At 44.1% G+C, this 132937-nt stretch overlaps 1 protein-coding gene and 1 long non-coding RNA gene across 2 annotated transcripts; both read left to right on the forward strand.

The window, feature by feature from the left end:
* The first annotated feature begins 45828 nt into the window (after positions 1 to 45828).
* LOC141147667 (uncharacterized) lies at positions 45829 to 63665 on the forward strand. Its single transcript, XR_012245092.1, has 3 exons — positions 45829 to 45922; positions 63333 to 63433; positions 63521 to 63665. It is a non-coding gene; the product is annotated as an uncharacterized lncRNA (long non-coding RNA).
* A 5173-nt stretch (positions 63666 to 68838) lies between these two features.
* Positions 68839 to 102830, forward strand: LOC141148038 (lysosomal dipeptide transporter MFSD1-like). Its single transcript, XM_073635196.1, is given in 12 exon segments — positions 68839 to 69137; positions 81891 to 81946; positions 82559 to 82702; positions 84438 to 84596; positions 85150 to 85265; positions 85947 to 86047; positions 86133 to 86244; positions 99702 to 99839; positions 100857 to 100996; positions 101631 to 101742; positions 102719 to 102744; positions 102746 to 102830. Coding segments are annotated over 12 exon segments (1488 nt in total).
* Positions 102831 to 132937: the final 30107 nt, after the last annotated feature.

Here is a 132937-nt window from a genome sequence, read left to right on the forward strand (position 1 = left end):
CAGGCAAAAGGGCGTATAGGTACGTCCCCTTTAGGAAGCGGTGTCGCGAGCGCGCTGCTGGAGGCGCGCGCCCGCCGCAGTCTCTGTGCCCATAACGGCGGGTCCCGCGGGCTCGATGTCCGCCGGGTGCCTGCGATCATGTCACGGAGAGGTAGAATGGGGAGATGCTTATGTAAACTAGGCATTCCACGTTATACCTAGTGACAGCACAGTGATCGAGAGCAGCGATCACTGTCCTGTGTGTGTTCAAGCCCAGCCCCCTCACAGTTGGAATCACTCCCTAGGACACACTTAACGCCTTCACGGCCCCCTAGTGGTTAACCCCTTCACTGCCAGTGCCATTTACACAGGAATCAATGCATTTGTATAGCACTGATTGCTGTATAAATGACAATGGTCCCAAAAATGGTCAAAAATGTCCGATGTGTCCGCCATAATGTCGCAGTCCCAATAAAAATCGCAGATCACCGTCATTACTAATAAAAATAAAAATGCCATAAAACTATCCCCTTATTTGTAGACGCTATAAATTTTGTGCAAACCAATAAATATACACTTATTGCGTTTTCTTTTTTTTTTTTACCAAAAATATATAGAAGAATACATATTGGCCTAAACTGAGGAAAAAAATCGTTTTTTTATATATTTTTGGGGATATTTACTATAGCAAAAACTAAAAAATACTGCATTTTTTTTCAAAATTGTCGCTCTTTTTTGGTTTATAGCGCAAAACATAAAAACCGCAGAGGTGATCAAATGCCACCAAAAGAAAGCTCTAGTTGTGGGAAAAAAGGACATCAACTTAGTTTGGGTACAACGTCGCATGACCGCACAATTGTCAGTTAAAGCGATGAAGACTGTCTTTGTCTTCTACTGAAAAACCAGCTGGCATGTAAGAACAACCACTCAATAATGACATTTGTTTTGGATGGAATTCTCCTCCTAAAAAAGGTAGAAGTAGCAGCCATCTGATGTAGCCATTATAAGGCATTTCAGCTATTGAACCCTACGCACTAAGACTGGGGTGCCATTAAAATTCATGTGTGTGTAAAGGCAGGTGTCCCAATACTTTGGTAATATGGTGTATTTTAATTAACCACTTGACGACCGCCTCACGCCGATTTACGTCAGCAAGGTGGCACGGACAGGCAAAATCACGTACATATACGTGATTTGCCTTCCGCGGGTGGGGGGTCCGATCGGACCCCCCCTGTGCCCGAGGCGGTCGTCTTTTGTCCAGCGGCGATCAGAGGTGAGGGGGAGGTCATCCGTTCGTGGCCCCCCCCCTCGCGATCGCCGCCGGCCAATCACATCATTCCTTTGCTGCTGTATGCTAAACAGCAGCAAAGGAAATGATGTCATCTCTCCTCGGCTCGGTAATTTCCGTTCCGGCCCGAGGAGAGAAGACAGGTATGTGAGTGCACAACACACACACACACAGTAGAACATGCCAGGCACACTAAACACCCCGATCCCCCCCCCGATCGCCCCCCGATCCCCCCCCAATCACCCCCCCCCCCTGTCACAAACTGACACCAGCAGTTTTTTTTTTTTTTTTTTTTTTTTTCTGATTACTGCATGGTGTCAGTTTGTGACAGTTACAGTGTTGGGACAGTTAGTATTACCCCCCTGTAGGTCTAGGATACCCCCTAACCCCCCCTAATAAAGTTTTAACCCCTTGATCACCCCCTGTCACCAGTGTCGCTAAGCGATAATTTTTCTGATCGCTGTATTAGTGTCGCTGGTGACGCTAGTTAGGGACCTAAATATTTAGGTTCGCCGTCAGCGTTTTATAGCGACAGGGACCCCCATATACTACTGAATAAATGTTTTAACCCCTTGATGGCCCCCTAGTTAACCCTTTCACCACTGATCACCGTATAACTGTTACGGGTGACGCTGGTTAGTTTGTTTATTTTTTATAGTGTCAGGGCACCCGCCGTTTATTACCGAATAAAGGTTTAGCCCCCTGATCGCCCGGCGGTGATATGCGTCGCCCCAGGCAGCGTCAGATTAGCACCAGTACCGCTAACACCCACGCACGCAGCATACGCCTCCCTTAGTGGTATAGTATCTGATCGGATCAATATCTGATCCGATCAGATCTATACTAGCGTCCCCAGCAGTTTAGGGTTCCCAAAAACACAGTGTTAGCGGGATCAGCCCAGATACCTGCTAGCACCTGCGTTTTGCCCCTCCGCCCGGCCCAGCCCAAGTGCAATATTGATCGATCACTGTCACTTACAAAACACTAAACGCATAACTGCAGCGTTCGCAGAGTCAGGCCTGATCCCTGCGATCGCTAACAGTTTTTTTGGTAGCATTTTGGTGAACTGGCAAGCACCAGCCCCAGGCAGCGTCAGGTTAGCGCCAGTAGCGCTAACACCCACGCACGTACCGTACACCTCCCTTAGTGGTATAGTATCTGAACGCATCAATATCTGATCCGATCAGATCTATACTAGCGTCCCCAGCAGTTTAGGGTTCCCAAAAACGCAGTGTTAGCGGGATCAGCCCAGATACCTGCTAGCACCTGCGTTTTGCCCCTCCGCCCGGCCCAGCCCAGCCCACCCAAGTGCAGTATCGATCGATCACTGACACTTACAAAACACTAAATGCATAACTGCAGCGTTCGCAGAGTCAGGCCTGATCCCTGCGATCGCTAATGCCGCGTACACACGGTCGGACTTTTCGTCTACAAAAGTCCAACGGACGCTGACGGACTAAAGCTGGCTGGTAATCCGATCGTGTGTGGGCTTCTCCGGACTTTCAACGGACTTTTTTAGCCTCAAATCCGACGGACTTTAGATTTGAAGCATGCTTCAAATCTTTACGTCGTAAGTACGACGGACCCCGAAGTCCGCTCGTCTGTATGCTAGTCCGACGGACAAAAAAACGACGCATGCTCATAAGCAAAAACTAAACGGAAGCACTCGGTCTAGTAAAACTAGTGTTCGTATTGTAGGTAGCACATTCATCACGCTGCAAAATCTGTGATCGTTGAATGCAGCGCATTTTATTTCTTCTTTACGAAGGCTCTATAAAGAACGAAGGTGTTTTGCTGTTCATAATCAGAGTTCTCCCAAACTGATTTCTGGATTCTTTTTCTCTTTGATCTCATGAATGATATAGTATGCATTTTAAAAACAATGTTTCCATACTAATAATACTTTTTCCCCTTTTTTTTTTTTAGGTTTGTAAAGTTACCACAAAGAACCCATTATTCTGTTTTTTTTTTTTTATAGTGATTATTTTTTAGTTTTTAGATAAAGTTAACCCAAAGCACCGTTTTTGGTTACGTAAATTTTTGGATTTTCAAGACTTACCACTTGAACATTATTAACATTAGTAATGTATTTTTGGTGTGTTTTTTTTCTAACTCAATGAGATTGTTGTCCCTTGTTAATTTAACATTGTGTGTAAAATCAATGATTTCAAAGAAAAAACATAAAAAGTCTTTTGCTAAACTCAAAAAATGATCCATTTATTCATGGTCAAAATAAAATAAAGAGGAAGTCAACGCTGGAAAAAGTCGGTGTACCAGAAAATTGGGATCTTGCGGAGTCCATATAAGAGGGAGCACAATCTGGTCCAAGAATCCCAGAGATCAACAGCACCAGCAGATGATCTAGATGTCCCCAGACTGTGGTCCTACAACAGCCTGCGTCTTCTGTCAGACCAGACTGAACCCAGGTCATCATTTTCTCTTCCCTGCAGCCTTTCCTCCACGCTGCCCTGCAGCCTTCCCTGTAGCCTTCTTTTGAGGCTGTGGCTCTGGTGTTTCAGTTGTGGCAGGAGGAGGAGGAGGAGGAGGAGGAGGAGGAGGGGGGGCTGCCTCATGTAGTTGGGTGTTTTGTGTTAGCGTGCCCTGCAGCCCCTTATGGATTGTTTCCCCAAATAGGCGCTCACAAATGAGGCGCTGCTCCCTATTCATCTGAAGAAGCCTGCTGGCTAAGTAGCAGCCATAGGATTCTTCCGCTTCGGGGGGGCTCCTTAAAAAACGGGTGGCCTCTTGCATGAGGCGCAGGGATGCGTCCTGTGTGACCATCCCCTTCCTGGCCCTTTTTTTGGGAAGGTGGAGGGGAGGCACTTGGGATTCGGTCAGGCTCCTACTGGGCCCAGCCACCTCACTTGGCCCAGCCACCTCACTTGGCCCAGCCACCTCACTGGGAGCAGCCACCTCACTGGGAGCAGCCACCTCCTGCCTGACACTGGGCCCAGCCTCCTCCAGGATGATGGTGAATCCGGCCTCCTCCAGGCTGTCCATGGGCCTGGTCTCCTCCTGCCTGCCACTTTCCCCACATTCCTCCTGGATGGACTCATCCTGTGTATAAAAAAAGGACAATAGTTTGAGTATATTTTTTTGGGTTCATCAATGACACACAGTTTGCTTCTCATGAATAGCAAATTCAATGTGAATACTTCTCTTTAATAAAAGAGTCTAATCAGACACCCTAATTATTTCAAGCAGGTGCCAAACATATTTAGCCACTACTGTCAATTGATATGTATACCCAATTTTGAGTGCCAAATTATTTTAGACAATTATAACATCCAGTTAACATCATTAATATTAGTACAGTAAATATTTGTTAAAATAATTTACCTGACTCCAGATGGTCATATCTGGTTCATCCAGGATGGAAGACCCAGCTTGCTCCTCATCAGCCTCTGCTGGGGTGGAGGGAAGGGTGGAGGGAAGGGTGGAGGGAAGGGTTGAAAGTGATGGCCTGGCTTCATTCTGGTCATCCAGAAAACGTAGTTGATTATAGTACCACAGCCTGGGTACATAAACATCATCTGCTGATGCTCCTGATCTCCTTGATTCCTGGATCTTCTTATGCTCCCTCTTATACATGTTCCTCAAGCCCCCAATTTTCTTGAGCAATGTCTCCATTGTTGCTTCCGGGATGGTCGCCTGGACAAAGGCCAGAAGTCTCTCCAGCGTTGACTTCCTCACATGCTTAGCATAATACTGAGGGTGTTTCACCTCCCACAAATTCCTCATCTCTCGATATTTGGAAATAAAAGATGTAAGGAACTCTGGATCCTTAAATAGGGGATTCATTATATCTGGAAAAGATGAAGTCACAAGACAAAAAACACTTTTATTATAGGTTTCGGCTAACCCCTCATCATCTTCTCCCTATGTAGGCCTCATCAATCTATCAAGCCATATAGGCCGCTTGCTACAAAGTCATGACCATAAAACCCAAAAAAAATATATTTAAAATTACCTTCGTTTTGTAACGTCCTGGTCCACTATCACCTACCACAGAACGTACGTACGACACGTGCGCAAGGGCCCTCTTCATACACTACGCATGTGTGAAACTCCGCCTGCGTCGCCCGCCCCTGACGTTCGAAATTAACTCATGTTCTCCGCCCCCTAATTCGACGCACAGAACGTACGTACGACACGTGCGCAAGGGCCCTCTTTATACACTACGCATGTGTGAAACTCCGCCTGCGTCGCCCGCCCCTGACGTTCGAAATTAACTCATGTTCTCCGCCCCCTAATTCGACGCACAGAACGTACGTACGACACGTGCGCAAGGCCCCTCTTTATACACTACGCATGTGTGAAACTCCGCCTGCGTCGCCCGCCCCTGACGTTCGATTTTAACTCATGTTCTCCGCCCATTTTTTGTTACGGCGCGTAGTGGAGTTAAAGAATGGCGGAGACACCTGAAATGTTGACGACCTCAGGTAGTGGAGACAGCCCGGAGGCTGGAACGTCTGCGAAATCTATGAGGCCTAGATTTAAGGCCTCTAATATGAGTTTTAAAGAGATGGTGGAGATGGTGGCCATTCTTCACAAAGACGACTATGATGGCAATTATGGGCCGTACGCACGGCCAAATTTGCGCAAGGCCAAAATAATGGCGAAGGTCGTGGAGACTTTGCAGGCATCTTTTGGGGTCCAGCGCTCCAAAGATCAACTGCGAAAAAGATGGTCTGACCTGAAACTCAGGGAGCCGGATCAATACCGACGTATCCGGAAAGTTCTTAAAAAAAGTAAGTACTTGTCGTGTTTTTCTCTTGTGTTTATTACCTTGTATACTGCTCCATGTGCTTTTCCTTCCTATCCGATTTTTTGTTCATCGTTTTAAACGATCTTTTAAGAAACCTCGTTACATATCTATAGATATATATCTATATATACATATACACATATATATACATACATGTATATATATACATATATATATACATATACATATATATATACATATATATATATATATATATACATATATATACACATATATATATATATATATATATATATATACATATATATACACATATATATATATATATATATACATATATATATATACACATATATATATATATACATATATATATAACTATATATATATAACTATATATATATATAACTATATATATATATATATATATATAACTATAGAGAGAGAGATATATATATATATATATATATATATATATATATATATATATATATTGAGAGATAGATATAGATATAGAGATATAGAGAGAGAGAGAGAGAGAGAGAGAGAAATATATAGAGAGAGAGAGAAATATAGAGATAGGTAGATAGATAGATATAGAAATGTAAAACATTCTTTTTGAAGATTTGAAGTTATCTTAATTTTTTGGCTTTACATTTAGTTAGATATTTAGAGATTTTGTTCCAGATATAGAGAGAGATCAAAAGATTATTAACTATATTTTGAGATATTGATATCTATCTATCCGATATGTCTTTCTAATTTTAAATATTGAGGTAAAATAGGAACTCTACACAAACCACTTCATTACAAATGTTGGAAAATTACTATGTACTAAAATATCTGTGTGCTAATTAGATTATTAATTTTTTGTTTCACATAGGGGAAAAATCACTCAGCCAACAACCAGAAGACAGTCCACCCCAAGCAAAACATGATTGGGAAATAAGCCCAAGTCCCATTGAGGATGTGGAGGAAGGAGAGGTGGGCGACATGGGCACCCCACCAGGTGAGTGTCTGACACACCAGCTTACGGTAATCTATGCATGGCTGCCTTTTATTTTATGTAATTTTTCTACTCTATTTTAGGTGATCTGGTTGTGCTTGAGTCAAGCAACAGCGCCACCCCCGAGGATGTTCATGAAGTATGCGACATGGGCACCCCACCAGGTCAGTGTTTGAGACACCAGCTTTATGGTAAGGTAAACTTATGTGTGCATATTTCTAAACATATTTTTTTTTTCATTCCACTTTAGGTCCAAGTGACTATTTCACCACAGACAGTGCCCAACGGCTAATTGCTCAAATCATGGCCTGGAATGGGGAGATCGATCAAATGCGGAATCGGCTGGATCGTATGCAGCAGGAAATGAAGGACATGATTGATGTTTTGGGTCGAATCTAAATGCCCTTTTTTAAACCCCAAAACATCAATCATGTCCTTCATTTCCTGTTTTGCTGACCCCATTCTGGGCCTTCTCTTTTTTTTTTTTGGCAGAACATAAATGGCTGTTTAACCTAATGTAAAAAAGGAGGGCTGTTTCTCGTAAATACCTCAAAAATCCACAAAAAAATAAAAATTGATTTTCAAAAAAACACAAAAAAAAAAAAATAAAAAACTTGATTTTAAAAAACCAAAAAAAAATAAAAAACTTGATTTTAAAAAACCAAAAAAAATAAAAAACTTGATTTTAAAAAACCAAAAAAAATAAAAAACTTGATTTTAAAAAACCAAAAAAAATAAAAAACTTGATTTTAAAAAACCAAAAAAAATAAAAAACTTGATTTTAAAAAACCAAAAAAAATAAAAAACTTGATTTTAAAAAACCAAAAAAAATAAAAAACTTGATTTTAAAAAACCAAAAAAATTAAAAAACTTGATTTTAAAAAACCAAAAAAATTAAAAAACTTGATTTTAAAAAACCAAAAAAAATAAAAAACTTGATTTTAAAAAACCAAAAAAAATTAATATACAAACTTTATTAAAAAAAAATAATAAAAACAAAAATAACTTGATAAAAAAAAAAACATAAACAAAAAAATTGCTTTAAAAAAAAAAAAAAAAAAAAACAAAACTTGATTTTCCCAAAACAAAAAAAAAAGCCTGTTTGTGAAAATCAAAAAGCCAAAAATATTTTTTTGTGGATTAGGTATAAATATTTAGATATAATTATATTTTGCTACATTATTAAGATATCATTCTATTTTTGTCTATGAACATTTTATACTAAATGCAGAACGGAATGCATAACAACCATTAATAAAAACATCTCCTTATAGGAATTAAATAAATGTGTGGTTTGTTATTTCAAGGCTCAGTATCATTTTAGTTATAATTGTAAAAAAGTTGTTTACAGTGGCAATGGAGCTTATTTAGACATTTAAAATTACAATACAGTTGGCACTACAACTGCTCGACCATAACCTAGGAGACAGCCCAAAAGAAAGGCAAGCAATAAATATAATGCAAGATTTCATCAATAATTTTTTTATTGTCAAAAATTATATATCCTGGCCCATTGCAATGGCCCCCCTACCCATAAAATAATTAACATATTGCTGTCTAACTTGACGGGCACTTTGGGGGGCCAAGCCAGTACGGACAGTATCCAGGCCTGTAAGGTTGGCTTCTATTTGTCCGGCCTCAGGCCCAACTGTGCCTATATAATTTGGAGAATGCTTATTTAAAAAGTTGTGCAGAATGCAGCACGATAAAACGATAAAATTAAGTTTGTATTCCGCCAAATTAATGGCTGTTTGAAACAGGCGGAACCGGCTGGCCAGAATTCCAAACGCATTCTCAACCACTCTTCTAGCTCTGGCCAGCCGGTAATTAAAAACCCTCCTCTCCGGGGTGAGGGTTCTTTGGGGGAATGGCCTCATGAGGTGCTTGCTGAGAGCGAAGGCTTCATCGGCAATGAAGACAAAGGGGAGTCCTTCCACGTTATCCTCATCAGGTGGCAATCCCAGGCCACCACTCTGGAGACGCTGGCAGAACTCCGTCTGGGCAAATACTCCTCCATCCGACATCCGGCCATTCTTCCCCACGTCCACATATAAAAAATCATAGTGTGCCGACACCACCGCCATTAAAACAATACTGTGGAACCCCTTATAATTAAAATAATATGACCCCGAATGGGGTGGTGGCACAATGTGGACATGTTTCCCATCTATAGCCCCTCCACAATTGGGAAAGTCCCAACGGCTGGCAAAATGGGATGCCACAGTCTGCCATTCCTGTGGCGTTGAAGGAAACTGGGAAATCAAACAAGAAAACCAAAATCAATTAATTTGGAAGCTAACATTGCAAGAAAATTAGACAATTAAAAACATTATTCCCCAGCATCAGTATAACATTCAATAATTTAATTGTTCTGGAATAACTAATATGGAAAGGCACACTTATCAGATTGCTCACCCCCTCTGATGGAACATTGATTACATTTTAGGGGGTTGTGAAATCCCTAAAAAAAATTACTTTTAGGACACGCAGGAATTTAGGGACTAAAAAGGCTACAAGACTGCAGTTGTCGCACTCTGCAGGTGCAGTTGCTAACCAGCTTACAGTAAATGAGGTAATGTAAAAAGGCATTCATGTTGCAAGGAGTACACAATCACATGCAAGGGCAATTAATGAAAACACTTTGAGGCTTGCATATGATTTGATGATGGAAATCAGCAGAGCTTCTGCTCATTTACTAAAGCACTGGAACAAATGCACTTGTAGAGTGCACATGCATTTTGCAAAGTGCAACATATATTTGCTTTAGACAAATCAACACCACAGAACATTCCAGCAAATTTTAACGAGGGTGGGGGTGGGGGGGTTGTGAAATCTAGATAATTGCTCATTAGCAGCACACTATTTGGAGTGAGTTTAGGTGGTGGTGGGGGGGGGGGGGGTTGTGAAATCTAGATAATTGCTCATTAGCAGCACACTATTTGGAGTGAGTTTAGGTGGTGGGGGGGTTGTGAAATCTAGATAATTGCTCATTAGCAGCACACTATTTGGAGTGAGTTTAGGTGGTGGTGGGGGGGGGGGGTGGGGGGGTTGTGAAATCTAGATAATTGCTCATTAGCAGCACACTATTTGGAGTGAGTTTAGGTGGTGGTGGGGGGGGGGGGTGGGGGGGTTGTGAAATCTAGATAATTGCTCATTAGCAGCACACTAAATACACTCAAACAAAATACATTCCAAATGAGTAGACTAGGTGGATATGTTCCCATCACTTCATGCTGGGAAGGTTATTGAAGGAAAATATACATGCATGACAAAAAATAACAGTAAAAAATTCCAGCATGTGTGAGGATAAAAAGGGGACATTCACACTATATTGCAATGATGGTAAGTAGTGTTTGAAGCAAGAAATACATCACATTATCAAAGATTACATAAAAGAACATGTGATGCTAATAAAAGAAAAATATCTTACCTTAATATAGTCCTTCTGCAGGACCTGTATGATGGCAGAACAGGTCTCTGGGATAATGATCCCCAGAGCCTGGGGGGAGATGCCTGTCGAGAACTTAAGGTCCTGCAGGCTTCTCCCTGTGGCCAAATACCGCAAGGTAGCGACCAGCCTCTGCTCCGGAGTGATGGCTTGCCTCATGCAGGTATCCTGCCTGCTGATATAGGGGGTCAGCAAAGCCAACAAACGGTCAAAAACGGGGTCCGTCATCCGGAGAAAGTTCCTGAAATCCTCAGGATTATTCTCACGGATCTCACGGAGCAAAGGCATGTGACAGAACTGGTCACGCTGAAGCAACCAATTCTTGGTCCATGAACTCCTCCTCGCCCTGTTCATGGACTGGTCTTGGGCTGAAGAATAAACTACAGCACCAAGCACATACAATGCACGAGCTCTACGACGAGTACGTACAGGTAACATGGCTTCAAAACGGTCGGCTGGTCAGAATGCACTAAACAGAACGCACTGAAGAACAGCAAGGCCTGTGAAGAACGACCTGAAAATCAGGAACGAGCGGCCAATAAAACAAAGATTTCTCAATGCCAACTGACCAAACGCACTGAAAAGCAGATACAAACCTCACAAGCACAGACTGAACAACAGTTAAAACGAACTGAAAAATACGAGTCTCACAAGCGCGAATCGTCTCTCACCAAACTTCTACTAACACGAGATAAACACGAGATTAGCAGAAGGAGCCCAAAGGGTGTCGTACGGGCTATTGAACTTCCGTTTTATAGTCTCGTCGGACTTGGTGTACGTCACCGCGTACTAGGCTGTCGTACTTTTGTGTGGTCGTGTGTGTGCAAGTCCGTTCGTAAGAAAGTCTGCCGCAAGTCCGCCGAAGGTACGTCGGAAGTCTGTCGGACAGGCTGTCGGACTTTTGTAGACGAAAAGTCCGACCGTGTGTACGCGGCATAACAGTTTTTTTGGTAGTATTTTGGTGAACTGGCAAGCACCAGCCCCAAGCAGCGTCAGATTAGCGCCAGTACCGCTAACACCCACGCACGCACCGTACACCTCCCTTAGTGGTATAGTATCTGAACGGATCAATATCTGATCCGATCAGATCTATACTGGCGTCCCCAGCAGTTTAGGGTTCCCAAAAAAGCAGTGTTAGCGGGATCAGCCCAGATACCTGCTAGCACCTGCATTTTGCCCCTCCGCCCGGCCCAGCCCACCCAAGTGCAGTATCGATCGATCACTGTCACTTACAAAACACTTAACGCATAACTGCAGCATTCGCAGAGTCAGGCCTGATCCCTGCGATCGCTAACAGTTTTTTTGGTAGCTTTTTATTGAACTGGCAAGCGCCAGCGGCCTAGTACACCCCGGTCGTAGTCAAACCAGCACTGCAGTAACACTTGGTGACGTGGCGAGTCCCATAAGTGCAGTTCAAGCTGGTGAGGTGGCAAGCACAAGTAGTGTCCCGCTGCCACCAAGAAGACAAACACAGGCCCGTCGTGCCCATAGTGCCCTTCCTGCTGCATTCGCCAATCCTAATTGGGAACCCACCACTTCTGCAGCACCCGTACTTCCCCCATTCACATCCCCAACCAAATGCAGTCGGCTGCATGAGAGGCATTTTCTTTATGTCCTCCTGAGTACCCCTACCCAACGAACCCCCTCAAAAAAGATGTCGTGTCTGCAGCAAGCGTGAATATAGGCGTGACACCCGCTATTATTGTCCCTCCTGTCCTGACAATCCTGGTCTTTGCATTGGTGAATGTTTTGAACGCTACCATTCATTAGTTGAGTATTAGCGTAGGGTACAGCATTGCACAGACTAGGCACACTTTCACAGGGTCTCCCAAGATGCCATCGCATTTTGAGAGACCCGAACCTGGAACCGGTTACCGTTATAAAAGTTACAGTTACAAAAAAAGTGTAAAAAAAAAAAAAATATATAAAATAAAAAAAAATAGTTGTCGTTTTATTATTCTCTCTCTCTCTAATCTCTCTCTTGTTCTGCTCTTTTTTACTGTATTCTATTCTGCAATGTTTTATTGTTATTATGTTTTATCATGTTTGCTTTTCAGGTCTGCAATTTTTTATACTTTACCGTTTACTGTGCTTTATTGTTAACCATTTTTTTGTCTTCAGGTACGCCATTCACGACTTTGAATGGTTATACCAGAATGATGCCTGCAGGTTTAGGTATCATCTTGGTATCATTCTTTTCAGCCAGCAGTCGGCTTTCATGTAAAAGCAATCCTAGTGGCTAATTAGCCTCTAGACTGCTTTTACAAGCCGTGGGAGGGAAAGCCCCCCCCCCCACCGTCTTCCGTGTTTTTCTTTGGCTCTCCTGTCTCAACAGGGAACCTGAGAATGCAGCCGGTGATTCAGCCAGCTGACCATAGAGCTGATCAGAGACCAGAGTGGCTCCAAACATCTCTATGGCCTAAGAAACCGGAAGCTACGAGCATTTTATGACTTAGATTTCGCCGGATGTAAATAGCGCCATTGGGAAATTGGGGAAGCATTTTATCACACCGATCTTGGTGTCATCAGATGCTTTGAGGGCAGAGGAGAGATCTAGGGTCTAATAGACCCCAATTTTTTCAAAAAAGAGTACCTGTCACTACCTATTGCTATCATAGGGGATATTTACATTCCCCGAGATAACAATAAAAATGATTAAAAAAAAAAAAATGAAAGGAACAGTTTAAAAATAAGATAAAAAAGCAAAAAAAATAATAAAGAAAAAAAAAAAAAAAAAAAAAAAGCACCCCTGTCGCCCCCTGCTCTCGCGCTAAGGCGAACGCAAGCGGCGGTCTGTCGTCAAACGTAAACAGCAATTGCACCATGCATGTGAGGTATTGCCACGAAGGTCAGATCGAGGGCAGTAATTTTTGCAGTAGACCTCCTCTGTAAATCTAAAGTGGTAACCTGTAAAGGCTTTTAAAGACCTTTAAAAATGTATTTATTTTGTTGCCACTGCACGTTTGTGCGCAATTTTAAAGCATGTCATGTTTGGTATCCATGTACTCGGCCTAAGATCATCTTTTTTATTTCATCAAACATTTGGGCAATATAGTGTGTTTTAGTGCATTAAAATTTAAAAAAGTGTGTTTTTTCCCCAAAAAATGCGTTTGAAAAATCGCTGCGCAAATACTGTGTGAAAAAAAAAAATGAAACACTCACCATTTTAATCTGTAGGGCATTTGCTTTAAAAAAATATATAATGTTTGGGGGCTCAAAGTAATTTTTTTGCAAAAAAAAATAACTTTTTCATGTAAACAATGAGTGTCAGAAAGGGCTTTGTCTTCAAGTGGTTAGAAGAGTGGGTGATGTGTGACATAAGCTTCTAAATGTTGTGCATAAAATGCCAGGACAGTTCAAACCCCCCCCCAAATGACCCCATTTTGGAAAGTAGACACCCCAAGCTATTTGCTGAGAGGCATGTCGAGTCCATGGAATATTTTATATTGCGACACAAGTTGCGGGAAAGAGACAAATTTTTTTTTTTTTTTTTGCACAAAGTTGTCACTAAATGATATATTGCTCAAACATGCCATGGGAATATGTGAAATTACACCCCAAAATACATTCTGCTGCTTCTCCTGAGTACGGGGATACCACATGTGTGAGACTTTTTGGGAGCCTAGCCGCGTACGGGACCCCGAAATCCAAGCACTGCCTTCAGGCTTTCTAATGGCGTGAATTTTTGATTTCACTCTTCACTGCCTATCACAGTTTCGGAGGCCATGGAAAGCCCAGGTGGCACAAAACCCCCCCAAATGACCCAATTTTGGAAAGTAGACACCCAAAGCTATTTGCTGAGAGGTATAGTGAGTATTTTGCAGACCTCACTTTTTGTCACAAAGTTTTGAAAATTGAAAAAAGAAAAAAAAAAAGTTTTTTCTTGTCTTTCTTCATTTTCAAAAACAAATGAAAGCTGCAAAATACTCACCATGCCTCTCAGCAAATAGCTTGGGGTGTCTACTTTCCAAAATGGGGTCATTTGGGGGGGTTTTGTGCCACCTGGGCATTCCATGGCCTCCGAAACTGTGATAGGCAGTGAAGAGTGAAATCAAAAATTTTCACCCTTAGAAATCCTGAAGGCGGTGCTTGGTTTTCGGGGCCCCGTACGCGGCTAGGCTCCCAAAAAGTCCCACACATGTGGTATCCCCATACTCAGGAGAAGCAGCTAAATGTATTTTGGGGTGCAATTCCACATATGCCCATGGCCTGTGTGAGCAATATATCATTTAGTGACAACTTTGTGCAAAAAAAAAAAAAAAAAAAAGTGTCACTTTCCCGCAACTTGTGTCAAAATATAAAATATTCCATGGACTCAATATGCCTCTCAGCAAATAGCTTGGGGTGTCTACTTTCCAAAATGGGGTCATTTGGGGGAGGTTTGTGCCACCTGGGCATTCCATGGCCTCCGAAACTGTGATAGGCAGTGAAGAGTGAAATCAAAAATTTACACCCTTAGAAATCCTGAAGGCGGTGCTTGGTTTTCGGGGCCCCGTACGCGGCTAAGCTCCCAAAAAGTCCCACACATGTGGTATCCCCATACTCAGGAGAAGCAGCTAAATGTATTTTGGGGTGCAATTCCACATAGGCCCATGGCCTGTGTGAGCAATATATCATTTAGTGACAACTTTTTGTAAATATTTTTTTTTTTTTTGTCATTATTCAATCACTTGGGACAAAAAAAATAAATATTCAATGGGTTCAACATGCCTCTCAGCAATTTCCTTGGGGTGTCTACTTTCCAAAATGGGGTCATTTGGGGGGGGTTTGTACTGCCCTGCCATTTTAGCACCTCAAGAAATGACATAGGCAGTCATAAACTAAAAGCTGTGTAAATTACAGAAAATGTACCCTAGTTTGTAGACGCTATAACTTTTGCGCAAACCAATAAATATATGCTTATTGACATTTTTTTTACCAAAGACATGTGGCCGAATACATTTTGGCCTAAATGTATGACTAAAATTTAGTTTATTGGATTTTTTTTATAACAAAAAGTAGAAAATATCATTTTTTTTCAAAATTTTCGGTCTTTTTCCGTTTATAGCGCAAAAAATAAAAACTGCAGAGGTGATCAAATACCATCAAAAGAAAGCTCTATTTGTGGGAAGAAAAGGACGCAAATTTCGTTTGGGTACAGCATTGCATGACCGCGCAATTAGCAGTTAAAGCAACGCAGTGCCAAATTGGAAAAAGACCTCTGGTCCTTAGGCAGCATAATGGTCCGGGGCTCAAGTGGTTAAAGTGTAACTACTCCATAATTTGTTTTGGATGTATGGAACTGTCCTCTAAACAAAGGTTGATGAATAAGGCATTTCAGCCACAAGTGCATTGACCAGATTGTTTGGAGTGAATGCTAAACTTAGAGGAGCATGATTGCTTTTGGCCATAATATATTGTAATTCACTCATCACTTTATGTATTAGGTGCACTTCTTGCACTAATGCCGCGTACACACGAGTGGACTTTTCGACCGGACTTGTCCGACGGACCATTCAACCGTGTGTGGGCTTCATAGGACCTGCAGCAGACTTTTTCGGGCGAAAATCTGATGGACTTTAGATTTGGAACATGTTTCAAATCTTTCCGATGGACTCGAGTCCGGTCGAAAAATCCGCTCGTCTGTATGCTAGTCCGACAGACGAAAACCGACGCTAGGGCAGCTATTGTCTACTGGCTATCAACTTCCTTATTTTAGTCCGGTCGTACGTCATCACGTACAAATCCGTCGGACTTTGGTGTGATCGTGTGTAGGCAAGTCCGTTTGTTCAGAAAGTCCGTCGGAAGTCCGCCGAAAGTCCGTCACATAGACCGTCGGACCAGTCCAGTCGAAAAGTCCGCTCATGTGTACACGGCATTAGATTAACCTTGTCGAACAACCTGTGCAAAGGATGAGTCCTATCTTCAATCTTGTAGCAACTAATTCAGTTGATATTTTTCTAACAAAAAGGTGAAAGGCTTCTCATTGTTGGCTGCTACAGACCATTGTTTACAAAGTAAGGCCCCTTTCACTGGGGCGGTGGGGGCGTCGGCGGTAAAACATCGCTATTTTTAGCGCTGTTTTACCGTCGTTTTTGCGGCTGTATTCGGCCACTAGCGGTGCGGTTTTAACCCCCGCTGGCGGACGAAAAAGGGTTAAACCCGCTCGTACAGCGTGGCTATAGCCGCGGTATTACTTTGGTATAGCTGCGCTGTCCCATTGATTTCAATGGGCAGGAGCAGTTTAGGAGCGGTGAACACACCGCTCCTTCACCGCTCCAAAGATGCGGCTCGCAGGACTTTTTTTACCCTCCTGCCAGCGCACCGCTTCAGTGTGAAGGCCCTCGGGCTTTCACACTGAACAAACAGCGGAGGCTGTTTAGGGGCGGTTTGCAGGTGGTATTTTTAGCGCAATAACGCCTGCAAACCGCCCCAGTGTGAAAGGAGCCTAAGAGTCCTCTAATCTTATTTTTTTTTTTGCCAACAGTACAGGTCCAGTTTATAGCCAGCACTTGTAGCAGCTTATACTTCTCTGCTTACCTCTACCAGAAGGGAGAAGAATTTTCAACATTGAAAAATGTCCCCCCAATTCCTGTGACAAATATTTTGGATTTGTCAATTTTCAGCACTAGAGACCATGGATGGTCACCAGGACCAGTAGGGTGGATCCCTTCAGCAGGGACATGGATAGCATTAAAAAACCTTGTGCAATCAATCCATTGAGAGCGGCAAACCAATGTCTTGAAAGGTCAATAATTAAACCAGTTACATTTAAAAAGATGAAATTAAACCAACGCATTTTGGGGGCCAGAAAATATCCCTCTACAGGTGGGCTTAGAACAATTAACTGGAGTGTTTGCAGGTGTTTCGTCAGAATCGGCTACCCATCAGAAATTGTAAACGGAAGAGCCATTCCGTCACCACCATCTTGCTACACCCCGCACTCGGCCACAGTAAACATACAGTAAAAAGTGGACATCTTGTTACACCCAACGGAGTCACACATTTCACTGTTATTTTTAACAGTAAACTCAGCTTATATTGTGAAATACAGTATTTACAATTCCGTCTGACTGTTTAGATGTTCATTTTTGAAAGCAGCGGTAAGCCTGCTGATCTCACAGGTTTTCTAATCTGACAGAACACCGCTGCTTTCAAAAACCTACATCTAAACCATCTGATGGAATTGTAAATACTGTATTTGACCATATAAGCTGAGTTTACCGTTAAAAATAACAGTGAAATGTATAACTCCATTGGGAGTAACAAGATGTCTGCTTCCCGCCTTCTCATTGTATGTTTACTGTGGCCGAGTGCGGGGTGTAGCAAGATGGCAGCGACGGAACATCACTTCGGTTAGAATTTCTGATGGCTCGCTGATTCTGATGAAACACAGGCAAATCTTTAACAAGGCATTTGCAGAACGATCGGTCAGTATTTTACCATTCCATCGGTTGTTTGCAAAAGGAGTTTGCGAAAAGAAAACCCTCGGTAGTCCGATCGGCCAAGGCGCCTGGAATAAGATTTGTAAAAACAGGTAGGAGTTGTCAGCTTTACTGAGTAGATAATTTCTTTATTTCACCAAATAAAATGTGTGTTCTTGGCTTAAATTGCCAATTTCTCAGTTCAGGGTGAAAACGAGCATATTCAGCTTTGAGCGATGATGTTATCAGGTCTGGGAGTATCTCAGGCTCTCCCGTGTCTTTCCCTTTTCACATGTATCTGGTCTTGCTTGATCGGCACACCACAACCTCTGATTTTACCATTCGCCCACTGACATTGGCATAATCATGAACTACTAGTTCTGCTCTTGCTACAGATTGGTCTGCCTTGGAATATTTTTAAGGCCACCAAACACTCCTGTATACTGTCTTGGGGGGGGGGGGGGGGGTTGGGCCCCCAAAATGCATTTGATACCTTTTTTTTTTCTTTTTACTGTAACTGGTTTAATTACTAAAACCACTGGACTCCCAAGACAGTTTGGTGCTCTCATTTGTTTGATTTATCTGGGGCCACCTCCTTGTTTTGGTGGGGAGTTGTCAAATATGAATGATCAGGATCAAGCAAGGATCCCTTTTATCATCTGTAAGTTTGTGCCCAGCACCTCACTCTTACTACTTTCTGAGAAATAAAAACCTTGCATGGGTTCTAATCCCCCCCCCCCCCCCCCCCCTACTCTATCCAAAACAAAATGTTTTGTAAATACATATATTTTAAAGTAAACCAGTCTGTATGCTCTGCATAGATAGCATAGGTTTACTTTGACATGTGCATATGTACTACCAGTATCCTTTCTTTGTTTTCCAAATAATCCATTATGTTTTTATCTTACTGTAATTGATATGTTTTGTATGGTTTACCAGTTTACAAAACTTACCGTTGTGTTGAATTAACTACAATATACAGAATTGCTCCTCTGGGGTCCAAATACCACTGGCTGGGAACTCTGCTGTAGGCAGTGCCTTCACCTCTTTAGATTCAGTGTTCTATATCCCTCTAAGGGGAAATATTTGCTTTTATAGTGATTTTTAACTAATAGCCCTTGCACACTGGGGCGGGGGGGCGGCGTCGGCGGTAAAACGCCGCTATTGTTAGCGGCGTTTTACCGTCGGTATGCGGCCGCTAGTGGGGCGGTTTTACCCCCGCTAGCGGCCGAGAAAGGGTTAAATACCACCGCAAAGCGCCTCTGCAGAGGCGCTTTGCCGGCGGTATAGCCGCGCCGTCCCATTGATTTCAATGGGCAGGAGCGGTAAGGGAGCGGTATACACACCGCTCCTTCACCGCTCCGAAGATGCTGCTGGCAGGACTTTTTTTACCGTCCTGCCAGCGCATCGCTCCAGTGTGCAAGCCCTCGGGGCTTGCACACTGGATACACAGCAGCGGCACTTTCGGGGCGGTTTGCAGGCGCTATTATTAGCGCAATAGCGCCTGCAAACCGCCCCAGTGTGCAAGGGCTCTTAGAAAAAAGGGATTTTTTTTTTACTAAATAAAAGCTGCTTAAATGTGTTTTGTTTTGGAGTCTTAAGAAAATTCACACACAAATTAAATTAAAAAAAATACATTGTTTATTAATAGGTGCATTATGGTAACAGTATAAATGGCATCAATAATAAATGCAAAAAATATCACAACAGCAGCACCTGTACATTTAATAAACAGCAAAATAACGGACTATAAGGCTACTTTCAGATTGGGGCGTTGTGGGCGTTGGCAGTAAAGCTTTACCGTCATTTTAGTGGCACTATTTGGCCGCTAGTGGGGTAGTTTTAACCCCCGCTAGCGACCGATAAAGGGTTAAAACCGCCCGCATAGCGCCACTGCAGCAGCGTTATGCTGGCGGTTTAACGGCACTGCCCCATTGTTTTCAATGGGAAGGGGCTCTTTAGGAACGGTGAATACACTGCTCCTACAGCGATCCAAAGATGCGGCTTGCAGGACTTTTTGTACCGTCCTGCAAATCGCACCGCTCCAGTGTGAAAGCACTCGGGCTTTCACACTGGAGAGGCGCTTTTGTAGCACCTGTAAAGCGCCTCAGTGTGAAAGTAGCCTGATACATGCCCAGCAAGACGAAGGCCTCTGATAAAGGTATGTCCAATGGCACCAGTAGGTGGCGCCTTATGATCAGATAACTGAGAATGCAGATGCAGATTTCCGACTGCTATGTGAAGTTTGCAGGACAGCAAATACTGTATGTATAGAGGTGAATTACATCCATTTTTTATTTAATTTTTTTTATGCAGGTACTGGTCTGAATTGCTATATCACAGCACACAGTGCCACTCAAGCACTTTCACGGTTAATAGCATTTGCAAAATACAATTTAATTGGCTACCTTGAGTTAACGAACATTTGCATTGCTGTAGTATGCCTGATAAAAAGGTGTGACTTGGTCTACCTATAGCCTCTCCTAGTGATTGAGAATCATTTGAATGAAGACATATGGGCAGGGTATAGTGTCATGATACAATCCTGCAAACCTATATTGCACTTGGCTTATATTAAAATGAAAAAAAGCTACCAACTAGGGATGATCTTAGTCAGGATTCACACTTGGTGTGTGCGGAATACATTTTGCATAGCTCAGATCACATCACATCCACACCAGAATGGGGCAGGAACCTGAATCACATTCATTGCGATTGTGAGATGCGATTCTGGCAATCACACTGCGTTTGGCGATCTGTTTCAGGGTGTTGTTCATCTAACATGGACACCTGCTGCAGATCCGTGCGATTGCTATGCAGTGCAATGCGATGAAATTACAGAAAATCTTGTGCGTTTCCCGCACCGCAACAGTGTGAAGCAGGGCTTAGGTGTGCTCAGATCCTAGTCCGAACCCACCAGGAAGCAGTCACCTGTACTGGGCCAATCTCCTGCAGCCAGGGCCTTCCTCCCCTCGCAGCTATATGTATACAAGGGGTGTGTATATGTGCAGTTGTGAGATCAGGAATGCCTTGGCTACTTATGATTGGTCCAGTATAGTGACAGCTTCTTGGCTGGCTCACTCAGGTGGGTTTGGACTAGGATCTGAGCATGCCTGAGCTCATCCCTACTACCAGCATTCAGCTATGTAAATGTCTTTAGAGATTATCAGCTAATAAAATAAGAGACAGGACTCTGATTGCAAATGGAGCCATTTTTTAAAACCAAGCTTCTGTAAATGTCAAGCATCAATAAGATCACTGACCCATAACTTATCTTGAAGTCAGGGAACCATGGCTTCCATTTGAGTTTTAGGTACAGTTTGTGTGACAGTCCCTTTTAAAGTAATCTTGTTTCATAAATAATCTTTATCAGCAGCAGGAAAGGCAAGTTTATTGCTTAGCCACTTCAATACCGGGCATTTTCACCCCCCTTCCTGCCCAGGCCAATTTTCAGTTTTCAGTGCTGTCGCACTTTGAATGACAATTGCGCGGTTATGCAACACTTTACCCAAATTAAATTTTTATAATTTTTTTTTCTCCACAATAGAGTTTTCTTTTGGTAGTATTTGATCATCATTTTTGCGCTATAAACAAAAGAAGAGTGACAAGTTTGAAAAAAAAACACAATATTTTTTACTTTTTGCTATAGTAAATATCCCAATTAAAAAAAAAAAAAAAAATTTTTTTTCCTCAGTTTAGGCTGATATGTATTCTTCTACATATTTTTGGTAAAAAAAAATTGCAATAAGCGTATATTGATTGGTTTACGCAAAAGTTATAGTGTCTACAATATTAGGGATAGTTTCATGGCATTTTTATTATTTTTTAATTGTTTTTACTAGTAATGGCGGCAATCTGCGATTTTTATCGTGACTGCGACATTTCGGCGGACACATTGGACACTTTTGACACCATTTTGGGACCATTCACATTTATACAGGGATCGGTGCTATAAAAATGCATTGATTACTGTATAAATGCCACTGGCAGGTAAGGGATTAACACTAGGGGGCGATCAAGGGGTTAACTGTGTTACCTAGGTAGTGATTCTAACAGTAGGGGGAGGGGACTCACAAGGGGAAGAGATCGATCGGCGTTCCTCTGTACTGGGAACACATGATCCGTCTCCTCTCACCTGGCAGGACATGGATCTGGTGTTTACACACACGGATCCACATCCCTGCTCTGTTATCGGGCAAACGCGGGTGCCCGGCGGACATTGCAGCCGCCAGGCATGCGCATCAGCTTCCGAGTGACGCGCGCCCGCCCCCCAGATGGCCAGGAAGCCCAGGACGTCATATGACGCCTGCCCAGGATGGAAGATCCATATGACTATGGGCGGTATTGAAGTGGTTAAGCCAGGGGTAGGCGACCTTTTGAGCACAGTGTGCCCAAAAATATTTTCAAAGAAATTGAGCCTGCCGATTTTATAACACAAAAAGTCAACTTCACACTCTCAATCACGAAAAGGATTTTTTTAATAAAGTAAATGCTGTAAACTACCGTATTTATCGGCGTATAACACGCACTTTTTTCCCCTTAAAATCAGGGGAAAATCGTGGGTGCGTGTTATACGTCGATCCCCGCTATTTTGTGAACTATCGGAGCGATAGCCGCGATCACCGCCGACATTCACATAGCGTGTATTTTTAAATATGGCGCCGCGGAGTTCGGAGGGACTCGGGGGCGCTCGTTCAGCTGAACGAGCGCCGCCGAGAACACAGTGACTGGGCGGAGCCGAGATACACATAGCCGAGGGTTCTCGGCTCTTCTCGGCGCCGTTCACAGTCCCGCCCAGTCCCGCCATTGGACCTCTGTTATGTCCATCATAGGGACTGGGTTGTGACTCCGAACTCCGCGGCGCCATATTTAAAAATACACAGTGTAACTTGTGTATGTCGGCGGCGGTGTATGTTGGGGACAAGGCTGCACTGACCACTGGGGACATTGCTGCACTGGGGACAAGGCTGCACTGACCACTGGGGACATGGCTGCACTGGGGACAAGGCTGCACTGACCACTGGGGACATGGCTGCACTGGGGACAAGGCTGCACTGACCACTGGGGACATGGCTGCACTGGGGACATGGCTGCACTGACCACTGGGGACATGGCTGCACTGGGGACATGGCTGCACTGACCACTGGGGACATGGCTGCACTGGGGACATGGCTGCACTGACCACTGGGGACATGGCTGCACTGGGGACATGGCTGCACTGACCACTGGGGACATGGCTGCACTGGGGACATGGCTGCACTGGGGACAAGGCTGCACTGACCACTGGGGACATGGCTGCACTGGGGACATGGCTGCACTGACCACTGGGGACATGGCTGCACTGGGGACATGGCTGCACTGACCACTGGGGACATGGCTGCACTGGGGACATGGCTGCACTGGGGACAAGGCTGCACTGACCACTGGGGACATGGCTGCACTGGGGCAAAGCTGCACTGACAAGGCTGCACTGACAATTCTGCACTGGGGCAAAGCTGCACTGACAAGGCTGCACTGGACACTGGGGCAAGGATGCACTGACAAGGCTGCAGATGGACACCGATAACGCTGCATTGATGGGCATTTAAATGTAAGTTTTTTTTCCTTAAACTTCCCTCCTAAAAGTTTTTTTCCTTAAAATTCCCTCCTAAACTTGGGGTGCGTGTTATACGCCGGCGCGTGTTATACGCCGATAAATACGGTACTTGTGTAGTGAGAAATTAACATTCTGCACTCTCACGCCTCAGATTAGCCCCAATTCCTGCAACTCCACACCTCAGATCACTGTCCCCCTGCAAATCTGTTTCACCACTGTAACCCCTGCACATCTGTTCCCCCTGCTCATCTGTCCCACCAATGTACCTCCTTTCTCCTCTGCCCTGCCACTGTACCCCCCTGTACATCCGCCCCACCACTGTACCTCCCTGCTCTTCTGCCCCACCACTGTACCTCCCTGCTCTTCTGTCCCACCACTGTAACCCCCCCCGCTCATCTGCCCCACCAATGTAGCTCCTGCACATCTGTCCCACATCTGTTCCCCCTGCTCATCTGTCCCACCAATGGACCTCCTTTCTCTTCTGCCCTGCCACTGTACCCCCCTGTACATCTGCCCCACCTCTGTACCCCCTGCTTTTCTGCCCAACCACTGTAACCCCCTGCTCATCTGCCCCACCAATGCACCTCCTTTCACATCTGCCCCACTGATGTACCCCCTGCTCTTCTGTCCCACTGCTGAACCCCCTTATCATCTGCCCCAACACTGAACCCCCCTGCTCATCTTTCCCACCACTGTAACCCCCTTCTCGTCTGTCCCAACACTGAACCCCCCCCTGCTCATCTGCCCCATCACTGTACCCCCCTGCTTTTCTGTCCCACCAATGAACCTCCTTCTCATCCCTCCCACTACTGTACCTCCTGCTCATCTGCCCCATCAATGTACCCCTTTTCTCATCTGCCCCACCAATGTACCTCACTGCACACAATCTCTTCCCCATCACAAAAGCTGACAATTGCAGCTACAGCAAAGTTAGAGAACCAATGTTTCCAATCTTTTACAATGTGTGGGGGTACAGTGCCTCCCCCTCAGTGCAGGTACGGCATGGGGAATTCTGAAATTGGAATGCATTAGTGTCTCACTGACACTTCCCTGCTCTGCTGATGGGGAGGGGGCCGCATGCCGGCAAAAAAGGTTTTGAGTGCCGCTTGCGGAACTAGTGCCGGGGTTGCCTACCCCTGGTCTATCAAATAAAATTCATTTACGTTTTTGGTTGTATCATGACAAAAATGTGCAAAAGGTCAAGGGGTATGATTACTTTTTCAAGGCACTGTACACTGTATATTGGGATTGTAGGAGGAAATTGATATATACAAAGGGAGAAATGTACAAACTCCATTCAGATAGCATCCTTGGTGGATATTTAGCTCAGGATCCTAGAGCCACAGGGTAAATGTGCTAACAACTCAGCCACCATACTGCACTATAAGATGCTTCACATTGTGCTTTAAAGTGAAGCTATACAAACATTATATTGTATTGTGAGGCACTTTCTGGCATGATTGTGTAGGGGTGCCACCTAGATTTCTAACGTACGTATGGTGAGGGGCTACAGTGTTTGAGTCTGATATGGAGAAACCGTACAGCAGGAGAGGTGAGAGATGATTTTTAATAAAATGCCTGGGAAAGTTCTTTCTCTTGGTGCTGAGGGAGTGAGAGAGAGCACCTCTGTCTGAATATTTGCCTACCGGCGGGAGACCATACCAGTAGAGATTCGAGCCTGAGCCTGAGACTGGGAGTAAGGACACCTGGGGCAGTGCAGCACCACCCACATTGCAACACCTGCACCATTGCCACAGGGAGACTGGAACATCCACTTACCCTCTGCTTCCCACCACTGATCACCGGAGGACTTTGGCACTCTATACCGTTCTTGTTCCAAACCTGGACTGCACCTATACCAAGCAGTGGCGGTGCATCCATAAGGGCACACAGGCCCCGCCCCCCCCCTCTCCAGCCACCCCTCTATCACCAATAGATAGATTCATGCATTGCATGAATCTATCTATGGCCACTTATTCAGGCGCCTGAATTACAGCGGCGGGGTATTTTTTTTTTTAAGCACCTGATTAGAGCCATAGGCTTTAATAGGCGTCAAAAAAAGTAAATGGCGAGCGCCATGCTTGGCGCTCGCAGTTCACCCAGCTGTGTTAGGAAAGCGCATGAATATTCGCTTTCCTAACACTGAACCGGCTCTCCGCCAATCAGGTGCTCGGGTCTGTTACCCATCACCTTATTGGCTGAAACGACAGGCACTGTGATTGGACGCCTATCAGGCGTCCAATTATAGGAGAGGATGGAAGAAGACAACAGGGACATGGAGGAAACCGCTCGCCGCCGTCACCCGCTGCCTCAACGAGACAGGGCAAGTGCCGGACGGGTGGGGGGGGCACAGTGGCAGCATTCGATGGGCACAGTGGGAGCATTTGATGGCACAGTGGGAGCATTTGATGGCACAGTGGCAACATTTGATGGCACAGTAGCAGCGTTTGATGGCACAGAGGCTGTGTTTGATGGCACAGTGGCAGCATTTGATGGGTACAGTGGCTGCATTTGATGGGCACAGTGGCAGCGTTTGATGGGCACAGTGGCTGCGTTTGATGGTACAGTGAGGCTGCGATTGATGGGTTGTTTTTTTCAGTTTGTTTGCGCCCCCAAAAATTTTGAGCACCAGCCGCCACTGATACCAAGCCTATACTGCATTATACCAAACCTTTACTACATCTCAACCTAAACTACCTTGCACCAGTGCCAAGACTATACCATAACCTATTCTATACTTATACTGCATGCAGGTTACATGTGACTGTCATTAAGTGCACCAATGATCTTAAAGGGTCCAACGATAGCTGGCAGAAGAACAACTCAAAGGACTGTCCCTTTCATAATAATTATTCTGCAAGTTCCCTTTGTTCCCTTTGTTCTCCTGCCCCCCTCCTCTACCATCCTCCTTTTTTTTTGGACAGTGCATATCCAGTTGGTCTAGGACTAGCGTCACTGCCATAAATGCGCTCTGGTAGTATAGTTCCACCCCTCTGTAGATTTAACTTCTGCGCACTGCTGTACTCGAGGTGGCCTTGTTACCGTCTATGCCGATCTGGATGCCAAATGTCATCTAATGCCTAGTCCTTTCTGTTAATCACTTTGTATGCTAAATTGTGTTGTTACCAGCAGAGAGATTTGTACAGAGAGGAGGGTGGAATTTTAGTATTTTTGTTTGGGGAGAATTTTGGCTTGCAGAGGGACCTTGTGCTCGTGGGTAAGAGGGTGAATATACATATTAGTACTGGATTTTTTGGGGGGGAGGGGGAATTTTTGCTGAGTGGGAAAGTGGGGGAGAGTATTGCTTGCAAGGGGAATTTGTACTCTCCTGTCTTTTCTTTCTTTTGTACTCCTGACCCCTACACTCTATGCATTACATACTCCCGACCCCTGCACATGATGTTATACACACTTGACGCCTGCCCTCTGAGTGTTGAATATTCCTGACCCCTTTACTGTGAGGTACATGTTCCGGACTCCTGTATTCTATGAGTTATGTATTCCTGATCTCTGCACTCTGTGCTTTACATACTCCTGACCTCTGACCTCTGCACTCTGTGCATTATGTACTGCCAAACCTGCCACTGACCACAGCATTCTGTGCAAAACAAACTCCTGCACGATATACACTATACTGTGCATGACGTACTTCTGATCAAAGTTTTCATTGTCTCCACAGTTGCTGGTTGCTAAGCAGTCCCTAACTATTTTGATAAAGTTCTTTTTTAAGGTAGACTCAGAGGAAGTGTTGCATAAAAGCATATGTAAAATTGATTGTGCTGAGGTTTAAAAAGCTGTCAGACTTTGTCTAAAACACAATTACAGATAAAGGAATTACTATACTGCAGCAATTTAGAATAAGGTACTATATGTAGCATGGGGAAGACACATGATGTGAGGGATATTGGTGCTGCACACTCCAAATGAATACATTATGGGGAAGGTTCTCCCGGGGGCTGGGGGGGGGGGGGGGGTGTAGCAGCAAGATTAATGATATCAGGGAATTAATAAGTTAAAAGAAAATCCTTTATTAAAAAGTTGGCATAGCATGGACATATAGCAGTTAAAGTATAAGTACTGGTAAGGAGATATGATACCATTACAGATACAGAAAGTGCAAACACAAGATTATATACATCATCACATATTAGAGAGACTGTCGTATAAAATTCCCGTTGTGTTTCGACCTACATGGTTATGGTCTTCCTCAGGGGATAGGTTTGCAATAGAGGGTGTGAGTGGGGGGATCTCCTAGCCAGAATTCCTTTAAAAATTGATGATCCCATGTGTCCCTTGGCCACTCCCACTCCAAAGGGGGATACCGCTTCGCCCTGTATGGCTTTCAAGGGAATCTAAAAAATAAATAAAGGAAATAATCATAAACAAAACATGATGCAATTAAATCACAATTGCAGTTTTTAGCTAATACAACAACAGTATAAATATTCTTTTTTAAATTTATCAAAAATATATCTTAAGGGCTGTGTACTGTTCACTAATCCAGCAATATCTTTTTAATATGTAAAATACACCGTGGTAGTGTAAGAGACCATGGTGTCAGATGTATGCGTTGCAATAAAAATAACGCAGACCTTTGTTAACTAAGGTTCTGCTTGGTTTGTAAAAGGGGGAGGAAATTTAGATTTCAATCTAATCCTCCTAACCAAAGTCAGTCTTATCTCCTAACATATGATTTACCCATTCATCACCTAGAGGGTTACTCATTATACATAAATTATCTGACAACGCATAGATGGTAGGACAAGTGAACAATACTCAGCTCTTATCCAACTCACGTGTGTCAGGGGGGAAGGGATGTTTAGCCACCCACAAATATATATAGCATGGGAAAGACACATGATGTGAGGGATATTGGTGCTGCACACCCCAAATGAATACAATATGGGAAAGGTTCCCCCAGTGGAGGTTTTTTTAGCAGCAAGGTTAATGATATCAGGGAATTAATAAGTTAAAAAAAAATCCTTTATTGAAAAGTTGGCATAGCATGGACATATAGCAGTTAAAATATAAGCTCTGTTAAGCAGATATGATACCATTCCAAATACAGAAAGTGCAAACACAAGATTATATACAGCATCACATATTAGAGGGACTGTCGTATAAAATTTCCGACGCGTTTCAACCTACATGGTCACGGTCTTCCTCAGGGGATAGGTTTGCAATAGAGGGTGTGTGTGGGGGGGGATCTCCTAGCCACAATTCCTTTAAGAATTGATGATCCCATGTGTCCCTTAACCACTTCAACTCCAAAGGGGGATACCGCTTTGCCCTGTATGGTTTGCAAGGAGTCACACTGGGGGACATCCCATGGGGGCGCGTGTAGGTGGGAGGTCCGCACCTGCAGTAAATTCCCAGAGATATCATGATATCATAAGTTTAAGTAATACTAATTCAATTCAGAGTTACCAATTGATGGTCAGAGTCATTTCCAATGCTCACTATGCATATGTGTCTATTTTATAAAGGTATTGTAATATTAATTTATTACTATCATAGTAGAGGAGTCCTTGTTATATATGTCTTATTGAGTAGGTAAGTGAAGATGTAAATGATAATGTTGGATAATACACTGAAAAGTGATATGGTAGTTGTGTAGTGACATGACTGGTGCAATGTTATGTTGACTGGGATGGAGGAATGTAGGTGATTGTATGAGTAGAGGATTGTGAAGGGTGGGTGTGCGTGTGTTGGTTAGGTGATGTGATTAGTGCAATGTGAGAATGGAGTGAAGAAAAGAGGGGGGGAGAATGAATAAGAAAAAACAAAGAAAGATAAGGGAGCAAAAAACAAAAACCAATAGAAAAAGCCAACCGAAGTGAAATAAACCAAAATTAAGTGAGGATAAGGGAGAAAGAGGACTATGATGATCAAGTGGTTATAAATGAGGTGAAGAGATTGACAAAATTAAAAGTGATGTCTTGAATAAGGTTGTTACAGTTCAAAACAGTGTTAGAACAGTTGTTATATATAAATATACGGTGCTATATTAGTAGCCCTTACTGTGGACTTAAAATGTCCCAATACTCTATATGTATAAAATCTAAATTTGCTTGGATTTACCTTAATAATATTAAAAAAAAAAAACCCTGGGGGAACCTTTACCATATTGTATTCATTTGGGGTGTGCAGCACCAATATCCCTCACATCAGGTGTCTTTCCCATGCTATATATAATTTTGGTGGCTAAACACCCCTTCCCCCCTGACACACGTGAGCTGGATACGAGCTGAGTACTGTTCACTTGTCCTACCATCTATGCGTTGTCAGATAATCCATGTACAATGAGTAACCCTCTAGGTGATGAATGGGTAAATCATATGTTAGGAGATTAGGAGGATTAGATTGAAATCTAAATTTCCTCCCCCTTTCACAAACCAAGCAGAACCTTAGTTAACAAAGGTCTGCGTTATTTTGATTGCAACGCATACATCTGACACCATGGTCTCTTACACTACCACGGTGTCTTTTACATATTAAAAATTGCTGGATCAGTGAACAGTACACAGCTCTTAAGATATATTTTTGATAAATTTTAAAACTAATATTTACAGTGGAGCAAAAAAGTATTTATTCAGCCACCAATTGTGCAAGTTCTTCCACTTAAAAAGATGAGAGAGGCCTGTAATTGTCATCATAGGTATACCTCAACTATGAGAGACAAAATGTGGAAACAAATCCAGACAATCACATTGTCTGATTTTTGAAAGAATTTATTTGCAAATTCTGGTGGAAAATAAGTATTTGGTCACCTACAAACAAGCAAGATTTCTGGCTCTCACAGACCTGTATCTTCTTCTTTAACCACTTGACGACCGCCTCACGCCGATGTACGTCGGCAAAGTGGCACGGACAGGCAAAATCACGTACAGGGTACGTGATTTGCCTTCCGCGGGTGGGGGGTCCGATCGGACCCCCCCCCGGTGCCCGAGGCGGTCGTCTTTTGTCCAGCGGCGATCGGTGATGAGGGGGAGACCATCCGTTCGTGGCCCCCCCCTCGCGATCGCCGCCGGCCAATGAAAACACTCCTTTGCTGCTGTATGCTAAACAGCAGCAAAGGAAGTGATGTCATCTCCCCTCGGGTCGGTATTTTCCGTTCCGGCCCGAGGAGAGAAGACAAGTGAGTGAGTGCACAACACACACACACACAGTAGAACATGCCAGGCACACAAAACACCCCGATCCCCCCCCCGATCGCCCCCCGATCCCCCCCCCAATCACCCCCCCCCCCCCTGTCACAAACTGACACCAGCAGTTTTTTTTTTTTTTTTCTGATTACTGCATAGTGTCAGTTTGTGACAGTTACAGTGTTGGGACAGTTAGTATTACCCCCCTGTAGGTCTAGGGTACCCCCCTAACCCCCCCTAATAAAGTTTTAACCCCTTGATCACCCCCTGTCACCAGTGTCACTAAGCGATCATTTTTCTGATCGCTGTATTAGTGTCGCTGGTGACGCTAGTTAGTGAGGTAAATATTTAGGTTCGCCGTCAGCGTTTTATAGCGTCAGGGACCCCCATATACTACCTAATAAATGTTTTAACCCCTTGATTGCCCCCTAGTTAACCCTTTCACCACTGATCACCGTATAACCGTTACGGATGACGCTGGTTAGTTCGTTTATTTTTTATAGTGTCAGGGCACCCGCCGTTTATTACCAAATAAAGGTTTAGCCCCCTGATCGCCCGGCGGTGATATGCGTCGCCCCAGGCAGCGTCAGATTAGCGCCAGTACCGCTAACACCCACGCATGCAGCATACGCCTCCCTTAGTGGTATAGTATCTGATCGGATCAATATCTGATCCGATCAGATCTATACTAGCGTCCCCAGCAGTTTAGGGTTCCCAAAAACGCAGTGTTAGCGGGATCAGCCCAGATACCTGCTAGCACCTGCGTTTTGTGCCTCCGCCCAGCCCACCCAAGTGCAGTATCGATCGATCACTGTCACTTACAAAACACTAAACGCATAACTGCAGCGTTCGCAGAGTCAGGCCTGATCCCTGCGATCGCTAACAGTTTTTTTGGTAGCATTTTGGTGAACTGGCAAGCACCAGCCCCAGGCGTCAGGTTAGCGCCAGTACCGCTAACACCCACGCACGCAGCATACGCCTCCCTTAGTGGTATAGTATCTGAACGGATCAATATCTGATCCGATCAGATCTATACTAGCGTCCCCAGCAGTTTAGGGTTCCCAAAAACGCAGTGTTAGCGGAATCAGCCCAGATACCTGCTAGCACCTGCGTTTTGCCCCTCCGCCCGGCCCAGCCCAGCCCACCCAAGTGCAGTATCGATCGATCACTGACACTTACAAAACACTAAACGCATAACTGCAGCGTTCGCAGAGTCAGGCCTGATCCCTGCGATCGCTAACAGTTTTTTTTGTAGCGTTTTGGTGAACTGGCAAGCACCAGCCCCAGGCAGCGTCAGATTAGCGCCAGTACCGCTAACACCCACGCACGCACCGTACACCTCCCTTAGTGGTATAGTATCTGATCGCATCAATATCTGATCCGATCAGATCTATACTAGCGTCACCAGCAGTTTAGGGTTCCCAAAAACGCAGTGTTAGCGGGATCAGCCCAGATACCTGCTAGCACCTGCGTTTTGCCCCTCCGCCCGGCCCGGCCCAGCCCACCCAAGTGCAGTATCGATCGATCACTGACACTTACAAAACACTAAACGCATAACTGCAGCGTTCGCAGAGTCAGGCCTGATCCCTGCGATCGCTAACGTTTTTTGGTAGCGTTTTGGTGAACTGGCAAGCGCCAGCGGCCTAGTACACCCCGGTTGTAGTCAAACCAGCACTGCAGTAACACGTGGTGACGTGGCGAGTCCCATAAGTGCAGTTGAAGCTGGTGAGGTGGCAAGCACAAGTAGTGTCCCGCTGCCACCAAAAAGACAAACACAGGCCCATCGTGCCCATAGTGCCCTTCCTGCTGCATTCGCCAATCCTAATTGGGAACCCACCGCTTCTGCAGCGCCCGTACTTCCCCCATTCACATCCCCAACCAAATGCAGTCGGCTGCATGAGAGGCATTTTTATGTCCTCCCGAGTACCCCTACCCAGCGAACCCCCCAAAAAAAAGGTTGTGTCTGCAGCAAGCGCGGATATAGGCGTGACACCCGCTATTATTGTCCCTCCTGTCCTGACAATCCTGGTCTTTGCATTGGTGAATGTTTTGAACGCTACCATTCACTAGTTGAGTATTAGTGTAGGGTACAGCATTGCACAGACTAGGCACACTTTCACAGGGTCTCCCAAGATGCCATCGCATTTTGAGAGACCCGAACCTGGAACCGGTTACCGTTATAAAAGTTAGTTACAAAAAAAGTGTAAAAAAAAAAAAAAATATGAAATAAAAAAAAATAGTTGTTGCTTTATTGTTCTCTCTCTCTCTATTCTCTCTCTCTATTGTTCTGCTCTTTTTTACTGTATTCTATTCTGCAATGTTTTATTGTTATTGTTATTGTTATTATGTTTTATCATGTTTGTTTTTCAGGTGTGTAATTATTTACACTTTACTGTGCTTTATTGTTAACCATTGTTAACCATTTTTTTGTCTTCAGGTACGCCATTCACGACTTTGAGTGGTTATACCAGAATGATGCCTGCAGGTTTAGGTATCATCTTGGTATCATTCTTTTCAGCCAGCGGTCGGCTTTCATGTAAAAGCAATCCTAGCAGCTAATTAGCCTCTAGACTGCTTTTACAAGCCGTGGGAGGGAATGCCCCCCCCCCCCACCGTCTTCCGTGTTTTTCTCTGGCTCTCCTGTCTCAACAGGGAACCTGAGAATGCAGCCGGTGATTCAGCCAGCTGACCATAGAGCTGATCAGAGACCAGAGTGGCTCCAAACATCTCTATGGCCTAAGAAACCGGAAGCTACGAGTATTTCATGACTTAGATTTCGCCGGATGTAAATAGCGCCATTGGGAAATTGGGGAAGCATTTTATCACACCGATCTTGGTGTGGTCAGATGCTTTGAGGGCAGAGGAGAGATCTAGGGTCTAATAGACCACAATTTTTTCAAAAAAGAGTACCTGTCACTACCTATTGCTATCATAGGGGATATTTACATTCCCCGAGATAACAATAAAAATGATTAAAAAAAAAAATATGAAAGGAACAGTTTAAAAGTAAGATTAAAAAAGCAAAAAAATAATAAAGAAAAAAAAAAAAAAAAAAAACACCCCTGTCGCCCCCTGCTCTCGCGCTAAGGCGAACGCAAGCGGCGGTCTGTCGTCAAACATAAACAGCAATTGCACCATGCATGTGAGGTATCACCGCGAAGGCCAGATCGAGTGCAGTAATTTTTCCAGTAGACCTCCTCTGTAAATCTAAAGTGGTAACCTGTAAAGGCTTTTGAAGGCTTTTAAACATGTATTTATTTTGTTGCCACTGCATGTTTGTGCGCAATTTTAAAGCATGTCATGTTTGGTATCCATGTACTCGGCCTAAGATCATCTTTTTTATTTCATCAAACATTTGGGCAATATAGTGTGTTTTAGTGCATTAAAATGTAAAAAAGTATGTTTTTTCCCCAAAAAATGCGTTTGAAAAATCGCTGCGCAATTACTGTGTGAAAAAAAAAAATGAAACACCCACCATTTTAATCTGTAGGGCATTTGCTTTAAAAAAATATATAATGTTTGGGGGTTCAAAGTAATTTTTTTGCAAAAAAAAAAAACTTTTTCATGTAAACAATAAGTGTCAGAAAGGGCTTTGTCTTCAAGTGGTTAGAAGAGTGTGTGATGTGTGACATAAGCTTCTAAATGTTGTGCATAAAATGCCAGGACAGTTCAAAACCCCCCCAAATGACCCCATTTTGGAAAGTAGACACCCCAAGCTATTTGCTGAGAGGCATGTCGAGTCCATGGAATATTTTATATTGCGACACAAGTTGCGGGAAAGAGACAAATTTTTTTTTTTTTTTTTTTTTGCACAAAGTTGTCACTAAATGATATATTGCTCAAACATGCCATGGAAATATGTGAAATTACACCCCAAAATACATTCTGCTGCTTCTCCTGAGTACGGGGATACCACATGTGTGAGACTTTTTGGGAGCCTAGCCGCGTACGGGACCCCGAAAACCAAGCACCGCCTTCAGGCTTTCTAAGGGCGTGAATTTTTGATTTCACTCTTCACTGCCTATCACAGTTTCGGAGGCCATGGAATGCCCAGGTGGCACAAAACCCCCCCAAATGACCCCATTTTGGAAAGTAGACACCCCAAGCTATTTGCTGAGAGGTATAGTGAGTATTTTGCAGACCTCACTTTTTGTCACAAAGTTTTGAAAATTGAAAAAAGAAAAAAAAAAATGTTTTTTCTTGTCTTTCTTCATTTTCAAAAACAAATGAGAGCTGCAAAATACTCACCATGCCTTTCAGCAAATAGCTTGGGGTGTCTACTTTCCAAAATGGGGTCATTTGGGGGGGTTTTGTGCCACCTGGGCATTCCATGGCCTCCGAAACTGTGATAGGCAGTAAAGAGTGAAATCAAAAATTTTCACCCTTAGAAATCCTGAAGGCAGTGATTGGTTTTCGGGGCCCCGTATGCGGCTAGGCTCCCAAAAAGTCCCACACATGTGGTATCCCCATACTCAGGAGAAGCAGCTAAATGTATTTTGGGGTGCAATTCCACATATGCCCATGGCCTGTGTGAGCAATATATCATTTAGTGACAACTTTATGAAAAAAAAAAAAAAAAAAAAAAAAAGTGTCACTTTCCCGCAACTTGTGTCAAAATATAAAATATTCCATGGACTCAATATGCCTCTCAGCAAATAGCTTGGGGTGTCTACTTTCCAAAATGGGGTCATTTTGGGGGGTTTTGTGCCACCTGGGCATTCCATGGCCTCCGAAACTGTGATAGGCAGTGAAGAGTGAAAGCAAAAATTTACACCCTTAGAAATCCTGAAGGCGGTGCTTGGTTTTCGGGGCCCCGTACGCGGCTAGGCTCCCAAAAAGTCCCACACATGTGGTATCCCCATACTCAGGAGAAGCAGCTAAATGTATTTTGGGGTGCAATTCCACATAGGCCCATGGCCTGTGTGAGCAATATATCATTTAGTGACGACTTTTTGTAAATTTTTTTTTTTTTTTTTTTTTTTGTCATTTTTCAATCACTTGGGACAAAAAAAATAAATATTCAATGGGTTCAACATGCCTCTCAGCAATTTCCTTGGGGTGTCTACTTTCCAAAATGGGGTCATTTGGGGGGGTTTTGTACTGCCCTGCCATTTTAGCACCTCAAGAAATGACATAGGCAGTCATAAACTAAAAGCTGTGTAAATTCCAGAAAATGTACCCTAGTTTGTAGACGCTATAACTTTTGCGCAAACCAATAAATATACGCTTATTGACATTTTTTTTACCAAAGACATGTGGCCGAATACATTTTGGCCTAAATGTATGACTAAAATTTAGTTTATTGGATTTTTTTTATAACAAAAAGTAGAAAATATCATTTTTTTTCAAAATTTTCGGTCTTTTTCCATTTATAGCGCAAAAAATAAAAACCGCAGAGGTGATCAAATACCATCAAAAGAAAGCTCTATTTGTGGGAAGAAAAGGACGCAAATTTCGTTTGGGTACAGCATTGCATGACCGCGCAATTAGCAGTTAAAGCGACGCAGTGCCAAATTGGAAAAAGACCTCTGGTCCTTAGGCAGCATAATGGTCCGGGGCTCAAGTGGTTAAAAGGCTCCTCTGTCCTCCACTCATTACCTGTATTAATGGCATCTGTTTGAACTTGTTATCAGTATAAAAGAACAACCTCAAACAGTCACATTCCAAACTCCACTATGGTGAAGACCAAAGAGCTGTTGAAGGACACCAGAAACAAAATTATAGACCTGAATCAGGCTGGGAAGACTGAATCTGCAATAGGCAAGCAGCTTGGTGTGAAGAAATCAACTATGAGAGCAATAATTTGAAAATGGAAGACATACAAGACCACTGATAATCTCCCTCAATCTGGGGCTCCACACAAGATCTCACCCCGTGGGGTCAAAATGATCACAAGAACAGTGAGCAAAAATCAGAGAACCACACGGGGGGACCTAGTGAATGACCTGCAGAGAGCTGGGACCAATGTAACAAAGGCTACCATCAGTAACATACTACGCCACCAGGGACTCAGATCCTGCAGTGCCAGACGTGTCCCCCTGCTTAAGCCAGTACATGTCCGGGCCCATCTGAGGTTTGCTAGAAAGCATTTGGATGATCCAGAAGAGGAATGGGAGAATGTCATATGATCAGATGAAACCAAAGTAGAACTGTTTGGTAGAAACATAACTCGTCGTGTTTGGAGGAGAGAGAATGCTGAGTTGCAACCAAAGAACACCATACCTACTGTGAAGCATGGGGGTGGCAACATCATGCTTTGGGGCTGTTTCTCTGCAAAGGGAACAGGACGACTGATCCGTGTACATGAAAGAATGAATGGGGCCATGTATCATGAGATTTTGAGTGCAAACCTCCTCCCATCAGCAAGGGCATTGAAGATGAAACGTGGCTGGGTCTTTCAGCATGACAATGATCCCAAACACACTACCCGGGCAACGAAGGACTGGCTTCGTAAGAAGCATTTCAAGGACCTGAAGTGGCCTAGCCAGTCTCCAGATTTCAACCCCATAGAAAACCTTTGGAGGGAGTTGAAAGTCTATATTGCCCAGCGACAGCCCCAAAACATCACTGCTCTAGAGGAGATCTGCATGGAGGAATGGGCCAACATACCAGAAACAGTGTGACAACCTTGTGAAGACTTACAGAAAACATTTGACCTCTGTCATTGCCAGCAAAGGATATATAACAAAGTATTGAGATGAACTTTTGATATTGACAAAATATTTATTTTTCACCATAATTTGCAAATAAATTCTTTCAAAAATCAGACAAAGTGATTGTCTGGATTTTTTTTTTACATTTTGTCTCTCATAGTTGAGGTATACCTATGATGACAATTACAGGCCTCTCTCATCTTTTTAAGTGGGGGAACTTGCACAATTGGTGGCTGACTAAATACTTTTTTGCCCCATTGTATACTGTTGTATTAACTAAAAACTGCAATTGTGATTCGATTGCATCATGTTTTATGATTATTCCCTTTATTTATATTTTAGATTCCCATGTTGCCCACAGTGGCCGTGACGATCTCCTCGGTGGGGGCTCCATTGCCTGTGTGACTTCCTGGCAAGACAGGGGAGCACAGCAACGCTGTGTTCCCAACATGCTCTGCCAGACGACCGAGATAAGATTTTTCGGCCGCTGGAGGGAGCAACTATCTTGCCGGCAGAGTCTCGGATCACTTTTGGACGGTCGGCTTCCGTGCGCGACCGTGCGGGCACTCCGTATGTGCGTGCGGCGTCAAGTGACGATGGCAATTGGGGATTCCTGCCCTCCGGAACGCCGAGGGAGCCACACGAGCTGCATTGGCGGTGGGGGCGCCTTTGGTGGGCGAGTGGGGGGGGATGGGTGAGAGGCACCTGGAACTCATTACAGTTACTTAATCAATTTGGTATTACTTTAAAAATCCCAGGATGCACAAGGATATTTTAGTGATCCCTAGCGTCCTGATGTGTATGGTCATCTGTCTTTCCAATGCTCCAACGTAAGTACCTGGCACATGTCAGCTCACTAATCTGCTTGCTCTGTATGCCCGTGGCAGGTAAAAGCTACACCTAACAAATAGTTATTGATACAACTACTTTCTTCAACAGATCTACCTGGCTTCTTTTGGTTATCCACAGAGCCACAGATTTCTTGCACAAATTATTATTAAGGTAAATCCAAGGTAAATTTAGATTTTATACATATAGAGTATTGGGACATTTAAGTCCACAGTAAGGGCTACTAATATAGCTTCGTATATTTATATATAACAACTGTTCTAACACTGTTTTGAACTATGTAACAACCTTATTCAACACATCACTTTCAATTTTATCAATCTCTTCATCTCATTCATAACTACTTGATCATCACAGTCCTCTTTCTCTCTTATCCTCACTAAACTTTGGTTTATTTCACTTCAGTTGGCTTTTTCCATTGGCTATCATTTACATCCTTACTTACATACTCAATAAGATATATATAACAAGGATTCCTCTACTATGATATAAAAAAATGAATATTACAACAATACCTTTATAAAATAGACACATATGCATAGTGAGCATTGGAAATGACCTTGACCATCAATTGTTAACTCTGAATTTAATTAGTATTTCTTAAACTTATGATATCATGATATCTCTGGGAATTTACTGCAGGTGCGGACCTTCCACCTACACACGCCCACATGGGATGTCCCCCCAGTGTGACTCCTTGCAAGCCATACAGGGAAAAGCGATATCCCCCTTTGGAGTGGGAGTGGCCAAGGGACACATGGGATCATAAATTTTTAAAGGAATTGTGGCTAGGAGATCCCCCCACTCACATCCCCTATTACAAACCTATCCCCTGAGGAAGACTGTGACCTTGTAGGTCGAAATGCATCTGGAATTTTATATGACAGTCTCTCTAATATGTGATGCTGTATATAATCTTGTGTTTGCACTTTCTGTATTTGGAATGGTATCATATCTCCTTACCAGAGCTTATATTTTAACTGCTCTATGTCCATGCTATGCCAACTTTTCAATAAAGGATTTTCTTTTAACTTATTAATTCCCTCATATCATTAACCTTGCTGCTAAACCCCCCCCCCCCCCCCCCCCCGGAGGAACCTTTCCCAGTGGCAAGCCTGCATTAAGCAATGACACAGATGACAGTAATGGCATTAAAGATTCGTACTGATGTCCTTGTAGAGCAGCTACCTGAGGAGACAGCCTTTTTCCCTAGTTCTTCAGCCGGCTAGCATGGGGCCCACTCTTTATGGTGGTACATGTAAGTACAGTTCCAGTAAAGTCTGTATTCAGTTGTAAATGCTGCTAATCAAATGCGAGGTCCCTATATGTCCCAATCTCTACTAGCAGCAACAGGTTAATGACAGCAATGCCCTCTCATCAGTCCCAGCAAAACAGCTGCAAAGGTCCTGCTGTCCAGAAGTCCTCTGGATCTTCCTGGTAGCTCCGTTCCTCAGCCTACATGCCAACCATTCTCCGGTCTCCCTGAAGCAAACCACTGTGTCCCGATAGTAGCTTAGTCCACGTCTTCTGTGCACACAAGTTGCTCTCTCTGATCCCTAGCACACAGGACCCTGATCGCTGAACACTGTCCACTAAGCAACATAGATGTGGGCAAGAAATGGTTCCTCCATCTGCAGCCCAGGAAAGTACAATTCTGTTCTCCTCCTCATCACTGTCTCTTTCTGGGAACCATAGTCCAGTGATCCATTGGCTTCCACAGTTGGCTCCGCTTCTGAGCGTTAACTCCAACAGTCCAATGTGGCCAAGTCTCTTGAGCTCCTAAGACTTGTCAGCTCACCTTGGTGGGTGGAGGTGAGGTTGACTACACTAGAAATGCCTCTGCACAGGGGTGAATCTCTATAGCTGGGACACAGACAGCAATAAAACCTGACCCTTTCAAACTAACAAAAAATAAAAACATTTCTCCAAATACACTTCAAACATTTGAAGAAAATGTAAAAGATATTCCCCTTACATATCACCTTCCGGTCACTTTCTGTAGGCACTGGTGATGTCACAGAGCATCACCATGGGATCCGAGAAGTCTCAGGATCAGAAATTTCATAAGAAGAGATTCCAGCACTGTGCAAGAGCGTGTAGACATGGGCTAGGCCCAAGGTACCCAATCAGAGAGAGGCACACACACGGTTCTGCTGTTTTAAAACATTATATATTATTGCCGTATGAATAATGACAGCAATGAATAGTGCTGAGATGTAGCAGAATAACAGTTGATGGTTACACAGTGTCACCAGGCTTGGGCCTGTATTACCAAATAAGGGCTTCCGCTGGGGGGGGGGTGATTGGCGTTGCTCTGGACAGCACATCAATGGTGCTACGGAGAGCCCCACATTCCTGATCTGGAGGCAGGAATGTTTCCTAAAGGCAGGCATTGTCCCTGTAATGAACCTACTCACCAGGAACCTTTCCAGCACAAGCAAGGTCTCTGTCCCTAACCTACAACTCGCTCCTGGTGTGGTCTAATGACGCTGGAACCCTATTTTTTAAGGTACCACACCAAAGGTCACCAGAAGTTGCAGTGTCCAATCAGACAGCTGACACCTCTCAGACACCCATGGAATCCCCAAGGAGACATTTCCCTCTGAAGACTTCACTCCATCTGTATAGTGGCACAGTGCCACCTACTGGGTGGAGAAAAACCTGCACCTGCCTACAAGCGCTTTCTAGCTGGATTTGGAATCCTCAGCTTTTCCAGGCACCAACTAGAAAAATCACAGATGTAGAGAAGAAAGCGATACACTATATTACCAAAAGTATTGGGACACCTGCCTTTCCATGAACTTTAATAGCATCCCAGTCTTAGTCTGTAGGGTTCAATATTGAGTTGGCCCACCCTTTGCAGCTGTAACAGCTTCAACTTTTCTGGGAAGGCTGTCCACCAAAGTTTAGGAGTGTGTCTATGGGAATGTTGGACTATTCTTCCAGAAGGGCATTTGTGAGGCCAGGCACTGATGTTGAAGAAAAGGTCTGGTTCACAGTCTCTGCTCTAATTCATCCCAAAGGTGTTCTATTGGGTTGAGGTCAGGACTCTGTGCAGGCCAGTCAAGTTTCTCCACCTCAAACTCACTCATCCATGTCTTTATGGATCTTGCTTTGTGCACTGGTGCGCAGTCATGTTGGAAAGGGGCCATCCCCAAACTGTTCCAACAATGTTGGGAGCATGAAATTGTCCAAAATGTCTTGATGTAATGACGCCTTAGAAGTTCCCTTCACTGGAACTAGGGGGCCAAGCCCAACCCCTGAAAAACAACCCCACACCATAATCCCCCCTCCAACAAATGATTTGGACTAGTGCACAAAGCAAAGTCCATAAAGACATGGATGAGCGAGTTTGGGTGGAGGAACTTGACTGGCCTGCACAGAGTCCTGACTTCAACCCGATAGAACACCTTTAGGATGAATTCTCGTCCAACATCAGTGCCTGACCTCACAAATGCGCTTCTGGAAAAATAGTCAAACATTCCGACACACTCCTAAACCTTGTGGACATCCTTCAAAGAAGAGTTGAAGCTGTTATAGCTGCAAAGGGTGGGCCAACTCAACACTGAACCCTACGGACTAAGACTGGGATGCCATTATAGTTCATGTGCGTGTAAAAGTGGGTGTCCCAATACTTTTAGTAATATAGTGTATATTAAGGGATCCTGCACACAGGCTGGCTGAGCCTGTTTAGTATAATTCTTATTGTATTTCCTCCGAGTACAGCAGACTGCCATTTACATGAATGGCTGTGCACTGCTGTACTCCTGAATACTATGGTAAACACAAGCACGGTGTACAGGCATATGGGATATTGAAAATGACGTTGAGGTGCTCCTGACCCAAATCAAGTCTGTAAATATTGGGTGTTGGTATAGCTAATATGAACATACTTGTCTGACCCCATTTCTTCCAGGTCACTGAACCACAACAAGCATGTACACAATGGAAATTGGAGAAAAACAAACTAGAATGTTGGGAGTCTTTACTCTTTATGGGTCAGCGACTGAGAGTAACAAAGCCATTGGATTGATGTGACAGCTAGGTAGAAGTCTCAAAGACGTTACCAAGAATCCTACCTATTAAAGTAGTATAAAACCCCAAATCAAACATTTATTTTTTTGCAGCTTACCAATTCTTAGATGTGATGGCTGCATTCGTTTTCTTTTCAGGCTTTATTTCTTTTATTTTTACCTGGTAATCTGGCTAGTAAGTCTGTTGTTTTTTAACAGAACAAGCTGTCCTGCAGATGTAGCGGTTGAGACAAACCATTTACCACTGATGGGGTGCTTACAATGATCAGTTTTTATTTGTTTATGTAAAACCTTTATCCCAAAAGGAACGATAATATAGCTGTGTAACTACAATGTGAGCTGGAGCTTGGCTTCAATTTGTTAATGTATCTAAGGCTTCATTCACATGGCTGTAAACTTTTCTCTTATGTTATTAAATGTGTGTTTTCTAGGAGAAAAACTCCTTTGTAATAGCAAAATACTTGGGTATAAATGTGTTTAAATGTGTAGAGATACGTATGTGTACATAACTTGTTTTTTATAATAATTTATATCCCCCCTTAATTTAGACTTAGCTCATGTATGTACAAACACATATACATGCGTTTATATGCACAAGTGCTTAAAGCGCAAGCTCTTAGATGCAGATTTTTGGATTCTGTGTTACGGATCTGAAAGCAGCTCATCCTTATGCTCCTGTGTGAATGGCCCCATTGAAAACAATGCAGATCCGTAATTAACCATCATATAGGCTGGGAGGGGGTTTCATTGTTCTGAGTGGATGTCATGTCCTTCTGAACGAACGCTCGTGTGCGCGGCGATCCGTGATGCGGTGTGTCACTCAGAAACACTGCATCACTGATCACGATAAAGAGCCTATGATGTAGAGTAGGCCACTGACAGGTGAGGAGAGGAGAGCCAATAAGAGGCTTTCCTCACAGCAATCAGGGATGCCTGTCAGTGCTCACTAGTGATGCCCATAAGTGCTGCTTATCAGTGCCACCTATCAGTGCTGCATATTAGTGCCTCCTCATCAATGCCCATCAGTGCCACCCTTATCAGTGCTGCCTCATCAGTGCCCGTCAGTTCCGCCTCATCAGTGCACATCAGTGCCGCGTCATCAGCGCAGCCTCATCAGTGCCCGCCAGTGCAGTCTCATCAGTGCTGCCATATCAGTGCCCATCAGTGCTGCCCTAATCAGTGCTTGTCAGTCCCACCTTATCAGCGCTGCCTCATCAATGCCTGTCAGTGCCTCAGAGCAGCCTCATCAGGGCCCCTAAGTGCCGCCTCATCTGTGCCCCTCAGTGCAGCCTCGTCAGCGCAGCCTCATCAGTGCCTGTTAGTGCAGCCTCATCGGCGCACATCAGTGAAGGAGAAAAATTACCTATTTACAAAATTGTATAACAGAAACTACGAAAAACCTTTTATTTTCAACATTTTGTGGGTTTTTTTGTTTGTTTAGAAAAAAAACAACCGAGTGGTGATTAAATACCACCAAAAAAAAGTTCTATCTGTCTCAAAAAATTATAAAACTTTTGTTTGGGTGCAGTGTTGCATGAATGCACAATTGTTATTCAAAGTGCGACACTCCCCTCCCCCCAGATTAACATTGCTGCTGTTTAAGGGTGGGTCTATTGCTCCTTCATCCAGAGTGGGGGGCACTCTTATGCCCTGTACACACGGTCGGATTTTCCGACGGAAAATGTGTGATAGGACCTTGTTGTCAGAAATTCTGACCGTGTGTGGGCTCCATCACACATTTTCCATCGGATTTTCCGACACACAAAGTTTGAGAGCTTGCTATAAAATTTTCCGACAACAAAATCCGTTGTCGGAATTTCCGATCGTGTGTACACAAATCCGACGGACAAAGTGCCACGCATGCTCAGAATAAATAAAGAGATGAAAGCTATTGGCTACTGCCCCGTTTATAGTCCCGACGTACATGTTTTTTACGTCACCACGTTCAGAATGATCGGATTTTCCGACAACTTTGTGTGACCGTGTGTATGCAAGACAAGTTTGAGCCAACATCCGTCGGAAAAAATCCTAGGATTTTGTTGTGGGAATGTCCGATCAATGTCCGACCGTGTGTACGGGGCATAATACAGGAGGTGTGTTACTGGCCAGATCACCAGGTGAAAATAGAAGGGAAAATCCTATAAAAGAGTAGTGATGACACCACCACATTTAAGGATTGGTAAACTGCAATATATTACATTTTTTGGTTTAATATCACTTTAAGACCCATACCCCCGATCAGAAAATCGTATGAAAAATACCGCTTTTGAAGCGATCGTACGATAATCTGATCATTGGTACGCAGCTTTTGGGAGCCGATCACAACAGTTCATCCGATATTATCGGACAAGCATGAGATCGTACGATTTTCGTTTAATCAGTACAGTTGTCTTTGGAAAATACAATACAAATACACTTCAACACATTACATCACGTCTGAATTTTTATTCTGTGTATGAGAATTTTCATAACTTTAGTAAACCAGTAAAGTACGATCATTCGTCCGATAATCTCATCATGTGCACCAGGCACTGCAAAAATACATTTTTCGTCACTGGCCATTAAAAAAAAAAAAAATGGTCTCGGTATCAGTGTGTTTTAGAAGGAATAAAAAAATGCTAAATGCGCACCATTGTTTCTGGGCTGTATAGGTACAAACAACAAATAACATTCACATATGTGATATCACTGCGATCATCAGGAGCAGAAGAATTCTTTTGGGGTTGTTCTTTGCTGGTAAATTATGATAACAGCCAGAAATATTCAACTAAATTAAAAAAAATATTTTTTTTTTTTTGTTACTATAAAAAATAAAAAATCAGGAGAAATCCATTACCATTTACCACCAAAAGAAAGCCCAAATTGCCCTGAAAAAAAGGGTATAATCCACCTGGATACACTAAGTAGCTGTGTACAGTCTTACTTAGGCCACTTTCACACTGGGGCGTTGGCGCCGTTGGCAGTAAAGCGCCAACTAAGAAAACCCCTTTTTGGGGTTTTCGGGTGCTATTGGGGCGGCTTTAGCCCCCGCTAATGGCCGAAAAAGGGTTAAAATGGCCGGCAAAGCGCCGCTGCAGTGGTGCCCATTCAGTTCAATGGGAAGGAGTAGTTTAGGAGTGGTGTATACATCGCTCCTTCACCGCTCCGAAGATGCGGTTTGCAGGAGTTTTTTTTAACGTCCTGCCAGCGCACGGCTCCAGTGTGAAAGCCCTCAGGCCCTCACACTGGAGAGACAGGAGAGGCACTTTACGGGCACTATTTTTAGCTCTGTAGCGCCTGTAAAGCACCTCAGTGTGAAAGGGGTCTAACACATGTGAAGTTGCAAAATTGAGTTTAGGTTTTTAGATTTCTTTTCCCCTTGGGTGTGAAGGGGTTAATAGCATACAGAGCATGTGCGCCCTCTGGTGGACACGTTCGGCTGGACTGGCTATACCAGTAGCCACATAATAAAGCGTTTTTTCCTCTGGCGCGCCCTCTGCTGGACATTGCTAAGTTCCTCTGACTTTGAATAGTCACGAAGTAGTCGCGCCCTCAGGAGGACATGTATAGTACAGCGGGCTGTGAATGGTCTCCTTGGCCCTCTGGTGGCCATGCTCAGTACGGCGCTCTCACTGTCTGTATGTAGGAGCGGAGGGCGGGGTGATCAGAGTGACACCGCCCTGGACGGGACTCTGTGCCCAGGAGGGCGGAGTCAGGGAGTAGCGGTATATCTGTGTTATATAAGCCGGGCGTTATATATAGTGTGATTATATATAGTGTGATGAGAAGCCATGGCCGTACCAGCAGAGAGAGGTTAGTGATCGCTGGATGTGTTTCAGCAGAACTCAGGCCATGTGATCAGTTTAAATTGCCAGAGTCACGTGATCTGGATCAGTGTGGCTGATGAGAAGGTGGAGGGAGGGATCCGGGGATCGCTTTATATTGTAGTGATAGGATGATGACGGGATTATTGGGCTGGCAGGATCTGCACAGTGGAGGAGAGGACTCCCACTAGGGTTTCCACCTTTTAAAGTCAAACTCGAGTGCTTTAGCCGCGCACGGCAGTTTTTTTTTTTTTTAGTATATACACATATACTGTCTTTGTTTCTTCTCTCCATCTTTTATTCTTTCTGTCCCTTTTTTTTCTTTATTCCTCTCCCTTTCTCTCTTTTTCTTTCACTCTCTGGGAAGTGAATGGCTACATGTCCATTTTTGCATTATTAAATAAAATGCTAACCATACACACATATTAAATATATATATATATATATATATATATGTATATATGCACTGTATGTATTTACACCTACAGGTATATTGTGCCCAATGAATGGTTGTCTTTGGGGGAGGGGGAATTGCAATGTGGAATGTGTGTATGTGTTGTGTGTGTATATTGTTTGTGACGTGTGTGTAACATGTATATTGTGTGTATTGTATAGATAATGAAACTCAAAAAAAACTGCGCCCTCCTTGAGTCCCCACCACTGCGCTCAAAGACAAAGATATATCTCACCCCTGTGTAAACAATCAAAAAGAGCTCTGGAGTGTATGTGACTCCGTGAAATTTCCCAAAGCTGCCACTTTTAAATGTGAAACATAAATGACCTCTATTAATTTGCAAAAAATTATTGTAAATCAATATAAGCGGCGCTAGTGCAAGTGATGTGACACAACCCAGTGTCCAAGATGTATAACCTGTGCACTATGGTAGTAGTACGTGACAATAATGTGTATCACTCAAACAGAAATCTATAAATATACCACAAATCAATATTGCATCATATGTGGAAACAAATAACAGTCCATCTGTGAAATGTCCATAGAGAGAACACCGTGAGAAAGTGTGCAGATTCCTAAAAATGTCCACCAATTCACACCGTGCCAGTGATTCCTCTCCCTCTGGATTCAACACTCACCGGATGAATATGCCTCACACTCTCGTGTTTTGGCAAACAAGCATAGTAAATTGGATAATCAGGTAATGGTGGAAAATCCAAGTTGCATTCGTCCCAGTGTCATCTCATTCCATATGCAAATAAAAATGGGAATCCCATGAACAAGTCAGGTATGACGAAACATGTCGGGGGCGTGGCTGTACGGCATCCATCAATAGCAGAGTGTGACGGAGGAGACGCTGCAGCTCATCTCCGTGCGTCAGTAGCAGGTCCTTGCTTGGTCAGACGAGCTTCAGCGAGTGGGGGTGAGAGCCTGTTACCACTTACCTTGGGTCCGCCGCGACCATCTTTTACATTGGTGCTGGGCGTTTCACATAGGAGGATTGATACTTTGGATTGCTGTGTTGATTTGGCTTGAGTTAAAGAGTTTATCATGTGAGTGCAATGATTGAAGTTCACACAGTTCAATACATTTTATGTTTTACGGTATCACACTATTTTGCACATTTTTATTTGCATATGGAATGAGATGACACTGGGACGAATGCAACTTGGATTTTCCACCATTACCTGATTATCCAATTTACTATGCTTGTTTGCCAAAACACGAGAGTGTGAGGCATATTCATCCGGTGAGTGTTGAATCCAGAGGGAGAGGAATCACTGGCACGGTGTGAATTGGTGGACATTTTTAGTAATCTGCACACTTTCTCACGGTGTTCTCTCTATGGACATTTCACAGATGGACTATTATTTGTTTCCACATATGATGCAATATTGATTTGTGGTATATTTATAGATTTCTGTTTGAGTGATGCACATTATTGTCACGTACTACTACCATAGTGCACAGGTTATACATCTTGGACACTGGGTTGTGTCACATCACTTGCACTAGTGCCGCTTATATTGATTTACAATAATTTTTGCAAATTAATAGAGGTTATTTATATTGTGTGTATTGTCTGTGTACAGTGTGTATATGTTGTGTGTGTAAATTGTTTGTGACATGTATTGTGTATGTGTGCTGTGTGTATTGTCTATGTACATTGTGTATATGTTGTATGTGTGTGTGTGTGTATATTTTTTGTGATGTGTATTTTGTGTGTGTATTGTTTGTGACGTGTAGTGTGTGTGTATGTATTGTCTGTGTACGGTGTGTATATGTTGTGTGTGTATATTGTTTGTGATGTGTATTTTGTGTGTGTATTGTTTGTGACGTGTATTGTGTGTGTGTGTATTGTCTGTGTACAGTGTGTATATGTTGTGTGTGTGTATATTGTTTGTGACGTGTATTGTGTGTGTGTATTGTCTGTGTACAGTGTGTATATGTTGTGTGTGTGTGTATTGTTTGTGACGTGTATTGTGTGTGTGTGTATATTGTTTGTGATGTATATTTTGTGTGTGTATTGTTTGTGACGTGTATTGTCTGTGTGTATTGTCTGTGTACGGTGTGTATATGTTGTATGTGTGTGTGTGTGTGTGTGTGTGTATATTGTTAATGACGTGTAGTGTGTGTAACATGTATATTGTGTGTGTGTGTGTGTAGAATAAAAGCTGAGACCCTATAGAATAAAATGGCGGTTGTTGCGATTTTTGTCATGTTGTTTTATTGTCAGATGTATTTGCGCAGCAGTTTTTCAAACACAATTTGTTTGGAAAAAAAAACACTTTGATTAATTTTAGTGCATGCAAACACAATACAATATCCAATTTTATGGTAAAATATTAAAGATGATGGTACACTGAGTAATCAGATACCTAACCTGTCACACAATAAAAATTGTGCACGCCCATGGAATGGTGCCAAAGTACAGTACTTCTCCATAGCGCACCGTAAAGCTTTAAATACCTTTCCAGGTTATCAGTTTAGAGGTAGAGGAGGTCTGGGGCTAGACGTGTTGCTCTTGCTCTGACGTTCACAACAATACCTCACAAGTGTGGTACGATCACTGTTTACATATGTGTTCACATTTGTGTGTAGGGACAGGGGTGATGTAATTTATATATTTTTTTTAATTATAATTTTTTTATCTAAAACTTTTTTTTTTTTTCGTACTTATGCCCCATACACACAGTCGGATTTTCTGACGGGAGCCTGTTGTCGGAAATTCCGACCGTGTCTAGGCTCCATTGGAATTTCTGACACACATCTGCATCTCAAATTTTCCGACAATAAAATCCGTTGTCGTAAATTCCGATTGTGTGTACACAATTCCGACGCACAAAGTTACACGCATGCTCGGAATCGAGCAGAAGAGCCACACTGGCTATTGTACTTCATTTTTCTCAGCTCCTCATATGTGTTGTATGTCATCGCGTTCTTGACGTTCGGAATTTCCGACAAGATTTGTGTGACCGTGTGTATGCAAGACAAGTTTGAGCCAACATCCGTCTGAAAAAACCCATGGATTTTGTTGTCGGAATGTCCGATCGTGTGTACGGGGCATAACTTTATTGCTATCACAAGGGATGAGCAACATCCCTTGTGACAGCATGGGCTGTGACAGGTCCTCTTTAGGGAAGAGCTCAGGCGTGTTTGCAACTTCACGTGCCCGCGCCCGCCAGGAAGCTGACACTCCGAAGCGCTAATCACAGGCAATAAGACATTTCCCAATCTGTGCAGCCGCGGATCGGGAAATGTCTCACTGCCTGTGATCAGCGCTGTGGAGTGTCAGCTTCCTGGCAGGGCGGGCACGTGGAGTTGCGAACACGCCTGAGTTCATCCTTAGTCCTCTTAATGGAGAGATTTGGGATCTGTTAGACCCCAAATCTCTCCTCTGACCTCCAATGCAGCCAGTCAGGCACAGATCGGTCTGATCGGCTGCTTTCCTCGCCGCCAACAGCCAGGTAAACAAAAAGCCGGAAGTGACAAAAATCCTCGTTGCTTCTGTTTTCGGGGGTCACAGAGCGGCCTCTCTGTGTAGTGCAGACATCACCACCAATCCCAGCGCTCTCGGGGCTCCGCAATCAAAAGGAATTTAATGGGCTGCTGAAATTGTACTGCACAGGAACACTCCATGAAGACCTCCCCTTTTTGTTTAACCTTTTATGGTTTGTACGTTACACACCCACCCCTCATCCTTCATTGCCGCCTAGGTGAGTGACACGTTTTGCTCCTGAGATATGCGCATTACATATCCCAGGAGACATTCATGTGTCTAGGCCACGGTTTCTCAACCAGGGTTCCTCGGGGTTCCTTGAACAATGAGCAATTTCTGCCTCTCAGATAAGTTCCCACTGACACCATTGATCTTTTTATCTATCTGCAATTGGGTAATTCTTCCCAATGACCACACATGTAAGGAGCATTTTTCCCACTTACCATCACACTGAGACCAGAAAGTTATTTCAAGGGTTCTCCTGTGTTGAAAAGGTTGGGTAAGGCTGCTCTAGGCTGTAGTGCCACGTGCCACGTGCAACTCTGACTTCCACTCACCTGTACAGTGCAGTTGGGGCTGACTAGTTTCTACAAGTTGAATGAAAGTTAGTACGTTTTGGCAGGAGTACACAGATCACAGCAGGTTACTTTCACTGTAGCTCCTCCATTCTGTAAACTCTGTGTTTTTTTTTTTTTTTTTAATGAATGCAAGGCACACTGTGATTGGAGGAGGGGATGTTGTGACGTTCATCAGCACATCCTCCAATCACACTGCACCTTGCATTTGTTGAAAATGAGACCTTTACTGAATGGGGGATCTGTAGTGTGCCTAAGCTGCGACGAATGCAATGTGCAGTGTGATTGAATATCATGATCTCCCTCCTCCAATCACAGAGTGCTTTACATTCTGAGGTGTGAGCAGTCTGATGTGATCCGAGCAAATCAACTGGAACAGGAACTCTTCGCACCCCACATTAGGCACGGAATGCACCGTACCAGGGGTGAGGGTAAAGATGGCCATTCGCTACAAGACTTTTAACCACTTGCTTACTGGGCACTTAAACCCCCCTCCTGCCCAGAACAATTTTCAGCTTTCAGCACTGTCGCACTTTGAATGACAATTGCGCGGTCATACAACACTGTACCCAAATGAAATTTTTATCATTTTTTCCCACATATAGAGCTTTATTTTGGTGGTATTTAATCACAGCTGAGATTTTTGATTTTTACTAAACAAACAAAAAAAGATGGAAAATTTTGAAAAAAAAAATCATGTTTCATAGTTTGTTATAAAATTTTGCAAACAGGTAGTTTTTCTCCTTCATTGATATGCGCTGATGAGTCGGCACTGATAGGCTGCACTGATGGGCACGGGTAGGCACAGTTAAGGCGGCACTGATGGGCACAGATAAGGCGGCACTGATGGCCACTGATGGGTGGCACGGATGGGTGGCAAGGATGGGTGGCACTGATGGGCACTGATAGGTACCACTGATGGGGGGCACTGATGGGCACTGGTAGGTGACACTGATGGGCACTGATAGATGGCGCTGATGTGCAGCACTGTTGTGGCACTGATTGTGGACGCTGATGGGTGGCACTGTGGGCGCTGATGGGTGGCACTGTGGGCACTGATGGGTGGCACTGTGGGCACTGATGGGTGACGCTGGTGGGCACTGGTAGGCGGCACTGCTGCCTATTGCTAGGTGTCACTGGCAGGGGGCACAGATGATCGCCGTGATCGGAAATGATGTCCCTCTCACGACCGCCGGTGATCGGCTTTTTTTTTCCTCCTCACGCTGTCAGCGCAAGGAGAAAAAATAGCTGATTACCGACTCTGTTTACATCACATGATCAGCTGTCATTGGCTGACAGCTGATCACGTGGTAAAGGGTCGGGACCGACCCCTTACTCCGATCTGTGATCAGGCGAGTCTCATAGACTCGCTGATCACCGAGCGTGCCACGCGCGCCCTGCAGGGGGCGCGAAGGCCGCTCGTGCACGGGACGACGTCAATAGACGTCGTCCCGGCAAAGCAGGTCCGCGCTGTTGCCGTCATACGGCAATAGCGCGGATCTGAACTGGTTAAACTAATGTTCGTACGGATATTCGTATGATAGTTATTCGTACATTTGATGACTTGACTAATGTCGATCAAAGGTACTTCAAAATGTTTGCTTTTAACATTCGATTTTGGCATTAATAGGCCTTTCTAAATGAAAACGACAGTTAGACTGGCCATACATGGTCGAATTTCAAAAGAAATTTCTTTTGAAAATCAGAAAATGTGTGCGTTTTGTGATCCGATGGTGCCACCATTGATTTAGAACCAGCCAAGCCTTCAATTTCATCTCATGTTGCTACAGAAAAGAATTTTCATGGCTGGGAATCTTCTTTTCTTTCTGGGAATTTTCTTTTCTTGCACATGCGCTTTTCTTTTTCGATTACATTTCTCGCACGGTTCTCCCATCATTGATTAGAAAATTGTTTTCAAAAAATTTCCAACATGTCCGATTACTCAAATTCGATGGCCGTACGAAAATCGGCTGTTGCTGCAGCCCACTAATGGTGCGAAATACGAACGAAAATTCTTAGATAAGATTTTCGAAAGAAAATTCTTTATAAATTCAACCCATGTAGGGCCTGCCTAAGAAACGTGTTCGTTTGAGAAAATTTTTTTTTTTTTTTAAATTTGAATTTCTTGTCACTGCGGTCAAAAACGAACATTGATTGGACTCCACTAAAAACTAAAAACTAGAAAATCAAAAGGACGCTCTTAAAATGAAGAAAATTGAAGGATATTCTATTAGTGTATGGCCAGCCTAAAGCAAGTTATACGTAACCTCCACCTAGACACATGGGACACCCTTCACTAGTGTGGATTTATTCTTACACTGCACGTGTCATAATATCGTTTTTGGCTGTTCAGCTTTAAAAAATAACCAGTGCAATAATCTGAAGGGCAGATTAAAATGTTAATGCAATGAGAATATTTTAGCTGATTAACAGAACGTATTTTTTTTTAACCACTTGACGACCGCCGCACGACGATATACGTCCACAGAGCGGCACAGGCAGGCAAAAGGACATACATATACGTCCTTGCCTTCCCGCGGGTGGGGGGTCCGATCGGCGGTCGCCTTTGGTCTGGGAGCGTTCAGTGATGAAGGGGAGGCCATCCGATCGTGGCCCCCCCCTCGCGATCGCTCCCAGCCAATCAGAATCTTCCCCTGCCTCTGTGTAGTACACAGAGGCAGGGGATGTGATGTCATCTCTCCTCGGCTCGGCAGTTTCCGTTCCGGCGCCGAGGAGAGAAGACTTCGCTGTGAGTGCACCAAACACACACACAGTAGAACATGCCAGGCACACATTACACCCCCCTTTACCCCTCGATCCCCCACCCGATCACCCCCCCCCCCGTCACACTGACACCAAGCAGTTTTTTTTTTTTTGATTACTGCATGGTGTCAGTTTGTGACAGTTACTGTGTTAGGTCAGTTAGGGTTAGCCCCCTTTAGGTCTAGGGTACCCCCCTAACCCCCCCTAATAAAGTTTTAACCCCTTGATCACCCCCTGTCGCCAGTGTCACTAAGCGATCATTTTTCTGATCGCTGTATTAGTGTCGCTGGTGACGCTAGTTAGGGATGTAAATATTTAGGTTCGCCGTCAGCGTTTTATAGCGACAGGGACCCCCATATACTATCTAATAAATGTTTTAACCCCTTGATTGCCCCCTAGTTAACCCTTTCACCACTGATCACCGTATAACTGTTACGGGTGACGCTGGTTAGTTCGTTTATTTTTTATACTGTCAGGGCACCCGCCGTTTATTACCGAATAAAGGTTTAGCCCCCTGATCGCCCAGTGGTGATATGCGTCGCCCCAGGCAGCGTCAGATTAGCGCCAGTACCGCTAACACCCACGCACGCAGCATACGCCTCCCTTAGTGGTATAGTATCTGAACGGATCAATATCTGATCCGATCAGATCTATACTAGCGTCCCCAGCAGTTTAGGGTTCCCAAAAACGCAGCGTTAGCGGGATCAGCCCAGATACCTGCTAGCACCTGCGTTTTGCCCCTCCGCCCGGCCCAGCCCAGCCCACCCAAGTGCAGTATCGATCGTTCACTGTCACTTACAAAACACTAAACGCATAACTGCAGCGTTCGCAGAGTCAGGCCTGATCCCTGCGATCGCTAACAGTTTTTTTTGGTAGCATTTTGGTGAACTGGCAAGCACCAGCCCCAGGCAGCGTCAGGTTAGCGCCAGTACCGCTAACACCCACGCACGCACCGTACACCTCCCTTAGTGGTATAGTATCTGATCCGATCAGATCTATACTAGCGTCCCCAGCAGTTTAGGGTTCCCAAAAACGCAGTGTTTGTGGGATCAGCCCAGATACCTGCTAGCACCTGCGTTTTGCCCCTCCGCCCGGCCCAGCCCAGCCCACCCAAGTGCAGTATCGATCGATCACTGTCACTTACAAAACACTAAACACATAACTGCAGCGTTCGCAGAGTCAGGCCTGATCCCTGCGATCTCTAACAGTTTTTTTAGTAGCGTTTTGGTGAACTGGCAAGCACCAGCCCCAGGCAACGTCAAGTTAGCGCCAGTACCGCTAACACCCACGCACGCAGCATACGCCTCCCTTAGTGGTATAGTATCTGAACGGATCAATATCTGATCCGATCAGATCTATACTAGCGTCCCCAGCAGTTTAGGGTTCCCAAAAACGCAGTGTTAGCGGGATCAGCCCAGATACCTGCTAACACCTGCGTTTTGCCCCTCCGCCCAGCCCAGCCCACCCAAGTGCAGTATCGATCGATCGCTGTCACTTACAAAACACTAAACGCATAACTGCAGCGTTCGCAGAGTCAGGCCTGATCCCTGTGATCGCTAACAGTTTTTTTGGTAGCGTTTTGGTAAACTGGCAAGCACCAGCGGCCTAGTATACCCCGGTCGTAGTCAAACCAGCACTGTAGTAACACTTGGTGACGTGGCGAGTCCCATAAGTGCAGTTCAAGCTGGTGAGGTGGCAAGCACAAGTAGTGCCACCAAGAAGAAGACAAACAGGCCCGTCGTGCCCATAATGCCCTTCCTGCTGCATTCGCCAATCCTAATTGGGAACCCACCACTTCTGCAGCACCCATAATTCCCCCATTCACATCCCCAACCAAATGCAGTCGGCTGCATGAGAGGCATTTTCTTTATGTCCTCCCGAGTACCCCTACCCGACGAATCCCCCCAAAAAATATGTTGTGTCTGCAGCAAGCGCGGATATAGGCGTGACACCCGCTATTATTGTCCCTCCTGTCCTGACAATCCTCGTCTTTGCATTGGTGAATGTTTTGAACGCTACCATACACTAGTTGAGTATTAGCGTAGGGTACAGCATTGTACAGACTAGGCGCACTTTCACAGGTTCTCCCAAGATGCCATCGCATTTTGAGAGACCCGAACCTGGAACCGGTTACAGTTATAAAAGTTAGTTACAAAAAAAAGTGTAAAAAAAAATAAAAATATATATATAAAAAAAAAAATAGTTGTCCTTTTATTGTTCTCTCTCTCTCTATTCTCTCTCTATTGTTCTGCTCTTTTTTACTGTATTCTATTCTGCAATGTTTTATTGTTATTATCTTTTATCACGTTTGCTTTTCAGGTATGTAATTTTTTATACTTTACCGTTTACTGTGTTTTATTGTTAACCATTTTTTTGTCTTCAGGTACGCCATTCACGACTTTGAGTGGTTATACCAGAATGATGCCTGCAGGTTTAGGTATCATCTTGGTATCATTCTTTTCAGCCAGCGGTCGGCTTTCATGTAAAAGCAATCCTAGCGGCTAATTAGCCTCTAGACTGCTTTTACAAGCAGTCGGAGGGAATGCCCCCCACCGTCTTCCGTGTTTTTCTCTGGCTCGCCTGTCTCAACAGGGAACCTGAGAATGCAGCTGGTGATTCAGCCAGCTGACCATAGAGCTGATCAGAGACCAGAGTGGCTCCAAACATCTCTATGGCCTAAGAAACCGGAAGATACGAGCATTTCATGACTTAGATTTCGCCGGATGTAAACAGCGCCATTGGGAAATTGGGAAAGCATTTTATCACACCGATCTTGGTGTGGTCAGATGCTTTGAGGGCAGAGGAGAGATCTAGGGTCTAATAGACCCCAATTTTTTCAAAAAAGAGTACCTGTCACTACCTATTGCTATCATAGGGGATATTTACATTCCCTGAGATAACAATAAAAATGATTAAAAAAAAAAAATGAAAGGAACAGTTTAAAAATAAGATAAAAAAGCAAAAAAATAATTAAAAAAAGCACCCCTGTCCCCCCCTGCTCTCGCGCAAAGGCGAACGCAAGCGTCGGTCTGGCGTCAAATGTAAACCGCAATTGCACCATGCATGTGAGGTGTCACCGCGAACGTCAGATCGAGGGCAGTAATTTTAGCAGTAGACCTCCTCTGTAAATCTAAAGTGGTAACCTGTTAAGGCTTTTAAAGGCTTTTAAAAATGTATTTAGCTTGTCGCCACTGCACGTTTGTGCGCAATTTTAAAGCATGTCATGTTTGGTATCCATGTACTCGGCCTAAGATCATCTTTTTTTATTTCATCAAACATTTGGGCAATATAGTGTGTTGTAGTGCATTAAAATTTTAAAAAGTGTGTTTTTTCCCCAAAAAATGCGTTTGAAAAATCGTAACGGAATATGGGTGGTATATCCGCGCAACGGAACAGGAAATAAAAATGCAGAAATCGCATAAAAGACTGGACTGCTGCCTCCACAGACGTAATTTCCACCAAAGTGGAAGTACGAAGGTAAATGAAAGGTTAATATGTGGGTGTAGCGCTGTCCTGGGTATTGAGACTAAAGAATACCATGTGAATCGTATGTAAACAAAACCATATGAATCGAATATAAACAAACAAAATGACCCAGTTTGAGTGGGGGGGGGGGGGTGGAAAAAGGGGGGGGGGTCAAAGGCAGGAATAGGGAGAGTGTCCGGTTCCTGACATCCAAAGTGACTGTGCTACATAAAGATTTTGTCAAACATGAATAATACTAAATAAATGAATAAATTGAATGGTGACTGGTGCTCAGTGCAACATAGGTGATATTAAACGTTCATAGTGAAAATCTTGGTATTTCTGTAGACCTAGGCAGGTGTGTCCATACATGCATCCGCTGCCTATGTTAATATTGGTGACCGGGTGCTCGTGTCTTGTGATCATGCAGACACTCACCAGCTTCTTTAACCCCTACGGGGGTAACACGCAGTCACAGTGTGTGCCACTGTGCGGCAATCCACATGCAGTATCTGGATCAAGGTGACGTATTAAGCATGAAAGAAGAGAGAGGAGATTCCCATAGCGTAAAACCATACAGCACTCTTTATTAAAAGCAGATGACAAAGTGGTACTCACATTTAAGCAGTTTAAAACAGGCAACCAAGTGTCATCAAACAGGAGAGGGTCAGGTTTAAAAACTGTGATCCACTGGGAGATGATGCAAAGGCGTCAGATAGGCCACCCCCTACGCGTTTCGTCAGAGGGACGTCTACGGGAGCGTGACCCCTTGCGTCACCTCCCCTCCTTTTATGCTGGGCATGGTGTACTGCGCGCCTGCGCTCCGGGGACCTCCGGCAGCCATTTTGCCTTAGATATTGCCGACCGAAGTCCGCGGCCATTTTGTGTGTGGTTATTGCAGACCGAAGCCGTGTATATACCTCTAATGAAGTGGCCCTTGTTTTATAAAAAGAAAAAAGTCAGCGGCCATTTTGTCAAAGGTTTTACAGACCGAAGCCAAGTAGAAGCAGTTGGTGAAATAGGTAGTTAAAATGTAGTGTTACAGGCCGAAGGCCGCGGCCATTTTCCTGTGGTTTATACAGGCTATGTACAGGCTATAGGGTGACCCCGTGCGGGCAAAAAATGCCGCTCGTATGTGTGTCACTATTAAATGTGGAATAATATAACGAAATAATATAAAAAAATAAAAAATATATAAAAATAGCCGTAAGTAGTATTAGGGCAGGGGCAGTGTTGATCCCTCGCACAGTATAAATGGGTATACCCTGACGAGATACACATAAAATATATAAAAATACATAAAATACATAACAATACATAAATTAGCCTAAACCCTGTATATTTATTACACTGAGAATACTAAAATTAAAAATTAAACTACACTTTAAAATTAATAATATTGCGTACACCCTGTATATACGCAGTAGTAGCTAGGTAAAACTAATGAAAATAAATGAAAATAAATGAGAGGGGGAGAGGAAGGAGGAGGGAAGAGAGATGATTATATCATACTTGGGACAAGGAATTAGATGCAAACCAAATGTCATACTTTAAAGGGTATCATACTTTAAAATGCATTATTCTTCTAATAATTAGTGAGAAAGCAATTTAGGTCGACATCTATATTCATTCCTGATGGTTGTAATGTGTCTAGCTGGAAAATCCATCTGGTTTCATTTTGCGACACTTTCACTTTTTTGTTGTCACCCCTCCAGTGCCCTTTAATCTTATCAATGGCATAGAAGATTAGGCCTGTGGGGTCTCTGTTGTGGTGGTCTCTAAAGTGTCTGGATACACTATGCTTTTTGAAACCGTTTTTTATGTTTGTAATATGTTCTCTGATTCTTATGTGCAATTTCCTAGTTGTGCGTCCCACGTACTGTTTCCGGCACGGGCATTCTAATACATAAGTGACGTGTGTATTATTACACGTTATCAGATCCCTGATGGCATATTCATTTCCATTAGATGTCGACCTAAATTTGGTTATCCTTTTACTTGTTTTTTTACTTACTCTACATGGCAAACATTTGCCGCATTTATAAAAGCCTCTTAAATTATTGCCTATTTTAATTTGTTTTGGGGGATCAAGAGCATTATGCACTAGTTTGTTCCTAAGGGTTGGGGCCTTCCTGTAAATAAAAATGGGTTTGTTTGGTAATACAGAATTAAGAACCTGATCTGATTGGAGGATTGGCCAGTATTTTTTAATAATAGATTCCATAGTTTTGTATTGCCTGTTGTATCCTGTCAGGAAGGCGAAACCCATGTTTCTATTTTCTTCCTGTTTACGTGGGTTTTGTGTCCCTTCTGTTAGTCTGTTTCTATCCATATTTTTCAGATTTTATATCTATTCATATTTTACCCTTAGGAACAAACTAGTGCATAATGCTCTTGATCCCCCAAAACAAATTAAAATAGGCAAAAATTTAAGAGGCTTTTATAAATGGTTCACCGTGATATTAGTAATTTACTGCAAGGGAAGGATTTTTATGACTTGATCTATGTGGTTAATGTCAGGTTTTTATGACTCTGCTTCCCACAAGTTTTAATGTCCATGACACCTTGAGAAGGAGGACCTACTCTGCATGTCTCTGAAACATTGTTCATATGCTTATCATGCAGACCTTCACTGAAAAATGACATTCTAACACTCCCTCCTCCAATGTATATAAAAAAAAAAAAATGACCTTTTCATTTTTTATTTTTACCTTGGTGATGCCAATTTTCACCCATCACATTACTTTTCACCATTCAAAAAACATGGTAACAGATACAGTGCCAGATCTCACAATTGTGCATGCAAATCTGCTGCCACGTCTGTTTGCTTGTTCTATGAATGGTGGAAAGTCATTATTCCTGGGACATTGGTATGTCAGGTGTATTCATAGAACAACATGTAAATATACACAGCTCCAGATTTCTATCTGTGCATGTATGAGATCTGGTGCCGTGTCATTGGGGGGGCCGGCTGCAAGAACCAGGAAGAGACAGACCGCTCCCCGGGATGTAAAAAAGAAGATGTCTGTTTGAGAGGACAAAGCTACATCCATGTAATGAAATCAAAGCAGTAGTAAACCGCAGTTGGTGGAAATAAAAACCTGCGAGGCAATGTCATAATGTGCTACTATAAAATTGTATGCAACAGTGCATGTGGGGGATGCCCCTTTGGATTTTTAAGGCAGGAAAAAAGTAGAAACAGTAAAATAGGGATATAAGGCAAACATATGCCAACTTTATTGATATACAAAAATTGAAAAATAGTAGTCTAAAGGACAAGAAAAACATATACAATAAACAGAGTCAATATCTTAAAGACATATGGAGCATATAAAGATAATATCACTCAGTGCCATCTAAACCCAAAGAACCAGCCCAATCAAGGATGGGTATGTTAAGGGTAGGTGGCTAATATGTGTATCCCGACATGTTTCGGAGAAGACCGTAGTCAAACTTGTATTTTCCTTCTTCAGGGGAATTTATTTACACAGATGGGTGAAAATATTTCTTGTCTATAATCAGACTCATGTCATACATAACAATAAAAGCATATAGGTAGGAAAATCACATGCTGGCTGCAGAAGTCCACACCTGGCGAGGGGGGGGGGGGAGGTTCTCCTCATGTGTCAATACGCAAGGCTGAAAAAGCACTTTCACAAGGAACACCAAATCTTCCCTGTAGCAGACAAAGTCGCCACTTGAGTGAAAAGGTAGACATCTGATGCTGACAACCAGGTATCGGCCAGTGAGTCAACACGGACCCTCAATGATGTAAAAAAGAAGATGTCAGTTTGAGAGGACAAAGCTAGATCCATGTAATGAAATTAAAGCAGTAGTAAACCGCAGTTGGTGGAAAAAAAAAACCTGCGAGGCAATGTCATAATGTGCTACTATGCATCGCATACTAGCTCATTATGAGAAACATACCTTAGAACTAAGCCCTCCAGCGCCACACTGTCACTGCTGTGCGGGCTGACATCTTCCCCTGGTCTTCCTTCTGGGTTTGTGGCCTCCGGCCAGATGAGTGGCCAGGGGCGCGATGATGTCACTCCCGCGCATGTGCACAGGAGCTGTCGTTTTTTCTGGCCCCAGCTCTAGAGAGCTGGCACGGTATGCCGGACCTTCAGAGCGCATGCACTCGGAATATCTCCTAAACAGTGCAAGTTTAGGAGATATTCACAGTATCTACAGGTAAGCCTTATTATAAGCTTATCTGTAGACATAAGTGGTGTGACAGAGTTTACTATCACTTTAATGAAGTTAAAAAGAGCCCCAAATGTAAGTAGGACATGACCGTTCCAATCAGATCCACCTATCAGTTTTTTCAGGTGGACCTGATCAGATGGTCCATTCACCCTTATGGACCAGAAGGTGTAAATAAGCTTTTGTTTGTTTACACCCGCCTTCCTCCAACCTGGTCTGCTAAAAACAAACGTAAGTTGATTCGTTCTCTTCTGTGTAGGCAGATTGGATTGGTGGTAGTCACGTGTACAGTGCCTTGCAAAAGTATTCACCCCCCCTTGGCTTTTTACCTATTTTGTTACATTACAGCCTTTAGTTCAATGTATTTTTAATCTGAATTATATGTGATGAATCAGAACACAATATTCTAAGTTGGTGAAGTAAAATTAGAAAAATATATACATAAAACTATTTTTCAGAAATAAAAAAATAAATTGGCATGTGCGTATGTATTCACCCCCTTTGTTATGAAGCCCATAAAAAGCTCTGGTGCAACCAATTACCTTCAGAAGTCACATAATTAGTGAAATGATGTCCACCTGTGTGCAATCTAAGTGTCACATGATCTGTCATTACATATACACACCTTTTTGAAAGGCCCCAGAGGCTGCAACACCTAATCAAGAGGCACCACTAACCAAACACTGCCATGAAGACCAAGGAACTCTCCAAACAAGTAAGGGACAATGTTGTTGAGAAGTACAAGTCATGGTTAGGTTATAAAAAAAAAATCCAAATCTTTGATGATCCCTAGGAGCACCATCAAATCTATCATAACCAAATGGAAAGAACATGGCACAACAGCAAACCTGCCAAGAGACGGCCGCACACCAAAACTCACAGACTGAGCAAGGAGGGCATTAATCAGAGAGGCAGCACAGAGACCTAAGGTAACCCTGGAGGAGCTGCAGAGTTCCACAGCAGAGACTGGAGTATCTGTACATAGTACGACAATAAGCCGTACGCTCCATAGATTTGGGCTTTATGGCAGAGTGGCCAGAAGAAAGCCATTACTTTCAGCAAAAAACAAAATGGCACTTTTGAGTTTGCGAAAAGGCATGTGGGAGACTCCCAAAATGTATGGAGGAAGGTGCTCTGGTCTGATGAGACTAAAATTTAACTTTTTGGCCATCAAAGAAAATGCTATGTCTGGCGCAAACCCAACACATCACATCACCCAAAGAACAATGAAACATGGTGGCAGCATCATGCTGTGGGGATGTTTTTCAGCAGTCAGGACTGGGATACTGGTCAGAGTTGAGGGAAAGATGGATGGTGCTAAATACAGGGATATTCTTGAGCAAAACCTGTACCACTCTGTGTGTGATTTGAGGCTAGGATGGAGGTTCACCTTCCAGCAGGACAATGACCCCAAACACACTGCTAAAGCAACACTTGAGTGGTTTAAGGGGAAACATGTAAATATGTTGGAATGGCCTAGTCAAAGCCCAGACCTCAATCTAATAGAAAATCTGTGGTCAGACTTAAAGGTTGCTGTTCACAAGGGCAAACCATCCAACTTGAAGAAGCTGGAGCACTTTTGCAAGGAGGAATGAGCAAAAATCCCAGTGGTAAGATGTGGCAAGCTCATAGAGACTTATCCAAAGCGACTTGGAGCTGTGATAGCCGCAAAAAGTGGCTGTACAAAGTGTTGACTTTAGGGGGGTGAATAGTTATACACATTGACATTTTCTGTTATTTTGTCCTATCTGTTGTTTGCTTCACAATAAAGAAAAAAAATCTTCAAAGTTGTGGACATGTTCTGTAAATTAAATGATGCAAATCCTCAAACAATCCATGTTAATTCCAGGTTGTGAGGCAACAAAAAATGCCAAGGGGGTGAATACTTTTGCAAGGCACTGTAAATGGACAGTGGATTTTGTTTACTCCCGGCTGTCCATAGAGCAATGTGGACTCTGTTCATGTCCGCTCTGCATAAACTGAGCAGACACAGACCTGTCATCCACCTGCTGTGGTCCGATCAGATCCCCTGCTGATGAAAACAGAAGGTGCCTTTTGAAAGGGGCCGAAGCACTGAATTTTATTCTGGTCTGCCTTCTTTCTTGCGATACATGACTCCACCACCGTTGGCCATGTTCTCATCCTCTTACATGGACAGCAGTAAAAACCTGATCGAAATTATAATAGTTCTCCATTATTTGAAGGCTTGATTCACATAGGGGTACTGTTCCCTATACCCGAGCAAAGGGCCGTGTATACCCACACAGGGGTTCTGTACAGGCAGCCTTCTGAAACCAATGACAGGCAGACAGCTGCACGGATCGCCAAGTGTATCCCCGAGTGTACATCTGAGCAGGACCAGTGCATGGATCAGATCCCTGAATTGTATTCAGTTGGTGTAGTCTGTGCAGTAATAAAATTGTCCCTTTCACTTTTGTAGGGTATTACCGCTTTGTGGTTCTCTTATTCAACTGCATGCTCACCTTTGGCTCCTATTTCTGCTTTGATATTCCCAGCGTTCTGCAGGACCATTTCCAAGGGGTAAGTGTTAAGGTTCATCCATCCCTTACGGTTGTCAAATATCCATGTTTTTTATCGCTATGATATATTTTTCTTTATTTTTTGTAGCAAAACAAAATTATGACTACATATACTCTTATTAAATACCCCTGACGAAGGTGCTTGAATCAGAAACGCGTCGGGTACTGGAGACCACTGTATACCGGAGAGTAACAACAATCTTTTTGTCATGCAAGCCATGTAACCTGTTGTGTTTTTTGTCTTTTATTTGTTTTTCTTTATATTTTTTTGTACATTTGTGTAATATTTTTGCTATGTCCTTTTAACTATCGGTCATTCCATGATCAAATGATTTTATGTATGTCTAATAAATTATATTTCTAATTCATACATGTGTGGTTGTTGCCTACAAAGTCCCAACGAAGGGGGATTCTCTTTCCTTAATATACAATTAAGGATGTGGCAACAACACACTGGTCTGACATGGTGAAATCCTCTTGTTTGCTAAGGTTCATTTCAAAGACGTAATAAAACTTTTCTAACGTTAATGTGAGTGTCCATCCAAAACTTGTAGAGACATTGGACCAGCTGAGATTCGATCTCTGTATGGGCAGGCTGATTGTACCCAAGTCGATCCATTGATTTGGGTACAACTGGCCTGTAGGATTTTTTGGTTTTCATTTGATTGCTGCCGGCCGGGAAGGTTGCCCGTGCTCCCCATTGGCAGAATACAGTAGTGCAGCGGGAGTCAGTGTTGATGGCGGAATCAAGCAATTTTCTTTCCTTCCACTCGTGTTTGAAGGAAAGAAAATCAAGTCATTTATGGGCTTAAAAATCAGACTCCTTTCTGGTTTTCACTGCTATAGAGGACTCTGTTAAAGCGATTTCCCCTCGCTTCCTGTCTTGCTGATGTTTTATCAGACAGGAAGTGAGCGGAACTCTCCTACAACAACACACATTGAAAAAAGATAGGAAGGCTAGAACCCCTGTTAAAATTTTGTGTGTGCTTCTCTTGCAGATTTCCCTTCACTTCCTGTCTCGTAAAACATGAGCAGGACAAGCAGTTAGGTTAAATCTGTCTAATGGTGGTCATACATACTTCAGTTTTATTATCAGAATGATGTGTGATTTGAATCTGCAAGCAATTAATTAGCCAGAATTTTCTTGTCCGAACGCTATAAACTCAATTTAGATTAAATTAAACAAAATCAATCGGCCAGGGCCGAATATTATCAATCGCTTTGCGTTGATCAGCAGCACTGAGATACTTTGTTCATGTATCTTGTTTGATCAGAGTATGAGAATGCATGGTGGGTACAGAGATGCGATCTATGACTTACATTTGTAAGTTACGAATGCACCATACCTACCATTCAAAATCTACTTATCTGTGTGTGTTCATATCGATCAAATGGGTTGCTGACTATAGATTGATTATTCATATTGGAGGAGATTGATTGGGGAAGTAATTGATGATTTATCAAAGTGTGTATGGCCAGCATAACAGACCCCCAGATAGCAGAAAAAACACGACAGTAAGCTGCATACAGAAATTACAACTTTACATTTTGACATTACCGAAAGAACACATGTGCACACAGCCAGATTTTCGTTGCACTTTGAATGTTACCATTGCACATTAGATGACATATTGGATGGATGTTTTTGGATACATTGCCATTCCTGTAGCTCTCAGTAACGTTGTTATCTCACATCTCTGCATTGTTTCCAGAATCTGACATGTAATGGTAGTCCTCCAAATGGCACGCACCATAATGGCAGCACTGACTGTGTGGAGGGACTGGGCATGACTCCAGAGCAGTATAATCTGCTGTACGCTATATACTCCTGGACGTGAGTATACTGAACATTATTACACTGCTTTGAATGTAATAATCAGGCTTGTGGATGAAAAACAGAGGAAAGGAAATAGTTTGGTTCACTTGGCAATCAATTTGCCTTAAAGCCCTATTGAAGTCTTGCCTTTCATTATTGTTATGCAGTCAGACTGCAAATTGAGTAAATAACATGTTTTTCCCTTATTGTCTTTCAGGACAGCACCTGAGAGAGTGGCTCCCCCCTTGCCAACAGAAAACACCTCTTCCACCAAACCTTAAAAGGAGGCTCCTTCCCACATGTTGTCAGTTTGTGTTTCCTCCAGAGGGAACATTCAGTGGGGAGTCAGGAGCTCTTAGGTGCTGTCCTGAGAGACCAGGCTTCCTGCTCCACCAATGTTTTTTCCTTACCTCAGAGAGCTGTTTCTCCCATTCCACAGGGTGCTGCATGATGGGCTCCTTCTCCCTCTCCAAAGTACTCAGGGAGAGTTGAGACTGCTGCGGGCATCACTCCTGGGTGGCGACGGGTGCAGGCAGATATCATTTTTTCTTTTTACTCCGCCTGTCTACACTAATGGCACCATCTTGGGGATGGCATGCAGTGACTCCATCCGCCGGAAGTGAGGTATCCAGAGGGGGTGGCGTCCACTGAGCAAGCGCAACGTCATTTCCGCCGGAGGTTGCAGGGGGAGAGGGGAGGAATGGGGCTGGTGCTTATTTGCTGGTTCCAGTCCGGCACATTGGCGCTATTGGAGTCCGGAACCGGGGGCCAGACACACAGCGCTCCTCGATGGAATCGATGGTGGCAGCAAGTGGGACAGGCACGGGTACCAGCAAGGCCCAGTTAAGGGGCAGATGTGATACTGCCCTCCTTTACTAAGGGCAGGTTTTCTCACTGGGATGGTTTTTTTTTTTTTTTTTTTTTTTTGGCAGGCCAAAAAGAGCTCTGATCCAGTGGCAAAAAGGAAATGTCCTTCATGTAAAGCAAAACTACCTGAAGGCTAGAAGAAGACCTTGTGTCAAATTTGTATTGATTTGCTAGTTAAAGAAGAAGCTTCTACCGCTTGCAGCAATTTGATTGCATCAGTTAAAAAAGAGCTGGATGCCATCATTCAATCGTTTCTCTCTTCACTAGTATATCCATCCCTGAGTCAGCTAACTACCTCACAGTCCTCTCAGGGCTCACTATTAGTCCCCGCAGTAGAGACTGAGGCAGGTTCTCTTACCCAAGAGGGACATTCCCCCTCCCATTCTAAGGAAGAATCGGATGAAGAGGAAGGGGAGAATGCACCTTCTAAATGCAATTTGTCTTTAGAACAGCTAGATGGCCGGTTAAAAGCAATTTATACTACGCTGGGTCTGGAGGAGGAAAGAAAAGAATTATCTCTGCATGGCAGGATGTACGCAGGTCTCAGTGAGCCTAAAAATCGTATTTTTCCTGTACACTCAATAATTTCTGAGGCTATTAGGAAGGAATGGACAGAACCAGTAAGAAAGCCTTTCTTTCCTAAAGCCCTAAAAGGAGCTCTCCTTTTGACGAAGACCCAGCAGCACTTTGGAATAAAAACTCCAAACTAGATGCAGCTTTTTCCCAAGTCTCGAGATCAACTGACTTAGCATTCGAGGATATGGGTGTATTAAGAGATCCCATGGATAAAAGGATGGATCAGCAGCTTAAGAGGGGCTTGGCAATCCATCATGGGCAATCTCAAATCGGCTATGGCGACTACTGTTCTCTCCAGGAATTTGGAATTTTCAGTGAGTCAACTCAAGGTCCATATTATGGCAGACTCACCAAAGCCAGAAATTCTGGATGCTTTCTCGACCTTGTCAGCTGCTGTAGCCTTTATCTCAGATGCTTCAGCAGAATCAATTAAAATGACAGCAAGATCTGCAGCCCTAACTAACTCAGCCAGGAGGGTACTGTGGCTAAAGACCTGGCCGGGAGATGCGGCATCCAAAAATAAGCTTTGTGGGATACCGTTTTTGGGGGATTTACTATTTGGACCTGACTTGGATTCAGTCCTAGATAGAACAGCAGATAAAAAGAAGTCATTTCCTGCTAAAAAGAAAAAACAGCCAGTTAAAGTGGAGTTCCACCCACTTTTACAACTCTTCAGCATCCCTCATTAAACTGTGCACTGTAAACGAATAAGATATTTAAAAAAAAAAATTCTCAGCACTAGGGCTGGGAAAAAAATCTATTTAAATCTTGAATCGAGTTGAGAGGTCAAATCGATTCAAAATTTAAGCAAATCGATTTTTTTAGATTTTTTTTTTTTTCACCGCGCCGGTCCGGAGGCGCTGCGGGCATGAGTTTTTAGGTGAGGCTTCGGCCTAGTCCGCGGCTACGGCCGGACGCCTAAAAACTCATGCCCGCAGCGCCTCCGGACCGCTGCGGACACCGTGCCGGGGCCTGAAGAGCTGTGGGCAAGGAGTTTTTAGGTGAGGCCGCGGCTTCGGCCTAGTCCGCGAGGCCGGACGCCGTGGACTAGGCCGAAGCCGCGGCCTCACCTAAAAGCTCATGCCCGCAGCGCCTCGGGACCGGCGCGGTTTCCAAAAAAAAAAAAACTCGATTCGAATCGTGAATCGAGTTTTTTTTAAGAGAATTGAAGATTTTTTTTTTTAAGAAAATCTCCCAGCCCTACTCAGCACCTACTGAATATCTGCTGTATTCATTTTTCACTTCCTCCTCCCTGGCCGTGGCCCATCGCATCATTTCCTGTTTGCAATACCTTCTGGGAAGGGGCGGCAACTTCCTCTGACACTGCCGTTGCTATGGAAACCTGACCTGAAACCTATTACACTGCTTGTGCTGCATTGAGCATGTGCGAGATCTGCAAGGATGAGATCCAGGAAGAAATACAGTCTGGCTTCAGATGCCCACACTTAAGATGGCCACGGCCTGCTGTAAGGTTATAAAATAACTAACTACTGCTATAAATTAACAAAACAGACCTTAGTTTACAGACTAACTTTACTAGAATACATTAAGCTTGTGTATTATAGGGGTATTTTTATTTAAAAAGTATAATTTCGGCCAGAAAACCACTTTAAGCGATTTATTTATTTATTTCGATCTCAAAGGGCTCAAGAACAAAATATCAAAACCCAAGAGAAGAGAAGAAATTGGTCGTCGCAGAAGGGAAAAGGCAAAGCAAATGTCCTTTTCCATCCTCCTGCATCAACCAACAAAACACAATGACTTGTCACTGCCAGTGGGAGGAAGGCTGCAGAATTTCCTCCCCCTTTGGGCCAGCATAACAAAAAGTCAATATATTTTGAGCATGCTGTCCCAAGGTTACAGAATAGACTTTTCAAATCTTCCTCCAGAAAGATACTTTGTAACAAACCTGCCAAGGGACCCAGCAAAGGCCCTGGCTATGAAGAACCTGTTAAAGGATCTGATGCACCAAAAGGTTGTTACACCTGTATCTCCAAAGGAATATTATTAGGGTTTTTATTCTCACATATTCCTGATAAAAAAAAAAAACATTCAGAAACCTCAGTTTGATTCTCAATTTGAAACCGTTGAACAAGTCAGTCCTATACAAGAAGTTTTGTGTGGACTCGATCTTCACGGTCTGAAATATGCTGATCAAGGAATGCTTTATGGCATCGATTGACCTGAGAGATGCTTATCTACATATTCCAATAGCACCTCGGTCCCAGAAATTCCTGAGGTTGGCGGTCAATACGGGGAGGGAGGTGCTACATCTACAATTCAGGGGCCTTCCCTTCGGCCTTTCATCAGCTCTGCGAGTCTTTACAAAAATTATGGCGGAAGCCCTCGCCCCTCTTCGCCTTCTGGGGATTGCGGTAATCCCATATCTGGACAGCTTCCTCTTCTTTGCCTGTCCAGGGGAAAATTGCAAGAAGATCTGGGCAAGGCCCGCAGTCATTTGGAGTCCCTTGGTTGGATAATGAACATTCAGAAATTGAACTTCAATCCGGCTCAGCAAGTGCAATTTCCGGGGTACCAAATAAATTCAGTGGAACAAAGAATTTCTCCCAGAAGAGAAAATAATCAAGGTCCAGAAGGTAGTAACTATGCTACAAACGAATCAGCAGATGTTGGTCAGAAAGGTTATGTCAGCCTTGGGAACTTTAACCTCGACTATGCCAGCAATCCAATGGGCAAGGCTGCATTTCAGGTCACTCCAGAGGTTCCTTCTAATGCCCCGTACACACGGTCGGACTTTGTTCGGACATTCCGACAACAAAATCCTAGGATTTTTTCCGACGGATGTTGGCTCAAACTTGTTTTGCATACACACGGTCACACAAAGTTGTCGGAAAATCCAATTATTCTGAACGCGGTGACGTAAAACATGTACGTCGGGACTATAAACGGGGCAGTGGCCAATAGCTTTCATCTCTTTATTTATTCTGAGCACATTGTCCGTCGGATTTGTGTACACACGATCGGAATTTCCGACAACGGATTTTGTTGTTTTTATATCCTGCTCTCAAACTTTGTGTGTCGGAAAATCCGATGGAAAATGTGTGATGGAGCCTACACACGGTCGGAATTTCCGACAACAAGGTCCTATCACACATTTTTCATCGGAAAATCCGACTGTGTGTACGGGGCATAAGAGTGGAACCACAGGACAGAGACCCTAGATACAAGGGTAAAAATCCCCACCAGAGTCAAACGAACACTTTGGTGGTGGAAAAATCAGTCAGTGTTGCAAAAAGGTCTATTTTGGTCAAAAGGTCGTGACAAACGCCAGAATGTGGGGATGGGGGGCCCACATAGGTCAAGATTTCGCACAGAGAACTTGGTCACAGACCGAAGCAAAATAATCCTCAAATTGGAGATAGTTAAAGGCAGTTGCCTTACCATTGGCTGCCTTCTCGCCACACCTCCTAGGCTTCCATGTCCAGATTCTATCGGACAATGCCACTACTGTAGCCTACCTGAATAAACAGGGAGGCACGAGAAGCAAAACTCTTCAGTTACTGTCAGAGAAAATTCTGGAGTGGGCGGAAAACCATTTACTGTCCTTATCCGCAGTCCATCTCAAAAGGCACAGTAAACGAAGTGGCAGATTTTCTGAGCAGGCAGAAGGTTCAGGAGGCTGAGCGGAGCCTGAATTCAGAAGTGTTTGAATTTATAACCAGGACCTGGGGCCATCCACAAGTGGACCTGTTTGCATCAAGACAAAACGCACAGCTCCCTCAATTTTTTTTCCCTTCACAGAGATGATGGTTCTCAGGGGATAGACGCCTTGGCACACCTTGGAAATTTCACCTGGGATATGCCTTTCCCCCATTCCAGTTGATTCCACTGGTATTGAGGAAAATACAGAAAGAGAGAGTGTCGATAATTCCGATTACTCCATTCTGGCCAAAGAGAGCTTAGTTTTTCACGGTTCTGCAAATTGCAATCAAACCATTTTGGCAGCTTCCTCTCAGACAGGATTTACTTCTACAGGGTCCAGTACATCACCCGGATGTAGCCAGGTTAAGTCTCCCTGCCTGGTATCCGAAGAGCAGATGAATGATGAAGTGTAGAAATGGCGCTATTCTACTCTTGATATGGTATGATGAAAAAGGAGTGCCTAACAGTTTCGCTGTACCTTTGGCTTCACACTAGTACTGTACAGAAAATTTAAGATGTTAAAAAGTAAAAATAAGAATAAACCAGAATTGTTTCCAATAGAAAGAAAAAGTGAAACTGTGAGAACCGGTGTTATACCCTCTGCCTTATTGGGTCAGGCAGCTAGGCTAAAAAGATTATGTAGTGGTTAGAGATGAGCTTCGTGTTCGAGTCGAACCCATGTTCGGCTCGAACATCGGCTGTTCGATCGTTCGCTGAATTGCGAACGATATGGGCCGTTCGCGCCAAATTCGTGTGGCGCGTCACGGCCCATAATTCACTGCGGCATCGCAGTGCATTGCTTGCTGATGATTGGCCAAGCATGCACTATGACCCGCATGCTTGGCCAATCACAGCGCCGCCTTAACAGAGAGCCATAATTGGCCAAAGCCAAGGAGGCTTTGGCCAATTATGGCTCAGGGGATTTAGTACACGCCCCACACTATATAAGGCCGCCTGCACGGCGGCCCTGTGCAGTGTGTTCCGGTGTGCTTAGAGAGAGAGAGACAGTGTCATTTCATTTGAGTTAGCTAGATTAGGCAGGACAGTCAGTCAGTTAGCTGCACTTAAAGTGTATTGTGTATATATATGCATCCCAGGTGTTGCATATATATATATATATATATATATATATATATATGCACTGTATTCAGTTTAGCTAGATCCGTTCCTGTTATCTTCTAGACTATTTACATTTAGTGCAGTGCGTCCTGCTCACAGTGTTCAGCTAGATCCGTTCCTGTTATATTCCTACTGACAGGCAGGCTTGTCTTGTTACAGTATTTTGAAGAAAATTACTGGTGTTCTTTTGATCCTATTAGTACCACAGTCAGGCAGCTAGACTATTTACATTTAGTGCAGTGCGTCCTGCTCACAGTGTTCAGCTAGATCCGTTCCTGTTATCTTCTTACTGACAGGCAGGCTTGTCTTGTTACAGTATTTTAAAGAAAATTACTGGTGTTCTTTTGATCCTATTAGTACCACAGTCAGGCAGCTAGACTATTTACAGTTAGTGCAGTGCGTCCTGCCCACAGTGTTCTGCTAAACCTACAAGTAAGTGGGGTGCGTCCTGCTCACAGTGTTCAGCTAAACCTACAAGTTAGTGGGGTGCGTCCACCTCACAGTGTTCAGCTAAACCTACAAGCTAGTGGGGTGCGTCCTGCTCACAGTGTTCAGCTAGATCCGTTTCTGTTATCTTCTTACTGACAGGCAGGCTTGTCTTGTTACAGTAAATACAGCTACCTGAAGAAAATTGCTGGTGTTCTTTTGATCCTATTAGTACCACAGTCAGGCAGCTAGACTATTTACAGTTAGTGCAGTGCGTCCTGCTCACAATGTTCTGCTAAACCTACAAGTTAGTGGGGTGCATCCTGCTCACAGTGTTCAGCTAAACCTACAAGTTAGTGGGGTGCGTCCACCTCACAGTGTTCAGCTAAACCTACAAGCTAGTGGGGTGCGTCCTGCTCACAGTGTTCAGCTAGATCCGTTTCTGTTATCTTCTTACTGACAGGCAGGCTTGTCTTGTTACAGTAAATACAGCTACCTGAAGAAAATTGCTGGTGTTCTTTTGATCCTATTAGTACCACAGTCAGGCAGCTAGACTATTTACAGTTAGTGCAGTGCGTCCTGCTCACAGTGTTCTGCTAAACCTACAAGTTAGTGGGGTGCGTCCTGCTCACAGTGTTCAGCTAAACCTACAAGTTAGTGGGGTGCGTCCACCTCACAGTGTTCAGCTAAACCTACAAGCTAGTGGGGTGCGTCCTGCTCACAGTGTTCAGCTAGATCCGTTCCTGTTATCTTCTTACTGACAGGCAGGCTTGTCTTGTTACAGTATTTTAAAGAAAATTGCTGGTGTTCTTTTGATCCTATTAGTACCACAGTCAGGCAGCTAGACTATTTACAGTTAGTGCAGTGCGTCATGCTCACAGTGTTCTGCTAAACCTACAAGTTAGTGGGGTGCGTCCTACTCACAGTGTTCAGCTAAACCTACAAGTTAGTGGGGTGCGTCCACCTCACAGTGTTCAGCTAAACCTACAAGCTAGTGGGGTGCGTCCTGCTCACAGTGTTCAGCTAGATCCGTTCCTGTTATCTTCTTACTGACAGGCAGGCTTGTCTTGTTACAGTATTTTAAAGAAAATTGCTGGTGTTCTTTTGATCCTATTAGTACCACAGTCAGGCAGCTAGACTATTTACAGTTAGTGCAGTGCGTCCTGCTCACAGTGTTCTGCTAAACCTACAAGTTAGTGGGGTGCATCCTGCTCACAGTGTTCAGCTAAACCTACAAGTTAGTGGGGTGCGTCCACCTCACAGTGTTCAGCTAAACCTACAAGCTAGTGGGGTGCGTCCTGCTCACAGTGTTCAGCTAGATCCGTTTCTGTTATCTTCTTACTGACAGGCAGGCTTGTCTTGTTACAGTAAATACAGCTACCTGAAGAAAATTGCTGGTGTTCTTTTGATCCTATTAGTACCACAGTCAGGCAGCTAGACTATTTACAGTTAGTGCAGTGCGTCCTGCTCACAGTGTTCTGCTAAACCTACAAGTTAGTGGGGTGCGTCCACCTCACAGTGTTCAGCTAAAGCTACCTGTAGAAGGTTGGTGGTGTTCTCATACTACAGGCAGGCAGTTGATTTTGCTAGCTGCAGTATCAGTACATATATATATATATATATATATATATATATATATCCCAGCTTAGTGCAGCTACAGGCCATTAGTATGTCTGGAAGGCCAAGAAGGAGAGGCAGACAGTGCTGGTCGTGGAGACGGTGCATCCTCATCAGCACGTGGCCATGGGACACGCTTGGCCTTTTTTTCGGCAGCTGGCCATGTTGAGCCGCAACATGCGGAAGACTTGGTCGAGTGGATGACCAAGCCGTCCTCATCCTCCTCATCCTCTCTCACCCATGCCCAGGGTACTTTGTCTGGCAAAGCAGTGGCCTCTTCCCTCGGCTCAATGTCATCAGTGACTCCTTCCCTAGCCCCACCATGTCCTCCTGAGGAGTCCCTCGAACTGTTTGACCACAGTGTTGGGTACATGCTCCAGGAGGATGCCCAGCGTTTGGAAGGCTCTGATGATGATACTGAGCTCGATGAAGGCAGTAACACGAGCACGGACAGAGGGGGTGCCCAAGAAGGACAGCAATCTGGCAGTCATGCTCCCCCTGCTGCAGCATACTGCCAGGTTTGCTCCAGTGATGAGGAGGGAGGGGATGATGAGGTCACTGACTCAACGTGGGTGCCTGATAGGAGAGAGGAGGAGGAGGCGGCACATCACCAACGAGGCAGGATGCCCTCCAGGGGCCAGCCTAAGGGCAGCACATTGACTGCATCACACCCCAAAGCTCCACATGTGCAGGGCGCTGCAGTCTCTGCGCGTTATTCAAAAAGTTCTTTGGTGTGGGCCTTTTTTGAGACGAGTGCATCAGATCGCACCGCTGCTATTTGCAACATATGTCTCAAGCGTATCTCGCGTGGCCAAAACATCTCCCGCTTGGGTACCACATGCTTGACCAGACATATGTTGACCTGCCATGCAGTTCGTTGGCAAGCGTATCTAAAAGACCCACACCAAAGAACAAAGAGGACCTCTGCTTGCTCCTCATCAGCTGAGATTTCCAACCCCACTAGACCTTCAGTCCTCTCTGAGACCTGCACTGAGAGGAATGAAGGTGTAGAATTAGGTGTGTCACAGCCACGTACTTGTGGGCAATCTGATTTTGGTACACCGACGTCAGATTGTACCAGGCAAATTTCCCTGCCCCAGCTGCTGCACCGCCGAAATAAGTTTGCTCCCAGCCATCCACATGCCCAACGGTTGAATGCTAGCTTGGCAAAATTGCTAGCACTTCAACTGCTGCCTTTTCAGTTGGTAGACTCTGCCCCCTTCCGTGAGTTTGTGGAATGTGCGGTTCCTCAGTGGCAGGTACCCAAACGCCACTTTTTCTCACGGAAGGCGATTCCGGCTCTCTACCAGCATGTGGAAGGCAATGTCCATGCCTCGCTGGACAGGGCGGTCAGCGGTAAGGTGCATATTACCGCTGACTCATGGTCCAGCAGGCATGGACAGGGACGTTACCTAAGTTTCACGGCGCATTGGGTGACTCTGCTGGCAGCTGGGAAGGATGCAGGACAAGGTGCAGTAGTGTTGGAGGTTGTTCCGCCACCACGCCTCCAAAATGCTAATGATTGTGACACACCTCTCTCCTCCACCCCCTCCTCTTCTTCTTCCTCCATGGCCTCTTCCTCGGAACCAGCGGTGCTCCGTAGTCGTTCAAGGGGCTACGCAAGTACGCAGGCCAAAAGATGCCATGCGGTGCTTGAGCTGGTGTGCTTGGGGGACAGGAGCCACACTGGGGCAGAGGTTCTGTCAGCTCTGCAGGGGCAGGTTCAGAGGTGGTTGACGCCACGCCAACTTAAGGCAGGAATGGTGGTTTGCGACAATGGCACCAACCTCCTCTCTGCCCTCCGACAGGGACAAATGACCCATGTGCCCTGTTTGGCTCACGTCCTTAACTTGGTGGTGCAGCGGTTCTTGGGCAGGTACCCGGGCTTACAGGATGTCCTGAGGCAGGCCAGGAAAGTCTGTGTGCATTTCCGCCGGTCATATAATGCCAGTGCTCGGCTGACGGACCTCCAAAAAGGAGTTTAACCTGCCCAAGAACCGCCTAATCTGTGACATGCCCACCAGGTGGAACTCAACGTTGGCCATGCTGCAGCGGCTGCACACGCAGCAGAGGGCCATCAATGAGTACCTGTGCGACTATGGCACCAGGACAGGGTCAGGGGAGCTTGTTTTTTTTTCCCCACGCCAGTGGGCCATGATCAGGGATGCATGCACTGTCCTGTCACCATTTGAGGAGGCCACGAGGATGGTGAGCAGTGACAGTGCATGCATCAGTGACACTGTCCCCCTTGTCCACCTGTTGGAGCACACGCTGCGTGGAATAATGGACAGGGCACTTGAGGCAGAACAGAGGCAGGAAGAGGAGGACTTCCTTAGCTCTCAAGGCCCCCTTTATCCAGACAGTGTTCCTGCGTGCCCGCCGATCACACAGGAAGAGGACGAGGAGGAAGAGGAGGAGGAGGAGGAGGAAGATTGTGTCAGTATGGAGGTGGAGCCTGGCACTCAGCATCAGCAGCAGTCTTTAAGGGATCAGTCCCAAGAAACACATGGACTTGTACGTGGCTGGGAGGAGGTGGCTGCGGACCATGTCGTCCTTAGTGACCCAGAGGACTCCGGACCGAATGCCTCAGCAAACCAACGCTGCATGGCCTCCCTGATCCTGCAAAGCCTGCGTAAGGATCCTCGTATTCGTGGTATCAAGGAGAAGGACCAATACTGGCTGGCAACCCTCCTTGATCCACGTTACAAGGGTAAGGTTGCGGACCTTATCTTGCCATCGTAACCGATCACAGGGTGCGTCTGTCCACTGACTCGGTCGATTGACTGACCTTCATAAAAATGAATGAGTCTTGGATCACCACCAGCTACCAAGCACCTGATGCTGATGTAACCGAATAATTTTTTTTGAAATCTCAGATCCCTTCAAAGACTGCCTATGCTGATGCTGAGTGACTATCCCTGAGTAATTATCCTCTTCCTCCTCAATCATCACGCTGATAGCTTGTAAGAACATTTTTGGTTCTGGGTGCCACCACCATTGCCTAAGGCACAATTTTTCAGCCCCTGTTTAACAGGGGCGTGTAATTACGATTTTTGATGTAATACTTTGCAGCAGGGCTCGTTCCTGCATTCCAACTAGAGTGTCTGTGAGGGGTTGCAGTGTTGTGGCACCAGCACCAGTGCCTAAGGCCTAATTTTTCAGCTCCTGTTCAACAGGGGCATGTAATTACAATTCTTGATCTAATATTTCACAGCAGAGCCCTGTGAGGGCTTACAGTGTTGTGGCCACAGCAACACCTAAGGCCCAAATTTCTGCTGAGTATATAGGGCAGGACCCTACTTTCAAACAACTAACTTACAAACGACTCCTACTTGCAAACGGAAGGAGACAACAGGAAGTGAGAATAAATCTACCCCTAGGAAGGGAAATTCTCTCCTGTAAGAGTTAATATGGGAAAAACATTTCTCCTTTCCACTGATGCTTTCCAATCCATTGGGACAAAAAGTGAGGTGAAATCTTCTGAAGAGGAGGAAAGACAGCAAAACAAATGTCACAGGGGTGATAACCCTTCCCTATGTTTTCCAAAAAGCTTAAAAAAGATTTTTTGGCTGGAGCTAAACACGTTAAAAATGTACCCGTTCAAAATTACAAAGAGATTCTACTTAACAACAAACCTACAGCCTGTATACTGCTGTTCAGAGTATATAGGGCCTGGTGGCCCCACACCTTTCCTTATTTTAATTTGGGTGCGGGGTTCCCCTTAATATCCATACAAGACCCAAAGGGCCTGGTAATGGACTGGGGGGTACCCATGCCGTTTGTCTCACTGATTTTCATCCATATTGCCAGGACCCGACATTACATTAAACCCGCAAGCAGTTTTAAATGAGATTTTTTCCTTTAAAAATGACATTTGGTGCAGGGACTGTTCTAAACACGGGAAACACGCGTCACTTTACAGGCATACTATAGACACCCCTCAGGTACGATATTTAAAGGAATATTTCACTTTTTTTTTTTTTACTTTAAGCATCATTAAAATCACTGCTCCCGAAAAAACGGCCGTTTTTAAAAGTTTTTTTTGCATTGATACATGTCCCCTGGGGTAGGACCCGGGTCCCCAAACCCTTTTTAGGACAATACCATGCAAATTAGCCTTTAAAATGAGCACTTTTGATTTCGAACGTTCGAGTCCCATAGACGTCAATGGGGTTCTAACGTTCGTGCGAACTTTCGGTCCGTTCGCAGGTTCTGGTGCGAACCAAACCGGGGGGTGTTCGGCTCATCCCTAGTAGTGGTGTTACTCTTCCTGGAGAATATGGTGAACTTCGGATTTTAAACTGACTTTGAAAACAAAAAATTTGGTGTAAATGTGTTACACCCCCTGCCTATCACAAACCAAGTGAAAAATGTGCAAATGGTGCAATTCCTAATAATATAAAATTATATGATACCTGATAAAAGCTTGTGCTACAAACCACAAAATTGGATCAATAAAAACTAATGCTAAAAACCACAAAATTAATGGGTGTGTTACACCCTCTGGTGGGTGTCAAAATGATGAATTGAAACCATAAAGAACAGCACTCATGCAGCAAAAATATAATGAAACAACACAAAAGTGGACTAGGAGTGTTACACCCTCTGGAAATAGAGGATGTTTGAAGAAAAAACTTTTTGCAAGTAAAATAATAAGTATAATAATAAGTGTGTTTGATCCTCTGTATCAGAATTCAAACCATAAATATATAACCACAAATATAAATAGTGAATATTTCATGATAAACAATTGCATATTAAATATAAAAATAGTCCAACTGTTTTGAAAGATATACAGTTTCATTGATTAAAGTGACTTTGTGCTTCAAACTGTGTTCAGTGACTGTTCAGGTTTAGTGCTGATTATTTTCTCTCAGGTGTCAATAGTGCCAAGTGACTTTTCCGTGCTGATAATGTGTTGCACTCACCAGATAGCATTACCCTCCAGGGGTATTAGACATTCACAGTTTTAGCCACTGTGTAGCTCTCTGGGGCGTGCTGGATGGTCTGCACATCAAAAGCTGGCTTTCTCCCAAGTTGTCACATGCAGGAGAGTGGAATGCCCATAGCATGATATTGTTTTATAAAAGCCTTTATTTATAATAAGAATAGGTGGATATATACTCACATTGAGTCAAAATTATACATGCAGCAGTGAGATAGGATAAAAATGGAGCCGGCGCTGTATACAAACAATCGCCGCACTGATTGGAAGTGATGCAAAGACGTACGGTATCACCCTACGCGTTTCGTCATCAAGACGTCCGAAGAGCAGATGTTAAGAAATAAGGGTTTTTCAGAACCTTAAGTAACGTGGTTATTATCAAGTAGGAAAAAGGTAACTAGAGCCATTTATGCCAAAGTGTGGAAGGTCTACGTTTCTTGCTGTCATTCAGAAAATAGAGATGTGAAAGACATGGTCTCAATATTAGAATTTTTACAAAAGGGTGCAGACAAGGGTCTTGCAGTCAGCACTCTCAAAGTACAAGTAGCCGCATTAGGGGTTTATCTAGAGAGAGCAATTTCTTCAGAAACTTTGGTCATAAGGTTTTTCAGAGCACTTACCAGAGCCAGACCAGCTCTGGCTAAGCATTTTCCCAAATGGAATCTCTCAGTGGTTCTGCAAGCCCTCGCAAAGGAACCGTTTGAACCACTACAGACAGTCTCTCTAAAGAATTTGACTTTCAAAACTATATTTCTAATTGCAATTACATCTGCAAGAAGAATTTGTAAACTGCATGTGCTATCAGTTAAGGAACCATTTTTATCCGGATAGGATTGTACATAAGGTAGATCCAGTTTTTTTGCCAAAAGTGACAACATTTCAGAACAGGTTACAGGAGATCATCCTGCCAACCTTTTTCTCAAACCCTTCAGGAGAAATGGAGCAGTTTCACAACCTAGATGTGAGACGTACCCTATTGCATTACTTGCAACTAAAGATTTCAGATCCTCAGACATTTTATTTGTTCTTTTTTATGGAAACCAAAAAGACCACCAAGCATTGAAAGTCAGTTGCTGGATGGCTTAAATCCACTATTTTTGTAGCCTATTCTCAGATGGGTCTATCTCCCCCGCTGGGAATTAGAGCACACTCAAAAAGAGCTCAAGCCACTATATGGGCAGAGAAAGCTGCTGCCATCCCAGATCAAATTTGTAAGGCGGCTACGTGGTCAAGTTATTTAACGTTTGTCCGTTATTACAGGCTGGATCTTCTGAGAGCAGGGGATCGGGATTTTGGCAGAAAATTTTGGCAGGCTGTGGTCCCTCCCTAGGGGGTAAGTCTTTTATCCTCTCAGGTGCTGTCCTGAAAGACGTTAAGGGAAAATTCAAGTTTGACTTGCCGGTAACTTGTTTTCCAGGAGTCTTTTAGGACAGCAGCAACCCGCCCTATTGTTTTTTTGTATGCTGTGACTAACCATATCTTGATTATGTGTTCCAGCTTGGGGCAGGAGGTTCTCTACTACTACTACTGACAACATGTGGGAAGGAGCCTCCTTTTAAAGTTTGGTGGAAGAGGTGTTTCCTGTTGGCAAGGGGAGGAGCCACTCTCTCAGGTGCTGTTCTGAAAGACAAGTTACCGGTAAGTCTAATGCCGCGTACACACGACCGGACGTCTTCCTGACGGAGTTCCGCTGAAACGGTTGCCTACACACGATCACACCAAAGTCCGATCGTTTAGAACGCGATGACGGGACTAGAAAAAGGAAGTTCAATAGCCAGTAGCCAATAGCTGCCCTTGCGTTGTTTTTGGTCTGTCGGAATAGCATACAGACGAGCGGACTTTTCGACCGGACTCGAGTCCGTCAAAAAGATTTGAAACATATTTCATTTCTAGGTCCGTCAAAATTTTAGAAAGAAAAAGTCAGATGAAGCCCGCACACAATCGGAATGTCTGACGGAATGATTCCGTCGGACCTTTTCTGCCGGAAAGTCCGGTCGTGTGTACGCGGCATAACTTGAATTTTTTTTATCATGGGCAAGTGCTTAAACGTGTGTAATGTACGCATTTAATATCTTCTCTTGTCTCACAAGCCCCCTTTCCAATGAAATGTGCAGTTACTCAAATGATATAATTTTTTTTTTTTTTTTAATAAATATCTCTTTTGAGACCCAGTGATGCCATCACTGGGTCTGTTTGCTGGTCAATGTTCAGAGTTTGGTGGACGGGGCTGACTGGCTCCTGTAAACTCCACAGCATGCTGTCTGGGATCTTCTTTCAAGAGTTATATGAAAGAACACCTCTCTAGTATCCCTTTAGATGTGCATGCTCCTTTCTGCTGGCCACTCAGTGTTTGAAGACTGTGTAATCTGATGTTCAGTTGCTTGAGAAGGCACCAAATTATGCTGGGGATGCTTTCCTTCATATAATGCTCAGAAACAATATGAAGGCAGAGAACACCAATAGCTGATAGAAGTGGGCAAAGGCAGAACAGATCAGGACGAGCCTGGGATTGTTAATGATTGCTCTCTGTTGGCAGCACGGTGAAGATCTGGACTGTTGCTATCACACAGAGCAGTCTTGATCTCCAGTGGTCTGACACTTCCCCTGCACTGCACCCTAATAAACAATGCTCATTCTTTGTGTTGTGGATTGGAGCCTTTATTACACTGAGGGTTGTGTCGGAGCAGCGGTGGTCTCTAGCGTGTTACTGCAGGGCAGCTTTTTCCAGTTTAGGGCAGACACATAATTTTTTATTGCCATATTCTTTACTTGTTATGCAGCCTATCTGTATAGGGGAAAAAAACAAGACTTCAATTGTGCTTTAACAACTGCAATCAGATTGGTGCAAGAGCGCATCTTTCATTCATTTCTTGTATGCATAAAGTCTAGGGAGAGCTGGTGTGTTCATATTAAGTATTTCATGGTTTTTTTTTTATCTGGCATGTTATTATACAGTGTCTCAATTTAAAGAGAACTATTCATCATGTTGCATAGCTGCACAGTGCCTACTGCTTAATATACTCCAATGCAGACATGTCTTGCTTTTGTACCATCCTATGCCCAGGAGACAGATTGTAATGTACTCCACATCTGTGTCAATGAAGCAGGCTTCTCTAATAGATTGATTCATAGTGGTTCAGGTGCCTTGAAACATTCGGGGCCATCGCCAGTAATGTACCTGCACTGGGAGTAGCTTGAAGCCAACTCTTGCACAATACGTTGTCCTTTGCATTCATTGTGAATGGCAATAAAATGCTATACGGGGTAAGGCTGAACCACACTGGACACCGCAAAATATCTAGAAAACTTCACCCTACATTTATACTCTGAACCAGCTACATCTTGTTCGAAACAAACATGGTTCTAAAATTTGTTCACAAAGTTCCACATTTCAGCTTTTCGGTGTGTTTTTTTTCTCTTATTTCTCAGCAATGCCTTGTCTGTGATCCTGGCGGGGTTTCTCATCGACAAGCTAGGGAACAGATGTGAGTTCTAAAGTATTTATTTATGTTTATATTGATTCTTCTGTAGATTTAAATATCAGTTATGGTGATAATATATTTATACATACATACACACGTGCAGCTGAGGGAGGCACTGAGAGCCAATCAGGTGTGCTGCATGCATGTGTGCCAACATGCCAGGAGCTCATTAGTCAGTTGCAGCATTTTAACTGTCCAATCACAGACCTAGTTATGTTACCCCATTGGCCAACCTGGTTGCGCTGTGTGGAACATCTATGTAAATCTACAAACCCTCTACAAGTATATCCACTCCTGTATATGTAATTCAAGTGTATTTAGCTGTATGCTTGGAGTTTGGCTTTAATTTTATTCTACCAAGAATGAATGCCTGGTAGATATTCCTAAAATCTGCTGTGCCCTCATTGTGCTCCAGGATGGAATAGACATATTGAGTAATTATTTGAATACAAGAGGCCATAAGAAAAAAAAAAAATGACAGACTTTAACAATCGGATGTTCTACTTATTGCATTTACTACCTGAAACAATAACTGAATGTGTAGGGTTATGAAAGAAACAAAGCATTTACATTTTTTTTTTTTTTATAAAAAGGTGTGCCTTTGACTTTTTCTAGTTGGACTTTTCCTCTTTTCCTTCCTGATTGTGCTGGGCTCCTCTATTTTTGCGCTGGGATCGCACTTTAAAGGAACCCCCTACTTGCTGCCTCTGATGTTAACTGGACGCTTGTTGTTTGGCTCCGGGAATGGATCACTGATAAGTAAGGTGCTATAAAACTCTCCCAAGGCTGTACAGATTTAGTATTGTCCTTTTTAAATGCAAAATTAAAAAAATATGCTTTGGTGACATTTCTTGTTTGTTTCCTGGCACAAGATGAAAGAACATTTACACTCGTGAAAAAGTAAATACACCCCATGAAAAATGTTGGCTCCTTCATTCAAATAGTGCCTACAGATAAATGTGATCTACTTGAACAAATGACACCAAATATTACTTTATATTCATTTCCATGATATAAATTAACAAAAATGTAGATTTGTCATATGAAAATGCAAGTACACCCCTACATTTATCACCACTTCATATCCATAAAATTTGAATCTGATAGGTGCCAATGATTTGTACCTCTTTAGGGAGTATGTAGGTGGAACCTGTCTTATTTAAAACTCAGATATCTAGGCAGCACAGTGGATAAGTGGTTAGCACTTCCACCTGGTAGCAATTGGGTTCAAATCACAACCACGGCACTACCTGCCTGCAGTTTGCATGTTCTCCCTGTGCCTGCGTGGGTTTCCTCCGGATACTCCGGTTTCCTCCCACACACCAAAGACATGCAGGTAGGTTAATTGGATCCTATCTAAATTGGCCCTAGTATATGTATGTATGAATGTGAGTTAGGACCTTTTGACTTTTAAACTCCATTAGGGCAGGGACTGATGTGAATCTATAATATATATATATATATGTAAAGCGCAGCATAAATTGATGGCACTGTAGAAGTACCTGTAATAAATAAATCTAGGGTCTGTTGTTTTCTTTGCTATTCATCTGTGTGGTGTCATCATGCCAAGATCAGAATAGCTCTCTAAGGCCCTTCATAAAGAATAAGGATGCCTGTGAGTCTGGCAAAGGATTTACAAAATTGCTCATTTGTCCAGGGCTGGCGAACCTAACAAAGTAAGCCCAAGAGCTGACCATTTGCTAAAGAAGTCTGCAAGAACCCCAGTATTTCATAGCGGGTATTTAGGTAACTTGCAACAGTTGGGGTTAAAGTACATGCATCTACAGTCACAATGAAATTGCGCCATTTCAACCTGCATGAGAGCTGTGCTAAGAAAAAGCCTTTCCTGTCCAAAAAGAACAGGCGAGATTACAGTTTACAATTGAGCATATAGGCAGAAACCAGGCCTTCGTCAATATGTTGAACACTGATCAATTAATGATAGATGTTTGGTCTCAGTAACAGTAGACATGCTTGCTGCAAACCACAGACAGTATTTTAAGAGAAGAACCTTATAACCATTGCAAAACATGGTGGTGGGAATGTTTTATGGTTTGGAGTTGCTTTGGTTCTTCAGGACATGGGCATCTTGCTGTCATTGAGTCAGCTATACATTCTGCATCATATTAAAGTGTGCTTAATGAGCATGTGATGCCATCTGTGCAGAAGTTGAAGTAGAAATGAGTCTTTCAACATTATAATCAGCACGCTAGCTAATTCATGAATGGCTGAAAAAGAGGAAATAGAAGATTACAGACTACCCAAGTCAAAGCTGTGATTTGACATTTTGTAAGAGGATTTTGAAACACTCTGGTCATTCAACTTTTCACCCGTAGGCACTTTTTGAATAAAAGACCTAATGTTTGCCTATTCAAGTGTGTTTCCACGTAGTGTACCTAATTTTTCACATGACGGTGTATGTATGGACAATAGATGATTTTTGTGGCACCCAATGCCCACCAATGTTAACTTGGTTTTCTTTTGATTTCTTCAGTTGTACAGAATCGTATCTCAGGCCTTTGGTTCAAAGGCAAAGAGCTGGCAATGGCCTTTGGTTTGACCCTGTCATTCTCCCGCTTGGGTAGTGTTCTCAATTTCTTGCTCACCCAGAGGTTTAAAGATCACTTTGGAATCCAGTGGACACTTTGGGGAGGTGAGTGGCTTTTTTAAAGGTAACCTATAATTGTTTTGAGTCTGTTTGCTTTTATTAAGATAAAATAACTGAATGCAAATTCCAGCTCAGTACTACAGTGAACGGTCATGCTGCCGGGTCAGACTGGGACAGGGAGATGTCCATCTGGTGCCTCCTCTCTGTCTTATCAAGTTGGTGCCCTTTCTTTAGTCTTATCCAATTGTGCCCTTCTCAGTCCTATCCAGCTGGTGTCCCCTGTCTCGGTCCTATCCAGCTGGTGTCCCCTGTCTCAGTCCTATCCAGCTAGTGTCACCTGTCTCAGTCCTATCCAGCTGGTGTCCCCTGTCCTGGTCTGATCCAGCTGGTGTCCCCAGTCCCGGTCTGATCCAGCTGGTGTCCCCTGTCCCGGTCTAATCCAGCTGATGTCCCTTTGTCCACACTGCTCCAAACTTAGCTTGCCATCCCTCTGTCAAAAAGCAGCTGCTTTCACCATATTGGCACAGTTTCTTTGCTTTGTGGCATACACGTCATAGGAGATTTCTTGCAGTGCTTATTTAGCTGTGTTTGTTTGCAGGAACCATTCTATGTGTCCTGGGTTTCTGTTCTGCTGTCACTGTCAGTGTATTAGATAAAGTGGGCATGAAACAGTTGGGTCTTGATGGAACCATCCAAGAAGCGTCCAAAAAAGTTGTAAGTAGTAGTTCCCTCAATCCAGGTATTTATGTGGATTTCCCACAAACCTTTGCACCACCTATGTTTAGGGCCAGATTTCTACTTCTGGTTTCTCCCAGGCCCGCTGTCTTGTTCCAGCCCACATCCAGCTAGCTAACATTAGTATTTATTTTTTTTCTATAACATTTTTTATTAGATGTTTTATGTACAAGGAGAAGTTACAGGCACTATGCTCGTAGTGAACATGTTGTAATCCTAGCATATTAAGGACATACTGAATAACTTTGACAATAAGGCCTAGTCCATGAAGTCCTCAACGGAGGCCAGTAGTATAGGCAATATAGAGTACACGTTGACAACATATAATGCACATCATGCAGATATTCAAGTATCGATAGATAGAGAAAAAAAGGGGGGGCTCCATGCTATGACTATACAGCAACTGGAGCATTGTAGTGCAAAATATCATTAATTGGAAAAAAAAGTAATAAAAAGAAAAGTACCCTAAATGGGCTAGAAGAGGAGAAAGAAAAACGTAAAAAGATAGAGGACCACTGTGATGTCTCAACCTCTCTAACAGAGGAAAACTCTAAAGTAGGAGCTAAGCTTAAGATTTTCAGTATGGCATGTTGATTTTACTGTATTATGTGGCAGTAATAACAAGTGAAAGTGACATTTATTTTTCTTCTCACCGTACAGCGAGTGCAGGACATTCGGCGATTACCACTACGATACTGGCTGCTAGTCCTTACCATTACGTTCTTCTATAATGGAGTCTTTCCATTTGTGGCAAATGCCAGGTAAATACCTTGCTGTATATAACTCTAGATTGTGAGCGCTTCTCCTTGTTGAAGACTAACACTGTTGTTTTCCTTAATTCACCAGCAAATTCATTCAAGACAAATACCCGGGATATGACCAGCAGACAGCGTCCTATATTGCGGGAGCTGTATATGGCAGCTCTCTGGTACTATCTGCAATTGTCGGACTACTGATTGTAAGTGCCGTGTAATATCCTTTATGCAGCTGTCTGATACAGGACTGTGTTGTCATATTTGCACTGTGGCTGCAACCCAACCTGCATGTAGATCATATTTGGACCATGTGGTTTTCGACAACGCAATCAGAACATAGTGCCCCTAATGCTGTGGTTGGAAGTTGACTCTGAATGACATAATTGGAAATGTTCATTATAATCTCTATAGCTTTTGCTTCCCATCATTTTGAAATGTATTAATTAATTTTTAAATGCTATGTAAAGCCATCTTTTTTTTTTTTTTTTTCCTTTTCTCAGGTCAGGTTCATATTTTTCTGTCTGTGTATTGTCTGGGAGATTTCCTTTCACTTCCTGTCCCAGAGACATGGCAGAAAGTAAAAGGTTGTGTCTCCAAAGCGAGGGGGGATTCTCATTTTGCTAGCTGTCACTAGGAGAGGTCTCTATTGGAAGATTTTCCCTCTCTTCTGTGCCAGATCAAAAAATTGGATTTAATCATAATTTTCTGTACCCTAGACAATGATCGCCAGGATGAATAGACTGGGGTTTCTGCCCAGATGGAAAACAGATGGCAATAAAAACCTGACAGGGTTTCAAACCCTTTCCTTCCAGAGCTAAAGATTTTGTCTTTACATTCACTTTAATTGATTCTGAAATGTTATAGCAGTGCAGAAAATGGCAATGATGGCACAGTGCTGCAACATATAGCAACCAATATGGAATTCAGTTTCTAAAGTCACAGCAGCAAAAGATGACTTGTGATTGGATGCATTAAAGAAGATCCATCATTTATTATTTTAATTTATTGCAGGTACTTATGTAGCGCCGTCAATTTTAAGCAGCGCTTTTACATATACATTTTACATTCACATCAGTCCCTCTCCTCAAGGAGCTTACAATCTATGGTCCCCAACTCACATTCATACATACACATACTAGGGCCAATTTAGACAGGAGCAAATTAGCCTACCAGCATTTATTTGGAGTGTGGGAGGAAACCCATGCAGGCAAAGGGAAAACATGCAAACTCCAGGCAGGTAATGCCATAGTCACTATGTGAACCAAAGACCCTAGTGTTGCTAGACAGAAGTGCTGATCACTTAGCCACTGTGCTGCCCTATCATTATAATTTTTTATTATTATAAAATACCTCTGTTCTGGGGTTTTATTCTGCATTTGATCATTTGCACTCTATATTGACCTATTGACACGTTGCACTTTACAGTTTATAGTTTTTTTATTGTTAAGGTTTGTATACAAGGTAAAGACACCGTTTTAGTGGTAATATTGCACTAGCACTTTTGGATCAGCGCAGTTACATTTTTAAATATATATTTTTTTTCTAATCGATGGTATAGGACTTTTTAACTGCAGCAGATCAAATTTTTATTTTATTATTACTATCTTTGATCAAGTTTTGCCCCGGTGACAACATTTTCTATTTTTAATTAATTTTTTACTGTTAGAAAAACACTTCACAGGCAGCATCAATGGAGGTATTCTCATTTCTAGCTAATAGAAGGTTAGATTTGGGTGAACTATTTGAAAACTTTGATAATACCACAGCGGTGAACCCAGAACAGGGTTTGAAACAATTAAAAAATGCTATGGATAAACAGGTCCAAGTGTGGTGGGATATCACCACACTGGAAAGATATAGGGATGCCAATATTAGGAATAAAACACCCGCACCAACACTGCAACAGTAAAAAATAAGGGCATACCAAACAGACCAGAAGTTAGAGGAAATGGAAATAATTACTATCCATACCACCCACCAATGGGCCAATACTGCAGACCATGGAGAGAAGGGCCTAGATGCAGGGGTAGGGGGTACTATGGTCAAAACTATGGACCCCCACAATGGCAGGGGGAATGGAGGGAACCCTACAAACCACCCGCCTATCAAGGGAACGAGGGAGTTGGAACAGAAACCCACAAGACGGAAAGGTTGCAGAGGGGGAAGCAAAAAGAAAAAGAGAAAACTAGATGAGGAAGTTTATAATCTAACGGAAATAGTCTTCACGCAGGAAGAACTTTTAGTATTGGATAAGGGAATCAAATATGCACCAAGCAAATCTTTTAACCAGTTTGAAGCTTTCATAGACCTACAGAAGTTTGTGAAATTTTAAATTTAATTTGAAAAAACATTTTATTGAAAAAGAAGAAATAACTAAGCAGCAAATTAGTACTGAACTCACGCACAGTCAGTTGAAAAATAGATCTAAGTTTAACCCAAAATTCAATTCCAACCAGTATATAGAAGTGTTTAAGAAAATGGTAGAAAAAAAATCAAGAATATTAAACCAAAACAGACCAATAGAATGGATAGAGTATGGCAGGGTATCAAAAAACTAGAGAAGCGCAAGGATATAGTAGTGAGGCCTGCGGACAAGGGTGGGGGGTCTTGTTGTTATAACAAAACAGGATTATATGCAGGAATTGGATAGATTGGTTAATGATGCAACTACGGTACTTATCAACCACTAAGTAAAAAACCCAATAGGGAACTGAAAATTAAATTTAAGGAATTTCTAAACAATGGGATTGCAAACCGAATAATTAACAAAAAAAAGGTAGGTACTTACTACCAGAAGCACCAAAAGTACCATTTATGAAGCCCCAAAGGTACATAAAAACAAAACTAGACCACCAGGGAGACCAATTATTAGTGGAATTGGATCAGTTCATTCTAGGCTAGGGGAATATTTGGATGTATTCCCAGTGGCGTAGCGTGGGGGGTGACGTGGCCCCGGGCGCGACATTTAGGGGGGCGCAATTTCATGCCAGTAGTGTCACAACTGGCTGCCTCCTCCTAATTTAAATTTCCTGTGTCCCCCGCGCTCCGGTCGCAATGTTCAGTGTCCGGCGCCCTGTGCTTGGGCGTATGGGGGTCATGTGCGGCGTGGGGCTGGCCTGTCCGTGATCGCGGTTGCTCCTGAAGTCCCGCCTCCTCACATGACCCTCATACGCCCAATCACAGTGCGCTGGGAAACACTAAGCATGGCGGCCGGAGCGCGGGGGAGGCAAACACTGGAAAGTGTGAGCCGCCGGGGCCGCTGTCTTCTCCTCCTCCTCCGGAGTCCGGACCGCTGCAGGACAAGAAGGTGAGGGATGGGTGGGTGGGGAGGGGAGGCACCGTATATGTAGTGGCAGAATAGTGTAGTGCTCAGTGTAGTATATTGGACAGTGTAGTGTAGTGGACAGTATAGTGGTCAGTGTAGTGTAGTGGACAGTAAAGTATAGTGGTCAGTGTAGTGGACAGTGTAGTGTAGTAGACATTGTAGTTCTCAGTGTAATGGACAGTACAGTATAGTGGTCAGTGTAGTATAGTGGACAATGTAGTGTAGTGGACAGTATAGTGGTCAGTGTAGTGGTCAGTATAGTGGTCAGTGTAGTGTAGTGGACAGTATAGTATAGTGGTCAGTGTAGTGTAGTGGACAGTATAGTGTAGTGGACAGTGTAGTTCTCAGTGTAGTGGACAGTATAGTATAGTGGTCAGTGTAGTGGACAGAATAGTATAGTGGTCAGTGTAGCGGTCAGTGTAGTGGACAATATAGTGGTCAGTGTAGTGTAGTGGACAGTGTAGTGTAGTGGACAGTGTAGTTCTCAGTGTAGTGGACAGTATAGTATAGTGGACAGTGTAGTGTAGTGGACAGTGTAGTTCTCAGTGTAGTGGACAGTATAGTATAGTGGACAGTGTAGTGTAGTGGACAGTGTAGTTCTCAGTGTAGTGGACAGTATAGTATAGTGGTCAGTGTAGCGGTCAGTACAGTGGTCAGTGTAGTGGACAATATAGTGGTCAGTATAGTGTAGTGTAGTTGACAGTATAGCGGTCAGTGTAGTGGACAGTATAGTGTAGTGGTCAGTGTAGTGGTGTGGACAGTGTAGTGGACAGTATAGTGGTCAGTATAGTGTAGTGGACAGTATAGTGGTCAGTGTAGTGGACAATATAGTGTAGTGTAGTGGACAGTATAGTGGTCAGTGTAGTGGACAATATAGTGTAGTGGACAGTGTAGTGGACAGTATAGTGGTCAGTGTAGTGGACAGTGTAGTGGTCAGTGTAGTGGACAGTATAGCATAGTGGACAGTATAGTGGTCAGTGCAGTGGACAGTATAGTATAGTGGTCAGTGTAGTGTAGTGGACAGTATAGTGGTCAGTGTAGTTCTCAGTGTAGTGGACAGTATAGTATAGTAGTCAGTGTGGTGTGTAATGGTCAGTAAAGGAATCAGGTTGGTCAGTGTTGAAATCAAGTAGTTTAGTGTAGTGGTCAGTATAGGAATCAGGTAGGTCAGTACTATTGTATTGGAAGGGACTCGGAGAGTGCTAAAAGTCCGCAGGTTAGGGGGCGCAAATTATTTGCCTTGCCCCGGGTGCTGACAACCCACGCTACGCCACTGTGTATTCCTACAACCCCTGGTGGGGAAAGGGCAGGCATTCATTAAAGACAGTAAGGACATTATTAACATACTTAAAATGGTGTGGATGACTCCATGGTGTTAACTATAGACGTGGAGTCACTCTACACTAGTATAAAACAAACCAATGCCCTGGCAGCAGTTGCATGGGCATTAAAAAAACAGTCAGATTTAAAGCTAAAACAGAGAAGGTTTATATTGGAGGGTCTCAGGATGGCTATGAGAAACTATTTCTTTTGGCATAAACATAAATACTTCAAGCAAATAAAGGGGGTGGGTATGGGAAATAAATACGTCCCGAGTGTGGCCAACATATTCCTTAACAAATGGGAAAATGCAGAGATATTTGGAAAGTGCTGGCCACACATACAGATATATAAAAGATTTATAGATGATATCCTGGTTGTCTGGAAAGGCAACCAGAAAGATCTAAACCTATTCATCAAACACATTGGTGACAATAAATATGGCATTAAATTTACTGTAAGTACACACCACACAGCCATTCATTTTCTTGATTTGGAGATTTTTTAAAATGGGGGAAGACTGAACACCAGAACACACTTCAAGGATACAGACCGTAATGAATATATCCCTTTTAGTAGTTGCCACCATGCCCAGTGGAAAAGGGCCATACCCAAAAGGCCAATTTATTAGAATCAGGGGCAACTGTGATTTGATGGGCGACTATCTCACACAAACAGTGTTATTAATTAAGAGATTTGTGGATAAGGGTTACAATAGAAAATAATTGGAGTACATCAGAGAGAAGGTGGGAAGCACTAACAGAAATTTTATTACAAGAGAAAAATAACAAAAATAAAGAAAGAAGGGAAAACAGTGAAGTGCCATTTGTGACTGGATATGATACGGAATACAGGGTCTTAGAGAAAATAATAAAGAATAGGCCAATCATTTGTAATGATCCACATTTAAATAAGATTTTACCACCCAAACCTAAGTTTATTTATAGACGAGCAAGAAGAATTAGGGATGTGATTGTAAAGAATGTACCTGCCCCCCCCCCCCCCCCCAAAAAAAAATGGTGACCTTTTTTGACCATAAGGGCTTCTATAGATGTGGAAAGTGCAAACCCTGTAGGGTCACAAACAAAGGGAGTAGGAAAATTACAGAATTCCAATCAAATCCAACTGCATTAAAATATAATATTGATAAACTTATCACTTGTAACAGCACTCATGTGACCTACATATTGGAATGTAGCTGCGGATTGCAGTACGTAGGGAGAACAACAAGACCACTTAACGTTAGGCTAGGAGAACATATTTAGAAATATTTAGAAATATTTCAAAACATTTTAGAAATACCCATAACAGAAACCCACAACATTTGAAATTTTATGTCATAGATAAAATAAACCGAAATTGGAGAAATTCTAACTTGCGGAAAGAAATATCAAGAAATAAAACTTACTGGATTTTTAAATTGAATACTTTGAAACCAAATGGGTTGAACGTGGAACTTGATATTAACTGCTTCATAGAGGATTATTAATGGTTTTATTTATTCATATATGTTTCATTCTTTTATTTTATTTTCAAATTTTTATTTTTATTTTATTTCTTTTTCTTTTCATTTTTCTTTTCAGTTATTTTTATTTAAAATTTATTTTAATTTTATTTTCTTTTTTATATATTTTTTTTCTATATGTATTGACATTCAGACATATTTGCATAGGACTATGATTAGCAAGAAGGAAAATATTTTTGGTGCAGTTTTATGTATATAATCACAGTATGAATATATGGTGATTGGAAAGGTTTTTAATATTAAAATGGATTGATTTTATAAAGTACAACATAAAAATGTAAAGTTCTTTCAGCCATCTGTTTTGGGGTATCCAAATATGTTGAAATTTAGTAAAGAACAAATTGAAATAGGCAGTGTTGGGAACGATAAGTAATGGCCCCCAATCATAAATATAACACCATAGTTCAGAATTGCCAGTAATTATAATGACGGAAGATACACTTCCGGCATAGTAACAACAAGAGTGAAACAATGACGCACTTCCGGTTTCCTCTAATGATTTGATAGGCTGAATAATCACCATAAAGGGCATAAATACCATTTCAAAGATGGAGTACCCAGCTTCCTGATGACGCATGTATGTATGCAAAACCTGTAGAGGCTTCTGGGTAATCGCTAACGTCACTTCCTGTCCCAAACCCGCACCATATCGAGGCTTGGAGCGCACGCCGATCCCGGGAAACCAAGCGGCGGAGCTGAACCCTAAAACAAACTGCTGGAAAGACTCAGTGCCGGTCTAAAAGGCACTTTAATTGTGAGTGCACATTTTACACATTCTGGTTATTATCTTATTGGTTAAAATACATTTTTATATAAGTATGTTGCGCAATGATGGATGTTTACTTCTTATGAGATACCAAGACTGGCATGGAGATATGAGGAGTAACTAGTGGCAAGCTAGTTGGAGGAACGCCAGGAAAGTGGAGTGGTTATCCCAATATAAACCAAAGGAAAAACTTTTTCTAGGTTCTGGTGAGTGCCCATTTCAGAAGGTGGTGGTGGCACACAAAGTGGTGAAAAGTTTTTTTTTTGGAATGGAAGTAGACTTTGGGGATTATTGTAAAATACCTCTGTTCTGGGGTTTTATTTTGCACTTGATAATTTGCACTTCATATTGACCTATTGACACGTTGCACTTTACAGTTTATAGTTTTTTATTGTTAAGGTTTGTATACAAGGTAAAGACACAGTTTTAGTGGTAATATTGCACTTTTGGATCAGCACAGTTACATTTTCAAATATATTTTTTCCTAATCTACATGGTACATGCAGAACTTTGTTCCATATTTATAAGTGCTTTCTAACCCTAGTTATGAGATGCAACCTGTCTCCCTCTACTGCTGCGGCCAATCCGACAACGGCTACAAAGGAGATGGCTAATTCAAAGCTGCAGCTCATCTTGGATCTGAGCATTTACCAGTAGGGGGATGTCAGCCTCTGCATTCCTCTTTAACCACTTGAGCCCCGGACCATTATGCTGCCTAAGGACCAGAGGTCTTTTTCCAATTTGGCACTGCGTCGCTTTAACTGCTAATTGCGCGGTCATGCAATGCTGTACCCAAACGAAATTTGCGTCCTCTTCTTCCCACAAATAGAGCTTTCTTTTGATGGTATTTGATCACCTCTGCAGTTTTTATTTTTTGCGCTATAAACGGAAAAAGACCGAAAATTTTGAAAAAAAATGATATTTTCTAATCTTTGTTATAAAAAAAATCCAATAAACTAAATTTTAGTCATACATTTAGGCCAAAATGTATTCGGCCACATGTCTTTGGTAAAAAAAATGTCAATAAACATATATTTATTGGTTTGCACAAAAGTTATAGCGTCTACAAACTAGGGTACATTTTCTGTAATTTACACAGCTTTTAGTTTATGACTGCCTATGTCATTTCTTGAGGTGCTAAAATGGCAGGGCAGTACAAATGCCCCCCAAATGACCCCATTTTGGAAAGTAGACACCCCAAGGAAATTGCTGAGAGGCATGTTGAACCCATTGAATATTTATTTTTTTTGTCCCAAGTGATTGAATAATGACAAAAAAAAAAAAAAAAAAATATTTACAAAAAGTTGTCACTAAATGATATATTGCTCACACAGGCCATGGGCCTATGTGGAATTGCACCCCAAAATACATTCAGCTGCTTCTCTTGAGTATGGGGATACCACATGTGTGGGACTTTTTGGGAGCTTAGCCGCGTACGGGGCCCCGAAAACCAAGCACCGCCTTCAGGATTTCTAAGGGTGTAAATTTTTGATTTCACTCTTCACTGCCTATCACAGTTTCGGAGGCCATGGAATGCCCAGGTGGCACAAAACCCCCCCAAATGACCCCATTTTGGAAAGTAGACACCCCAAGCTATTTGCTGAGAAGCATATTGAGTCCATGGAATATTTTATATTTTGACACAAGTTGCGGGAAAGTGACACTTTTTTTTTTTTTTTTTTTTTGCACAAAGTTGTCACTAAATGATATATTGCTCACACAGGCCATGGGCATATGTGGAATTGCACCCCAAAATACATTTAGCTGCTTCTCCTGAGTACGGGGATACCACATGTGTGGGACTTTTTGGGAGCCTAGCCGCGTACGGGGCCCCGAAAACCAAGCACCGCCTTCAGGATTTCTAAGGGTGAAAATTTTTGATTTCACTCTTCACTGCCTATCACAGTTTCGGAGGCCATGGAATGCCCAGGTGGCACAAAACCCCCCAAATGACCCCATTTTGGAAAGTAGACACCCCAAGCTATTTGCTGAGAGGCATGGTGAGTATTTTGCAGCTCTCATTTGTTTTTGAAAATGAAGAAAGACAAGAAAAAACTTTTTCTTTTTTCAATTTTCAAAACTTTGTGACAAAAAGTGAGGTCTGCAAAATACTCACTATACCTCTCAGCAAATAGCTTTGGGTGTCTACTTTCCAAAATGGGGTCATTTGGGGGGGTTTTGTGCCACCTGGGCTTTCCATGGCCTCTGAAACTGTGATAGGCAGTGAAGAGTGAAATCAAAAATTCACGCCCTTAGAAAGCCTGAAGGCGGTGCTTGGTTTTCGGGGTCCCATACGCGGCTAGGCTCCCAAAAAGTCTCACACATGTGGTATCCCCGTATTCAGGAGAAGCAGCAGAATGTATTTTGGGGTGTAATTTCACATATTCCCATGGCATGTTTGAGCAATATATCATTTAGTGACAACTTTGTGCAAAAAGAAAAAAAAAAAAAAAATGTGTCTCTTTCCCGCAACTTGTGTCGCAATATAAAATATTCCATGGACTCGACATGCCTCTCAGCAAATAGCTTGGGGTGTCTACTTTCCAAAATGGGGTCATTTGGGGGGGTTTTGAACTGTCCTGGCATTTTATGCAGAACATTTAGAAGCTTATGTCACACATCACCAACTCTTCTAACCACTTGAAGACAAAGCCCTTTCTGACACTCATTGTTTACATGAAAAAGTTATTTTTTTTTTTGCAAAAAATTACTTTGAACCCCCACACATTATATATTTTTTTTAAAGCAAATGCCCTACAGATTAAAATGGTGGGTGTTTCATTTTTTTTTTTCACACAGTATTTGCGCAGCGATTTTTCAAACGCATTTTTTGGGGAAAAAACACACTTTTTTAAATTTTAATGCACTAAAACACACTATATTGCCCAAATGTTTGATGAAGTAAAAAAGATGATCTTAGGCCGAGTACATGGATACCAAACATGACATGCTTTAAAATTGCGCGCAAACGTGCAGTGGCAACAAAATAAATACATTTTTAAAAGCCTTTAAAAGCCTTTACAGGTTACCACTTTAGATTTACAGAGGAGGTCTACTGCAAAAATTACTGCCCTTGATCTGACCTTCGCGACGATACCTCACATGCATGGTGCAATTGCTGTTTACGTTTGACGACAGACCGCCGCTTGCGTTCGCCTTAGCGCGAGACCAGGGGGCGACAGGGGTGCTTTTTTTTTTTTTTTTTCTTTATTATTTTTTTGCTTTTTTATCTTATTTTTAAACTGTTCCTTTCATTTTTTTTTTTTTTTTAATCATTTTTATTGTTATCTCGGGGAATGTAAATATCCCCTATGATAGCAATAGGTAGTGACAGGTACTCTTTTTTGAAAAAATTGGGGTCTATTAGACCCTAGATCTCTCCTCTGCCCTCAAAGCATCTGATGACACCAAGATCGGTGTGATAAAATGCTTCCCCAATTTCCCAATGGCGCTATTTACATCCGGCGAAATCTAAGTCATAAAATGCTCGTAGCTTCCGGTTTCTTAGGCCATAGAGATGTTTGGAGCCACTCTGGTCTCTGATCAGCTCTATGGTCAGCTGGCTGAATCTCCGGCTGCATTCTCAGGTTCCCTGTTGAGACAGGAGAGCCAGAGAAAAACACGGAAGACGGTGGGGGGGGGGGGCATTCCCTCCCACGGCTTGTAAAAGCAGTCTAGAGGCTAATTAGCCACTAGGATTGCTTTTACATGAAAGCCGACCGCTGGCTGAAAAGAATGATACCAAGATGATACCTAAACCTGCAGGCATCATTCTGGTATAACCATTCAAAGTCGTGAATGGCGTACCTGAAGACAAAAAAATGGTTAACAATAAAGCACAGTAAACGGTAAAGTATAAAAAATTGCATACCTGAAAAGCAAACACGATAAAACATAATAACAATAAAACATTGCAGAATAGAATACAGTCAAAAAGAGCAGAACAAGAGAGAGAGAATAGAGAGAGAGAGAGAACAATAAAATGACAACTATTTTTTTTTATTTTATATATATTTTTTTTTTTTTTACACTTTTTTTGTAACTAACTTTTATAACGGTAACCGGTTCCAGGTTCAGGTCTCTCAAAATGCGATGGCATCTTGGGAGACCCTGTGAAAGTGTGCCTAGTCTGTGCAATGCTGTACCCTACGCTAATACTCAACTAATGAATGGTAGTGTTCAAAACATTCACCAATGCAAAGACCAGGATTGTCAGGACAGGAGGGACAATAATAGAGGGTGTCACGCCTATATTCGCGCTTGCTGCAGACACGACATCTTTTTTGGGGGTTCGTTGGGTAGGGGTACTCGGGAGGACATAAAAATGCCTCTCATGCAGCCGACTGCATTTGGTTGGGGATGAGAATGGGGGAAGTACGGGCGCTGCAGAAGCGGTGGGTTCCCAATTAGGATTGACGAATGCAGCAGGAAGGGCACTATGGGCACGACGGGCCTGTGTTTGTCTTCTTGGTGGCAGCGGGACACTACTTGTGCTTGCCACCTCACCAGCTTGAACTGCACTTATGGGACTCGCCACATCACCAAGTATTACTGCAGTGCTGGTTTGACTACGACCGGGGTGTACTAGGCCGCTGGCGCTTGCCAGTTCAATAAAAAGCTACCAAAAAAACTGTTAGCGATCGCAGGGATCAGGCCTGACTCTGCTAACGCTGCAGTTATGTGTTTAGTATTTTGTAAGTGACAGTGATCGATCGATACTGCACTTGGGTGGGCTGGGCTGGGCGGAGGGGCAAAACGCAGGTGCTAGCAGGTATCTGGGCTGATCCCGCTAACACTGCGTTTTTGGGAACCCTAAACTGCTGGGGACGCCAGTATAGATCTGATCGGATCAGATATTGATCCGTTCAGATACTATACCACTAAGGGAGGTGTACGGTGCGTGCGTGGGTGTTAACGGTACTGGCGCTAATCTGACGCTGCTTGGGGCTAGTGCTTGCCAGTTCACCAAAATACTACCAAAAAAACTGTTAGCGATCGCAGGGATCAGGCCTGACTCTGCGAATGCTGCAGTTATGCATTTAGTGTTTTGTAAGTGTCAGTGATCGATCGATACTGCACTTGGGTGGGCTGGGCTGGGCCGGGCGGAGGGGCAAAACGCAGGTGCTAGCAGGTATCTGGGCTGATCCCGCTAACACTGCGTTTTTGGGAACCCTAAACTGCTGGGGACGCCAGTATAGATCTGATCGGATCAGATATTGATCCGATCAGATACTATACCACTAAGGGAGCTGTACGGTGCGTGCGTGGGTGTTAGCGCTACTGGCGCTAACCTGACGCTGCCTGGGGCTGGTGCTTGCCAGTTCACCAAAATGCTACCAAAAAAACTGTTAGCGATCGCAGGGATCAGGCCTGACTCTGCGAACGCTGCAGTTATGCGTTTAGTGTTTTGTAAGTGACAGTGATCGATCGATACTGCACTTGGGCTGGGCCGGGCGGAGGGGCAAAACGCAGGTGCTAGCAGGTATCTGGGCTGATCCCGCTAACACTGTGTTTTTGGGAACCCTAAACTGCTGGGGACGCTAGTATAGATCTGATCGGATCAGATATTGATCCGATCAGATACTATACCACTAAGGGAGGCGTATGCTGCGTGCGTGGGTGTTAGCGGTACTGGCGCTAATCTGACGCTGCCTGGGGCGACGCATATCACCGCCGGGCGATCAGGGGGCTAAACCTTTATTCGGTAATAAACGGAGGGTGCCCTGACACTATAAAAAATAAACAAACTAACCAGCGTCACCCGTAACAGTTATACGGTGATCAGTGGTGAAAGGGTTAACTAGGGGGCCATCAAGGGGTTAAAACATTTATTAGGTAGTATATGGGGGTCCCTGTCGCTATAAAACGCTGACGGCGAACCTAAATATTTAGGTCCCTAACTAGCGTCACCAGCGACACTAATACAGCGATCAGAAAAATGATCGCTTAGCGACACTGGTGACAGGGGGTGATCAAGGGGTTAAAACTTTATTAGGGGGGGTTAGGGGGGTATCCTAGACCTACAGGGGGGTAATACTAACTGTCCCAACACTGTAACTGTCACAAACTGACACCATGCAGTAATCAGAAAAAAAAAAAAAAAAAAAACTGCTGGTGTCAGTTTGTGACAGGGGGGGGGTGATTGGGGGGGGATCGGGGTGTTTAGTGTGCCTGGCATGTTCTACTGTGTGTGTGTAGTGTTGTGCACTCACATACCTGTCTTCTCTCCTCGGGCCGGAACGGAAATTACCGAGCCGAGGAGAGACGACATAATTTCCTTTGCTGCTGTTTAGCATACAGCAGGAAAGGAATGATGTGATTGGCCGGCGGCGATCGCGAGGGGGGGGCCACGAACGGATGGCCTCCCCCTGATCTCCGATCGCCGTGGGACAAAAGACGACCGCCTCGGGCACCGGGGGGGTCCGATCGGACCCCCACCCGCGGAAGGCAAATCACGTATATGTACGTGATTTTGCCTGTCCGTGCCACCTTGCCGACGTAAATCGGCGTGAGGCGGTCGTCAAGTGGTTAAATAGGGGACAAAACTGTAAAATAAAAATGATGATAGATCTTCTTTTACGTTTCTGTACTTCTTCATATGTAGTTTGCAGGAGCAAAAACAAGGGAATTGGTATTAGTAAACCGTTTTGCCATTGCATTGATTATACATGCAGGTTCTGTGCCCTTGTTGCTTGGCCTATACCAGAGTGTTGTTCTCTTTCAGGACTATGTGGGCATGAGAGGGATCATGGCTGTCCTTTGTGCGGTCTTCACGTTGCCAGTTTTTGCTCTCCTGGCTTTTACCTTCGTCCCTCCGCTGGTCTCTACCTTGTGGCTCGGGGTGACATATTCCTTTGCTGCGGTAAGGCTATAATGGTTCCCCTAATTACAGCATACCATTCACAAGGACAATTTAAGTAAGCCTGTGGGTGTAATTTAGTTACTGTAACAGATAACAATTTCAGGATAAATTCTGTCAATGTGAAAGTTCCTAAAATCAGCCAGTCATCCAATGTGTAAGGGGATTGGTTGTCAAGCAAATAGATGGAGTGGAGTGTCATTGCTGGCAAGTGGAGAGGAAGTTTACCTTAACTGAAGAAATCAAGGGGGAAGAATACAAATAGGGGGGGTATAAGATAAGGGAGAGAGGTAGAGAGGGGATAGGGTTGGCTGGTAGTGGGGATAGGACCCTTTGGGGAGAGCTGGATCTCAACCCTAAGTGGATTTGGAAGACAAAGGTGAAATTATGACTTACGGGTTTCTAGCAAAGTCCACGAAAGGGTAGTTGTTGATCCCAAGTCAGCGTACATGATTGCATCTTTTGTGGATGGTGTTAGTGAGGATTGCAGATAATTGTAAAACCTGTTTTTTTTTATTTTTTTTTATATGACTTTAATGCTGAACTCTGGAAAGGGGGGCATGTCTAGCTCTAGCTCTCTGCGATGCGGTGAAAGGCGGAGTCAGCTGTCAGTCAGGCAGCCAGGTGGATCCTGAAAATATTGCAAAGATAAATCGGTTACAGGATTAGTTTCATACTGTATTGCACTTATTGACGTTATGCATCCAAAATGACTAGGCATTTGGTCATGTGATCGCTGTGGAAGGTATAGGTCAGATTGGCTGAATTAACCCTTTCACAGAGATTGCATGACCCAATTTCTAGACTGTTGGTTATTTGAGTGGTACAAGAGGGGACCTGGTGCAGCATTTCTCCAAAAAATATTTTGTTTCCTGGTTATGCTTAATTTGATGGTCCAGAAAGACTGGTCGTACAGCTTTATGTTAAAATGAGTGTTGGTTAATTTTTATGACCCTGATATATTAGTACATCCAGAGTTCACCTGCTTCCCAGCTGATGATGTTTGTTTTCTACCCTCAGGCCAGTATGTGGCCCTCTATCACTCTCATGGTCCCACAAGCGACCCTCGGAACAGCCTTGGGCCTGGCTGGCTCTGTGCAGATGATTGGTGTTGGAACTTCTAATCTTATTGTTGGCAGAATCCTTGGAACTAAATCCAGGTGTGTCCAAAAATATCTATATATGGCATTGACATTTTATATAGAACCATCACATCAGTCCCTGTCCATGTGTAGCTTACACTTTAACAATCTTGCTACCATCATACACAGACACACATAGGGGGTAGGTGTTTGTGAAGAGGTCAATTACTGTACCTGTATCTTATGGGTGCAGGGAAGAAATATTTATTTTATTTATTACAGGTACTTATATAGTGCTGCTCAATTGACGCAGCGCTTTACTTTGTACATTAACATCAATCTCTGCTCTCAAGGAGCTTACAATCTAAGTTCCTAACTCGCATTCATACATACATATACTAGGGCCAATTTAGACAGGAGCCAATTAACCTACCAGCATGTCTTTGGAGTGGGGGAGGAAACTGGAGTACCGAAAGGAAACCCGCGTGCACAGGGAGAACATGCGAAATCCAGGCAGGTAGTGCCATAGTTGGGATTCAGACCAAGGACCCTAGTGCTGCCAGGTGGAGGAAGTGCTAACCCCTTAGCCAATGTGCTGCCCAGGAAGTTTGTATAAACATCAGGGTAAAGGGGTTTTGTAAATACAATGTTGATAAAGTCATGGTGGAAATTGTTCAGTTGTTCTAATTATTCGATTTCCTTCTGTCTCTAGTGAAGCGAAGATCCCATTGTGGCGCTGGCAGCATATGATGATATTCATGTTGGCGAATATCATTGCTTGTATAGTGACCTCTGTGATTTTAAACGTAGTGGATAAGAAACAGGTAATTACAAGTAGAAGATACCCAAGCTCAACCGCACAATTGAAAAATACTTGCTGAGATTCGGTGCTTAGGCTGGGGAATCCCCACTCCCATGTTCGAACATCCAAAGCAGAAAGTAAGCCGGCAACTCAATAACTCCTTGGTAATATCCTTTATTTGACTACATCATATACACAGGATCAATGCTGACCTGTTTCGGCTTTTACAGCTTTACTCCTAGCATTGAGTACTATGAGTAAGGCTGTAATAGCCAAAACATGTCAGTATTGATCCTGTGTATATGATGTAGTCAAAGGATATTACCAAGGAGATATCGAGTTGCCGGCTTACTTTCTGCTTTGAAGAAACAGGTAGTAGCTGTTAGAGTTAGACCGCCGATTCATGACTGCATAGAACTCTGAAACACTCTATAGAATGATGTGAATAAATTAGACACTATATAGGAAAATGAGCGCAACCAGTTACTGTATAGAATCCATGGAAATCTACCAATAACTACATAGAAAACTGATTTTGTGTACTAATCAAAGAATGTATTGGTCCAGTTGATTTCTGAAAGTTATGACAGTTTGATCGAATTGATCAATACATCAGATGAATGTATCATTGCATATGGCCAGCATTAGAGTCATGGCACACCTGCAGTTTATTCTCTCTCTGGGTTATTTTCTGTGGCAATCTACTGCTGGCTACAATACTTTATACAGCTACAGATTACTGGTATGATATGATCACGAAAAGTTGCATTTGATAACATGATCAGGTACTGGAGCAGGTGTGCAAAAAGCCGATGGCTCAGGGGTAGTAATATTGTAAACGTGGTAACACACAGCTTTCATTGAGGGAGGTTTATTGTTTTCTTGGCAACGGGAACTGTAAGGCAAGAAATCTGTACTGCTGAAGAGTGACTCATGTGACAAGTATAACCATGTATTATTATGTCTTTTGCTGATCTCTCCTTTCTGCATGTCACCAGGGAGGCACACTAAACAAGATGCCAAAGACCTCAGATGGAGCACCCATCTAGAGATGATGCTGACAGAACACCTCTCCTGAATGATGAGGATGATTGCAACTCTATCAACTAAATTAGAGTCTCACCAAACCCAACGTAAAGGAAACCCACTATGAGATATATACGATGGTTGCTATTGCAGATATCTCCTGAAAATGCTAGTTCCCTAGATTCACGCTGACCCTGGTCTTCACTCTTTCAAGTCTCAGACTGGAAACAAGTATGGGTTTAAGGATTTCTGATTATCATTTGCTGCTTTGCTGGCCCAGGTCATGGAAGCATTGGCGCTAAAAACAAACAGACCATTAGCATTTGCAGAAGAGGACCAGCAATGGCATCTTTTATCACATGACCGGTGCACTTTAATGCCTCCATAGCTCCTTTTTAATCAACAATACATAAAGCAGGGCAGTGATAGTATTACTCAGCAAATCAGTTATCATTTCCCTATACAGGTTCTAGAAGTGTTAGGTGTATTCATTGAGGAAACAGTAAACTCCAATTCATGTATCGGGCTGTATTTACCATAATGACACTTGTAAGCCAGTGCCATGTAGAAGTGACTGGAAGGCTGCACACTTCTACTACAAAGCTGGGAGCCAGGAGTAAAAATGTAAAACAGACTCCCGGCTGCTGACATTTTTTAAAAGCCACCACTGTCACCGATGTAGTTAGGTTGGTGGCAGCAAAAACTTTACGGTTCAGGAAACTTGACGCTTTTACTCCTTTCTGTTGTATATTGATCCCCACAGCATGGAAAGCAGTGTGTTGTGTTTTTTTTATTTTTTTTATTTTATGGCCATACTGCTGCTTTTTAAATTGCCCCCTAGAATCCTTATATTGATTACAAATTTTGCAGTCAGTACAAATGGCACATTTGCTGAATGAGAGTTGTAGTTGGATGGGCTAGCTAGAGACCTTTTATTAGTAGCAGTGTGGAATATACATTCTGTACGGCTTGATTGAAAGGAGTGGGATGAGTTAGCTGGCCTGTCATTTTCTTCCCTATTCTATTTCACTTCCTGTCTCGGTGACACCCAGGGTATTGCTGTCAGCTGGCTTGATTACCGTATTTATCGGCGTATAACACACACCGACGTATAACACGCACCCCAATTTAGGAGGGAAGTTGAAGGGAAAAAAACTTACATTTAAATGCTCATCATTGCAGCCTTCTCAGTGCAGCCTTGCCCCAGTGCAGCCATGTCAGTGCAGCCATGTCAGTGCAGCCTTCCCCAGTGCAGCCTTGCCCCAGTGCAGCCTTGCCCCAGTGCAGCCTTCAAACCTCTATCCCAGCTAACCTGGGCTTCAAAATCGTCGACCGCGATTTGAAAATGGCGCCGCCGGCGCCGAGATACACAGAGCCGGTCCTCGGCTCTTCCCGGCGGCTCTCGTTCACTTTCGGCTCCACTCGTAGTCCCAAGCGGAGCTATCCGAACCTAGCCGAGTAGGTTCGGATAGCTCCGCTCGGGACTACGAGTGGAGCCGAAAGTGAACGAGAGCCGCCGGAAAGAGCCGAGGACCGGCTCTGTGTATTTCGGCGCCGGCGGCGCCATTTTCAAATCGCGGTCGGCGATTTTGAAGAATTGACAGCTCAGGATCGCAGGGGATCGGCGTATAACACGCACCTGCGATTTTCCCCTGATTTTCAGGGGAAAAAAGTGCGTGTTATACGCCGATAAATAAGGTATGTCCATTTTCTGGTGTCCACTGTTCATATATTCTTCTGGAAATCCACCGTAATATTGGTAGCAATGAAAACCTGGTAGGTGATCAAATCCTGCTTGGTTGCAGCTCCACTTTACAGCTCCAGTATTGTGGTGGATTTGATTTAAATCAAGTCGATTTAAATCACTAATGAAAAGGCTTGATTTAAATCAACTCCATTTTAATCATATTTTGAAAGAGCAACTGTCAACTCTGTCCTGCAGCGGCTCCTCTGACCCGCTGTTGATTCACCGACAGTCCCATTCACTTTATTGGGACGGCTGGTGATGCAGCAGTGACACAACAAGGTGAGGGACGTGGTGTGAGTGGATGCCCGCTAACAGGCGCTGCCATGATGTATCTGAAATGACAGGTGCTCTTTAAATGGAAGGACTTGTTCTTGCTGGTAGTTAGAATCTTTAATATTTGCAAACAAAACAAAGGTTTCCTATTTGGAATAATAAGCTGTCAGGTTAGTAAAACAGTGATATCAGAACCGATTCAATCATACAGTTTGTAGTGTACATAGATTTGCAAAACAATAGGATGAAGGAATATTCCTGAACTTTTGTTTTAGCTCATGGTTACTGTGAAATTGTGTGAATGCATCAATGCAGAGCCTGGATTCATTGAATGAGTTTACCAAAAATGTAAATATTGCAGAATATACAGCCTCATGCTACAAACCTAAGCTCCATTTCACGCTGAATAAACTAAAATTTCTCAATCGTCTTCCAGGACGGCACCCTGAGAGATGACTGGTCCCACCTGACAGGAAACACAATCAACAAATCAACCCCCGCCTCTCACTGTGCTCTTCAGTTCTTGATTGTGTTTTCCCACAGCGAAACCGTTTATTTTTTTCCCGGGAAAGACCCGAGGCCTGGGGCTGGTGGTCTCCCCCTGGGAGCCGGACCACAAACTTGAGAAGCTTTTTGGGTCTGGTAGGATATCTTTCCTTCCTGGGGAGGGTCTCCCTTTCTCTCGGGGGCAGCAGATTTGGAAGAGCCTCCCTGAGTACTAAAGGACCCTGGGTACAGTGGGGTAACCAGAACTTAAGGGACCACTTTCCTGCTCTTTCCCCCCTATCTGACCGGGCGTCCGTTCAATAGGGGAGCTGGCAGTCAGTTTTTTCCCATGGCGAACGCTGGAATCTACAGCGGTGGCTCTCACAGCGTTCCCTGACTCCTGGAGGTTCCTGCTGGGTTGCGCGGGTGGCTGGCAGTGAGGAGATGGCGCCGGTCGGCAGTTCTACAGAGGAGTAAGAGCCCGGCGCCATCTATCCGGCATTTGGAAGAGGAATGACGTGGCTTCCTCTCCAGCGCCGGGAATGACGTCGCCGCATCACTTCTGGTTTCCTCGCTTCAAGAAAATGGCGGCAACTGCGTTTTTTTGTCCAGGAGCGGAGGTCTGGCTGGCAGTGGAACAGGCGTCCACACCCTGCTCTTGCCACTCTGGTCAATACCTGCCCACTTTAGGACACAAGCGGTGTGTCGGATGGAGCAAGAGAAGAGGCCCGCTCGGCTACAGCTATAGAGGAGACCACAGGGGGGTGAGTCGGTCTAGCTGGCAGGGGTTATGATGGGGGAGGGGACCCTGACTCTTACTCCTGCGGGACACAGCTTTGCGCTTATTGTATGCTACCTTGTGTGTCTCTTTACAGGAGAGGATGTCACTGCCCAGGGGGTTGCCAGCCATCCTATAAAGACTCCTTCCCGCTCTAAAAGATGTGGGTACTGTAACGCTAAGTTACCCCAGGACCATTCTAAGCCCTTTTGCTACAAATGTATTCACAAGTTAGTGGGAAAAGAAACCTCAGGTCATGAGGGACTTTCTTTCTGTACAGACAGAGATGCTGTCAACTCTTAAGGCCTTCCAAAAAGACGTCCGGAACCCCTGAGATCTCCTCCGTCTCAGGATTCTGAGGAGGAAGATGAGGCTGAGGCTCCTGACCACAGTTGTTCTGATGAGGGCTTAGTAGACAGGAGGAGGAGGAAGACTCCAGACCCGGCAGACATATCTTTTCAGAAACGATATGGAGGGACTCCTTAGGGCAGTATATGTGTCAGAGGAATAACAGGAACCCACAGCCAAGGTGTCTGCCCAGGACAGAATATATAGAGGCTTGGTTAAGCCCCAGGCCAAAGTTCTCCCGGTTCACCAGGCCCTCAAGGATATCATCCTGAGGAAGTGAAAGGAACCTGAAAGAAAGCTTTTGAAGTTTAAAACGTGGAAACGTAGGTGTCCCTTTAGGAAGGAAGAAGAAAGGTTCTTTAAAACATATGCTTTCCTGGCACAGGTATCCAAGCAGTCTGACCTCTCTTTTGAGGATGCAGGCAACATCAGAGACCAGATGGACCGACGAGCCAAGACCCTCTTCCACAGGGCCTGGGAAGCCAATGCAGGGGCTAGGAGTCCTGCGTTGGCTTCGGTTTGTGTGATGAGGAATGCAGACATGTGGGTCGCAAAACGAATGGATCATGTGTTACGAACCTACAAATCCAAATGGTATTGGACTCTTTAGAGGTGATAGGTAGAGCAATAGCCTATCTGTAAGATGCTGCAGTCGAGACGGTGCGTACAACAGCCAAGACTGGTGCCTTGTTAAATTCCGCAAGGAGAGCCTTGTGGGTTAAGACCTGGGATGGGGACAACTCTTCTAAGACTCGGTTGTGTGGCTTTCCATTTGAGGGTTCCCTGCTTTTCAGATCAGGCCCTTTCTAGGTCTAAAGAAAAGGGCAAGAAATTTCCCATTAAACCTAAGAAGGACGGGGAAATTTTCTTTCGAGGCCCCATGCTTAAAAATGGTTTGGAGATAGAAAGGGTACCGTTAACAAGCGTTGGGGGGGTCGGAAAAGGCAAGCAGAAGGGAGTTCTCCTCTTTCCCAGCCAGAAGTCTTCCGACAAGGATGCCAAATGACACAAGGGTAGGGGGGAAGACTTTCCCACTTCCTCTCTCAGTGGGAAAGGAGTCCCCACATCCTCCTGATTGTAAGAGGGGGCTACAGGCTGAAGTTTCTCTACTCTCCTCCCCCAAGTTTCCTTTTCAAGCCACTTGCCCAAAGATCCTCTTAAGGCAGCGGGTATCTTGCACAATGTTAGAGAGCTGGCAAAGCAGGGAGTCAGTGCCCGTCCCAGCAGGACAATGCAGGAACGGATTCTACTCGCACATCTTCGTAGTCCCAAGGCCCTCAGGAAGGTACCGTCTCATAATAAATTTAAAGAGGCTAAATGCGTTCCTGTGGTACAAGAGGTTCTGCATGGAAAGCGTTTATACTCTCAGAAAGCAAGGACGTATTTATGATAACGATAGTCTTGAAGGATGCTTATCTCCATGTCCCCATCTTTCCAGAACACCAGGCTTTTCTAAGGTTCGCAATCCCCTCAGAGCAGGGAGTGCAGCACTGGCAGTTCTCTGCCCTACCCTTCAGACTGGCTGCCAGTCCGAGAGAGTTTAAAAAGATTCTGGCATAGGTGGCTGCTTTGCTTCATCTCAAGCGGTTAACCCTGATCCCCTATCTCAACGACATACTGGTTTACAACCAGAATCGAGATCTCCTTCTTTCCCACCTGGCCAAGGTAGTGAGTACCCTGGAGTCTCTGGGTTGGATCTCAGCCAGGAGAAGTCCTCGCTGGTTCCTGCTCAGACCAAGGTCTATCTAGGATTCCTGGTGGATTCAACAGCACAGAAGCTTGTTTTTCTCCAGGGCAAGGTAGAGGGCCTCATTTCAGCGGTAGCATCCCTTCTAGAATTAGAGGAGGTCTCTTACAGGGAGGTAATGAGAGTTCTTGGACTGATGACATTCTGTATCCCATGTTCCATGAGCTCAGCTCCATTCCAGGACTCTCCAGTAATTCCTCCTATCCTCCTGGGACGGGGAGAGAGGAACTGGACGACAGGGTTCCCATTCCAGCAGAGGTAAGGGAGTCTCTACAGTGGTGGCTCTACCCTCAGAGGCTGCAGAAGGGCTACTTTTTGGAGTCAACTCCAACCTCCCAGGATAACAACGGATGCAAGCACCTAGGGTTGGGGGGCCCACTTAGAGGAACTTCAAGCCCAGGGTGCCTGGAACCAGGGTCAGAGGAATGCTTCCTCCAACTTCCGAGAACTCTTGGCAGTCAGAGAGGCCTTAAGGGCCTTCGAAGAAAGAATTGGGTGCCGAGAGGTCTAGATCCTGTCTGACAATGCAACAACGGTAGCATTCCTGAATCATCAGGGAGGCAGCAGATCTCGCACTCTTCTGATCCTGGCTCTGGAAATCCTCGGGTGGGCAGAGCAATGAATCCCCTCTATTCCAGCTGTACATATAAAGGGGGCATACAATGCCGAAGAGGACTATCTTAGTCGGCAGCCGATTCACCAGGGGGAGTGGGAATTGAATCCCGAATTGCTCTCCCTTGTGTGCCGGCACTTTGGCAACCCAGAAATCGACCTCTTCACCCGCAGAAGGAACAGCAGAGTGAAGAGATTCTTCTCACGCTCTCGGGAAAGGTATTCAGAGGGGGTAGATGTGCTGGCCCAAGTTTGGGACTTCGCTTAGCATATGCCTTTCCCCCTTAGTTCTAATCCTGAGAATACTGCAGAAACTAAGTCTTTCAGAGGGCAGACTGATTCTGATCGCCCCATGGTGGCCCAAGAGGACCTAGTTCCCTTCCCTGGGAAATTGGTCCATAGCTCCCCCTCAGCATCTTCCATCTTCCTTCTCCTTTAGGGCTCAGTCTGCCACCCAGTTCCCGGCTTCTTCAAGCTGACGGCTTGGCTCTTGAAAGGGAGCACCTACAAAAAAGGGGGTGTTCTGGGAGCGTAATCGACACACTTCTTTTAAGTAGGAAGCCGGTTACCAGGCGTATTTACGCAAAAATTTAAGTGAGAAAATGTTGCGCCAACTCTTGAGAAGAATATATAGTGAAGCAGCCAACACAACAATCTGACTATTGTGAATATACAAGGAACAATAAAGTGTGGCGCTAGTATAATATTAAAAAAAAAAAAAAAAATAGAAAATAGAACAAAAGTGATATCTAAAAGGAGGGATCAATGCCCTAAATGTGTAATAATTAAACCTGTGATATTCTCATAGAGTGTAAAGAGAGGTATCTCTTCAAGACCACCACAAAATAAATAAATGATACAAAGTGAAAACAAGTGCATTAAACTTGAAAAAAACAACTGTAATCCAATGTATCCATTGTGATGGGATTTACGTATTTACGCAAAAGTCTGGGGAGTCTTCTTGCGCTGGTGCCAGGCGAAGGGGACTTCCCAACGAGAGATCCCTGCCATCCTGGACTTTCTCCAGGATGGCGCAGATCAGGGGCTGACGACCAAGACACTCAGGGTCAGTTCACACTGAGGCAGCACGACTTGCAGCGCGACTGCCTCAGGCGACCCAGGACACGACTCAGCGGTGACTTGCAAAACGACTTCTGTATAGAAGTCAATGCAAGTCACCCCCAAAGTAGTACAGGAACCTTTTTCTAAATCGGAGCGACTTGCGTCGCTCCGATTAGAACGGTTCCATTGCACAGAATGGGACACTAGTTGTCAGGCGACTAGGTCGTCTGACAAGTCGTCCCAGTGTGAACCGAGGCTTAGGGTTCAGGTTGCAGCTTTGTCCTGTTTTTTTGGACAGGAGATTGGCTCTGGACCCTCTAATTAAAAGGTTCCTGTCGGTCAAAGAAGACTATCTCCAGTGCAGATGAGCAGATTTCCGCCCTGGGACCTTGTTTTGGTTTTGGAAACGCTAACCAGGGCACCATTTGAACCATTAGCTGTTATCCCTCTTCAGTTCCTTACCTTTAAAATAGCTTTCCTGCTGGCAGTTACAACGGCCAGTAGGATAAGCAACATTCAGGTTGTGTCAATAAAAGAGCCCTTTATTTCTATTATTTAATGACAGGGTTGTACTTGGGCAGGACCCCCTGTATCTCCTGAAGGTAGCCTCAAAGTTCCACAGAACTCAAGAGATTGTCCTTCCTTCTTTTTGCACCAATCCTCAGAACGAGAGAGAAAGTTCTTTTCATTGTTTAGATGTCAGACATTGTCTGTTGGCTTATTTAGATAAAGTAAAAGAGTTTAGAAGGTCCAGCCATTGGTTAATTTTTCTGGCCAGAAGAAGGGTCAGCACGCGCCTAGGGCATCCATAGCAAGATGGATCCAACAGACTATTTCTTTAGCCTATGACCAGTCTGGTGGGGCAGCCCCGATTGACCTTTAAACACATTCCACTCGGTCTCTGGCGACCTCTTGGGCAGAAAGGGCCAGAGCATCAGTGGAGCAGATATGTAGAGCAGCTACATGGACAAGCCAGAGCACCTTCCTGAGCCATTACAGGGTGGAGTTGGTGTCTCCTTAGGATCTGGCATTTGGTAGGAAGGTCCTACAAGCTGTTGTCTCACCATAAGGTAGGCCTGAGCTACTTGCTCTTCTCTCAGGGTGCCGTCCTGGAAGACGACTTGAGAAAATGACCAGTTACACTTACTGGTAACAGTGTTTCTTGGAAGGCTTCCAGGACGGCAGTCCTACTTCCCACCTGCTCTTTTTGGTATGTTGGTTTTGTATGGAGTTTTGAGGTGTTTCACTCTCGTGCACTGGTGTGGGTCAATACATTTTCACAACTGAGGAGCACAGGGAGGGGAGGGGGTTTTAACCTCTTTGTTGATTGTGTGTCCTGTTAGGTGGGACCAGTCATCTCTCAGGGTGCCGTCCTGGAAGACTTCCCAGAAACACCGTTACCGGTAAGTGTAACTGGTCATTTTTTAATGTATCTTGAATAGAAAACTATCTTTTAGATATTAAAATGTTTTTGGAGTAAAAATCTATCTAAGATAAATATGATAAAAATCAAAAAATCAGATTTAATAAGATTTAAAAAATTAGGACAGCAGCTAGAAAATACTGTAGCTGCTGACTTTTAATATGAGGACACTTGCCTATACAAGAAGCCCGCAATGTCCTTACCCGAGCCATTTTTTCAAGCTCACAGCTGGTTTCCTACAGCACATGCTGCGCTTTGTGAATGGTCCTGCAGTCTTTCGAGACCTGTGATGCCTCACAGAGGACTGAGGGGAGCTGCACTTGAGCACAGATTGCGTGTCGATCTGACCAGAAGTGGGAGTGGGTAGTGGGTACCTGTCAAAACCAGGTACCCCCCTCCCTTCCAAAAAGTGCCAAATGTGGCAATGGGGGCTGCAAACAAGTGGAACTTCCCCTTTTGGGCGAAGTTGCGCTTTAACATGAAAACACTATAGATTTCCTTAAATGAATACTGTTTGCACATTTGAGCGTGCATGGCTGGAAAGGACAGTGTGGATGGGAACACACTGCAGTGTTCTGTGTCTGAAACAGCATTGTGCAATGATGTAGAACCATATAGCCGCTAATACCGAAACCCATACTACACCCCAATCACAGTGTTTGTTCTATGCTGAGCTAGGTCATTTGTGCAGGGAGCTTGTATAGGAAAAGGCTACAGTTTATAGAAACCAAATTAAAGCAAAACTCCCAAGCAAATACACAGTGGGGCCTGTGTGAAAAAAACTTTGCTGAATAAGTGTGACAAACAATCCACAGCCCCAATGAAACTTGCTGTATTTTGTGTAATAATAATTATCTTCAATGATCATAGGTGCCATCTAGTGAAAAATTTTTTTTTTTTTTTTTTTTTTTTCCCACAAAAAATTTTTTATTTCGTATTTAAAGAATAAAACATACAAAACAAGAATTTTGTCTTGAGACAGCAGTCGATAGAATAACATGGAGGGTATCTATGTCATGATACAGTATAAAGCATGTTAACAGAAAATGAACACAATCGAATCATATAGGTGTAAATTTGCGGAGAAGGGCGGAGGATTGTACTTTCTATTGTCCCCTCCCCCCATCCCTCCCCTCACCAAGTTGAAAGGCGAGAGAAGGTACAATATCTCGAACGTGTTCAATCAGTAATGTTCAGTGTATCCCAACCGGACACAGACAGGGTATCCCTCCATGTAGAGAATCTAGAAAGAGAAAAGAATAGAGGAATAGAAGAAGGGGGAAATTGGGGTAGAGGGTAAGGCAAGAGGGGGAGAGGAGAGGGGAAAAATAAAACAAAGATATAAAAAAAAAAAGGGGGGGGGGATGGGACGTAAGGGAGAGACGAGGAAACGAGTGGGTCCGCACCTGTCCCTCCTCCCACCTCAGTCTGGGAGACATTTCTGTCATTTTCCAGACAGTCCTAGTGTACATACTGAAGGTAGCGATCAGTGGTAACGAAATGGGACCAGCAGGCCCATGTCGCCGAGAATTTATGTATCCTATCTTGCGAAGTATAGATCAGTTCTTCCATTTCTTTTATAGAGGAAAGCCGTGCAAACCACTCCCTGATTGTTGGGGTGACAGTTGACCTCCAATGGCTTGGGTATACAAAGTCTGGCGGCATTCACCATATGCATGGCCAGAGATTTATAATAGGCCTTTTTGGGTAATGTTGTGTGGTGTAAGAGAAATTGGGATGGAGAATAGTCTAAGGTGTAGGTCGTTATGTGCGCAATGAGGCTATGAACCTCCTTCCAGAAGGGTTGGATATTCCTACAACCCCACCATATATGGAGCATTGTTCCCACACCAGAGTCACATCTCCAGCAAGTGTCAGGAATGCTAGCTGAAAATTGATGAAGACGCAAAGGGGTTCTATACCACTTGGTGATTACTTTATAACTATTTTCTTGGATGGCCACATTCAGCGAGCCTTTGTGGGCGTATTCATATACTATTTTCCAATCTTCTTCAGATAGGGGGGTTTGGAGATCTCTATTCCATGAATTTAATGAGGGAGCAATAGCCTGTGCCGGGGATTCCAAGAGAAGGGAATAAAGAAAGGAGATTAGGTGTCTTTGCTGTGTTTTACGGTGGCACAAGGACTCAAAGGGCGTGAGTGGTCGTGTCCAAACAGATTGATTAGCATGGGTTGTAAGAAAATGTCTAATCTGTCTGTATGTCCAGAATGATAAAGAAGATGTCTTAGAGATAGATTGTAGGGATTCAAAGGATAAGGGTCTGTCATTAGAATAAAATTGTAGAGCGAGGACGTCCTTGAAAGGCCATTCCTGACACAGAAAGTTCTCAGAGGTCCCTGGTGGGAAATCAGGATTTCCCCGTAGAGAGGTTAAGGGGCTCGGTAGAGGAGTAAATAAACCGTGTGTCAAGCTCTTTTTGGATGCCAGGAGTGTAGGGTAGATAAGCGGATGAGCTAAGAGATTGTGGGGCCAATTCTTGGAGGATATCCATGGGAGGAGGTGTAGAGGTCCTGACGAGAATGATTTCTCTAGGAAGACCCAGGATTTTTTATGTGCATGGATGTTCCAATCAGCGATCCTCGTGAGGAGACATGCCTTGTGGTATTTATGAAGGTCTGGTATGCCTATTCCTCCTCTGAGTTTGGGTAATATAAGTCTGGTAAATTTAATTCGAGGCGAAGAATCCCTCCACAGAAAAGCAGAACAGGCTTTCCGGTAGGAATTAAAAAAGGTTTGTGGTAAAGAAATGGGAATTGATTGCATTATATAGAGAAGACGAGGCAGGATAATCATTTTAATCAGGGCCGCGCGGCCAAACCAAGATATGTTTAAATTACTCCATTCTTTTAGGTGTTTTTGGGTCTGGAGAAGGGCTGGGTGAAAGTTTTTCGAGTATAGTTCAGACAGACGAGTGGGAACTCGAATGCCGAGGTAAGTAAATGTTTCTTGCTCCCAACGAAAAGGGAAAGACGTTTGGCAAAGTGACACTACCTGGGATGGGAGGGAGATATTCAGTGCTTGAGATTTGGCATAGTTGATTTTGAGGTTAGATAAGTTGCTAAAGTATTCGATGTCCTTAAGGAGATTGGGCAGGGATACAATGGGTGATTGTAGAGAGAGCAGGATGTCATCAGCAAAAGCTGTGACCTTAAACTCTCTGTTCTTTACTGTGACTCCTTGGATGTTTGAATTTTCTCTCAGTCTGTTAAGGAAGGGTTCCAGGGTTAAGATATAAATTAAAGGTGAAAGCTGACACCCCTGACGGGTGCTGTTACTAATAGGAAAGGCGTTCGACAGGTGGCTATTGATTTTTACAGCTGCGGAGGGGTTTGTGTAAAGCGCCATGATATATGATAGCATGCGGGTCCCCAAACCTACAGCAGCGAGTACCTCCTGCATATAATCCCAGGCCACTCTGTCGAACGCCTTCTAATCGTCCAGGGAAAGAAGGAATCCTTGTGTTTTGGAAGAAGTGATCCAATGATGCAAGTTTAGTGTGCGGATGGTGTTGTCCCTCGCCTCACGGCCAGGAACAAAACCAACCTGATCTAACGAGATAAGGTCGGGTACCAGGGGAAGAATTCTATTAGCTAATACTTTTGCGTAGATTTTGATATCAACATTCAGAAGTGATATCGGTCGATAGTTAGCTACTGCGGAGGGGTCCTTGCCCTCTTTAGGGATTACGGTTATGTGAGCTGCAAGCATTTTGTTAGGTTTTACCTGGGAGTTAGATAAGGCGTTATATGTATCAAGGAGTTTGGGAACTAATAAATCCGTGAAGGCCGTATAATATTGAAGGGAGAACCCATCTGGGCCCGGGGCTTTACCCGTTTTCATTTGCTTCATGGCTAAGACTATTTCAGGTGCTGAAATAGGGTCCTCCAAATCTCAGGATTGTTGAGGAGATATTGGCTTTGGGCTATATTTGGATAGGAATTCTTTGATTAAAGCAGGGCGTGTGTGGGTTTTGGCTCGTGTAGTGCCGATAGACTTTAAATTGTATAATTTAGAATAGAATTTTTCAAATGCCCCAGCGATGTCTTCATTCTTGACCAGAAGAGTTCCCCCAGGGTCCCGTATATGGTGAATTGTGGAGGAGAGTTTAGATTTTTGGACCGCGCGTGCTAGTAGGCGTCCACATTTGTTACCCTGTTCATAAAAAATCCTCTGGCCAAGAATGTAGCGTCTTCGTGAGCGTTTGCCTAGCTCCTCTAGGAGTAAGGAACGAGTATATATTAATTCCTGTAGGGTAGTTTGCGCATGGGTACGTTTGTGTGTAGTCTCGAGGGAACTGATTTTCTTGATGAGGGAGTTTATGTAGGACTGATGTTGTTTTTTAGCTTTTGTGGCTAGGGCAATGAGTTCACCTCGAATCACGCACTTATGTGCTTCCCAAAGGGAGATTGAGGAAATCTCCGGACTGGAGTTTTCCGTGAAGTATTGCTGGATCCTCGTGCGAATATGGTCAATTGCTGCAGGATCTTTGAATAGGGAGGGATTTAAGCGCCAAGACTTGGTCCTGGAGCTGGATTCAGGGAAGGCCAGGGTCACTGAGATCGGGTGGTGGTCCGACAGAAACATCGGTTTAACAGTGGACTGTAGAAGGAATGGGAGGTCTGACAGAGAGAAAGAAGTAATCGATTCTGGAGTATTTTTGGTGCGGCGCTGAAAAAAAAGGTATATTCCTTATCCGAAGGGAACAAAGTGCGCCAGGTGTCATGTAAAGTTAGAGATTGAAGCTGTAGGTTAATCTGGCGTAACGCTTTGTAGGTCAGGGTAGAGGTACCTGTAGAGGAATCCAGTAAGGGATTCAATGGGACATTAAAGTCCCCTCCTAGAAGTACTATACCTGTTTGAAAAGTAGCCAGAAGGTCACACGTCTTTTTAAAGAAAGAAATTTGGTGTTCATTAGGGCAATAGATATTGGCCAATGTGATCGGCTTAGAGGCATAAGATCCCTTAATAAAGATGTACCTACCTTCTGGGTCTACAAGTGAGTCAGACATCTGAAAATTAGCGTTTTTCGATATAAGGATGGATACCCCCTTTGTTTTGGAGACAGGGTTGGTGGAGTGGAGCGCTGTTTGGTAGATGTGGTTGGACAGTTTAGGGACGGCATCAGAACAGAAGTGTTTCTCTTGGAGGAATATGAAATGGGCTTTGTGTTTAGTGAGGGAAGATAAGACTTGTGATCTTTTTTCTGGTAAATTAAGGCCCTTCACGTTTAGAGAAAGGCACTTCAAGGTCAGGGAGGACATGGCTTGGGTCAGAGGCTGCAAGGCCTTCTCTGTTAAAGTGCTGCGAGGTGGCGGTGTCACACACAACACGGGATGGATAAACAAAGAGCACCACTAAGAGGGACAGGGGCGGACCCAGTCAAAAGGAACAAAAGAGGAGAACCAAAAGAGAAAAAAGAAAAAAAAAAAAGGGAGGGGAGGAGAAGGACACGAAAGGTATATACCAGCGAGGGAGGGAGAGAAAAAAAAAGGGGGGGAGAGCCCAGAGCGGGAACAAAAGATGGGGGAGAGAAAGGGGAGAAGAAAGTGAAGAAGAAGAGAGGAGCAGAGGAGAAATTAGGAAGGATAAAAAGAGGAAAGGTGAGAACGAGGAGGAAAAGAAAAAGGAGGAGCAGGAGGGTAGTAGTTCAACCAGAGGTGGTGGTAATTTGGCCACGTCACCTGAGAAGAGGAAAAGCCTGGAGGTTCAGCGAAAATCCCAGTGGGACCGCTGTGCGGGAACGTGAACGAGGACTGAAACCACGGGTAAGTTGTGATCCGGGGAGAGAAAATTGAACCGTGTTTAGGATGTGGTGAGTACAGTGGGGAGCCTATCTAAAGTACAATAGAAACATTTTAACCAGCGTGTAAAAGGGAAGCATAAAAAAAAAAAAAAGGAAAAAAAAAAAAAAAAAAAAACTAAGAACCAGAGTGTCCTGAGGAACTGGACACCATAATTTGAACATGTCGAGTAACACAGAGATATCCTAAAGATATCACAGAAGGTATTGCAGAAGATCCTGCCAGGTGCCTCCACTGAGTGCGACTTCTCAATGCAAAAAAAAAAAAAGGGGGGGAAATACATGCATTCAGGGGAGGCCAGATGAAGTCACAAAATTATGTTTTCGTTTGTTTGAGGGCCCGGGGTGCCAGGGGAGGATAGGAGACACAAGAGATGTAGGTACCGTCTACCTGAGGAAGTAGTGGTTGAGTGTATGAAGATTACTTCTTCATTTTCAATTGCAATTCAAGGGAGGTTCCGACTGACAACCCAGGCCAACAAAGACGAACACAATAAAACAAATACAAGTATAATGCTCATGTATCTATGATAACCTAAGGAAAAAAAAAACCCAAAAAAACAACCCCCCCCATGACCGACATGTGGCATGTCTGAGCCCGGGGTACTACTATTTGCCAGAGGGCTTTTCTGAGTGTGAAGGGTACAGGGATGGAAAAGGATCCTAGGCCACGTACAGGTGTATAGCACACAGAAAAAGAAAAAAAAACAAAACAAAAAGGTCCAGTAAGAAGAGATTCGGAGCAAGAAGAAACGAAGGTTATCAAGTCCAAAAATAAGGGGTGTAGTTTTCTCATCTGGGAGTAAGAAGTTTCTTAGAAGGTGGTGTAGAAATCCTGTTTGAAGGAGTTGGTATTCGCTTCGGTGCATGTATAAAGCCGCGCTTTGCATGTAGCAAGGAGTGGTGCGGGAGATGGTCCCCAGGAGACATGGTAACTGTAGCCTTGGTGTCGGTGCAAAGTCCGCTTGACTGGGCTGTGCAACTGAGATGCGGGTATGGAGACATCTGGCAGGTAAGAAAGAAGTAAGAGGATTTAGCTCACCATACGATCTCTTCTCCTGGATGGTGTGGACGGAGAATCCGGGCTCCGTTGATGTTGATCCCGGCAAGACATCCGGTTGCCCAGAGAAGGTTGATCGGGTCTGTTTCTGCGGGATCTGTGCCTTTGGGTCTTTGGCGATGGATGGAGAGAGACCGGACGCCAGGGTTCAGAGGGGAAGTATGGAGTGTACCAATCCGGAAGCTCGACGTGGGGGATGTCAAGTTGCTCACAAAAGCCTAGCAGGTCTTCAGGTGTGCGAAGTAATGCGGAGCGACCTCTAGTGGATGCTGAAAGACCAAACGGGAATTTCCATCGATACTGTATGTTTCTGGCACGTAAAAGTTCCAGCAGGGGGCGAAGGGCTCGCCTGTTCTGCAATGTTATCTGGGATAAGTCCTGAAAAAAAACTTGACTTCCCCGCCATTGTAGAGAATACGGCCTTTCTCTATGGCCTTACGAAGAATTTCTTCCTTGAGTGGGAAATTTACTGTGCAGCAAATAACATCCCTTGGTGGTTCATTTTCCCGGGGTAGCGGTCGCAAAGCCCGATGGGCTCTCTCCATGTCTATGGGGGAGTCAGCTGGGTGGTCGATCAGATCATTAAAGATTGTACATATAGATTGTTGCAGAGCTCCCGGATCGATATTTTCAGGGAGTCCCCGCACTCTTATGTTGTGCCTCCGACCGCGGCTGTCGAGGTCTTCAACATGTCTATGAATATCCAGAAGTTGAGAAAGGTGGGAGTCAAAAGTGGATTGCACCTGCCTGATGGCGGCAGCGTGAGTCTGAGTGACTTGTTCCACCTCGTCTATCCAATGTGCCACCGCGTAGATTTCAGTTTTGAGATCAGCAATAGCCGTTGTAACAGTGTTCTAGGTCCAGTAAGCTTGGGGGTTGGGATCGCCCTGTATTAATACCAGAAGCCCCTGGATTCAGTGTGTCGGGTTCCATGTTAGGCGAGGCCTGAGATGGGGCCTGAGAGGCCGCATGTGCGGCCATGCGCTGGGTCCGGAACAGCTCCGGTATATTTCTGCTGAGCTGCGTACCTGAGTCGTTTACAGCTCGGGATGTAGAGGAGCTTCGGGTGGATCTGTTCATGGCGGTTATGGGGTGTAGGCTCCCCTAAAAAGTACTTTTCAATCCCCGAATCGCAGGAGCTCTCTCCTTATGCTGCCGTCTTGGTCACCGTCCAATACCTCGACTAGGAAAAAGCGCACTATGGCCACTAGATGGCACTTATAATCTTAGATAATTCTGTTACAATTTATGGCAAGCTTCATTTGGGCCATGTGACTTTTTGTCAGTCGTACAGCAAAATTTTTACACAGACTCCCAAATATGAGCTGTTTTTCTTGTATTATTTTTGATTCCATTGAGCTACTTTTGATTGCCACTGCCCTGCTACACTATAAAATGGTGACACCAATGTTCCCTACTACAGGTTTCTTTGTCACCTTTCTGATCTTTTGACTAGGAAAGGGCATCTTCACATGGTTGAGTTCCCCTTTAAACTGTCTAACTTTTGCCATCTCCTAGCCCCAGTTCCTGAAATATGTTATCTTTCAGTTTCATCTTATCAGTTGGCTACCATTTGCCTGGATTTCTGCTGCTTGGTATACTAGTGATTATGGTGTTTTTCTGTATGCAGGTGGCCAGCTGTTCATGATTAATAAGTGTGATGGGGAGGGGGACTGAATGTTGCACCTCTGCAGAGAAACTGCTGCTTCCACTAGAAAGCAAGGGTCCTTCTCTGCAGAATGCCAGCAGGGGATGATCTTTTTCTATCCAGGTTGTGTGACTGCCTTCTAAAGAAAGTGAACTGTAAGAGCTAAGTTCACTTTTTCTAACATGTTACACCCATATTCAGGATGTAACATGTTACAGGTGCACCAGCCCCTGCTCCCTTGTTCTGAGAGGTAGTGGGGGGGGATCTTCTTCGTCCCCCCCCCCACCCCTCCCCCTGCTAGCTGTCACAATCTGCAAAAAACACAGGCAGGCGGGGCTCTGGCCACATCATCCATTCACAGTGTTCTGCGAATGGGAAAACTACAAGGTCAGACAGCCATTGCAGGCGCTGTTGAGCGATGTGGTAGTTCATGAAGTCTTCCTGTCAGCGTAACTGCCTGACCATAATGGAGGTACGGGCAGACAGATACACAGACAGTCTGCAGGACTGTGGCATTACACCCAAGATTTTCTGATTGTGGGTGCAATGCTTTACAAATCCATTACAAAAAATAATAAATGCATATTTTTTTTTAATGCAAAAAAAGTGCATTTATTATTCTTTTTGTAAAGGTGAACTTAGCCTTCGACAACCTTGGTTGGTGTTGCAGGCTTGATTATGGTCAGGTTGCAGTTGAAATTCATGGGTTCTTGGGAGTCATGCTTGTAACGGTCAACCTTGCAATTTCACAAGAGCTGGAGAGCCACAGGTTGAGCACCCATGCTTAAAGTAATCCTGTCTCTGTCTTATACTGCAAAACCATATCGGTTTTTCTGCATTGTGGTTAATCCAGCAGTTGGCCAATATCTGGAGTTCTGGTTGGTTATATTGCAGCTGGCATGTAAGAGCAACCACTCAATGACATTTGTTTTGGATGGAATTCTCCTCTAAAAAAGGTAGCAGTAGCAGTCATCTGATGTAGCCATTATAAGGCATTTCAGCTATTGAACCCTACGGACTAAGACTGGGATGGCATTAAAGTTCATGTGTGTGTAAAGGCAGGTGTCCCAATTCTTTTGGTAATATAGTGTATTTTAATTAAAGAGTAACCACTCCATAATTTGTTTTGGATGGAACTGTCTTCTAAAAAAAAAAAAGGTGAAAGAATAAGGCATTTCAGGCCTTATAAGGCATTTTATGTACTAGGTGCACTTCTTGCACTAAGATTAACCTTGTCAAACAACCTGTGCAAAGGATGAGTCTTATCTTCAATCTTAGAAAAATATCAACTGAATTAGTTGTTATAACAAAGAGGTGAAAGGCTTCTCACTGTTGGCTGCTACAGACCCTTGTTTACAAAGTAGCCCCCCCCCCCCCTGGCGTGAGAGTCTTCTAATAATTTTTTTTTCTTTTTTGCCAACAGTACAGGTCCAGTTTACAGCCAGCACTTGCAGCAGCTTATACTTCTCGGCTTACCTCTACCCGAAGGGAGAAGAATTTTCAACATTGAGAAATGTCCTCCCAATTCCTGTGACAAATATTTTGGATTTGTCAATTTTCAGCACTAGAGACCATGGTCACCAGTAGGGTAGATCCCTTCAGCAGAGACACGGATAGCATTAAAAAACCTTGTGTAATCAATCCATTGAGAGCGGCAAACCCAGGGCTTTTTTTCTCAGAGAATAGGTGCAGGAACTCCCCCTTTCCGAGTCACCCCTTGTCTCCACTCCTACCCACCTCCGAGTCCTATTCCTTGGTTCCACCCCTTACCCACCTCCCAGTACCGCCCCTTTTAAAGAATCTGACGAGCGCCGTCAGATTCCATGCAGCGAGAATCTCCTGTTTACTCAGTGGCCTCTGTAATAGGAAGTCCCATCTCCTGGGTCAGCATTGGACCAGTGTTCTGTCTATCATAGAACTTTGTATTAAAGAGGCCGCCGAGTAAACAGGAGATTCTCGCTGTATGTAATTGGACGGCGCTCGTCCCGCCCCTCCCTGTCCCCTCCGTGGCAGCAGTAATCTGAGGTGAGGCTGCAGATGGGCATTGATAAGGCTGCATTCATGACAATGGTGAGGCTACATATGGGCATTGATCAAGCTGCAATGATGGGCAGTTGTGAGGCTGCATTGATGGGCAATGGTGAGACTGCATTAATGGGCAATGACCCTTATTTTGCTTCAAAGTTCTTTATTTAAAATGTAATTTTTTTTCCCTGAAACTCCCCTCCTAAAATGAAGGTGCATGTTCTACGCCTGTGCGTGTTATATGCCGATAAATACGGCAGTTTCTTTATTTTACCAAAAAAATGTGTTTCTTGACTTAAATTGCCACTTTCTTATTTCAGGCTGTAAATGAGCATATTCAGCTTTGAGCGATGATGTTATCAGGTCTGGGAGTATCTCAGGCTCTCCCGTCTCTTTCCCTTTTCACATGTATCTGGTCTTGCTTGATCGGCACACCACAACCTCTGATTTTACCATTCGCCCACTGACATTGGCATAATCATGAACTGCTAGTTCTGCTCTTGCTACAGATTGGTCTGCCTTGGAATATTTTTGAGGCCACCGAACACTCCTGTATACTATTTTTAAGGGGGGGAGGGGGGGGGTCAAAATGCATTTGATACCTTTTTTTTTTTCTCTCTTTACTGTAGCTGGTTTAATTACTAAAACCACTGGGCTCCCAAGACAGTTTGGTGCTCTCATATGTTTGATTTATCTGGGGCCACCTCCTTGTTTTGGTGGGGAGTTGCCAAATATGAATGATCAGGATCAAGCAAGGATCCCTTTTATAATCTGAAAGTTTGTGCCCAGAACCTCACTCTTACTACTTTCTGAGAAATAAAAACCTTGCATGGGTTCTAATCCCCCCCCCCTACTCTATCCAAAACAAAATGTTTTGTAAATACATATATTTTAAAGTAAACCCTGTATAGATAGCATAGGTTTATTTTGACATGTGCATATGTACTACCAGTATCCTGTGTTTTCCAAATAATCCATTATGTTTTTATCTTGCTGTAATTGATATGTTTTGTATGGTTTACCAGTTTACAAAACTTACCGTTGTGTTGAGTTAACTACAATATACAGAATTGCTCCTCTGGGGTCCAAATACCACTGGCTGGGAACTCTGCTGTAGGCAGTGCCTTACCTCTTTAGATTCAGTGTTCTATATCCCTCTAAGGGGAAATATTTGATTTTGTAGTGATTTTTAACTTAATTTAACTGATTTTTACTAAATAAAAGCTGCTTAAATGTGTTTTGTTTTGGAGTCTTAAGAAAATTCGCACACGCATTAAATTAACAAAATACATTGTTTATTAATAGGTGCATTATGGTAACAGTATAAATGGCATCAGGCTGATAAATGCAAAAAAAAAATATCACAACAGCAGCACCTGTACATTCAGTATACAGCAAAATAACAGACTATAATACATGCCCAGCAAGACTAAGGCCTCTGATAAACGGGTATGTCCACCAGTAGGTGGCGCCTTATGATCAGATAACTGAGAATGCAGATTCAGATTTCCGGCTGCTATGTGAAGTTTGCAGGACAGCAAATACTGCAGGTATAGAGGTGAATTACATCAATTTTTTATTTTATTTTTTTTATACAGGTACTGGTCTGAATTGCTATATCCAGGGCCGGATTAACATAGGGGCTATTGGAGCTGCAGCTCCAGGCCCCTTACTTTAAGATAGGCCCATTAAAAAAAAAAAAAAAAAATCACCCCCAAAAAACGATTGACTTCAAAAGTCGTGTCTCAGCGACCAGGGGTCACATAGATAGCTGAAGGTCTACCCCACTACTGGTCAAAATTTGGGGCTCCTATCACCTATGGTCCTGGAAATACGGGGCTCCTTGCGCAGCCTGTCAGAAGCTACATACAGAGCGGCCAGTTTACATACAAGCTTGCACACTCTGTTTACAGCAGACTGAGAGGGTGAGCTCCCAGTACCTCTCCTCACTTCTTGTCAGAGGCACTGAGCTCAATGGACAGCTTGGAGCCTGCAGAGTTTGACAGGCAGCACCGCCTGTCAAACTCGCACGCAGTAGCAGCATAGTCCAACAATGAAAAAACTGTCATTCAGCAATGTAAAAAAAAAAAAAAAAGGAGGCGGCAGTAGCACCTCATGAATGCCTGTCAGCTGCTGCTATACCACTCATTGAAAAGCAATACACCACAGATCACTTTTCAGAGGACAGTAAGCATTACTGCAAATGTGAAACACATCATCCATTTCACACTTACCACCAACCAGGTCACTCCCCAGCCACTTCCCATGTTAGCCACCTCCCTTCAACTTATATCACAGGTGACCATTTCCCAATCTGCAGATGATAGACCATACTCCAAAAGATATCACTCCTGGTTACTCCCCCCACCAGCTGATTGATATCCCTCCATGACCACCTCACCCCCCCCTACTGACAGACCTCTCTCCCGAGCCTGTCCCCACACACCCTCTCACCTGATGACCTGTGGATGGGGGAATCACTCTTGCAGTGTTATTGTGTTCTGCCAGTGGGGAGCCTTCCCAACCCACAGAATACAATGATCAGTGTTGCTAACTATAGCTGGCAGCACTGACTGTTTTGGGAAAAACCTGACAGGCTGGTTGTACTCAAGTCGATCAATAGATTGACTTGTGTACAACCAGCTAGCCCATACATAGATCAACTATGGCTGGTCTCTGCTTAATTTAAATTCATATATGGCCCGCTTAACCACTATGCAGTCCCAAAACATCCTTCCACAAACCTTTACATTTTTCCTTCCCAGATTCCTTTATCCTCCTCATCTGTACATAGTGCCCACTGTCATACCCTCCACACTTCTCTCCTATACATAGTGCTCACTGTCATACCCTCCACACTTCTCTCCTATACATAGTGCTCACTGTCATACCCTCCACACTCCTCTCCTGTACATACTGCCAACTATCTTTCTCTCCACACTCCTCTCCTGTACATACTGCCCCCATCATACCCTCCGCACTCCTCTCCTGTACATACTGCCCACTGGCATACCATCCACACTCCTCTCCTGTACATACTGCCAACTATCTTTCTCTCCACACTCCTCTCCTGTACATACTGCCAACTATCTTTCTCTCCACACTCCTCTCCTGTACATACTGTCCCCATCATACCCTCCACACTCCTCTCCTGTACATACTGCCAACTGTCATACCCTCCACATTCCTGTCCCTCACCTGCACATATTTCCCACTTTTATACCATCCATACTCCTCCCCTATGCCTCTTACACACAAAAACAGTTCTGTAAAATGATATTGAATATCCTCAATGTTACCAGCTCTAGAATGGGCACACTTATGTTCCATCTTCACACTGACTTCCTTCCGGGTTCTGTGTCTTCGGTCACTTGCCTTGGCCAGGCTGTGTTGCTGTCACTTCAACGCATGCTCATTCGCCCCTCTATCTCTCATCCTCCCTCCCTTACCCCTCACCCCCTTTCTCTCTCTCTATTTAATTTGTTATAACAAAAAATTGTTTGCATTTTTAATTATTTTTTTTTTAATTTTTCTATAAAAATAATCACCATAATCCTCAGCACCAGGCCTATGATGTTCTTAATCTGGCCCTGGCTATATCACATCACACAGTGCCACTCAGGCACTTTCACGGTTAATAGCATTTGCAAAATACAATTTAATTAGCTACCTTGAGTTAACGACCATTTGCATTGCTACCAACTAGGGATGATCTTAGAGTCGCACATGCACCTATGCACATCACATGCTATGTCTGTGCGGTGCGATTTGAGCCATACATTTTGTATAGCTCAAATCACATCACATCCACACCAGAATGATGCAGGAACCTGAATCGCATTCATTGTGATTGTGAGATGTGATTCTGGCAATCACACTGCGTTTTGCGATCTGTTTCAGGGTGTTGATAATCTAACATCGACAACTGCTGCAGATCGCATGGACACCGTGCGATCCGGTGAAACAGCAAATTTTGTGCGTTTCCCGCATCGCATTAGTGTGAAGCAGGGCTTAGGTGTGCTCAGATCCTAGTCCGAACCCACCAGGAAGCAGTCACCTGTACTGGGCCAATCATCTACAGCCAGGGCATTCCTCCCCTCGCAGCTATATGTATACAAGGGGTGTGTATATGTGCAGTTGTGAGATCAGGAATGCCTTGGCTACTTATGATTGGTCCAGTATAGTGACAGCTTCTGGGCTGGCTCACTCAGGTGGGTTTGGACTAGGATCGGAGCATGCCTGAGCTCAGCCCTACTACTAGCATTCACAGCTATGTATATGTTTTTAGAGATTATCGGCTAATAAAATAAGAAACAGGACTCTGATTGCAAATGGAGCCATTTTTTAAAACCAAGCTTCTGTAAATGTCAAGCATCAATAAGATCACTGACCCATAACTTATCTTGAAGTCAGGGAACCATGGCTTCCATTTGAGTTTTAGGTACAGTTTGTGAGAGTCCCTTTTAAAGTAATCTTGTTTCAGAAATAATCTTTATCAGCAGCAGGAAAGGCAAGTTTATTGCTTAAGCCAGGTGTAGGCAACCTTTTGAGCACAGTGTGCCGAAAAATATTTTCAACTAAATTGAGAGTGACGATTTTATCACAAAAAAATGTCAACTTCACACTCTCAATCATGAAAAGGATTTTTTTTTTATAAAGTAAATGCTGTAAACTACTTGAGTAGTAGTGAGAAATTAACATCCTGCACTCTCACGCCTCAGATTAGCCCATATCCTGCAACTCCATACCTCAGATCACTGTCCCCCCTGCACATCTGCCCCACCACTGTACCCCCTGCACATCTGTCCCACCACTGTACAACCCTGCTCTTCTGTCCCACCACTATAACCCCCTGCTCATCTGCCCCACCAATGTTCCCCCTTTCACATCTGCCCCACCACTGTACCTCCCTGCACATCTGCTCCACCGCCGTACCCCCATGCTCTTGTCTCACCACTGTACCATCTCATCTGTCCTAGCACTGAACTTATCTGCTCATCTGCCCCACCACTGTAGCCCCCTTTCTCATCTGCCCCACCAATGTACCTCCTGCACATCTGTCCCACCTCTGTTCCCCCTGCTCATCTGTCCCACCAATGTACCTCCTTTCTCCTCTGCCCTGCCACTGTACCCCCCTGTACATCTGTCCCACCTCTGTACCCCCTGCTCTTCTGTCCCACCTCTGTACCCCCTGCTCTTCTGTCCCACCTCTGTACCCCCTGCTCTTCTGTCCCACCTCTGTACCCCCTGCTCTTCTGTCCCACCTCTGTACCCCCTGCTCTTCTGTCCCACCTCTGTACCCCCTGCTCTTCTGTCCCACCTCTGTACCCCCTGCTCTTCTGTCCCACCTCTGTACCCCCTGCTCTTCTGTCCCACCTCTGTACCCCCTGCTCTTCTGTCCCACCTCTGTACCCCCTGCTCTTCTGTCCCACCTCTGTAACCCCCTGCTCTTCTGCCCCACCAATGTGCCCCCTTTCACATCTGCCCCACCACTGTACCTCCCTGCACATCTGCTCCACCGCCGTAACCCCTGCTCATCTGTCCCACCAATGTACCTCCTTTCTCCTCTGCCCTGCCACTGTACCCCCCTGTACATCTGCCCCACCTCTGTACCCCCCTGCTCTTCTGTCCAACCACTGTAACCCCCTGCTCATCTGCCCCACCAATGTGCCCCCTTTCACATCTGCCCCACCACTGTACCTCCCTGCACATCTGCTCCACCTCCGTACCCCCTGCTCTTCTGCCCCACCTCTGTTCCCCCCTGCTCATCTGCCCCACCACTGTACCTCCCTGCACATCTGCTCCACCGCCGTACCCCCTGCTCTTCTGCCCCACCTCTGTTCCCCCCTGCTCATCTGTCCCACCAATACTCCTCTTTTCACATCTGCCCCACTGCTCTACCCCCTGCTTCTCTGTCCCATCACTAAACTCCCTTCTCATCTGCCCAATCATTGTACCCCCCCTGCTCTTCTGTCCCACCGCTGAAGCCCCTTCTCATCTTTTCCACCACTGTACCTCCCTGCACATCTGTCCCACCTCTGAATCCCTCCTGCTCATTTTCCTCACCGCTGTACCTTCTTCTCATTTATGATATGCGTGATATGCAGAGTGGTGAAAGGAAGCAAAGGTGAGACACTTCTACCTGTCCTGGCACACTCATCCTGCTGATCCAGCTCTCCCATCCAGCCCACATGCTTGTATGTGATGTCACATACAAGCATCTGGAATGGATGCGCAATGATGAGCTCAGGTCAGGAGTATTTTCTGAAAGCAGTGGGCCTGTGTGCAGGATCGTAAGTTGGGCTCCCATAGCCGAGGTAAAAAGTGCAGCGCGGAAAGTCGGGTGTGATTTTCATTGTGCTGAATGCTGGCTGTGGCTTAAAGGGACACAGAGTGCAGGGGTTCAGTAGTAAGTGACGCAAAGATTCAGGAATAATTTCAACAAAGTACCCAGAAGCTCCACAGTAATTCCACAAACTGTCACCTGATCGGGATTTTCTCAATCACAGTGAAATCCCTTCTTTCTGAGATCGGTAGTGGCAACCAAGCAAGTCATCTACCTCCCAGATGGTGGACAGGGCTAGCATGATTGTGATTGGCTTTAGCAGTGACCAAGACAGTCCTCCTCCTCCTGGAAACAGGGACTGCCCCTAGCAGAACTGCACACAATCTCTTCCCCATCACAAAAGCTGACGATCGCAGCTACAGCAAAGTTAGAGAACCAAACAATATTTACCATCTTTTACAATGTGTGGGGGCACAGTGCCTCCCCCTCAGTGCAGATGCGGTGTGGGGAACTCTGAAATTGGAATGCATTAGTGTCTCACTGACACTTTCCTGCACTGCTCTGCTGATGGGGAGGGAGTCGAGTGCCGGCAAAAGAGGCTTCAAGTGCCGCAGGTTGCCTACCCCTGTCTTAAGCCCTAGGCACAGACAGTATGCAAATATGCGGCCTCTCGTAGGGTGGGCCTTGGCGCAGAGAGGCTACATATTTGCATATCAATTTGCAGACACAGCTGTGCTGAGAGCACATGCCCTGCGCACTCCCGACACAGTTAGACACAGCGATCAGGAGCTTTCCAATCATGTGACTACCGTGAGAGCCAATCACAGGGGTCACATGATCAGAAACCCCTCCTCCCAGCATCTGAGTTGCGCCAACTTTGATGCAACTTTGGATGGGTGTAACTTGGATACAACTTTGGCTTTGACCAGTAATAATGGACAACTGTTGCACACAAGTCTATGGCCCTCAAGTTGCATGAAAGTGCATGAACTACTTTGAAGTTGCTGCAAATTTAAGTAGTGCATATATGAATGGTTATCATTGGAAAACATGGGGAACGACTTATCATGCAACTTTGATGTCCAAAGTTGCATGACAGGTCGCACAAGTGTGAATGGAGCCTTAAGAATAATAAGACTGACAATAGGCTGCTCTTGACAAAGGAAGGGTCAGTACAGCCAGTAATACCAAACACTACATATCAGTATGGGAGCTTTTACAAAAGTTTATATAAATCCTAATTCAGAACTTTATTTATATAATACTAACCTGTCATTTTAGGTTTGCTGCTCCCATAATTATTACTCATTAAGGTTTGTATAATAAATACCAAGCCTTCTTTGGTGATTATAAAGCAAATAAATGATACCCCTTCAAAAATGTCCTGCAGTATTTAGAAAATCCAATTTATGTTTCTTGGCCTTCGTATTTCAAGTGCTCTAAAAAACGGAAAATTTAATTCAAATACTTACCATAATTTTCCTTTCCTGACAAGCTCCAGTGGTAGCACAGCTGGGTACAGGCTCCGCCCCCCATGCCTCCATGACTTAACTCATATAAATTTGAGCCCACCTACAGCCTCTGCATTCTGTAACTAGTCCTACAAAGCTGGGTGGGATCTGTGCTGCTATGGAGCTCGTCAGGAAAGGAAAATTACGGTAAGTATTTAAATTCAATTTTCCTGACGGCTCCATGTCGGCACAGCTGGGAACTAACTAGCCAAAACAGGGGAGGGATAATGCTACACACTCCTCAATTCTGACTAAAAAAAACAGAAGCCAGGATGCCTCTGCCAAACTCAACTGTCATTAAGTCATGAATATAAATATTTTGGTGCCCACGTAGCTGCCTTGCAGAAATTTTCAGACACTCGGCCTGCTGCCACTCTCAAGGTCAAGACTCTTCTAGTGAAGGGTGCCGTGATTCTCCTGGCACGGCCAACCCTTTGAACTTGTAGGCCAAGGAGATGAGCTTTACCAACCAAGAGGTAATAATCTTGCTGGAAGCCGTAAAATCATTATGTGTTCCACCTGGAATGACAAACAGATGCTCCGACTTCCTGATAGCAGAAGTTGCCTTGATTAAACATTTTAAAGCTTGGCCCATATCCAATGGGCTAATTTCTTGAGTACTCCCCAAAAGGAACATAGGAGGACAACCTCTTGTGTAATATGGACTCTAAAGGTCAGTTCAGGCACAAAATTTGAGCACTGGCATGAGTACCACCCTGTCTGGGAAATACGCAAGTATGGGTTCTTTAAACCCCAAGGCCACCAATGCTGACTCTCGTCTGGCTGATGTTATTGCCACCGGTAAAGCAGTTTTCAGTGAGAGGTACCACAGGGTGATTGAAGGCATCTGATGCAATAACATCCAACAGCAATGGGAGATCCCATTTCGGAAACAATTCGAGGTTTCAACCAAATTGCATCTTGAAAAACAGTATAATTAGGTGTTGGATGCCCACTGTATGCCGGTGAAGGCACAGATAGCCGAAATGTGTGCCTATAGCATACTTACGTATAGACCTAAATCAAGCCATGCCTGCAGGCATTTCAGAACAGACTTCTGAAGAGTCCAGCATAAAATCTTGATCAGGAATAATACTGGGAATTTATGCCATATTCTACTATAGGCACGTCCTTTGTTTTTGTAAGAGTATTTACAATCTTCACAGAGCATTCAAATCCATTAGCCTCTGCCTCTCTAGACCCAGGCCATCAGCCTGAGCCTGTCGGATGCTGGATGAATGGGACTTTGGAGAAGATTTGATCTTACATACAGAGGGAGTAAATCCTTGACACTTATAAGGATGATAAGTGTGACCAGGCACATAGGCCGCAGATAGAAGATTGACTTGGGAAGATTCTAGAATTAGAGAAACCTCCTTCAGAAGGGTGAGACTGAGCCTTGTTTCCAGATTTAGGCCACAGTCTTTGCACTGTCCAACTTTACCAGGACATGCTTACCACGGAACATTGCAGACAATTTTGTTTCTTCAACCATAAGTTTAGGCCACTGGTCCAGAAACCTGACTTGAATGGGAGTAAGAGTTAAACTGAGCCTACCTGAGCTGCTGGAGTGAGGCGATTTCTATTGCTCAATCTGAAACGTGAAGGATGAAAGATCTCCAAATATGACCTAAAATGCTTGCCTTAATGGACCACGTGTCAATCACCAAAGCCATACCTATGTCTACAGAGAAGCCACATAGTGCCCATAAGGCATGTATGGGTGGCACAATCCCAAAATAACAGAAAGCAACCTGACGTGGAACTCTTTACTGACCTCTTGGTTTATGCGTTGGCTTCCCAGTTTTTGCCCGACTCCCAGCCAGAAATGCAGAAGCTAAGCTCTCTGGAGTGAGAGTGGACGCCGAAACTGACTCTTGAGTTTTTTGGTTCCTTTTAGCTCAGCAGACATTCATATGGAGACACAAAGCCAAACTGACCACTGTTAAATTTAGGCTTGACCTTCTACAATCAAGAAAAATGCAGTGATAGCGTTTGTCCTTGAAGGCCACAACATCTTATGATGGTAAGGTCATGTATATGGCCAATCCCACAAGGGACACACATGGACCAGAGAGGTGATCCCAACCCCTGGACATCTTTCAGTTCAAAAGGGCATAATTTTGACATCCTGCTGTGACAACATACTCCAATCTTGTAGAACGAGCACTTGATCCATCCAACATTACGGAATTGTCAAGCTGTCCTCTGGAGGTACTTCAAATACTTCCAAAGCTTCACTTCTATTTAAAGGCATTTCACCAACCTTACCAATCTGGACAAAGGTCGTCCTCATCTTCCTGTTCAGAAAAGACTGAAGAGGTTTGATTGGCTTGAGAAGGCCCTGAATAGAAGACTGGACATTGCCAGAATAGATGGCCCTTGCAGAAGATGAATTCAGCAATTCCTTTAGAGTGTCTTGGCCATGTGCTTAATTGTGAAAACTTGGTCACCATCATCTTAATCACAGCCTGCCTGAACAAAGTAAGAATCACATGTTCATTCACCTCTACTTGGGAAGAAGCTGACAAGGGTTAATTTGCCTGAGGAGGTTCTGAGACTACTCATTGGCACCATATATAACCCTGTCACAGGGTGAGTGGAAACATTTCTTTAGAGCAGTGGTTCTCAACCTGGGGGTCGGGACCCCCTCGGGGGTCAAATGATGATTTACCAGGGGTCACCAAATCCTTGGCTGTTTCTGAAGCCCGCACCGCTCTCCCAGCCTTTTTGTGGCTGCCCAGCAGGGCTGTCCCTGGAGCCTGCAGCCGCCCGCCGTCTGGAGGAGACCCCATCTCCTGATTTCGGCATAGGTGTCACTGCTACGAGACACCACCAATTCAGAGACACAGTGAGTAACGCTACCTGTGATTATAGTTGCCATTAAAAGTCCCCACTATAGTTCTCAGATCAGCAGAGCTTGATCAAGAGCACCTAAGTTGGCTGATCAGAACTCCCCGCCAACATTGCCACTCATCCCATTCTCCCCACCCCCTCACCGCCCCCCCCCCCCCACCCCCACCAAGGAGTAAGCGAAGGAATAAAAATAGAGAATACATGTAAGAGGGAGGAACAAAGAAAAAAGGGAGAGAAAGAATAAGAGAGAGAACAAGAAAGATGACTAGAAAGAGGGATGGGGGAAAAAACAAGAGATTAGGATAGAGAGAGATAAAAGGGAAAGAAAGGAGAACAAAGAGAAAGAGTGGTACATCCTAAAATGTACCATAAGGGGTTTTAATACTGTACGAGTGGAAGGGACTCAGGGAGCACTAAATGTCCATGGGTTAGGGGCGCAAATTACTTGCCTTGCCTTGGGTGCTGACAACCCATGCTATGAAAATAATTTTACGGTTGGGGGTCTCC

Source organism: Aquarana catesbeiana, linkage group LG06 (genome assembly GCF_042186555.1).
Source record: "Aquarana catesbeiana isolate 2022-GZ linkage group LG06, ASM4218655v1, whole genome shotgun sequence".
NCBI classification, from domain to species: domain Eukaryota; kingdom Metazoa; phylum Chordata; class Amphibia; order Anura; family Ranidae; genus Aquarana; species Aquarana catesbeiana.